The 137,263-nt window shown below is 53.7% G+C and overlaps 7 protein-coding genes and 1 pseudogene across 13 annotated transcripts in view; 3 read left to right on the top strand and 5 right to left on the bottom strand.

Moving 5' to 3' along the window:
* The window catches only part of ITGA3 (integrin subunit alpha 3), a 27,804-nt gene extending 26,699 nt beyond the window's left edge, over window positions 1–1,105 (top strand). For 2 of the 3 annotated variants that reach the window (XM_059908492.1, XM_059908491.1), the window contains 2 exons: window positions 118–259; window positions 1,016–1,105. In XM_059908492.1, coding sequence (XP_059764475.1) covers window positions 118–228 — 111 coding nt within the window. In that variant the 3' untranslated portion in view covers window positions 229–259; window positions 1,016–1,105. The remainder of the gene's footprint in view (window positions 1–117; window positions 260–1,015) is intronic. The other variant, XM_059908493.1, reaches the window with a different exon arrangement.
* Window positions 1,106–6,262: 5,157 nt separating this feature from the next.
* PDK2 (pyruvate dehydrogenase kinase 2) lies at window positions 6,263–22,420 on the top strand. 2 transcript variants are annotated; one of them, XM_059908499.1, is made up of 11 exons: window positions 6,263–6,477; window positions 8,328–8,469; window positions 15,591–15,662; window positions 16,010–16,194; window positions 16,672–16,761; window positions 16,965–17,042; window positions 19,432–19,508; window positions 19,600–19,698; window positions 19,871–19,978; window positions 20,646–20,759; window positions 21,332–22,420. In XM_059908499.1, exons 1-11 carry the CDS (start codon window positions 6,360–6,362, stop codon window positions 21,470–21,472), a joined length of 1,224 nt encoding a protein of 407 aa, XP_059764482.1. In that variant the 5' UTR covers window positions 6,263–6,359; the 3' UTR covers window positions 21,473–22,420. The 2 variants fall into 2 exon arrangements, with proteins under 2 accessions (XP_059764482.1, XP_059764481.1); XM_059908498.1 differs by lacking the exon at window positions 8,328–8,469 and having other exon boundaries at window positions 6,398–6,477.
* A 257-nt stretch (window positions 22,421–22,677) lies between these two features.
* On the bottom strand, window positions 22,678–37,900 carry SAMD14 (sterile alpha motif domain containing 14). 3 transcript variants are annotated; one of them, XM_059908495.1, is made up of 10 exons: window positions 37,341–37,900; window positions 33,818–33,872; window positions 28,760–28,926; window positions 28,039–28,327; window positions 27,232–27,319; window positions 27,068–27,142; window positions 26,802–26,961; window positions 25,472–25,591; window positions 25,229–25,384; window positions 22,678–24,373 (listed from the first exon to the last, which is right to left on the bottom strand). In XM_059908495.1, exons 2-10 carry the CDS (start codon window positions 33,858–33,860, stop codon window positions 24,218–24,220), a joined length of 1,254 nt encoding a protein of 417 aa, XP_059764478.1. In that variant the 5' UTR covers window positions 33,861–33,872; window positions 37,341–37,900; the 3' UTR covers window positions 22,678–24,217. The 3 variants fall into 3 exon arrangements, with proteins under 3 accessions (XP_059764478.1, XP_059764479.1, XP_059764480.1); XM_059908496.1 differs by lacking the exon at window positions 37,341–37,900 and adding an exon at window positions 34,608–34,673; XM_059908497.1 differs by lacking the exon at window positions 33,818–33,872.
* A 4,124-nt stretch (window positions 37,901–42,024) lies between these two features.
* Window positions 42,025–57,911, bottom strand: PPP1R9B (protein phosphatase 1 regulatory subunit 9B). Its single transcript, XM_059908494.1, has 10 exons — window positions 55,957–57,911; window positions 51,917–52,049; window positions 50,569–50,689; window positions 48,555–48,659; window positions 47,389–47,524; window positions 46,649–46,801; window positions 46,485–46,538; window positions 43,703–43,932; window positions 43,275–43,371; window positions 42,025–43,088 (listed from the first exon to the last, which is right to left on the bottom strand). The coding sequence occupies exons 1-10, from the start codon at window positions 57,328–57,330 to the stop codon at window positions 43,035–43,037; spliced, it is 2,457 nt and encodes an 818-aa protein (XP_059764477.1). The 5' UTR covers window positions 57,331–57,911; the 3' UTR covers window positions 42,025–43,034.
* Window positions 57,556–66,974, bottom strand: LOC132354534 (uncharacterized; annotated as a pseudogene).
* A 4,369-nt stretch (window positions 66,975–71,343) lies between these two features.
* On the top strand, window positions 71,344–80,925 carry SGCA (sarcoglycan alpha). Of its 2 annotated transcripts, none has more exons than XM_059907934.1 (10): window positions 71,344–71,425; window positions 72,282–72,404; window positions 72,508–72,662; window positions 72,839–72,911; window positions 73,255–73,453; window positions 73,880–74,042; window positions 74,953–75,161; window positions 75,365–75,391; window positions 80,275–80,467; window positions 80,775–80,925. In XM_059907934.1, exons 1-9 carry the CDS (start codon window positions 71,389–71,391, stop codon window positions 80,453–80,455), a joined length of 1,167 nt encoding a protein of 388 aa, XP_059763917.1. In that variant the 5' UTR covers window positions 71,344–71,388; the 3' UTR covers window positions 80,456–80,467; window positions 80,775–80,925. The 2 variants fall into 2 exon arrangements, with proteins under 2 accessions (XP_059763917.1, XP_059763918.1); XM_059907935.1 differs by having other exon boundaries at window positions 80,733–80,925.
* Window positions 76,108–76,692, bottom strand: LOC132355524 (spermatid-specific linker histone H1-like protein). Its single transcript, XM_059907936.1, has one exon. It carries the CDS (start codon window positions 76,663–76,665, stop codon window positions 76,108–76,110), a length of 558 nt encoding a protein of 185 aa, XP_059763919.1. The 5' UTR covers window positions 76,666–76,692.
* Window positions 80,926–89,679: 8,754 nt separating the features above from the next.
* COL1A1 (collagen type I alpha 1 chain) lies at window positions 89,680–105,973 on the bottom strand. Its single transcript, XM_059907578.1, has 51 exons — window positions 105,727–105,973; window positions 104,033–104,227; window positions 103,872–103,906; window positions 103,736–103,771; window positions 103,546–103,647; window positions 102,613–102,681; window positions 102,334–102,378; window positions 102,121–102,174; window positions 101,886–101,939; window positions 101,313–101,366; window positions 101,142–101,195; window positions 100,758–100,811; window positions 100,626–100,670; window positions 100,456–100,509; window positions 100,297–100,341; window positions 100,076–100,129; window positions 99,728–99,826; window positions 99,597–99,641; window positions 99,401–99,499; window positions 99,218–99,271; window positions 98,966–99,073; window positions 98,834–98,887; window positions 98,468–98,566; window positions 98,235–98,288; window positions 98,050–98,148; window positions 97,391–97,444; window positions 97,136–97,189; window positions 96,965–97,018; window positions 96,812–96,865; window positions 96,325–96,369; window positions 96,135–96,233; window positions 95,754–95,861; window positions 95,213–95,320; window positions 94,951–95,004; window positions 94,683–94,736; window positions 94,353–94,460; window positions 94,212–94,265; window positions 94,039–94,092; window positions 93,738–93,899; window positions 93,545–93,652; window positions 93,283–93,390; window positions 93,123–93,176; window positions 92,910–93,017; window positions 92,433–92,486; window positions 92,211–92,318; window positions 91,815–91,868; window positions 91,415–91,522; window positions 91,041–91,323; window positions 90,741–90,931; window positions 90,212–90,454; window positions 89,680–90,096 (listed from the first exon to the last, which is right to left on the bottom strand). Exons 1-51 carry the CDS (start codon window positions 105,827–105,829, stop codon window positions 89,950–89,952), a joined length of 4,392 nt encoding a protein of 1,463 aa, XP_059763561.1. The 5' UTR covers window positions 105,830–105,973; the 3' UTR covers window positions 89,680–89,949.
* Window positions 105,974–137,263: the final 31,290 nt, after the last annotated feature.

Genomic DNA, 137,263 nt, shown 5'->3' with positions numbered 1-137,263 from the left:
TGGGGCTGGGACCCAGGCATCCGGGCTCCCCAGCCCTAAGCCCCAGTTCATGAGTGCTGCTGGCAAGGACCCCCCAACCCCCCCTGATGGCCCCTCCCCACCTCCTCCCCTCCGCAGTGCGGCTTCTTCAAGCGAGCCCGCACTCGGGCCCTGTACGAAGCTAAGAGGCAGAAGGCGGAGATGAAGAGCCAGCCATCAGAGACAGAGAGGCTGACGGACGACTACTGAGCGGGGCAGCCCCCGCCCCTGGTCCGCCTGGGTAACGCGGCCTCCGGGCCCCTTCCCCCAAGCCCCCAGCTGGCTGGGGCCTCTGACTCTGTCCTATCTGCTCCTCTTCCTTTATGGGCCCTCTCTGCACTTCACTCTGTCCCCAGCACCACCACAAAGAACAGGCCACTCTGTCGGCCTCCTTCTCCGTACCCTGGGAGAGCTCGGGGTGTCTGCTCTCACCAGCCTCCCCACTGAGCCCCTCAAGGACTTGGGACCCCCAAGAGGGAACCATAAAACCCTCCCTGTGCCCCCTCTGCTTTCTGGGGATTGGAAAAGGGTCAAGGCCAAGGCTAGGCCCCATCTTTGTAGGCCACAAGACAAACTTCAGAGTGATTCCACACCCCCATCCCCACCTCTAGAGAAGGAGGGGACTAGTAGAGTCCTTCTTCTGGGAACCAGCCCTTTTCCTCTTGGGAGCCCCCTGGGGTGACAAACTGACCCCTCCCGACACTGTGGTCAGGGTAGATCAGCACCCCTCCTAGCCATTCCGTCAGCAGTCTCAGCGACTGCCCCTCTGTCTCCATCTGCCTCTCCCTCTCCTCTCTGCCTTCCTCAGCTCCTCCTTCCTCTGGGGCCTGGGATGGGGAACCTTGCCCTCCCTGTCTCAGCGCAGGGAGATGGCATTGTGTTTGGGTAGGGGTCCTGGCTTTGAGGACCTCCGGGTGGGGAAGGAAGGGGCTGGGCACATCTTCCCACTGGCGCAAAAGCTGGATGCTAAGGGCCTTTCTCTTCTCCCCTTCTCCAGTGTGACTTCTTTAAGCGGACCCGCTATTACCGGATCATGCCCAAGTACCACGGGGTGCGGATCCGGGAGGAGGAGCGCTACCCACCTCCAGGGAGCACCCCGCCCACCAAGAAGCACTGGGTGACCAGCTGGCAGACTCGGGACCGATACTACTGACATCCTCCCTGATCCCACCCCTGCTCCCCTAGTGTCCCCTTCTTCTATTTATCATAAGTTATGCCCTGACAGTCCACAGGGGCTACTGCCTTTGGCTGGCACCAGCAGGCTCGGGCACACACACCTCTTAAAGTGTATGCACGTGCCGTCCGGCCATGGCCTTCTCCCCGAAGGAGGGCTGGGGCCGTGGAACTTGCATTGCTGAGCACCACAGCCCTGTGCCCTGGACACATATGAGCACATATGGGTCCCACTGCTTGTGGAGTGTGCTTGTGCACCCCAGATGGTGCATGGACATGCGTGTCCCAGCCTCTGCCTGTGCCATAACCAAGCCAAAGGGCCTCCACCAGAGCCAGGAGGAAGAGGCCCCCAATGTGGTGACACCTTCTCTGTTCACACTGGACCCATCGTGAGCCATAGTCACTGGATTGACTCTGTCCTCAAGATGAAAACTACTGACAGGCCCCCGGTGCAGCTCCCAGTACCCATGCCAGAGAGTCGGAGCCTGCCTAAGGTTGTCCAAGGGGGTGTTCGCAGGACCTGGCATGCTCAGACCCAAGAGCGGAAGGAACTAGAAGGAAGGTCCCCAGGATGGCTTTCTTTCATGAATCGTTGCGAAACCTCTGTCCTCAGCCATGGCCATTCCATGCACTGGCAGGAAATTCAGCCCTAAGAAGCAAAGATGGACACAGTGCTAGACAGGCAGGACACACTGTGCTGGGACTGCCCTGGGAGCATGATGGAATCCTCAACAGAAGAGGGGACTGGTCCTGGGCCAAGGAGATGTTGGAAGGATACAGAGCAGATACCACTTTTCACCCACATTACCATCCTGGCCTGGAGGGACCCCCACAAGATCACAGAGGGAGCGACACTTGAATGTAGAACAGGGAGGGAGCCCCATGATGCCACATCAGCCAGACCCCACTCTGCCCCCACTGACCATGGGTTGGAGACCTAGAAGTGGAGCTCTTGGCTGCCCTTGGCTTTCAGAGCCAGGTTAGCTCTGCCTTCTCCCCTGTGGCCCATTCTAGAAGTTGAGGCTGGTTCCAGAAAACCTCTCCTGACCCCTGCCTATTGGCAGGCCCCCCCCCAACCCCTCCCCACTTCCATGGTACTGTAGCAGGGGAGCTCCCTCCCCCTCCTCGTGCCTTCTTTGTATATAGGCTTCTCACGGCAGCCAGTAAAGAGCTCCCAGTTCGTACACGCTGCATCTGCCTCCATCCACCCCCATGCCTCACCAACGCCATTTGGTCTGACGGATCATGCTACCTAGCTGACCCCCAGGTGGACAAAGCCAGGTGCAGGGCTCTTAGAGGTTGGGAGGGTGAAACTCTATGGTGGAGATACCTGCTCCTGTTCTCAGGGGTGTCCCAGTCTAAGGGATGGTCATGGTCACATAACTGAGATCCAGAACATGAGATGAGAGAAAAGACCTGAGTAGACTGGATGGAATCCAAATGGCTTCTTGGTGGACAGTGCGCCGGGCCTGGGGAAGAGGTGGTGGTGTGCAGGGTCTGGAAGAGGCAGGAAGCTACTCTGCTGTAGAAGCAGGTAGTCCCGGGTAGTGGTGGAGCGAGGCTGGGTGCATGGGTGGAGAGCCGAGAGCCCTCATCTGGTGGCTAAATTCAGACAAGAACCTGCTTTACTGCCTCAGTTTCCCCACAGCCAGCTCTAGGCACCATGATGAGTCAATCAGAAGGTGGACCAGTGACCCAAGCCCGGAAAAACTGAAAGGTCATAGTATCCATGTCCTAGCCTCTGGGCAGGAGTACCTGGAGCCCTAGTCTGCGGCAGTTCCTCCAGACGTGCTTCTGTCCTGAGTCCACAGCCACAGCACTGGGTCAAGCTCTCCGCTGCCTCCTCTGCGCTAAGGTTGTCCTAAATTGTGGCACAGGTCCTTCTGTTAATTGTCCCTAAGGCGGTGACCTTTGGCAAGAAAGAAGGCCGGAAATTACTACCCAGAGAAGCCTAGAGACTAATCTTCACTTCAGCTACTCAGAGCCCTCAGACCCAGCCGCTGTCTCGGTCTCCTCCTGACGTGTCTGCCTTCCTGTGCCAGCTGTCTGCCCTCCCCACTCTCTACCAGAGCCCACCCCCTCACTTTCTGTGCTGGGATTTGTCACTGATTGACAGTGAAATGTCCAATTCCTCCAGGAAAACCCCAGCCCCTACCCAGAGCTCTCAGAACCAGTAACCGGAGACCTCAGTTTGTTTTCCAGAATCTGGGTTATTCACTAGGCCAGGAATAATACACGTGTGGGCTGCCAAAGCCCAGCTCAGGTTGAGCAGAGTTCCGTGCAGCTCGGTCCAGTCCTTTGCAACCACTTCCTGCTGAAGAAAGAAGGGGGATCTCCACATCCCTCTGGCCAGCTTCACAGGCCCAGCCCCCCACCTCCTGTGAGCACCTGTTTGGATAAGAACACACCGTCTGTCTCACACACACAGTTGTGAGAATAAGCAGTCATTTTTCAGGACTGGTGCAGCTACCCTTTCATGAAAGAAACATACTGGCAGAGATACAGCAATGTCCACTTTATAGAAAAGGACCCTTTATAATGCCAAGCTTCTTGAGCTCCTTGGAGCTGCAGCACCTCCGAACAGTTTCAGAAGAGGGTCTTGGCTTTTATATCAGTAAAAGAACTCATAAGGGCATTCTCTTCTCTGGTCACAGGGCTGGATTGCATTTCCTGGGCCCTCCTGGTTGGATGAGGCCATGTGAGGCCATTCCGGCCAACGAGTTGTCTGCCAGAGGGAACGGAATCAATTCTGGGCTGAGACAGTTAATTGCTGGGTGAGACTCTCCCAGTTCTGCTTCTCCTAACTCTGCTGCTGTGGAAGCCTGTGTTGAGATAAAGCTTTGTCAGTCTGAGTCCTTGAGAGCCCCCCACCTACCCACGTTGTACATTTAGTGGGAAATTTGGGAATTTGGGGGGTTTTGTTACCTCCCATCACCTTACCTAGCTTGACACCACACCACACCACTCCCATTACTACCCTTCAGCAATCTCTGCAGGAGGAATTTAATCCAAGCTCAGAGCCCCATTATGGAAGTCCAGCTCTAAGGGGACAATCATGGGAAATCTCTTTCTGTCGCTTACATGTAGCCTCAGAGGTCATGGCCTTTTCCTTGCTACATTAATTTTGATAATAATAGTAATAGCTGTTATTTATTAATTATTTACTGTGTGCCAGGCACAGGGCTTGGCTTTTTACATATAGTATTTCATACACTCTTCTGGGCAACTTGAAGACTGAACTCACCAACATCGTCAATGACCTAATTGCTAGCCTGAGGGATGTTCAGTGGTCCTCCCTGATACCTCTGTGGCCTGTCTTCCCGGTGACCTCAACTTCTTTTTTCTCCTTCTTTTCCGTTCAATGTGCTGGGTGCTGTGCCTGGTGCTGGAGACAGAGTGCTGAATAAGACCAATACAGCCCTGCCCTCGTGGAGCTTAAAGTCTAGTTGGGGAGACAGATGAGTCAGCAGATGATTACCACTTGGTGTGATAAGAGCTAAAATAGTGCTAGATCAGGAGGCCTAAGGAACTTTTGGAGGGAGCCCATAACCCAGCCTGGGGGGTCAGGGGCCTGAAGAATGGGTAGGTGAAAGTGAGAAGAAAGCATGATCCATGGGTAAGAGACAGCATTTGCAACAGTGGGGAGATTGGAGGCTGGTTCAAGGCAGTAGATAAGTATGGCTGGGAGTTGAGCAGGGGAATGTGGAGAGATGAGGCTGGAGAGTTAAGCCAAATCAGATCATGTGAGAGCTAGAAAGGCTCCAGTAAGAAGTGGAGAGCCATCAAAAGGCTGTGAGCAAGAGAAGTAACACCTTCAGATTTGCAGTTGAAAATGATCCCTGAACCTCTTTCCTCATCTATAAAATGGGGATAATAGTAGCACAGTAGAGCTGTCTGGAGAATTAAATGAGATGATGCATGCAAACAGTGCCTGGCACATAGGTTATTATTCATTCAGCTAAGAGAGTCCCTTCCATTGTGAAGCCTTGCACATAGCTCTGCATTGGCTGTAATTGCATTCTGTTATAACTATTTAATTATTTACTTATGCAGCTCTCTCTCAAACTGAGAAATGAAATAATCAAGGGAAAAGACCATGTCCCAATCCTGTCTATGTTTCCCGTTCCCAGCGTATAAGCCTAGCACCTATTAGGCACATGGTGAGTGCCAGCCAAGGACTGAAGGGTGAAAAACACCTCAAAGGGGCAAGTGGGAGGGGTGGGGGGAACAGGACTTACCACGTTCGACCACAAGAGGGCGCACTATGTTCCCACGGGAGAGCCGGGCTGCTGGGCAAGGGTGTGCTCTCGGCCTCCAGCATAAATCACCTTCAAGGACCTTTCTCTAAGGAAGCCCAGTGCGGAAAAGTTTGCTTTCTCAGGTCAAATGAGTAGGGAGTAATAAAATAAAAGTGTTCTGAAAAGTTCATTGTTAGTTAGGGGGTTGGGTGTTTTTTAACTGGAAAAGCAAAATGCCGCCTTTTCCTGAGCTCTTGGATATTTGTGGAAGTGGGTGGGTTGCATTTCTTTATGAGGGATTAGCGTGGGCTTGCATCCCGAACCCGGAGTTAGCAAACATTCACAGTCTGAGTCACTCATCAGGACTGGAAACCCACCAGACCCCTGAGGGAGAGCAGGTGTGTGGAATTCGGGACAGGTGAATCAGACCCCTTTGGGAGGAAAGGAATGCGTTCAAAGCTACCCGGACGATCTCAGGGAAGGCAAGTGAAGGAGATTCAGGGAGGGAGCGGGGAAAGGAAGGAGTGTAAGAGGAAAGGGAATGACGGGCCTCTGGGGAGCAGAGGCAGGGGTTAACCCGGGCTAGGCCGGGAGGAGGAAAGCGCGTGGTGACGCCCGGGAGGCGGGCCCTCGGCGCGGCCTCTTGAAAACACCAGGCCTCTCAGGGTAAACAACGGGTTAAGGGGGCGGGCCCAGGGGCAGCCACGTGCCGGGGCGAGAGGCTACTGGCTCTCCGGGAGTTGTTTGTGAGCCGCCATTGGCAACGTCGGGGCGCCGCGACGAGCCGATTGGCCGGGATTCGGAGCCCCGCCAGGGCAGGGGTGGGGAGTAGGCGGCAGCTGCGACGCTGGGCCCGCCTGGGCCGAACGGAGCGCCAGCGCTGCCCGCGCGGGGACCGGAGCCCGAGCCGGAGGCGCGGCCGCTGCCGCCATGCGCTGGGTCCGCGCGCTGCTGAAGAATGCGTCCCTGGCAGGGGCGCCCAAGTACATCGAGCACTTCAGCAAGTTCTCCCCGTCCCCGCTCTCCATGAAGCAGTTTCTGGACTTCGGTACGAGTGGGCAGGAGGCGGCTGGCAGCGAGGGCCCGCGGGGGGTGGGGGTGGAGTGAAGGAGTCCTGGCCATGAAGGATTAACACGGAGGGTAAGGGAGGCCGAGTGACATGGAAGGTTTGCTTGCAGGGGTCCAGACAGGAAAGGGTTAACGGGGAGGAAGGGGCCGGCCGCCGGGCTTGAAAGGGTTAAGGGCACCGTGACTGAAGAGACTGAGCTGTTAGCGGGAAGGGGGGGCACTGAGAAGGAAGGGTCCAAGATGTCTTCCCGGGCTTTGTGAGGGGTCTTGGAGAGGAAGGGGCAGTGAGGCGGTGATGTTGGAGCAGGAGGGTGTAAGCAGGCACTAAAGGGTTACTGGGGGTTGTCCTGGCGACTCTAAAAGTGAAAGTCAGAGAGGAAATGAGGAGGATGCTGGTGGGAGTGACAAGGCAGCCCTGGGAGGTGTAGCCATCTGGAAGGAGACCTGCGCAGGGGTGGACGTGGAGGGGTCGGTTGGGGGAGGGGGCTCTTTCAGATGAGTCAACAGGAGAGAGGCCCTGGCCGGTACACCTCCGCCCTCTGAAGGAGCTGGCCCCCAGCTGTCCTAGAGGGCAAGGACACTTGCAGATCAAATCTGCTGTGGCCTGGCCATCTTACCCCAGCCGGGCAGGGGTCCGGGGCACCATGAGATGGAGTTAGGTAGCTTGTACCCATCCTTGGCTGCCCCCTGGGTTCCTGGGCCAGGGTCGCCTACCATCAGTGTTCTGGGGGTGGCAAGGCTGTGCCAACGTGGGGACTGAAAGAGGCATTGTGTGGACCCTGTCTGTTCACACGGAATTTCTATGGTGCCAGCTGGGGATTAGGAGGGGTTGCCCAGGTCTCTCAAGAGTCAAGGAGACAGAGCCTGGCTTAGGTTACAGCTTTGTCACTGATGGGACAGGGCGGGGAGGTGGCAGCCAGGACACAGAGCACCTGTTCCCCAAGACTTGTCCGCCTGCCCCCCTCCCTGTTTGAGCTCCCCCCATGTAGGAAAGCCTCCTGAGCCCACTCCCAGCCCCCAGCATCTGTCCAGTCCAGACTGGACCACAGTTGACAGAACTGTCACAGCAGGGAGGAGCCCACAGTAGAGTTTGGTCCCCCACTTGGAGTTCAGTGAGGGAAATAGACCTTCAGAAGGATGGTGACATGCACTGGATGACAGTTGAAAGCAGAACCTGGACTTAGAACCCAGGTCTCCTGACTCTAGACCATGGCCTCATTCAGTCCTCTACTCCCTCTTCATTTTCAAGCCAGACCAAGGATCAGAGTATTTGGGCCCCGGTTCTCAGGCCCTGTCTACCTCACAGGTGGGCGGGCATTAACGTAGGGGCAGCTCTACAATGGGCATAAAGACCAGCTGGGCCAGAGATGACGCCGGGACCCTGCAGCTGCGGTGGTCTGAGCATAGCTCCCCTCAGCCAGGGGGAGCTCATCCCAAGGTAGGGATGGATTTCCCAGGCCCTTCTGCCCACCTGGATCAACCCCCCCAAAGTGAGTGTCTACTAGGAAGGAAAGAAGGAGAAGAAGTGAGATAACTTGGGCTGGAGGCAGCTCCCAGTGGGCCCAGGGTGGCCCTTTTCCCTGTGGTTGAAGGCAAGCAGGGTTCAGCTGGGGGTGGGGAGAGGATGCAACCTCCCTAAGGGTTAGGCTGGGTGGTGTGGCGGTCAGTGCAGGGGTCAGGAAAGGCTCCTTGTCCCATGCCTCCATCTCTTCTCTTCTGAACCCTCAGGAAATGAAGGATTTAGTGACCTGACCCCGCCCCCCCCCCCAAGATGTCCTCTGGCTCCAGTGCTTTGTAACTCTGTGAGCTCACCCTTCCCTCTCCCACCAGGGTCCAGCAATGCCTGTGAGAAAACCTCATTCACCTTCCTCAGGCAGGAGTTGCCTGTGCGCCTGGCCAACATCATGAAAGAGATCAACCTGCTTCCCGACCGGGTGCTGAGCACACCCTCGGTGCAGCTGGTACAGAGCTGGTGAGACCCCTGAATAGGTCCCCGCACCTCCCACCCCATTGTCAGATGCCCCCTGCTCCCAGGAACCTTGAGGGAGGTGGGGAAAGAGGAGAGGCACAGGGACTCCGAGAGGTAGGGGAGTTCCTAGGGTCAAGTGGGAATCCTAGGCCAGAGCAGGGACTCAGATCAAGCTCATAGCCTCCATGTCTATAGGACAGCCCTCTACTCACCACCCTCCATTCTCTGGAAACACAGGATCCGCCTAGGAAATCATCATTTTCACAGCCAAAAACCCAAATCAGGCTAATGTCAGCATTTGCCACCAGCCCTGGTCCTGAAAATCTAGCACCTGTTGGATAGTATTTACCTGAAGCAACTTTGTGGGAAGCAGAAACAGGAAGAAGCTAATCTTCAAATTATATAATCCAAACAAGTCAGCGTGTTTTGGATGTTGGAAAACACTCGAATAGACACAAAGATGGCACAGTACCAACTCCAAAGAGCTTTGGACGGGCAAAGACCAAAAGTTTATTGCACAGAGCAGCAGTAGCAGAGAGAAATCCTCAGTAAAGTTTACTCAAAAATTCTGTCCAGGGATAAGTAACTGAATGACATTAGCCAGAGGCCAGTCACATGAAGAAGGAACAAGAATTTGCTCTGTAACTGGGTATGTAAATGCGTAATCATGGTTGATCGTCAGTGGCATGTGTGCAGAAATCTTTTGCCCTTGCTTCTGGCTGTGGCAGGTGTGGTATGGCTGTGGTTTCCTTTTGGATTCGCGACAACCACACCTACTTCGAGCCCAGTGCCGTGTTAGGTTAAAGAAACAGTAGCAGCAGCTGCCCTCAGGGAGCCTGTGATCTCACGGGGAGAGTAGAAGAGGGCAAACTAAGAGCTACATAGTGGCAGGAGCAGTAAGCTGCTGAAAAGTTAGTTTTATTTAAATTAAAAGCAAAGTATTATTTTAAAATAACATTGATTGGGTTTTTTCCCCTCGTTGCAGAAGTATGACATGTTCACTTTGACATTTGGAGAACACAGAAAAGTAGATAAAAGGGAATGCCAACCACTACCCTCCACCCCTTAACCAAACACTGTTAAGGTTTCGTAAGTGCCCTTTATTGATGCCCTTCCAGCTTTTTTCTATGCATGAATATGCATATGCATGACTTACCCTAATTAAATGAGGATAAGGTAAGGAAGGACCAGGCACACGATCTATGCACAGTGAATTTCAGTTGAATCAGAAAGTTGTGCGGAAGTTGAAATGGACGCAGAGAGGAGGTGACGTGTCACTGGGCCTTACAGGGTGCCTAACTGAACCCTGACCTAGAAGGGAGGGAAGGGCATTCCAGGCCAAAGGAACTGCTTGTGCAAAGGTGCAGAGGCCAGAGAGGGCCCGGCTAGGGCATCTGAGCGCTCACTTTGTGGATATAGTGCTGTTAGTGCAAGCGGTGAAGGTGGATGGGGGGACAGAGGGCAGAGCCTGATTTGCATGTAGCCCAACAAGGTCACCCCTCGCTGGGCCCTGTCCCTTAGAGGTCCAAGACCTCTGAGCCAACCGGCATTTCCTGCCATCAGGCAGTGTGGAGGGCATGGGGAGGGACAGAAGGTGCCATCTGTTCTGCCCAGCCCTCCTCCAGATCTTTCCAGCTGAGTGACCTGACCGCCTCTCCAGCTGGTCCCTGACTCCAGGACAAGGCTTCTCAGGCCCCTCCCTGGACACCGTGTTCCTAGAAGAGTCAGGGGATGTGGGGAGGGAGGGCAGGGAGCTGCTGAACTGCCCGTGATGCCCCCGAAGCCCACAGAGTCCCTTCCTGAAACTCAGTTACACGTGTGGGGGGCTTGGCCTGACGTTATTCTTCCCTCAAAGCTGGGAAGTAATGTCCGGCAACAGCAGGAGGGAGTGAAGTTAGACAAAAGGGAATACTTCCCAGTGGATGACTCGCTTAGAGGGGAGCAGGCCAAGGTATTGCTAGAGTGTGCTGACGCACTGAAGAGACCGCCTGCTGAGATTGTTTCGAGAATGGGCATCAGCTGCAGCAAGAGAGACTGTGGTCTGAGGGAAGGAAGGACTCTCTGAGGCGGCTGCCTGTGAGAGAGGGCAGAGCTCCCTATCCAGGGGAACCCCCTTGCCAGCTTGGATGATGGAGGCGCTGGAGGTGGGTAGAGTTTGCAGGAGAGGAGGGGGACGACCTATCAGAGAGCCTGGCAAGAGGCCCACTAGCCTCAGAGTCTGATGAGTGAGGAGCAAAACCTCCCCTTTGGAAATGGACAAGCCCTGTGCACCTGCTATCAGTAGGAGCAGAGGTAATAGTTAATCTGTGGCAACAGCTAATGGAGTTTCTATTCAGCTGGGGAAAGGTTCCAGGCAGGAATCACTGTGGGCAAGTGGAGAATTCCTGGCTCTAAACAAACCTGATGTATTATTTCAACCGGACAGACTTGGTGTTGTGGGAACTTGTTTTGGAAGTGACTGGAAGGTAGAGGAAAGCCCTGGGTGTGGCGCCGGCATGTCTGACTCTGAGGCTTGGCTTTGCTGCTTGCTAGACACTTAATGTTTGGCCAACCACACGGCCCCTCTGAGCCTCGGCTTCCTCATCTGTAAAATGGGGATCCGTTCTGTTTCTAAGGGTCAGGTGCCACTGCTGGATGTGAAAGTACACGGAACTCTCTAAGCGTGCGTGATGTCTGCGAGCTTCTGGCAACAGCACCTCCAGGACAAAGATGATGTGCTGTGGCAGAGGTTCTCTTCACAGTGTAGTAATAATAATGATGACGATGACAGAAGCAGACCTGCCTGGAGGGCCTGCTGGCCATCAGGAGCTGTTCTAAGCGTGTCCACGTATTAATTCATTTAACTTCACAACAACCTGATGAAGTAGGCCTTGTTATTATCCCCATTTTGTAGATGAGGAAACTGAGGTTCAGAGAGATTAAGAAACTTGTCTGAGCTCATTCAGGTAATAAGTGGTATTCCACTGGGATTCCAGCCCAGGCTGTGTGATCTGGAGGCTGCGTTCTTGAAGGGAAAGGAAAGAACCGCACTCTGGGACAGTGACCAGGAGTCAGAGATTTCTAAGCTCACAGAGCAAGTCAGTGGGAAAGTAGATTTTCTTTACAGAGATTGTTTGATGGCTAGTATTGTGGGGGCACAGAGCGGTAACCTTGCCTCCTCTCAGGAGAGAAAGACAGCCTGAGGAAGGGCGTGGAGTCGGTGGGGATGTACTTCGAGAAAATGGAGGGTTGAGTGATAGTTGCAGACTAGAATCAAATGACAGCGAGTCACTCCTGTCACCAGTAGAGCCTTTGCAGGGGTGTAAGGAAGAGGGTGGCAGGGGGTATCACCAGCACCTTCTTATGAACTTCCCTTGCATCAGCAAGGTATGTAGACCGCAAACCCAGTCCTTGTCCTTGAAAAGAATGACCACCTCACAGGTTCCGGGCACCCAGGGCCAAACCCTGCCATTGAATCCCTCAGCCACCACTTATGTAATCAGAGTGGAGACCGGCCACCAGCATCATCTCCTCTAATCCGCACCTGCTGCTACGAAGCCCACTTCACACGCGGGAACCTGAGTGGCACCACCAGCAATGGGACCCAGGTCGGCCTGGCTCAGGGCCGTGCCCACCACCCCTCCACAAGCAGCTTCCAGATAGATGGAGGACACGTCTGCCCCCTCTCCCCTCCTCACAGGGCCTTTGCCTTGTTCACACCCCTGGTCCCCAGTGGCTGTGGACACTAGTACGTGGTGCACACACACCCGCAGGCGCCCAGACTCACACTTGCTTACCACTCCTCTGCGCCCACGCAAGGCTGCACACGCCTCCTCCCCAGCTGCCGGGCACTCATTCCGACACCCACGCTCACACACACACACACACAGACACACACACACACACACACACACACACACACACACGCTGTCTCGCTCCCTCCTCTCCCTGTATTCCACTCCTCCCACCTCCTAAGTCCAGGGCTCTGGAATGGCTAGAAAGCCCCAGAAGGCAGGGTTTGGGGCTTCCACATTACCTCGGTGGAGGGGAGGGGAAGGAAGCTCCAGATCTCACCCAGGAAGTCCTGGGAGGCCTTGCTTACTGTTGAGGTCGGCAGGCCAGGCCTTCCCTAGGGCGTCACATTGGCCCCACTGCCTGCTCTGCCAGGCCCAGGGCAGGTTGCGCATCTGTCATTGCACCACTGGTCCAGACCGCCTGTGTCTAAGCCCAGCTCTTTCTCTGGCCCTCGGGGGTGGGCAGCCCAGGAGCCAGCATCACTCCCTCCCCAGCGTCTTTCCCTTTTTAGGACCAAGATCTGGCCCAAGGGTGAGGTCTAGTCTGCCAGGCCCTTGGGGGGCTTCAGGCCAGGGTCAAGGTTCCCCTGGGACAATCTTTGTCATCCTCTCCTCTTCCTTCCAAGAGCACACTCAGGACAACTCCCCTGAAGGAATGGCCCTGCGAGAGAGGCAGGTAGGGATTCTAAACCCTGCTTCACAGTCAGGAGACTGAGGCCTGAGGCTGCAGCTCTCCCCAGAGCCCTGCGGGCGGGAGCTGCTCATTGCCAGTCCAGCCTGGTGCCCTTTGTTCTGCTTCACTGGCCACGTGACAGCGCCCTCTATGGTTCATTAAGCAGCCACAGAGGGGCGGGGCCAGCAGCGAGAGCTCTCATCCTACCCTTGCCCCCGCTCCTGGCCAAGCTGGTCAGGGGCCCCTAGCTCTCTCTGCTTGCCTCCAGGGTCTTGGGAAGGGGTTCCAGGGCCCCCACCCCTCAGCTGGTCTCCTCCCTCTCCTCTCTCTGCCTGTCCCCACCATTGCATACTTGCAGGTCCTCCTCCCAAATCCCCCCTCCCTCTAAGAATCACATGAGCATGAAGCTTTCTCCTGGGTATGGTCAAGGAATGAGGGATTTGGAGTAACACAGGCCTGTGAGAGAGGATCCCAGCTCTGCATGTTAACTTCCTCATCTGTAAAATGGGTCTAGCGGTAGCACCCTCACCCCCCCGTCACAGGGTCATTGTGGAGGTTAAAGTAGGGGAACACAGAGCAGAGCCCTGGCACAAGGCCGGCGCCAGTAAATGCTGGGCCGCCTTCACCATCAGCATCACTGTTAGGACCGGTGTAGACAGTGAGCACTTGGCCATGTGGTGTAGACTTGGAATCAGACAGACCTGGGTTGGAATCCCAGTGCGAATGCTTACTGTGTGGCCTGGCGCATATTACCTGCCCTCTCTGAGCTGGTTTCCTTGTCTGAAAAAGGGGGGAAATGCCACATGCTCACGAAGGCTGCTGGGAGATGAGAGACCCTGTGTAGACTCTGAGCTCTAACGGTCACTGGGTAAGTGTCGTCTGTTCTTATTCTCCAGGGAGCCCGAGGTGAGGCTGAAGGAGGGCCGCTCTGACTGTCTGCCGGGGCTGCGGGGACAGTGAGGGGGCACTGAGGGGGAGCTGATCTCCTCTGCCCTCTTGGGTCCCCCTACCAGTGACTCTGCCACCTCTTGCCAGGCGTTGTGCTGGGCCCAGGGTGGGGAGGGCAGGCAGGAGCAGCGGGGCAAGGACGGCCCCAGTCCTGCCATCAGTGGCTGTCCAGAGCGTGACAGATTCAAACATGGCGTGATTCAGAGTCTTCGCCCAGTACAACCAGGAGGTGTGTGTCATGCGCCACCTGGGGACTCAGAGGGTGCACTCAGCCGTGGACAGTGTCTGAACCACTGTTCGAAACAAGAGCAAACATTTAGAGAGTGCTCACTGTTTGCTAGGCGCTCTGTTAATTATCACGTTTAATTCTCACCAAAAAGCCGTGATAGCAGTAGGTACAAAACCCTCCCTTTCCTGATGAGGAAACTCAGGCCCAGAGAGGTTCCATGACTTACCCAGAGCCACGCAGCTCCAAGTGGAAAAACCCAGCCTGGAACTCGGCAGAGCCAGCTTCACAGCTAGCTCTTTTACCCTCTTCTCTACTGGGTTAAGCAAGAGGGGGAAGAGTAGCGGTTAGTGGGTGAAGGGGGCAGGGCGTTCCAGGCAGAGGGAACCGCAGGCCCCACGGGCTGGGCATTTTGAGCAGCTAGCACTGTATAGTGGCAGGAGCGCTGGAGGCCGGTCTTCACTATGCTACCTCCCAGCTGTGGAACTGCTTCAGGCCTCAGTTGAGGAGACTGTGAAACGGGGCTAATTACTGCCGTTCTTACCTGTCAAGGTCAAAGCACTGTGTACCTGGGAATGCTTCTGACTGTGGTGGGGGCCTCTTCTGGAGAGACTGTTAGGCCCCGGGGGCCCTCCCCCCCCCCCCCCCAGAGCTCTCGGTGGCCCCTCCTTCCTGCCAGCTGGAAGTGTTTCTGCCGGAGAGAGGCTCAGCTCTCTGCCTTCCCCAGGACAATGGGCTGTTGCGGGCTGAGGTGTTAGCAGGGAAGCAGTGGCGTCCTGCCTCGCAGTAGGGGCGGGGGCACAGTGGCTCCAGGTTGGCACCATCTGGGCATCCCGGGTCCCTTCAGGCTCTCCGTGGGCTCCAGCCCTACCCAGTGTCAGAGCTGGGCATGCCCACCCCACCCCGAGTCCTTCCCACCCACCATTTAAAATCCAGTTCCCTAGGAGATTGCACAGCTCCTGGTGCCTGGAGTCGGGAGTATGAGGCTGTCGTCTTCCTCCCTGAACCCCTGCTCTGTGAGAGCTCTGGGCTGGCCACTCTGCCACCTGTGCCCGTGGGATGCAGCAACAACCCTGCGGGACAAACACTAAGATCTGCTTCCACGACGGGCCCTGGGGAGCTAAGTGCCTTGCCCCAGCCTGCTCTCACTGCTGGTCTCGGGCAAGGCCTCCTCCCCGGTCTGGGCCTCAGTCTCCTAATCCTGGAGACCTGTGGGTAGGGTGGTTACCAGCTCCCTTTGAGAACTGCTATTCTAGGATATCAAGCAAAGGCGCTCTAGGTACCAACAAATTAGAGACTTTCTTGCATAACTCGCGGCATCGTTGGGGAGACTCACGTACGGAGGGAGCAGAGTGAGAGCATTTTTGACGCAGCTTGTGAACCCACGCGGCCCAGCTCTGGGCGGTGCCCACTGGAGGCACAGGACGGAAGTAGGGTCAGCAGAGTCGGGTGTGCCGGGGCCCGGCCTGGGGCTGAGGCGTCCCCCGCCCCCTCCCGCACACAGGTATGTCCAGAGTCTCCTGGACATCATGGAGTTCCTGGACAAGGACCCTGAGGACCATCGGACCCTGAGCCAGTGAGTGAGGCCTTGGCTGGGGGCGGGAGGGCAGGTGTGGGCCACAGCCCCGGGGGCAGAAATGCCAGCAGGATGAAGGAAATGCCCCCGCCCTCAGGGGTCTCCAGTCTGAGGGGGCAGACAGCCCCCGATCCTTGGTGTGCCCTGAGTCTGACAGGGGGACCCAGGCCCTGCCCCTGTGGAGTTCCCAGGCTGTCAGGCAGGCAGTGGGAGATTTGGGGTGGGCTTCCAGAGGAGTGGGCTGGGGAGAGTCGAGTGGGTGAAGGCACCGTGGAGAGAAGCAGGGAGAGTCTGAGGGTGTCCCAGGGCTGGGGCGAGGTGAGGGCCAACATCTACCCCCATCGCAGGTTCAGCGACGCCCTGGTCACCATCCGGAACCGCCACAATGACGTGGTGCCCACCATGGCGCAGGGCGTGCTGGAGTACAAGGACGCCTACGGCGACGACCCCGTCTCCAACCAGAACATCCAGTACTTCCTGGACCGCTTCTACCTCAGCCGCATCTCCATCCGCATGCTCATCAACCAGCACAGTGAGCGGGCGCAGGGCCATTCACTGTTCAGATGTTTACAGAATGCAACACTGTGTCGCCTCTTTACGTGGTATTCATAAAAGTCTCGTTATGTTAGGACACAGGTTGTTGTCCAGTGTTTCTTACTCCAGGAGTATTAACTATGATTGTTGAGAAATCGTAGCCAGTCATTAATTACACAAGAAGGTAAAAGTTATTTTTAAATGTATAGCAAAAGAGAAGAATAAATATAATGTAGAATGTATGGGGATGAAACTTCTGAGAAGAATGCTTCAGGCCTACAAAGGTCCAAGACTGGCCTGAGCCAGGGTTGGAGGGGCCAGGGGTCAGGGGAGAGAGGGTAGGAGGGTGGGGAGGGGGTGCAGCGTTAGGGTCAGAAGTGTTAGAAGTAGGGGTGGAGCGCTGGAGAACGGGGGGGAAGAGGGAGCGCTGGGGTTGTGTGGCCCCGCTAACCGCGCCCTCCCTTCCCACCCGCAGCCCTGATCTTTGACGGCAGCACCAACCCAGCCCACCCCAAACACATCGGCAGCATCGACCCCAACTGCAGCGTCTCTGAGGTGGTGAAAGGTGAGCTGTCCCCACCATGCCTGGCCCACAGAGGAGCCCCAGTGACCCCCCAATCTTACCTGGCCAGACGGTGACCCATTCCCCAGTGGGTGAGGGCCACGTCCCCATGAGTTCAGTGTTGGTGAAGCCCATTGTTGGTGCCAAGAGGACTGCCTGCTGGGGGGAGGTCACCCCATTCCCTGATGACCCCTCTCTTCTCTCAGATGCCTACGACATGGCCAAGCTCCTGTGTGACAAGTATTACATGGCCTCACCTGACCTGGAGATCCAGGAGGTCAATGGTGAGGGAGTGAGGCTGTGTGTCTGCCTGTCTGTCTGTCTAAGGGCTGGGCACATGGGAGAGGAAAGTGAGGTGGGACTCAGGAAATGAACTGTTACCTGGATGAGGGAGAAGCAGAGCTATTATTGTATTATTATTATTATTAATTTATCTGGTAAATATTTATTAAGCAGTAAACACAACAGGCAAGGTCCCCGTTCCCACGGAGCTTACATTCTCCGTACTGGGGAGGTTGGGGAATGGGACCTTTAACCAATGAACAAATAACAAACAAGATAATTTCAGGTCATGATAAGTGACAGGAAGGAAACACAATGGGGTAACATGACAGAGATGGATAGGAGCAGTGTATTAGATGGGATATCAGTTTGGCTGTCTTCCCAAAATCCAAAAACTGGTTTAATTTGAGAGAGAGATTTCCCTCTCCCCAGCCCCTAGGGTAGAATGGTTAAAGCTGGCCACCCACCCTCATGTCTTAGCTCCAGCCTGGAGAAGGGGAAAGAGGATGTGGAAGGCAGGGCCCAAGAGCTGAACATAGCACTTTCCTAAGTCTCCCAGCTGCAAGGGAGGCTGGGAATTTAGTCTCTAGCTGGGTAGCCATGTGCTAGTCAAAACTTTGGGGGAGAGAGGCATCTATTACTAAAAGAAGAAAGGGAATAACGGATTCAAGAGGATGGCTACAAGGGTCCTACTTTGGATGGGGTAGTCGAGGACCAGAAGGACCAGTGTGGTGGGGTTAGGAGATTAAAGGGGTGATGGGTGGGAGAGAGGCTAGGCATGCAGGGCCAGTGGACCACAGACAGGAGCTGGGATTTTGAGAGCAGCAGAAAGCCACTGGAGGTTTGAAGCACGGTGATGACAGGATCTGAGTAATATTCTAAAGATATTTAGAAGGGACTTCCCTGGCGGCGCAATGGTTAAGACTCCGTGCTCCCAATGCAGGGGGCCCAGGTTCGATCCCTGGTCAGGGAACTAGATCCCACATGCATGCCGCAACTAAGAGTTCACATGCCACAACTAAGGAACCGGTGAGCCGCAACTAAGGAGCCCACCTGCCACAACTAAGACCCAGTGCAATCAAATAAATATTAAAGAAAAAAAAAAAAGATATTTAGAGGTTGGAGGAGGCAGGAGAGGACACAGGAAGACCAGTTAGGAGGTCATTGCGGATTCAGGCAAGGGGAAGGGAAGGCAGCAGAGAGGAAAAGAAGGGGGTGAACTGGATAAATACCTTGAAGGTGGAGGAGTGAGGAGGATCAGGGCCTCTACCCTCCCCTTCACCCACCTGATCCTCAGCCACCCTGGCCTGTGGGCCAGAAACCTGAGGTGTTCATGCCTCTGTGCCTGGAAGTCGCACTGCCCACCACATCCTAGTCTTTCCTTAAGACCCGGTTCAAGTCCACCTCCTCTGAAAAGCCTTCCCGGACCTCCCAGGAAGAGTTAGGCACCGCCTGCCCCAAGCGTACCTCTAAATTGCACTGTTTGAATTACTTGGCAGAAACCAAAGGGCAGAGACAGGCCGCTTTACTTCAGGATCCCTGGGGTCAAGCCCAGGGCCTAGCACACAGCTCTGGGTACAGCACCTAATGTGAAAGTCAGTTGTGCGTTTCTCTGTCTAGACTTGAATTTCTGAGAGGGTAGGATTGAATTTTATTCAACTTTATGTCTCCACTGCCCAGCACAGGGCCTGAGTTTCCTTCATTCATTGATCCACTGCACATTTATTGAGCTTCTGCTACATACAAAGCTCTGTGCCAGGCACCAGGAAGAGACACTCAGTCTCTAAAACCAAGAAAACTCTCCAGGATAGAGTGATTCTTGGGAAGTAGCATGCTCGTGTCAAAATAACCTGGGCAGCCCCCTCCCCTCTCCCCTGGGTGAAAAAGTTCTACAGGGGATTCTGGTATCAAGGTGAATGCTAGTAGGCTACATTTAGGATAGACAGATATTATTTGGGTGGATGAATGATGGATAGATGGGTAGATAAACAGTGGATGAATGGAAGGATGGATCTGTACTTTGAATGAATGGATAGATGGGAAAGATAGATGTTTGAACAGATGCATAGATTGAGGGACAATTCGATGGTTGGATGGACATTGAATGGGTAGATAGAGGAACGAATAGATATTGAATGGATATGATTGATGAATGGATGGATGGCTGGACGGACAGACAGATACTGTATAATGGATGGATATTATACGGAGAGATAGATGGATGAATGGACACTGAATGGATGGATAGATGGATGAACGAATGAGCAGATGGATGGACGATGGATGGACAATTGATGGTGGTTGAGTGCTGGGTGCTGGATGCTGGTGAATGAATGCTGAATGGTGACCTCTTGACAATTTCCTGATCTTTGGTTTGGACTTCCCTGGCAGCATCCAACTCCAAACAGCCAATTCACATGGTCTATGTCCCCTCCCACCTCTACCACATGCTTTTTGAACTCTTCAAGGTGAGGAGGCTGGGGGATGGTCCTTTGTTGGGGGGTGGGAGTGGTGAGGTCTAGGTTGCTCTCACTGTGTCTTACCCCTTTTCCACCACAGAATGCCATGCGAGCGACTGTGGAAAGCCATGAATCCAGCCTCACTCTCCCACCTCTCAAGGTCATGGTGGCCTTGGGCGAGGAAGATCTTTCCATCAAAGTAAGTGACCCTTGACTTTGGGGGCCAGAGAGCAGTGGTGTGGAGACTTCCCTCCTGCCGGGAGATGGGTTAAGGGAAGCCCCTGAGGGTGAGGAAGATCTGAGAAGATCAGGGGTGGGGTGTGGAGAAAACTGAGGTCTGGAGACACCTTGACATGTCCCATGTCCCCCAGATGAGTGACCAAGGTGGGGGTGTTCCCTTGAGGAAGATTGAGCGACTCTTCAGCTACATGTACTCCACGGCCCCCACGCCTCAGCTTGGCACCGGGGGAACCCCACTGGTGAGATGGCTTCACTCTGGTTCCCCGCACTGGCCTCCTGAAGCATGCCTGTTGGTCTTCTGGTCTCCTTATCAAATTGTCACTCTTGCCCATCTCTCGCTTCCCTACCTCCCATGGTCCCTCCGTCCTTGTGTGGCCGTGTGTGAGTCTGCGTCTGGGCCTCCCTGCTCCTCCTGTCTCTCCCCAGCCTGTACCTACCTACCTATCTGTGGGTGTCTGTCTGTCACTGTTCCTCAACTCTCCCTTCCCCTCTCTCTCTCCACAAGTAACTACCTCTCTCTTGGAGTTGTTCAGCTCACCAACACCTCCCTGTCCATCCCCAGCAGAGTAGGCGGAGCTGGGTGTGGGAAATTGAGACAAAGAGGTGCCCCGTGACCTGCCCAGACCCCTGGCTACCAGTCCCGAGCCCCCCTCCCTGCCCTGCTTACTGCTCCCCACCCGCCCCATGCTCCGCAGCCTTCCTCCCTCTGCCAGACCGATTTCCTTTATCCCACAGTCCCCATCTTGCCTCAGAGCTGTCCCTTTCTCATGTCCCCTCCCCACCCCAGTTCTGGGAGTCCCCCTGCACGACCCCAGCCTGGCCCTTCTCACTCAGCACATCAGTCCCTGCAGTTCCAGGAAGCCCAGGGCCAGTGTCTCATCACGCTCCCTTCTCACCCCCTTGCAGGCTGGCTTCGGGTATGGGCTCCCCATTTCCCGCCTCTATGCCAAGTACTTCCAGGGGGACCTGCAGCTCTTCTCCATGGAGGGCTTTGGGACTGACGCTGTCATCTATCTCAAGGTGAGGGCCCCTGCCTGCAGAGTCTGGCTGGGGGAGTTTGCTGATAGGTCGGGCCTGTTATTAGGTTTCTTTTCCATCCCTCCAGTCTTTTCCTGATTCCAGACTGAGAATCAGAGCAAAGCTATAGTTCCCAGCCACCAGGCACTTCTAAGTTGGCAGGCAATTTCAGGGAGTCTGTGGTTTGCATGAGTAAGACCTTGTTCTGGGAACCGTTGACTTGCTAGACTCAGAAGGAAAGGGGGGAACCACAGAGAACTCCTGATTCAGCTCAGGGGGAGACTGAGGCCCAGAGCTGGTGACCTTGTTCAGGGTCACAGAGCCTAGCCTCCTTCCTATCCCTCCCTGACCTTTAAGTGAGCAGCCTTATTGAATGGGCAGGAGCAAGCCACAGAAGGGACAGACCCTTTCATGGGTCTTTCTGGGTTAGTCATCTCAGCCAGTGTCTGGCACTTGGCTGGGCTAACACGTGGGCCACAATCAGTGGCCACCAGAGCGTACCGGGGCAGGGCTGGTCTGCCGAGGAGTGGGCAAGGCGCAGGGAAGCAGGAGAGGCTGACCCTGATGCCCTTCAGGCCCTGTCCACGGACTCGGTGGAACGCCTGCCCGTCTACAACAAGTCAGCCTGGCGCCACTACCAGACCATCCAGGAGGCCGGTGATTGGTGTGTGCCCAGCACGGAGCCTAAGAACACGTCCACGTACCGTGTCAGCTAGAGGCCACCCCACTCATCTGCACCCAAGAGGATGGACTGCTGTCTCTGGAGCTGGCCACCATGGTGACCCTCCCTGTCCCCACCCCAGGTTGCGGGAGGCTCTCCCTGATGACCAGCTTCTTGTCTCTGTGGAAATCACCGCGGTGACCGGTCTGTGATGGCCCCTAAGTGCCAATCTCTGTCCCTATGGAGACTCCTAGGTGATCTCCCTGGGTCCAGTCTCTGTGGGCAGTGCCTGAGGATTGGGGGATGTCTCCACCCTGATAGGGTGTCCCAGAGATACGTTTCCATGGCATTCTTCCTCTCTGAGCCCAGAGCTGCCACTTCTCTGCTGGGGGTCCTAGGTCCCCCTCACTGCCTTCCACAGCCCTGGCCTTCCAAGTGGACACCCCTGCTTGCCTTATTCCCTTGGCCCGTGCCGGTACCCTGGCCCTGGTCTGGTGTCAGTGTTAGGAAGGGGCCAGGTACCCGCCACATCTGGCGTAGTGGGAGGGGACCCTTGGTTGGGGACCTGGTCCTACAGTCTCTTCCTCCACTCTGAGTTTAAGGTCAAAGTTAAGAGGGAGGGGTTTCTCACCTGGGGCTCACCCCTAAAGCCGAGGAACCTGGGAGGACCCAGAGGTTGGCCATCCAACCAAGCTGCTTGAAGCCTGCAGGTGGCCCCAGCAATGTTTCTGCCACTTCCCGAGCCCTTCCCCTGCATGTCCTCACGTGCATACACCTGCCTGCCACACACGGTCCCCCACTGAGCTCCAGACTCCAATTCCCACTGTGCCCACGTGTGCTTGGGGTGGCTTTCTCCCTAGAATGTTCTGTGTACATAGCTAGTTTTATAGCCCTGAATGCCCCCACCCTTTCCCTTAGCACACAGGGGGTTAAAGTTGTGTGCTCCTCCCAGTGGCTGTGATGGTGACAGTGGCATCCACAGTAAAGAGGAGATCGAATGAGACTGCAGCCCTGCTGCTTTCCTGGGGGAGGGAGATCCTCACGTATAAACGCATACAGACTGCAGTCCCTGTGACCAACACATGACGCTCTCGGGACACCTGATCCCAGCTCAGGACATGGTTCAGTGCGTGCCGAGTATACCAGCGGCCACAGCTGTCCATTCAGAGCACTTGACAGTGCAACACCCAGGGACAGAACTGTGGCCTCCCACATTCGGGGCCCAGCCCAACCCCCAGCTGGGGCAGACAGAAAGGTCACTGGCACATCATAAGTGTTTATTGAAATAAACTGAGTACCGCCTCCCCCTTCACATGCAGGTGGGCACCCAGATAACTCCTGATGGCTTCAAGGACCTGGGAACTTTTCACCTTCCCCACTGGCCCCTCCTGTGGGCCCAGGTGGTACTGATGCCCCCATATCTCAGTCCCCTCTCTGAAGCCCCTCTCCCGGCACAGATAGCAGAGAGGAGGAAAGGACTGAGACCCAGGAATAGGGGTAGCCCTCAGGCCACAGCGCTTGGGCTGGAACGAGGGGAGTAGGCATGCATCGGGTCCTGTCCACCGCTCCAGGCGGATGGGAGGAGGTGGAGGGAGGTCTCTAATCGGAGGCCCCTGGCCTCATTGTTAACTCCGGCCAGTGCTCCAGAAGCTGGGCTAGCCTCTGGCCAGCACCGTACCTGCACACTCCCTCCCTACAAGGACAGATGGCTTGCTCTGGGCTGCTGGGATAGACTCCACGCCCACCCAGGGAGCTGGCCCCACCCCTCCCTGTGGCCCAGGAACTGGAGCCCGCACCGTCTGCCAGTTCTGGAACCCACTGAGGCCTCGCTAGGGACCAGGGCCAGATGGGGGATGGCTGATGAACCTTTCCAATTTAGCAGCTTCCGGGGGACCTCCCAGATTTTGCCTCTCTGCTTGGCTGGGATGAGGATTCACCAGTTCAGGACCATCTAGGCATTGGTAGGGGGTGTCTTCTGTGGCCACCAGCTCCCAAGTTTGCTCTGTCCTCAGGGAAGGCCCAGGTGGCCTCTGAGGGAGCAGCAGAAGTGGGCCCAGCTTGGAGAGTGGGTCAAAGACCAGGCTTTGAATGGGCCTCAGGAGGGGCAGACCTGCAAGGGCATTATCTCACCGCTGAGACCCACAGGACAGGGACAGGGAAGAGGAGGAGCTTTGCCTCCTCCCTTCCTTCTCCTAAAGTCCTTGCAAAGATGATGTGGGGTAATCATGCTGCTTTCTCTGCTCTCCTGTTGAGGAGTGCAGACTGGGAGCCTACCTTGCGTGCAACTTGCTGCAGGCCCACCAGCCTCCCTGCGGAGCAGAACAGAGCTCTCCTGACACACAGTCACCTGGGAGAGCTGGAAAGGAACTGCTTTATCTACCTGCTCCTGCAGAGATGCCCAGCCCACCTCTCTGAGCCCAGGGCTTCTGGAAGGTAAGCAGGCCTCCTAATTCACTGCTGGTCCCAGGACCACCATGGCCTGAGGGCAGAGGGTCAGAATGACTCAGGCACTTCTGGGCTCCCAGACTTGCTTCAGCCCTGGCTTCTCTGCCCGTAATCTGCCACTTCCCCCAGGAACTCTGTGCCAAACAAGTCCTTGAAATGGGATTTATTACTGGGTCCTCCCCCTGGGGTCTCCCTTTCTGAGGAATCTGGGTCCAGACAGAAGACAGGGTGAGAGGGCTGTTCCTCCTGAGAGCATGGGGCCAGGCCAGCCCAAGCCTGGTGCCCAGGCCCCACTTCCCCGGGCGGCCTGTGCCCTCAGAGCCCAGCAGCCGCCAGTGCCCGCCCGCCCGTCCCCCTAGCTCCTCTTGGCCTCCTGCTCCCTGCGCCGGAGCTTCTCACGCTGCCGCGCAGCTTTCTCCTGGGCCTTGCGCTCCTTCTCCGCGGCCGCTGCCAGCTCCTTCAACTTCCGCTTCACGAGCGCCCGGTCATGTGAGTGGCTGAGCCCCAGGCTCTGGGGGAGGAATCCAAGGGTGAGGGGGAGAGCCCCGGAGCCACCCGGGCCTGGCCAGCCCAAGCCCCGGGTTCTCTGTGCCCCAGGTGTACTCTCTCTGGAGCTCTGCCAGCCCTCAGCCTCCACCTCCCAGACCTGCTGATGGATCAGAACCCTCAGGGCAAGAATTTGGAATGGGAGTGATTGGGAGAGATGAGGGTAGAGGGTTCCAGGGCCTTTGCCCCCTCCCCACCCCAATCCTTGGCTCCCACTCCTCCACTCAGGATTTCAACCTTGGCATGACCCTGCCTGATCCCCTGAGGCCCAGAGACGGGGAGCAAAATGTCCAAGGTCACACAGCTAGTCAGTAGCTGAGTCCCCTCTCCATTCCAGAGACTTCCTGGGGGGCTCTTCGCACCACTGCTTCCCCAAGCAGCTCAGCAGAGGGTGCACGACAGGCCAGAAACCCCCAGTACAGAGATGAGAGAGACACCCCCTGCCGCCCCCCGCCCCGACTTCCCTCCCACAACCACCAGCCTCCAAGATTCTTAGTCTTGGAGACTAAGACTCCAAGAATCAGGTGAGATGACCAGGGGAGACTGATTAGAGTCAAGAGTCAGATGATAGGATAGTCTTCAAGGTCAGAGGTCAACCTGGAGATTGGGCTGGAGCTTGAAGGTCAAACTGAGGAATTGGGCTGGAGTCAGACTGGGAACCCATGCTAGAGAGCAACAATCAGGCCGAGGATCTTGCCTAGAGGTCAGAGGCCAGGGCAGTGGTCTTAAAGAGAGTGGAAAGGTCAGGACGAGGGGAATCCTAATTCTTGAAGGTTGCCTTAGGCTCTGGCTGGGTCGTGGCCCTTCTACTCTAACCCACCTTCAGTTTGCTTCCATCCAGCTGCAGTAGCTGCGGCCCATCCACCTGCCTCGCAGCAAACTCAGCGGCATACTGCTCCAGGTTGAGGCTGTGCAGCCACTGGCCCACCTGCTGACTGGTCCAGTGGTAGATGGTGGGGAGAGGTTCATCCAGAAACTGGGGCGGAGACCAAGGAGCGTGAGGGGGGAAGGCGTGGCCTGTGGCCCGCACACCTGGCTGTGTCAGATGTCAGGGCCTGCTTACCTCGTCCGAAGACTGGGACAGTGTGTGGTAGGGGTAGGAACACTTGGCCGCCTGCCGGGGACCACTTGGAATCTTGGGGCTGCTGCTGGGGGGTGTGGAGTCATCACTCAGAGTGGATTCCTAGACAGGAGGGGGGCATGCTGCTGAGGAGAGATCTCACCTCCAAGTGCAAGGCAGTCACCCCCGACCCATCACCCCCATCCAGATGAAGCTGAAGTCCAGGGCTGGGCACCAGGAGTTGCTCAGGGCCCTTGTACATGAACCAGGAGCTAGGCGGGCACACAGGGCGTGGTGACTCGTGCGAGGCATCGGATCTGAGGCCTCTGGGAGGACGTGGGGCTAGAACTGAGCCAGGCAGAGTAGTTAGCAGGAATGGAGGAGGTCAGACTGGTGTCGCTTTCTAGACAGCTGACTGGGGTTCCCTCGCGCTGGGTCAGATGTCTCTGCCTTGTGCCTCCCCAGCATGGCCTCTAGCACCCTGGCTTGTAAAAACCTGGTTAGATGTCTTTGTCCTCACTGGACTGTGAGCTCTGTGAGGGCCTGGGCTGTGTCTGTTCACCAGGGCCCAGCACAAGGGAAGGAAGAAAGGGAAGGACCCCTTCTCCCCTGAATTTCCAGTTTTCTGATCTCCTCTGACCCAGCTGCCCATAAGGAACAGAATCACAGAACAAGCACAGGGCTGGGGGTCATAGAGCCTGGCACCTAAATCCAACTGAGTCTGTAGGCAAATCCCTTCAGTCTGGGCCTGCATTTGCTCATCTGTACAATGGGGGTTAGTGTGTCTGCCTTCCCCACTTTCACTGAGCCTTTGTGAGAGTAAAGCAAAAACATGCACTCGGAGCTTTGTAGACTGCGGAGTCCTGGTGAATGTAAACATGCTCTTTCTTGCTTCTGCTACTCGGTCTCACTTCTCCCACAGGGTTGTGAACTTTCTGAGCACTAGCTAGGTTGGGGTCCTGTTCATCTCTGCTTCCCCTAAGCATCTCCACACCACACATGTAGCCCAACTCCTAAGACAGGACATGGGACCAGAACTGAGCCAGGCAGAAGAGTTAGCAGGGATAGAGGAGCTCTCAGGCTGGGTGTGTACTAGGGGATCATGGAGGCAGCAATGAACGGATCAATGAAGGAACCACTCAGCATATAAACAAGTGAATGAGTGAATGCCTGAACTCAGAAACTGGATGAATTAATGGATCACTGAATGGCTCCATGGACAGACAGATGGACTCCAGGGATGCCTGGATCCCAGCCCAAGCCAGGGTGAAGTATGTCTTCATGTCACCCGAGTCTGGGGGCCAGTATGGGGGCCAAAAGGCCACGCACTCACCTGAGAAGCTGACTTCTTAGGGCTGAAGCCCTCGTGTTTAGGGGAGCAGGCCGGGGAGATGGTGCTGCCAGAACACGCCGAGCCCTTGCCACTGTCTGTGAACCAGGAAAAGGGCAGGAACGGGGAGCCCCCTGACCTGCCGGACCCCTCCACCGACTCCCTGTGGAGAGAGTGCCCTGCATGGGTGTGGGCACCAAGGCAAGGGCTGGGGCCCACAGGGAGCTGGGGGCAAAAGCTGTGGCTGAGGGGCTGTGGGTACCTCTTACCTGCTGCCCATGGACAGGCGGTTGCTGCCCTTCTCCTTCCGGCTCTTGCTAGTGGATGCTCGGCGTAAGGTGACCCTGTGGCGAGGGCAAGGGGGAGTGGGACGGTGCTGCCCGCTATGCTACCCCATCCCCAAGCCTTTGTTCTCGGCCCCTCGTCCACTCACCCCAGGTCCAGGAACTTTCGGCGAGTCTTCTTATCCAGGCCAATGGTGGGGCTGGCGGGCTCAGGTGGGCTGGCATCCCGGCTGTCATCTTTTGCGGAAGAGAAGGAAGGAAGTAGCCTGTGTGGTGGCTTGTCTGCCTCTTGCAGCTGCCAGTGAGGTGGCAGGAATTCTCTCGACTTAGAATCAGGCAACCTGGCTCTGGTGCCCTTCACTAGCTGTGTGACCTAGGACAAGTCACTACCTTCTGAGCTTCCTGCATCTCAAATATGGGGATAATGACACTGCCTATTTCATGAGACCTAATAGGATGTTGATGAAAGCCTTATACAAACAATAAACCACTCTGAAAAAGTAGGGACCACTACTCTTTACTGTTAATTTTATCTTGTCCAACTTGTAGCCAACCTTCTCTCTTGGCTCACATGTCACTTCCTCAGAGAAGCCTTCCAGGATGCTCTCAACTATTCCCAGGATGCTTTCACGCTGATACATGCTCTCCCGCCCCGCGCACTGTTTCTCACATGGCACTTAATACAGCTTGTAACTATACGTTTAATCAATGGATGACTTGATTGCTTCTCCTCGAACCTATAAGCCCCGTGAGGACGAGAACTGCATCTGCTTGCTCTTTTTGTCTCAGTGCCCAGCAATGTCTGGCACATATTAAGGCGCTCGGGAAATGAGTGAAAGAACCGTGGTCTTTATTCCGCACCTTCCCCAGCCACCCTGCCCCTCGGATCCCGCCACGCACTTCGGCGCGCAAGGGACCGCTTGCCAGCAGGGGGCGCCGCGCCGCCCGCCGCTCACCTTCGCTGTGCGGCTCAGCGCGGGGATGGCGGCGCACGAAGCTGGGCGAGCTGTCGGACGAGGGCGCGGAGCGCGGCGGCGAGCAGGAGGCGGCGGCCAGGCCCTCGTGCGAGGTGGCGTTGTGCAGGGGCCGGTAGCGTGTGAGCGGCGAGGGCGGCGGCTCGTCCTCGTCCAGGCTGCGCCGCAACCCCGGGGGCTCCAGGCAGAAGGAGCTCCCGGCTGGGGACCCCGGGCCCGAGTGCAGAGGCGAGCGCAGCCGGTGCAGGGGGCTCCCGCAGCCATCGGTCACCTGGGGAAGGGGCAGCCGCTCACCGCCAACCCTCCTCCCCTCTTCCCGGAGGGGAGCCCGGGCTCCTAGGTCCTTACGGGGCCTGGAGGGAGGGTTTCCTCGTGCCTTGGGCCGAGAGGTGGCTGAGCAGCGAGAGGTGGGAAATGGGACTTACGGTCACATAGGCTGGGGCTGGATCCCACCTCCTACACTTACTAACTGTGTGACTTTGTTAGTGAACCTCTCAGAGCCTCAATTTCCTCGTCTGGAAGATGGGGATAATACCTTCCTTGAAAGGATGAGATGAGCCAGAATTGAACTGCAGCTAATATTTGTTAGCCTTATTATGTCAGAAGTCTAGGGGTGTGGTTTCCCTGGAAGAGTGGTTTGGAGGGATTATCCAGGGGCAAGAAGGGTGGGTGGGGTATGTGCGATTGGGTGGATTGCCCCAACCTTGCCTCCGGGCCCATCGGAGCCTTCACCATCCTCTGCAGAGCTGGCACTGTCCCGAAGCCTCGAGCGGGAGGGCCTGTGTCTCCGGCCCTTGGCCAGTAGTTGGGCTCGGGCCTTGTGTAAACTGCTGTCCAGTCTGACGGTCTCTGGCACAGCCAAGTCCAGGTCTGCAAACCGGGGAAGAGGGGCAGAGACCAGACACATGAGGACAGCAATCCCGGAGGCCCACCTCAAGTGGCCACCTGCACTCACACCCAGGCATTCAACAAATGTCTCCAAGCGCAGGGCACTGATAGTCCTATGAGATGGAGAGCTGGGTCTTTCACAGTCTCGCAGGGAGCTGGACATGTCAGCTCATACATACAGTGTGTGATGGAACCTCTCACAGGCACAGAGGACAGGGTGGCTCTGTTTGGATGGGTTGGAGGAGGAAACACCAAAGCTGGGTCTTAAGGTCTGGATGGGAGTTTACAAGAGAGGAGGTTGGCAAAACTGGTATATGCAATGCTGGGAGGAAGGGAAGCTGGGGGCGGGGCACCTCCAGGGCAATGGGGGGGCAGGTTTGTGGAGGGAAGGACTGGAGGATGAGGCCGGAGAGAGCATGGTTGTAATTGCTACCACTGAAGAAGTGCCAACTACACGCCAGAACGTACATACATCACCTTGTCTACTCAGAACAACCCGCAGGCTAGGGACAGCTGTTATGTACATTTCACAGATGAGCAAACTGAGGATCAGAGAGTTTAAGTCTCTTGACTGAGGCCAGCAGCTAGCAATGGTCTGGGATTTGAGCCTGGCTAGTCTAGCTCCAGAGGTTGGCCGTGCTGGGGACACTGGCTTGCTGTGCCATGCTCAAGGTCACACTCAGAGACAGCACTGCTGAGCATCTAGAGGGCTCACAGTTAACTGGAGCAGAGGGACCCCCATAAGCTAGTGGTGGTGGCAGAGAGGAAAGCCTACAGACCCCTGAAGCCTATCTCTCCCATCCTGGGGTCCGTGGCCCAGGGCTAGGTCCTGGATGAGGACATGGCGGAAGAGTAGGCAAACCCAACAGATTATGCATAGACCCTACTGCTCCAAGTTTCACTTTCCATTTGCTCCACCGGAGAATGCAGCCTTCACTCTGCAGTGACCCTGAGCTTCTCCAGGCAGAACAGGTTCTTCCCAGACCTCAGCAAGGGTTAAGACCTTTCTTCACCACTCCACCCCTCATGATCTCAGGGACCCCATCCCATCACTCAAGGCCCTGCCTTGCCTGCTCCTCTTTCTCTTGTCTGCAGACACCCCCTAAGCCACCCCAGTGGCTGAACTACTACCTATACCTATTTCCAACTCTGATCCCTCCCCTGAATTCCAAGTCTGGGCACCTCAGCACCTGCCAGGGAACTTACCATGTCAAAATCACCCAGGGACCTCAAACTCAACCCATCAAACGAACCCACCACCTTGCCTCAAACTGGTTCTCTGTCCCTGGCTCACTGAAAGGCCCCACTGTCCACCCAGTCACTCCTCTCAGACCCAGTTGGTAATTCATGTGTCCAGCTGCCTACTTGACACCTCCACTTGGATGTCCAATGGGCATCTTCAACGAATATGTCACAGTTGGACTCCTGACCTCCCCACCCCCTAAGCTGCCCGGTCTGCCCATCTCAGTGAATGGCATCTCCATCCTTCCAGCTGCTCAGGCCAAACCGCTGGAGTCACCTGTGACTCCTCCCTCTCCCTCTCACCCTGCAGACTGCGATCCATCCACAATTCCTGTTAGCTCTACTTTGGAAATAGATCTAGACATGCTGAAATATTTATGGTGAAATGACATGATGTTTTGGGTTAGGTTCAAAATAATCCAGGAGACTAGGAGTGGAGAGTGGAAGGGGATATAGATGAAACAAGACTGTCCAGGAGTTGATGATGGTTGAGGTTGAGTGATGAGTACGTAAGCGTATGATGGGGTACATTGTGCTAGTCTCTCTACTTTTGACTTCCCACAGTAAAATATTGTGTATATGTGTCTGTATATACACACACTTACATACATGCATACATGTGGGGGGAAGGAGGAGGGGAGAGGAAAGGAGAGGGAGAACACACAGCATTCCTGGTCTAGGTCACTACCACCTCTTGCCTCCATTATTACAGATCATCCCGGCTGGTCTTCCCTCCGCCTCCCTTTCCTATTTACAGTCTATTTTCAACCCAGCAGCCAGAGTGATCCTGATAAAACATGTCAGCCCGTGTCACTCCTCTCTCTGCCCAGAACCCTCCAGTGACTTCCATCGCTCACAGAGTAAGAAGCCGAGTTCTTACCACGGCCTCCAGACTCAGGCAGCTCAGTGACTCTCTCCCTCTTCTTCCCTCTGCTCCAGCCACCCTGGCCTCCTGGCTCTTCCTTACACCAGCTATCCTGCACCTCAGGGCCTTTGTACTTCCTCTTCCCTTTCCTGCAAGGCTCTTGCCACCGATTTCTGCACAGTTCTCTCTCTCACCTCCTTCAAGTCTCTGCTTAAATGCTTTCTCTCACTGAGAGACCACCCAATTTAGAATACCCCCCAGGGGCTTCCCTGGTGGCGCAGTGGTTAAGAATCTGCCTGCCAATGCAGGGGACACGGGTTCGAGCCCTGGTCTGGGAAGATCCCACATGCCGCGGAGCAACTAAGCCCGTGAGCCACAACTACTGAGCCTGCGCGTCTGGAGCCTGTGCTCCGCAACGGGAGAGGCCGCGACAGTGAGAGGCCCGCGCACTGCGATGAAGAGTGGCCCCTGCTCTCCGCAACTGGAGAAAGTCCTCGCACAGAAACGAAGACCCAACACAGCCATAAATAAATAAATAAATAAATAAATAAATAAATAAATAAATAAATAAATAAATAAATAAATTTATTAAAAAAAAAAAAAGAATACCCCCCAAACCCCCACTGCTAAATTTTTTCCTATATCATTTGTCATTCTCTGGCCTACCATATAGTTTACTAATTTAGTTTATTGTCTCTCTCCACCCATTAGAACGTCAGCTCCATGAAGGCAGACATTTCTCTATTTTGTTCATTGCACCAACACAGGCATAGAATGGTGTGTGTGTGACACGTGTGTGAGAGAGTGTATGTGTATATGAGTGTTCTAAGTGTTTTACAATTACTAGCTCATTTAAACCTCCCCACAACCCAAGGAGGAAGAGACTCCAAGAATCCCCAGGGCAGCCTTAATTTGCCTGAGGGTATAGGGCTGGTGAAGGGCAGGCCAGGGTTATAGGCCTTCCGGCTCCGGATCCAGAGGCTCAGGGTGTAACTACCAAGCCCTCTCTACTTCCTCTGAGGCAGAGATGGGAGTGACTTGTGAGTCCAACCCCTCACTTTACAGGCCCTTACTTTCCTTGGAGAGGAAGGTTTGGCCCAGGGTGCAGAGGGAGTTAAGGACAGTAGGCAGGGCTCCTGGAGGGAGCTGATGAACATCCTCGACCAGTCCAGCGCGCAGCTGGTGCCTAGCCGCCCTGGGCCATGGAGAAGGGCTCTCTGCACCTGAATCTGGGCCACATCAAAACCATGGTCATCTTACCGTGGAGGGTCTAGGGAGCAAAGGAACTCCTAAGGGGCTTGGGGCTTTTTGAGGCAAGGTGGGGCCAGCCTCTCCTCTGGTCCCTTACTCTACCAGGCCCTCATCACCTTGTCCATCCCTCCCATCATCTCGCTGTCCCTCTCCCTCTCTCCCTGGGAGTTAGCCCGGCCCCCCGGGCAGTGGGAAGTCATGAATATTTCATCACCTTTCTCTTCAGGAAGGCCGCCAGGCAGGCAGCTACCTCAGCAGGTAAGGTAGAAGGAAAACAGGAAGGGTTGGGGGAGTGGGGGAGTGGGGGGGTGGAGGGGTGGTGGAGAGGGGAGCGGAGGCCAAAAAGCCCAAGGAATGGGGAGCTCGCCTCTGCCAGGCCAGAGGTCAGGCTGGGCCTGTGTGGGGATGGAGAGACTCAGAGTCTGAGGCCCAGAGACAGTTCGAGGCTGGGGGCGTCCCCGAGGCAAAGCCTCCGTGCACAGGCCCCAGGGAGGCCAGTCTGGGAAGCAGTTCCCCAGGAGCCCGGAGGCAGCAGTTCTGGCGGGCGGCGTTGGCATTGCCAGGGCCTGTGGCAGCCACAGGGGAGAGACAGGTGAGCGGGGAGGGGGGAGGAGGAGAGGGCAAGGAAGGTAGAGATGAGAGGCAGGGGAGGAGAAACTGGAGGCCCTGTGGCATTCCACAGCTAGGAGCCCCTCCCAGCTGAGAGTCCTGAGGGCTGCATACTCGAGCTTTCTGCCTCCACCGCGCCCTCCACGTTCCTCCACCTTCTTTTGCTCACTGACTCCTCCACCGAACCCAGCTGGTAAACAGCCTTTCCACCCCAGTGCATACTGGGAACTCTGCCCTGTCAGTGGTCTTTCTCTAATCCACACAATAGAAAGACTGCAGCGGGTAAATGATGGGGTGTGGGGGGTGTCCATGCACCCTAGTGAGAACAGAGGGGGGTCGGTCTGGGGTTGCCCCTGGGGGTGTAGATGCTGAGTGTGTGTTAAGCATTTTTGATTTCCCTGCACATCCATGCAGATGAGGTCCCTTATTTATGCAGCTCGGAGGTAACCTGTGTCACCTGTGCTGGGGAATACTGGTGTACAGCACAGTGGCTGCCAGTAGGGAGTTAGGCAGTCTGGAGTTTTAGTCCCAGCTCTGCCACTAACCTGCAGTGTGATCTTTAAAGCAAGTCATTTCTGTGCTCCGTGTCCTACGCTTAGGACAAGTGGGCACACTCCTTAGCCTTGCTGTGAGGGTTAAATGATACAGTGCATGTGAAATGGGGCTGCTAGCCTAGCACCTGGCATGAGACAAGCAGTTAATAAATGGGGACCCTTATTATCATCGTTGTTGTTGTAATTGGATATCTACTCAGATAACGGTGACAAAAACTCAGCCTGTAAGGCCAAAATACACACACACACACACACACACACACACACACACACACACACACTGAAGTTCCCAGGACTCCTCTTCCCCAAAGCCCGATAGCCTTGGCTAGAGATACAGCCAAACAGAACTTACCAAAAACCTCATCCGCAGGTTCTCGGAGCTTTGAAGAAGCCATGACTTAAGAGAGCTGGGAGGACAAGAGGCGAAAGAGGAAAAAAAGACCATGGATAAGAGGTTCAGGTTGGTGCAGGCAAGGGAGCTGCCACTGGCTACCTGCTCCTAGCCTTCTGGCCCTCACCTCTCCTTACAACTCTTTCTCTGGCCCCTGAAAGAGAAATCATCTGAACCACAGCCCAGATTGTTGGGGCAGGCAGGAGGTAGAAGCAAGTCCAGGGTATAGACACAGGCTGTCCTGTAGCCCTGGTCCGAGCTGATTTGCTGAGTGCCTCCACACGGGTCACTGAACTTCTCCCCGTCACTGTCTTGGGCCCCTCCATCATTAGCATTCCCTAAAAGCTTTTAATCATCATAAGCTGTCCAATATCAAATCTGGGAGAAATCTTGGAGGCTATTAAATCCAATCCTCTCATTTTACAAATAAAGAAAGAGAAAGGAGAATGACTGATCTAAGATCACATAATAAGTTAATGGCAAGATCAGAATGAGAACCCATGTTCTTCCATCCGCCCACCTACTTACCTCCCTACTTATCCATGCATCTACTTGCCTATTCACCGTCCACTCATTCACCCATCCATCATCTGTCCAACCATCTATCTTTCCAGCCACCCATCCATCCACCATCCACCCCGTCCAACCATCCACCCATTTTTACATCCGTCAATTTATACCATCCACCCATCCATCTTCCCATCCATCACCCAGTCCTGCCTCCCCCCACTCTCATCACTGGTGCACTCACCACCTGTCTCCCTGAACATGAGCTGTTCAGGAAGCTGGCATCATCAACAGGGCCACTGTTCTTGACAAAGTCACAGTTCTCACAGTTCAAGACAGACTCACAGATGCAGAAGGGTATAAAGAGTACCCATAGCAGAACAGTGTAGAGCCAAATCTCTATGATGCATCAAATATGTTCTGGGAAGAAATATGGATGGATAGGGGTTTTGTTTTGTTTTGTTTGCGGGAAGTAAGAAAGGAAGGGCAGGTGGGAAAGCAGGATATATGTAGCTGAAACAATTTGGGCAGGCTTCCTAGCAGATGTAGGATTGCAGCATCCCTAAACCAAAGCCTGGGTGTTAGAGAAGCAGGGGAATACCAGATGAGGGGAGAAGGAGGAAGCTCAGGGTTAGGGGCATACTGCATGCCTGGGACATGATCTCCAATTACTTCTAACACTCAGGTCCCCATGGGGCAGAGCACTGCATTAGACCGCACATTTGACAGGTGTAGGAAAGCTAGGCTACATGCCTGCTTGGTCTTTTCCGATTCTCCTCTTCTGTTATTACATAGATATCATCTCACTGTGAACTGTCCAGGCTTGGGATTCTTAGTATCCCCACTTTACAGATGGGAAAACTGAGACGCAAGAGATAAGAGGCAGAACTCAACCTTGACCCCAGTCTCCTGCCCCTCAGCTCTATCCTGGGTGGTGATCTGCAGTTTTGGAACCTGCTCATGAGGAAAGAACACTGCTGGGAGAAGGGACAGGGGTAGAGGTAAGGGAGTTGATCCATACTCGCTAGGACCGGATAAGCTTCAAAACTACCTCCACCCCAGGCTCTGTGGATGCTTGGGGCTGCAAGCAGGAAATGAGGTGTGAGAAGGAGCCAGGATGTGGGCCCTCCAGGAACCCTCCTGTCATTCTTCAACCCTGGGTGCTAGTAACAGAGAAGTTCTAGAACCTCTCTTCCTGTCCTGAAGGGGTAGATGGGAAGAGAGGCTGCCCCTAAGAATGAACCAAATTCCCTCCTTCAATCACAAAGCTCATCTGACCAGGACCTAGCTGCCACCTCCTCCAGAAAGCTGTCCTAGATAGCCGTCACTCCTCTCATTTGTCTATATAATTGCTAAATCCACTCTTCCCCACCACTAGGAAATGAGTAATTTTTCATACTTCGTTGATTCCCTAACTGGGTCATATCTCCCCCACATCAGATGGGAGCTCCTGAGGAGAAGGGTCAGTATTCCCCATCAGAAGAGGGACTCTCTGAAGATAAGAACTGCCTCTCCCATCAGAATGGAGGCTCCCTGAGGTTGCTTCCTCTCTTAGACCACCTGAGAATGGAGAGCCCATGTGCTCTTTATTCAAGGTCCCAGTTTAGGGTGGAGGCCCTCTTGTGGATGCCATCCTCTTTCAGGTACCCTCTGGGGTGGGCTGGGGCTTCCAGCTCACATCAGTGCCGAATGAATTCTGATTCAGCACAAACTGCTTTCTTCAACAACTAACTCCCTGGGGTGTGTATGGGAGACCCTCCCTACGCTGTCCCTTGGGGAACTCTGGGAAGCATGACATCAGAATGTCACCAGGCCCTTCCCACCCCCCCTTCCAACACTGAACCTTGGAAAATTAGACATCCCCCCCATTTACACTCCTACAACATTATACTCCTACACACACATGCATGCACACACACACACACACACACATGCCACACTCATACATGCACATTCAAACCAGGTAACCGCTACAAGGTGGAAATGAACCTGTTCTCTGGACACAGTCTGGGCTCTGACTCTACCAGGCCACTCCTTCCTCCCAAAACTTCCCAATTCCCAGAGGAAGAACACCAATAACCTTTGACCCTTCCCTATGAGAAAGGGAGGTAGGTGAACTCTAAGTTTCCTGGGACCCAGGGGAAGGAGAAAGACAAAGAAAGGGTACACAAGCCCTGGAGAGGAAATGGGGAGCAGGACAGAGACAGGTTGGTGGAAAGTCAGTCTACAGAGCTGCAGAGAAGAGGAAGAAAGAGCAAGAAGGAGATGAGCCTGAGAGCAGCAGCAGCGGGGCCAGGGGAAGAAGCCGTAGAGACAGGGCTCCAGCAGCCCTGAGTGAGGCCCCGGGGAGGCGTGGAGAAGAGCGGAATCGACTGCCAGGAGAGAGGCGGCCCTCAGTGGGGAAGGAAAGAGGAAAGGGGCCCTGGAAGAGGAGAAGGAGCCCAAGAAAGAAGTGCAACTGGGGAGGGATGGTTGGGAGAGGAGGCTGGGGCAGGGGGAGGCAGTGTGGAGCTAGAGAAAGGGGTGACCCCCCTCCCATAAGGCCCAAGCTGGGGGCATCCAGCAAGCACCGCTGGAGATGGGGTGGGGGTGGAGGACAGGGCACCTTCTGAACTCTCAGGGCCCCTATCGCCCAATCAGAGCCAAGTGGCTAGTTCTGTCCGATCCATTAGTCCAACTCCGCACCAGGCAAGAAGGGGTTAAGCTCTCCCCCCTCCCCCAACACCAGTTTTTTTTAAAAAAATTAATCTCTCCGGACCTCGGGCAGAGGGAGAGGATTAGGGACACAAATCCTATCTCCACTCCATCTCCTAACAGCGCAGAACCCTAGCTCTGTGCGGGCCCCCCTAGGGACAGGGGAAGAAAGGTCCTTGTCTCTTCGCCCCATCCAACCCCACTCGGGTTCCCACCGCAAGCCGGAGACCCCCAGCTCCGCTTCCCCGTCCACCTTGGGGCTCTTGGGGTCCCAATACCTCACCTCCAGCATCTGTCATCTTCAGCGTCCGGCGCCTCAGAAACCCCTCAGGCCCATGGTGTTTGGGGCTGGGGCCAGGCAGGAGAGGGGCGGGGGACAGTCACCCCGGCCTCGGGGGGCTCCGGGCTGGCTCCATCCGCTCCATCCCGGGAGCAGGGGTAGGGGTCAGCGAGGGGGGTCTTGGAGCCGGAGGGAATGTGGGGGTGGGGGTGGGGGAGTTCGGAGAGAGAAGGAGAAGGTTTGCAGGAAGCAGGAGGCACGGCGGGAGGGGCTGGACCAGGAGACCTGACGGGAGGATGCTCCGTGCGTGTGTGTGCGTGTGTGTGCGTGTGTGTGCGAGTGTGTGTGTGTGTGTGTGTGAGAGAGAGAGAGGAGAGGAGAGGAGAGGGAGGGAGAGAGAGAGAGAGAGAGAAACCGTCTCCCCGCCCCGCCCGGCTGGACGCGGGGTCCCCCGCCTGGAAGGCAGATACTCTTAGCGTCGTGTCAGCGGGGATCCGCGGGGGTCCCCAGGGAAGGGGCGATGAGGGGGCGCGTGGCGGGGAGGCCGGGCGCCCGGGAGACAAAGAACGGGAGGGAGGGAGGGAGGGAGGGAGGGAGGGGCGGAGGCAGCGGGAGCACGGGGGAGGGAGGAGGCGGCCCCGGCCGGCGGAGCCGGGCGAGGGGATTCTAGTTACCGCTACTCCTCGGCCCGCGAGAGTCGGGGCCGGTGTGAGCGGCCGGAGATGCGGCCGCACCTTAGGACCTACGGGGCTTTTGCCTCCTCTGCAAGGCCTGTGAGGGCTCCTGATTCATCCATTCAACAGACGTCCACAGAGCAGTCGGATGCGCCGAGGCCCGAGGGGACCGTGGAGAACAGAGCCGACCTGGTCCGGGGCCGTCGTGGCTCGCAGCGTTGTCAGGGGGACGGACGGACGAGTGGGGAGGCCCTCACGAGAGCGGGTGCTGTGAACCTTGGTTCACAGAGGACACTTCAGCGCGGGGAGAGCACACCAGAGGGAGCCAGGCCTCGCCTGGGGGCGGGTGAGGATGGGGGCGGGGGCTGTGTGTGGAAGTGATCCAGGAGGATTCCTGGAGGAGGTGACCTGTTGGCTACTTCTGCAGGCCAGGCCAGGGTAGAAGTGCTAGTGGGACTTGTGGGGGTAGGGAGGAAAGGAGAGGAAGATGAAGGATGTGGAGGGTGGGGGGTGGGGGCTTGCACTTTATCCTACCAGCCATAGGGGGAAAAGTAACAGAGGAGTGAGGGGCTCTGATTTGCATTTTAGGAAGAACCCCTCGGCTCCTTTGGAGAAGGCTGCCTGAAGGCTGAGGCACCACTCATGAGGCTGTTGAGAGGTGATGGCAGTGGGCAAGAAGATCAAAGATCATGATGAGGAATATTAAGGATGTAGAATTGAAGAAATTGACAGGATTTGGGGACTGGCTGGCCACAGAGGGAGAAGGAGGGGTCTAGATGACTGCAGGTCTTGGCTTGAGGCCCTGTAGGTGGAGGGGGTGTGGGGGGATGAGGTCAGACTTGGACCTGGTGAGCTGGAGGTGGTGGCAGGCCAGCCAGGGGAGAGGATACAATGATCAACAGCTAGCTACGGTCCCGAGATGGTGCAGGGGGTGCCAGACACTGTGCTAGGCACTTTTCTCAGATGATTAATGTCACCCTCACGATAAACCCATGAGGTAGGTGTTTCTGTTACCCCCTTTGTTTGTTCAAGAGCAAGTGGTGAGGTTGGGCAAGGGGGTCCAGAGCTCAGGGGAGCGGTGTGCAGTCTGTAGGCATAGAGTTCCCTGATGGCCAAAGTCTCTGCAGTCCCAGGTCTCTGAGGGGCATGTTGAGCCCGGATGGTCTTGGGACCATGGGTAAGGACAGAATTAATAACCCTTAGGGGCTGAAGATCCAATGAGATTGTGGGAGTTTTGGCATCTCTGGGTGTCTTTAGAATCTGCTGGCAGCCATGGGTTGCTGGCTAGACTGTGGAGATCTGGGGAGGGAGTGGTGACTCTGGAGGTCTTATTGGGGCTGTGTCTGGGGAACACAGTTTGTGGGCATTTGGTGAAATCTGGGTGGTAGGCTGGAGTGGGGGATTGATTATATAGCCCCCGTAGGGAGTGGGGAGATGATAGGTATGTAATGTCAATGCTGGGGGCACATTCTATGGGAGGGTGTCTATAGACCATAGGACCCAGGACGACCCCCTAAATTTCTGGGAGCTGGGAAACTCCCCTCATCTGAGTTCCCTCCCTTGTGGCGAATGTTGGGGCTGTGGCAAACCCACGCAAGCTCCTAAGAACTGGCAGAGCTGGGGTAACGCCTCACACAGGCTTGCCCATGGCCACTTGACATAGCCCCAAACATGGACATAGCTCACAGGTGAGTCACCTCTCAGGCCTGAGGAACTCGCAAAGCTACACACGCCGTCCCCAGCCACACACCACACTCAGGCTTTGACTTGGGCTACTTTCCAAAGGGATTCCACCTTTTGGAACATATGGCGTGCAAGCCCCTCACCTAATACACAGGACAGACGGGGGCAGGACCCCACCCTGGATGCTCTGCTCTGGTCAGATCAACAGAAGCCCTCATCACAAACCCCATGTGTGCCTCGCCACCCAGGAAGGTCCAGCCACTTCACTCCTTGGGACTTTTATTTATTCATTTATTTTTTAATTTTTGTCCGCGTTGGGTCTTTGTTGCTGCATGCGGGCTTTCTCTAGTTGTGGCGAGTGGGGGCTACTCTTCGTTGCAGTGCACGGGTTTCTCATCACGGTGGTTTCTCTTGTTGTGGAGCACAGGCTCTAGGCTCACAGGCCTCAGTAGTTGTAACACGCGGGCTCAGCAGTTGTGGCTCATGGGCTCTAGGGCACAGGCTCAGTAGTTGTGGCTCATGGGCTTAGTTGTTTCGCCGCATGTGGGATCTTCCCGGACCAGGGCTCGAACCCGTGTCCCCTGCATTGGCAGTTGGATTCTCAACCACTGTGCCACCAGGGAAGTCCTCCTTGGGACTTCTTGGCCAGGTTGCCTGAGCAGGGCCCAAGTCACCTGTAACTCTGGAGATATGACCTGTGACCTTGTGGTTTGGTGGTTTCTGATCCTGGGATTCAGCCACCTGGATTTGTCTTCCCAGCAGTGTTCCAAGGAAGATCCACTTGTAAGAGAAAATGCCTAGAGAGGCATGGCCACCATCTCCAGGTTGCCAGGTGATTCTTAGGTGGGTGGCAGAACTGGACTGGTTATATATGGCCCTGAGGTGTAGAACTAGGATTTTTAGAATGAAGCTATGGGAAGCCAGAATTTGGCTTGACGTGAAGGAGACTTGTGTGACAGAGCCATCCAGAAGGGAGTGGCCACCACAGGAGCTGACTGCCACTGGGAGTTCTGGTGGAGGCCACTCATCTCGGGTTTGTCAGGGACCCACCAAGGTGACTTTGAAGGGCCCTAATGTTGGGACTTCCATTCTTGAGGGCAAAGGGGACTGTGAGAATCCTCTTGGTGGCCAGGCCACTGAACACAAGTGTCTTGTACTTTTTTCTCACACATAGCACACAGCTCCCAGAGCAAGGAGAGGCCCCACTGCCCCCTGCTCTCACCTCTGTCTGGGATTTCACTAAAGTTTGTCCCTGGAACCCTGGCATCTGGACTCCTAGACCCATAGGTATTAGAACTGGTGAGTTAGCAACCAGACCTGCTGGCACAGAGCAGAGGTCTAGGACTACTTGAGGCCTCTCTGGCTACTGCCAGAGAGATTCCCTAGAACCCTGGGGACAAAATTGCTCTGACATATCATCTCCCACCCCCAGCTGCACCTCCAGAAAACTAGGGGCTGGGTATCCCCATCAGGTTAGACTTCTCAGGGGAGGGACTCAGGGTTCACCTTACTATATCTAACCCATCCTTTGAATTCCATCAGAGACCTTGAAAAAGAGGAAAGCGATGAGCCTAAGGAAAGCTCTAGAAACCCCAGCCCTGCCCCGAAGGGATGGGGGGGGGGTGGTGGCAGACGGAGTTTGCGGGAACAAGGGTTCTCAGTACAAAGATCCTCAGGGTCAGAGGTAGCACTAGCGGGAGACCACTGGGCTCAGACAGGCATCTCTGCCCCCCACCCCCTCCTGCGAATCAAGAAACCAGGCAGCAAGGCTCTGGGGGCTGCTTTTATGGGGACGACCTGACAGAGGGCATGGTCCGTACAAAACCGGGAACAATACATACATATATATATTATATACAGAGACGCAGTCCTGTGGAAGGCGGGACAGAGGTGGCCCCGGCCGGAGAAACCAGAAGCACCCCCCGCAGCCCCGCCCACCCAGCCCCGCCCCCTCCATCTGCTGAGGCCGAGGAGGTGAAGTGCATGGGCCCAGGCACTAAGACAGCCAGCTCCTTCGGGGGTAGGCGCACGTCTGGGGGCAGGAAGTGGGTGCTGAGAAATACTGATCGATGGCATGGTCTATTTACAGGGGACGAGGAAAAGCCAAAATGGATGGAACAAGGGTTGTTTTTTAAAAAAAGAACAAAAACCCAGGCTGAGGCAGGGGCATGAGGAAGAGGCAAAATGAGAGATGTAATCTGAAAGGGGAGGGGACCTGAGGTGGGGGTCTCACCTCCCTTGGTCCAAGCCCCAATTTGGGGTTAAAGTGGGGAAACGGAGTCGATTTCACTTAGAAAGCAGGCTGCCAGCAGGGCAGCCCTGGTCTCCAAAAAGATGAAAAGTAGTAAAATTTTGCCCTCCAGTCAAAACATTGGAAAACTGTGGGTGTGGGTGGGGTGAGGCTGAATCTCTGCAGTGTTAGTACAAGGCTTCCAGGTGTGGCCCTGCATAGGGCAGGACAGGGCCTGGCTCTCCAGTGACAAATGTTCCCCTTGCCTAAAACCAGGCCCCCTAAGCTGACCTCCTCTCCTCCCTCTCACTCCCAGGGTTGGCCAGGAATCCTGGTCCCCAAAGAGGCCGCAGAACAGTTCCAGGAAGAGGTTATGGCTATTTGGCACCTGGGGGAGGGGAGGCACAAGGAGAAATTGAGGGCTGCTGCCCCGAGAAAAGGGGGAGCTGGACATCAGGTGTCTTGGACTCTCCCCTTTTCACGAAGGATACATGAGAAATCAGTGCAGGGCCAGGCCCAGCCTCCAGGCTCTGGATAGACTCTACCCCTCCTGGGAGGGCAGACAGGGATGGGAGGAGAGGTGTAGAGGCAACCCCTCCTAGCAGGAGGGTCAGAATGCAACAGAACAGCACGATGACAGGGGAGCAGGGAAGGGTCAAGAAGGTAGACTCTCGAGTCAAGAGGCCCAGGGGCCACCTAGGAGCCCCGTGAGCAGGGAGCAGCCTCCAGGTGGTGAGATGCTGGGAGAGCCCCCAGCCCCTTTCCAGTCCAGAGACAAAGGCTGGAGGTTGTAAAGTCTGGCAGTTTGGTCTGCAGGTCCTCGTGTCCATCCACCACCCAGGCCAGCCCATGGCATCCCATGGCCTCTGTGCCTCAGCCCCAAAGGCTAGAAGGAGGCCATCCTTCCAGCCACCTGTCTGCCCGGGCCACCTTAAGGGGGCCTGTAATATGGGCCCTCTGGTCCCTGAAGCTGGGGGAGGTGGGGTGGAGGGGTGGGGGAGTCGGGGCACCTGTCCCCAGGCTGGTAGGGAGCGGGGTGAAGTATTGAGGACAGGGGAGGGAGGACAATGGGAGGGGATTAATTATTGTCCGGTCAAGGAATGATTCCTGTTAAGTAGAATTGGAATTCCTCAGTGTTTGCAGGTTTCCTTCCAGTTCCGAGATCTGAAAAACAAAGGGGAGAGGGAGTCAGGCCTGGGCACTGGGCATGGGCCCCCCTGAAGGAGACATGACCCTGAGCTCCCAGCCAGCAGCATGACGCCTCTCTCTCCCTCCAGGATCCACAGGCTGGGCTCCAGAGGCGGGCTGACCTGCTGCTCCTGCCTGCCCCTAGGGCACCCCTGGGCCTACCTTGTCCAGGAGCTTGTCCATCTCTTCCTTCCTCGCCAGCTCTGACTCCTCTAGAACCCGGCGCTGTGCCGTCTCCTTTTTCAGGAACTCAATCTCCCTGGGTACCAGTGCGAGACAGACAGTGGGTAAGGGTGTCTGGTCTAGCTTCCATCCAGAGTCTCAGGGTCCTCAGCCCTGTCCTTGGCTCCACCTGGCAGCTTCTGCCTGCTCCTTGTTCTCAGGTCGGGAGGTCCCAGCTCTTCCCAAAGCCTCTGGGGCCTGGCTTGTTGGCTCTGGCGCCCAGTCATTACAAACCCAGGCATCCCCACCACAGGGCCCTGTAACTTCTGTGCTCCTTGCCTCCCTCCTTGGCTGGGGTGGGGAGGGAACGCCACCACAGGCCGCTCAGTCCTCCCTAGGCCCAGGACTCCCAGCCCCCAGCCACGTACTTCTGCTGGTAGTCCTTGATGAGGCGCTTGGCCTTGCTGTACTTGCGCTCCAGGGCCTGGTACTGGGCCTGCGTCTCCCGCAGGTGCTCGTCCACAGCCTGGCACAGGCTCTGGGCCTCGCCCCAGTAGCCCTCCAGTTTTTCCATGCGCTCCTTGTTCTCCTCCACACTCTGCTCCAGCTGGGCCTTCTCCAGCCGCCACCTCCCCTTCTCCTGCTCCAGGCTCTGCAGCTGAGAGGAAGGAGCAGCCCTGGGTTGGTGGGGGCCAGAGTCTTTGGATGATTCCTGCAGATATGGAGCCACTGCCCCCCAACTACTGACTCTCCTTGGCTGAGCCTGAGAACCGAAAGCTGGAGAGGGAGGAGGTGGGACCACAACCTCAGCCTTCCCAGCCAGCGGCCCTGACACGTGCCACACTCCTAGAAGGCCGGAGGCCCAAGATCGTCGCTGATTAGCTCGGTGACTTGGGGTAAGGCCACTTCTGTCTTAAGCCTTAGTCCTCCCGTCTGTAAAGCAGGAGTGATTCCTTCCTTGCCAAGCTCACAGAGGCTGCAGTGAGATGGTAGAGGTAAAGGAACAGGGCAGGTGAGGGTCACCATTGCACTCTATCCCCCCTCTGCAGCCCTGGCTTCTGTGGCTTCCTAAACAGTCCTGGCTCCTCTCCCAGCTCCCTGGCCACCCCAGTGCAGACCTCCCAGCGCCCACAGCCCAGTCCTGGGGACTCTGTTCTCTCTCTACTCACCTCCTTCACCACCTCTGTGTACTGAGCCCCGCATCTCCAGCCCAAATTCCCTCCCAGCTCCTCAGAGGCACCCTGCCCCCACCCACACAAACCTATTCCTCCTTTTCTGACTAGCCCACCTCCATCCAAAGGTGCCATCGTCTCACTGCCACCCCAGCGCTCAGCTTCAAGCCCCACTGCCTGCCCCTCCAACCTCGTTGGCTGCAAACACCCCTTGCCCTCTGTGTCCCAGCCACACGGGCCTTCCTGCACATTCTCAGACCTGCCACATTCCCTCTTGCTGCAGGGCCTTTGCCTTGCCGTTCCCTGTGCCTGGAATGCCCACACCTACCCTCCCACTGCCTCGTCATTTCCCACTAGCTCACCCTTAGGCCCTCTGCTTAGCGCATCACTTCCCAAGAAGTCTCCCGTGATTCCCCTCTGACAGCACGGCCCACACACAGCCCGGCGGCATCAGGCTCTGCCGGCTCTAGGAGCTCAGCGGCCCTGTCCTCTCCTCTAGAGCCCGTGTCAGCTTCTATGATACCAGTGTCGGTGCGCAGACTCTAAGCCGCACAAGGGCAAGGATCAAATCTGCTTTTGCCCATCACAGGTACTAGATGGTGCTGAGCACCTAGAAGGCACCCAGTAGTTCCTCCCCTTCATGCTCTGCATTTACCCAGGAACATGGCCTGTCACCTCACCCTAGAAAATGCAACTCAAATCCGCCCTTCCTATCCATTCCCTCTGCCTGTGCCCTGGGCAGCCCTGCCCATCCCTGCCAGGACATCACCCGGGCCTCTACGTGGTTCGCCGGCCTCCAAGTTCTGCTCACCCTCATGCCTCCCACTTTGTCGGCAGTGACCTTCCCCCTCATGGCCCCATATGGCCAAACAATCAAGGCTGGAGCCCTTAGCGGGGTGTCAGGACACTGCAAGCGTAGCCCACCCTGGCAGTCCAGCTGTCTCCCACTTCTCCCCCACAGGAACAGCTGCCACAGCCTGTGGGCCTCCTTCCAAAGCCAGCCTCCAAGCTCACGCTGGTCTCCCTGCCAGGAATGCCCTTCCTCTGCCTCAGTCATCTAAACCCTGCCCTCCCCCGGGGCTCAGCTTCACACTCTCCTCTCTCCAGGGGTGCTGGTCTAAGCCCACATATGGGAGGGAGTGCACATGTGTGTACCTGGGCGCGCCATGTGTGCACAGTCCCTATGTGCCCCTGCCTCTCCCTGCCACACTGGAAGCCCCAAGGGAATTGGGACTCCTAATGTCCAGGCCCAGCAGGGACCCAGTACAGACTGTGTATCAGAAGTCTGTGCATCTATGCCTGTGAGGGTGTTGGCACCCAGTGTGCTTGTGTGGGTGTCTGTACATAGCACATATGTGTGTTTGTAGATGTCACGTGTGTGCACCATCTGGTAGCATCAGCATCTCTGTGAGAATGCGCACGTCCTGTGACACTCTTCTTGTGTCTCACAGCGGACAAACACAGCAGACAGACACAGAGGTATTGCCACGTGAAGCATGGGTCCGTTGTCCCCGTGTTGTGTCTGAGCAGAGTGGGTGTCTCTAGGTGTCTGGGTGAGTGAGTCTGTGGGTACCATGTGCCTGGGTTCGGGGCTGGTGCACGGGTCTCTGGATGGTTTACATTTACCGCTGGGCTTGTATGTAGAGGACACATGTGGGACTGTGTGAACGTGAAGACATCCACGTTCAGCTGTTAGAGTGGTGACGGCTAATAGCGCAACTTTTTATTGAGCACCTATTATGTGTCAGACACTGTACTAAGGACTTTACACGTATTATTCTATTTTATCCTCACAGTGATCCGACGGTGTTGGCACTGTTATCAACCCATTTTATAGGTGAGGAGAATGAGACCCAGAGCAGCAAGTGAGTGGTGGAGAGATGGGTCCAGAGCTTGCGCTCTTAACGCTACCCTCCCTCACCTCAGAGCGGCTGGTTCTGCACGCACCTGTGGGTGGGGGGCAAGGGCCGGCGTGTGCAGTGTGAGGGTGGAGGGGTCGTTCCATCAGTGCCCCGCCCCCACTCCCTGCCGCTCTTACCTTTCTTTTCAGCTGCTGGATCTCTGCCTCAGTCACAGCATGCTTGATCTGGAGCTGTGGGGGCAGGGGCGCAGACACTCAGCTCGGGCTGGGGCAGGCAGTACTGCGGGGCTGGATACCAGCCTGCCCTTGCCTTCCACCAGCCCAGGGACCCCTCTGCCCACCTCCTTGAACTTGTGCACCAGCTTCTCAGGCTCCATGTCCACAGGGGACAAGGCATCCTCGTTCTCTGCCAGCTCGAACACCTCGATGGCCATCTCGCCTCCTGGAAACGTGGGGCTCAGCTCCTCATCCTCGTCAGTGGCGTATTCTCCTGTCTGCGAAGGGAGACAGGCGCTGTGCACCCTGCCCACCACAACCTCCCTCAGCCCTGAGGACTGGGGCCTAGGCCAGCAGCAGTCTGCCCATGTCAGATTGGGGGCCACCCAGGGGTGTGGTTCACGCCGCCCTCATCAGACTGGGGGCCACCCAGGGGCATGGTTTGTGTCTACCCCCAACAGCCTGGAGAGTCCCCAGAAGACAGGGGTAATTCCCCTGTAAGGCTGAGAGCCCTGAAGAAACAGCCTCTGCTTTCCCCCTCACACAGCAGGTCCCCTGAGGTCTGGAACTGTCTCCTTCCTCAGACTAGGTCCCCTCAGAGTGGGGGCTCTTAGAGGGAACTACGTTTTTCTTGTAGGACCAGGAAGGCTTTCTGAAGACAGAGGGTGTGACTCTTCCATCAGACTAGAGGTTCTTTAAGGGAAAGGTCTGCATCGCCTCCCTCAGATTGGGGGCTCCCCCAGGATAGGAGCGTTGCTCTGGGGTTCTTCACAAGGCCTGGAAAGTGGCAGAGGCAGAGGACGGCTATAATACTCCATCAAGCCACCAGGGGGCGATGACGCTGCCAGCCAGGCGGAGTCCCTACCTCCTCGTCATCCTCCCCGTACTGGGCGTATCTCTGCTCCATCATCTCCCGCTGCCATCGCTCCTGTTCCAGGGTCTGCTGAATTAGCTGGGCCACCTCACTCTGCTCACCCGGCCGCTCCCGGCCAATCATAAATCTGCAGAGGCACCAGCATCGTTCCCTTTGTCTCTGTCCTTGGCTGGAAAATGCCACCATCCTCCCCGCTGGTATTCCCCTCCACATCCAGGTCCTCCCAGGGAGGTGAAATGAGAGAACTGAGTCCAGAGACTGCAGAGTGTTAATAATGAATGGGGGAGCAGGGGGCCCTTATTGGGTTTCCTTCCCAGGAGAAGCAGAGGCCCACTAGCTCTTCTGGCCAGTTTGTGGGGAGGGGAGATGTCAGCCAAACTTCAGGCTAGGCTGCAGGGGACAGGAGTTCGGGAGGTGCCAGCGTAGGAGCTCTTCCCACATGGGAAAAAACGAGGCAGGGGATTGGCGAAGCTGACCCTGGGGCTGTAGACGGGTGTCTCGTGTGCACTCCCAGGCCCTGAGCTTCAGGAAGGGGCGGGATGATGGCAACTAGAGATTAGGATGGAGAGGAAATAGTGGAACTTCCAGGCACCAGCCCCTCCTCTCCGTGGCCACCCACATCCTGTTTCTCTACTACCCTTTCCTGGGGGCAGTGGCCCTCTTGGAGGGAGCAGGGGGTGGTCCTTGAATGTTACGCCAGAGAGGAACCTAGGGAGCTTCTAACCCAACACCTTTAATTGACAGACCCAGGGAGGAGAGTCTTCATAGGAATCACCAGGCTAGAGGGGAGGGAGGGATGAACTCCAATTTGGATGGCATTCTCCCTGCATGTCTTGGATCTTCAATGAATGAGTCAGGACAGGCAGGGAGAAAGGAGAATAAGCCCAAGAGGCCAGTTTGGAGGCATGGTGGACAACGGGCCTTGAAGCCTGAGTGCTGGTGGCTAGCAGCAGTCGGGGGCTAGAGAGGTGAAGGCAGACAGGGCACGGGATATGCACACAGCAGTCCCTTCTGGCAGGGAGGTGGTGAAAGCTTCTCTGTAAGTTGGGCCACCCAGAGTCTTAACTAGGCGTGGGCAGCTGGGCAAAGTGGCCAGATGAGGGCTGAGCCTCCTGTCTGCTCCCGCTGCCCACCGCCCCCACCCTCCCGGGCCTCACCGCACACGGCCCTTGGTGTTCCGGAGCACGGAGGCTGCAAAGCTCTGGGTCACTCCCACCAGACTTGTTCCATCCACTTCCACCAGGAGATCATTCACCTGGATCCTAAGGGAGGTGACACTGGTTAGGGGGGGGTCACGAGGCAAACTGTGGAGCTGGGGTAGACATGGTCCCCCTCCCATCAGTAACTCGAGGCTCAGTCCCCACAGTGACCTGGTACTCTGTCTACCTGCATAAGATGCATGAGGCCAGAGGACCAGGTATCAGCCAGGCCCATGGGCAGTGAGACCCAGGCAAGCACACCAGACACAGGAATCCAGGACCAGGAATGGTGGCAAGCACACTTGCCATGACAATCACAAGCTATTTCCCCTCCTCCACCACACGCGGCAGACCAGTGTGACATCCACAGAGCTCATCACAGCCATGCACACCAGCAAGGGCGTACAGCACACACGTAACACACAGCCCTCTTACACATCCATTTCCGTGCAGACCTGAGCCCGCAGATTTCCTCCAAATGCCTGAGACCTGTGTTCACACACAGTCCCACAGGGTCACCCCCTGCCCCCATACAGGTGCACAGCCCCCAACACGCTCCAGCTGTGGCGCTGGAAGCCCTTGTTCTCCACACAAGGAGAGAGATGGGGGTGGTCCAGACTGGCCGCCGAGGGGGATGAAAGCGTGGGAGGGACCCTCAGCCACCTCCTTCCTCCACTCCCTGAGACTGCCAGGCCTCCTCGCAGGGCTCCCACACAGAAATGGAGGAGACCGCCTACTGTAAACAGCTCACACCAACGCGCCCCATGTGCGGACACTCTCACATGCACACACACTCCCCACCCGGCCAACAAGAGACCATGGGAAAGGCTCTGGAAAGTTCAAATGAGGGGATAAGTGAAAGAGCAGAGATGGCCTTCCTTCCGTTTCTCTGACCCCCCCAACCCCAGCCCGCCATGCCACCTGGGCTGCAGCAGACAGAAGTTCCCTGAATGAGGCAACCCCACCTCCAGCATCATGACCCCAGTCCTCACAAGGACACCCACTCACTTCTGTCACGTGGAGGGGTCTGCGCTTAGAGGTACCACAAGGTACACCTGATATCAACCTTTAATTTACAATAACCCAGGGGTGCCCTACAGCTGTTCCCACTCCCCCTCTGCAATCCACACACAGTAGGGAGGCTCCAGAGGGGTCACTGGGCTGCCCATAACTCCAGGGGGTCTTCCTGAGCCCTCTGACCCACAGAACTCACACCCTCCAGCCTCAGAGGCCAAACACAGGCACACAGGCAAGAAGCAGCCTCCTCCCTGGCATGCCCCCACTGGCTCTTCCAGCCTCACCACACACCTGATCCCTTGTGGTCTCTAGCTCCAGCCATACCTGCCTGCTTTCAGTGCCCTGCCTGGAATGCCTTGCGTGCCCCACTCCCTCAGCCTAGCTAACTCTTGCTCATGCTTCGGGTCTCAACTCCAACATCACTTCCTCCAGGAAGACTTCCCTGATACCCAGAGAGGTCAAGCCCTCCTGTTTTAGGCTTTAGTGGCACCCTGTATTTTTCTGTTTCACCATTTTCTGTGTATCCACTATTCATCCATCTGCCTCACTACACTACATGCTTCCTGAGGGCAAGGCCTCATCACTGACTCCCCAGCGCCTGGCACTAGCCCTACAACAGCGTCAGAGACTCAGGTTTGCTAAACGAAAAAAAAGCTCACAGGTACTCTGCTAGGGCAGAGCCTCCACACCCGTGCTCTCCTCACCATGGCCCAACACACACTCAAAACCAGGACACACAACACCTACACATAGCCTCCTAGCATGCAAGTGCCATGAGGGCGAGCGCTCCGCCTGTCCTGTTCACTGTACCCCCAGGGCCTGGACCAGCACCTGGCACAGTAGTGCTCCACGAACGTCTGGGCCCCACACAGGTAGTGGCCTGCCCCCCCACCCCCGCCACCGCCCAGTGGCCCGCCCCATAGATGATGGCTGATCAGGGAAGGGGAGGCGGTACCTGCCGTCCCGATGGGCCGCACCGCCTTCAGTCACAGTCTTAACAAAGATGCCCAGCTTCTCCAGGCCCATGTCTGCCCCGGCCCCCATGCCAATGATGCTGATGCCCAGGCCCTCGGAATCTGTGAAGCAGAGGGTGATGAGAAGCAGGTAGGGGGGTGGGGTGAGGAGCTCCAGCCTGGGGCTTGCAGGGGACAGAGTGAGAGACTCCCCATCCCCTACCCTCACACTGAGGTATGGCCTCACCTCGAGAAGCAGTCTCCATGTGGGGATGTCCCACATCTGGGGAAGGGACATGGTTCTGTCCACCTCTTCTCTGCCAAGCCAACTAGGATGCTCTTGGGTCACTGCCTGCCCTCTGCCCCATCCAAAGAACAGACGGGCAGCAGGGTGTGTTGAGGGGTACTATCTGTATGCAGACGCAGGTGTGTGGTGGCCACAGGACCAGTGAGGGAGCCACGATGGGGATGATCTTCCCCCTCCCTAAGCAGTCTCATCCCTGCTCACAGCCTTTATAACTCAAGACCTCCTGCTTTTGTCTCCCTCTAGACCCACTCCTCTCTCCACAGCTGCCCCCCCCGTCTAACGGGCTTCTGACATCCAAACTCATGATCTTCCCACACAAACAGGCTTTTCCTGTCTGCCACTCCTTCATGGGGCCTGGGAGCCACCTGGATTCCTCCCGCCCCCTCGTAGCCTCTGTGGAAGCCAAGTAACCACCGAATCTTGCCAATCCCACCTTCCAAGAATCTCTCAAGTTCATCCACTTCCTGCATGGCCATCATCTTGTCCACACCACAGTGGCCCCTCTCCATCCACTTATAACCCTTCCCCCCACAGCACAGCCTGGTGTGGTCTCTCTAGAATACCTTTCCCAGGCCTTGCAAGACTTCCGGTCCATCTTAGAAAAAAGTGGTCTACAAGGTCTTGTTTGCACACCCTTCTTCCCCCACGCTCCGAATCCACCAGGTCTCTCCTCTCTCCCACACGTATAGCGGCCCCTCCCTTCTTTTCCCGGCCCCCTCACTGTACATTAAGGACGTAGTTAGATGTGACCATTCCACCCATGCCTGCCCCCCACCTCCACCGTCGCTCTCCCATCATGGCTTGGCCCACACAGCCCAGGACCCAGCCCACAGTGCTCCCGGGGGGCCTGATGACTTCAGGAGCACATAGTGCAGCATGACAGGGGTGGTGGTGGTAGGAGCTTGGGCTGGGCTGAGCCTGTGGGGCTGTGGGGCACTGACAGAGGCCCAGTTAGAGGCAGAAGCAGAACGTCTCTGTGGAAGCGCCTGAGGGTCCAGGGCGGAAGCTGGCACGAGGGAGGAGGCCCAGGAGGCCTGGCTCACCCTTCTCCAGCTCCACAGGGAACAGCTCCAACCTCTCCACCCGCTTCTCCAGCTCGTACTCAGCAGAGGCTGCCATGGGATCCACGTCCTCGTTGCGACGATCGTAGTCCTCGTTGGAGTAGGTGCTGAACACCTGGGGAGGAGGCCGCCTGTCAGAGGAGCCCCCAGGAGGGCAAGCGCTAAACCGGTGAGAGGAGGCCCAAAGGGCAGGCTGCGCCACCCACTGCGCTGCCCTCCTGCCACAGGCCTCTCCCACCCCCAGACATCTCCCCCGAGATGAGGCCTCCCCCAGCCCACAGTGACCCCAGCTCAGAGTGGGGGCCCTTCTAGTTCTGGAACTGTGGGGCAAGAGAGAAAGGGACCCAGCCTTGCCCCATCCACACCATTACTCCCCTGCAGCTCCGACCACATGAGCGTGGCCAACTGGAGTAGGAAAGGAAGGTCAATGCCAGAGAAACTGTCGCACTCAGGAACCCAGGTCCCCAGGTCAGAGAGAGATCGACAGACAGCCCCTGTCCCAGACAGACGTGAGGGTGGACACGGACACAGACGGCAGGAAAGAGGAACAGGTTGAGGAGAAGAGGAGAAGAGGAGAAAGAGTGAAGTAGATGCTGGAGGATGCCAGATTTGGGGGGCGGGGGGCGGGAGTGGAGACGCAGGGAGGGGGAAGGGAGGAGAGAGAGGGGTAGAAAGAGGCAGAGGGGCACCCAGGACCCAGCTGATCTGAACCTGAAGTGGAGGCCAGGGTGGAGGAGGGAGGCAGGAAGGACCTCCTCTACCCCCATGGAGAAAGGGCAGGCCAGAGGAGCCCCTATGGCCTTGCCTGCACAGCCAGGCCTCAGTCTCCCTCTAGAACCTCAGCTCTCTGAGGTACGCCCCTTATTCCCAGGGCACTAGGAGGCCTGGGCAGAGGTCCTGGGCCCAGTGCCCTGCAGAAAGCAAGGAGAGCAAGAAGGTGGCAGCCTCTGACACTGTCCACAGCGAACCCGGCCTTATTGTCCCCTGTACCCCTCTGCTGTCTCTCAGCAGAAAGGGAAATTCCCCAGCCTGACCCTCCTCCAAAGAACAGAGAAGGTAGGACAAGGGCTCTGCAGGAGTACCTAATTCTGGGCCCAGGCAGGGTGCCCCTGGTGGGAGGTTAATGAGCACCATTTGGGGTACCATGACGTGTTCTTGCTTCACTGCCTGCAGCGACAGGCTGGCACCACTTGGAGCCAAGCGGGGGCGACGAAGGGTGGCAGCAGCTCTATCAGATGGCTGGGCCTGAGGCCTGAGCAGCGGGAGTGGGGCACCGTCTCCCCCAAGGCCCCTGCCAGGGCCCCACTCCTCCAGGAGCAGGCTCCACGGGCACCCAGGCCGGCAGCGGCACTCTTGTGTCCCAGCCTTGGTTTGGTGTCACCCCCCCCCAAGCCCCACCACTCCCACAAGGGGGCTCCTAGCTGGAGGAGTCTATGTGGTCACTTAACTCACTGTCCTCAACTTCACAGCATCAGAGAAAGTTGAGCGCAAACCCTTAAAAGCTCCTTGTCGATTGTGCAGTAGTCGGACTGCCCCCCTGACATCTGGCCAGCAGCCCCAAGCTCCTGGGAGGGACGGGCTACCTCATCCACACATAGTGCAAGATGCCAGGTCCGCTGCCCAAGGTCATGGGGGTTAGCCTGTGACAGGGCGGGATGAGACTGGCGGGTGGGTCACTGAGACTTTGTCCCCTTTGCACATATGCCCCAGGCCCTGGGACAGGGGCTGGTGTGTGCCTAGACCCGGCAAACTGGCTTTGGCCCCCTTTTGTATCCGAGTCCCTTTGACCCTCACCCTCTACTCCAGCAGAGATGGTCCCTTCATCCCTCAGTCTATGTGGTGGCCTGGGTCAACAAAACCCGTCCCCCCCCCCCCCATTGCTTAAGCACACGCAATCTCACACACACACACACACACACACACACACAGAGTGACCTCCATAACACCCTCACAGCCTGTCCTGGGCTTTGCCCTCCCCTCTTTTCTCAGCCTATCAAATCCTGCCCCCTGCAGGAAACCCAGGCCTCAGGCTCAGAGGTCCAGACCACCACTCACCACTGCCCACCACCATGTGCCCAGCCTATCTCAGGGCCCTGGACCCAGTCCCCCCTCTCCAGGTGACAGTCTGGAATTGAGCTCTCTGTCCTCAGCAGAAGCCTCCATAAAGGCAACAACTGGGTCATCCAAGGGGCACAAGACCTGGACTCAGTATCAATGCAGGGGGCGCGGCAAAGAGAGGGAAAAACTGGGGGGGGAGGAGGAAATTCCCAGTAAGGTCAGAAGTCAGACACGCAAAGGCCGCACCACACACCACAGGCTCCCACACACAGGCGAGCAACGGTCACCAGGGAGTCAGAGAGCACTGTTCCAAATCATGTGCTATTTTTTACCCAAAAATCAGGGTAAGGTGTCAAATATAGACAGTCAGAGGCCCAGGACTGAAAGACCAAACTCCACCTGAGGGGATCAGACAGCTCAGGGAACTGCCGGTGGTGGTGGTGGGGGAGGTCCTGACCGCCTCAGTGGTCCCCACCTCTGTCCTCAGTGTCCCAAGAAACACCCCATAATCTTCACTTCTCTCCCTCCAGGATGCCAGCACCTTCAGAAGAGGAGAGGGGAGGGGAAAGGGCTTGTGAGGTCACAGCCTGGGGGAAGGGGCTGGCCCAGGCGGGGAGTAGCACTTTTCAGGCCCCCTGGGGGGGAGGTGGGAGAGGAACAGAGGTTAAGATGCTGGGGCAGGTGAGAGGAAACTTGGGCAGCTTCAGTGTCCAGGAGTAGTTATGGAAACTTCAATCAAACAGATGAGGGTTTGACTGGTGAGGGGTAAAGGCTGGACTTTCCTTGGCCTGGACACTCCCATGAAGCAGACTTGGAGTTGGGCACAGCTGAGCCTGGCGTGGTGAGAAAGAGCCTTTAGGCTGAATGTGCCAGCCGAGAATGGAGGGTAGTAAGAAAGGCTGTGGTAGTAGGAGGGCTGTGGTTCTTAATTCTCCCAGGGATCTCACCATCAATATTCTCCTGAGGATCTCAGGGCACTGGCACAACCCACAAACCAATCACCAATAGTGTGTGTGTGTGTGTGTGTGTGCGCAGCTGAGTCCCCAAAAAAGAGGCAGTTCCCATCCTTCTTTCAGGGCACCCAGAGAATGAGGCAAGAGCGCTTGGGTCCTGCCAAGGCCAAGAGCAAATGCAGGAGGCTGCTGCCAAGCACCAGGGGGTTTCCCAGCCTCACCCCCTCCCTTCTTCTCCATACCCTTCGGAAGGCCTAGCCTCCTCAAAAACCACAGAAAGTGCCTGCTCCCTGCGGAACCCTGTACCCCCACCTCGGGAGCTGGCCCAGCACAGACCCCAGGGAACAGGGCCCGAGTCACATGGCCCCAGCTCAGCTCAACCTCACAGACCGCTTCCCTCTTTCAGTTCTGTAAAGTTGGGGTGAGGGCCACAGACATTTTGGAGGAAGGGCTGCAGGCCACTGCACCTTCCTTTTGGGAGGTTCCCCGGCTCCTCCATCCCCCTATGCAGCTCTGGTGCAGGGGGAAAGCAGGGGTGTTCCTAAGCTCCCCAGGCCCCTCCAGCCCAGAGTGGAGTAAGGACCAAAGTGGGGAGGCTCTCCTGAGGACACAGATACACACGCACACACACATACACAGACACACCTTCCCACCACCCAAGCCCACGCTTCTGGCAGCCTCTGGAGGACGAAGGTCTGGGAAAGGAAGGGAAAGCAGGTGTGCCAGGACCCGCGCAGGGCAGGGCAGGTGCGCCCCAGGGCTGGGCGGGGCAACGGGCACAGGAACCTGAGGGCAGGTCAGAGCAGGCCACCCCGGCTCAGGCCTAAAAATCTTCCCCCTCTGACAAACAGCTGGAAGTCCCCCACGCCCCCCTTAGGGTGGTAACTTCTGGGAAGGGGGCTGGGTGACAGGGCTTGACTCAGCCTGCCAAACCCGGCTGGCTGGCGAGGCGGGGGCGACTGCGTGCACGTGGCAGGGGCGGCGCGGGGGCAGGGAGGGGGGTTCACTTACTTGGATGGGCGCCGTGCTGAAATGGATCTTCCGGCTCGGGGCCGGGTCCTCTTCTTCCGAAAGCCCCGGGATCTCCACGCACCCCGACTCGGGCTCGTAGGGGGGCTCGCCCTCCTCCTCGTCGTCTTCGTCGTCCTCCTCCAGGGCACTGCCCCCAGAGTCCTCCCCCAGCCCACTGTAGGCGCTCACGTCCACCAAGTCCGCCTCCGAGAAATCCTCCTTCTTGGACTCGTCCACCTCCTCGGGGGCCACGTCCGGGGCCCGGCCATTGCCCACCCCTCTCTCAGGCGCCGCCACGGTCGCCGCCTCCTCCTCGGGGGCCGCCTGGGCCTTCTGCTCCTCGGGTGCGGGGCTGGCGGTGGTTGCCAAGGCGCTGCCATTCTCCAGGGCCGCGTGGACCGTCACCTCTGCCTGGATCACCTCCGCGGGCGCCGCCTCGGCCTCCGACTCCCCGCTCTCCTCCACCTCCACCGGCTTAATCTTGCGCACCTCCCGAGGCTTGGGGGGCGGCCGGGCGGGGGCCACTCGGTGCTGCGGGGGCTGCTGCCCTCCGGAGCCGCGCTCCTTCTCGGCTGGGGCATCCCCCGACGGGGCGGGCAGCGGCGGGGGCGGCTGAAACACCCGGGACCGCTTGCTGACCAGCTTTGAGTTGACCTGGGGCGCCCCGCCGGCCGCGGCCCTGGGCAGCCCCGGCCCGCGGTGGAGGCCGGTCCTCGAGTCGGCCTTCTCAAAGACGGCGCTGAGCTGACTGACCGTCGGCGACACGGCGTCGGCGTCCAGCTTGTCCAGCGCCTCGGTGCTGCCGTTGAAGCGCACCACGACGTCCAGCTTCCGGTCCTGCAGGCCGGCGCGCTCCTGCCTCAGCAGCCGCCGCGCCGCGGCCTCCTTGTCGCCGCCCGCGGCCGCCGGGACGCTCCGTTCGAACAGCTTCCGCGTCTCCTGCAGCCGGGACGGCGGGTGCGGCGGCGGCGCGGGCTGCGCGGAGGGCGCGGGCTTGGAGTCAAAGCGGCTCACGCGCTCCGACACGCTGGTGCCCAGCTTCAGCAGGGCACTATGGTCCACGTTCTCGTTTAGGCTGCTGGCCCGCGGCAGCGACAGGCGCACGCCGCGCTCGGGCGCCCGCAAGGCCTCAGTGGGGCCCGCGCCGCCGCCCGCCTCGCCCGGCGCGCCCGCCGTCGTGCCCATCTGCAGGAACATACTTTTGATGCGGTGGACATTGGAGCCATATTTCTTGTGGTGGGCCGCCTTGGGTGCCTCGTCTGGCCCGGGCGCGTCGGGCGGCTTCAGAGCCTGGATGCCCGCCTCGTAGGCGCTGCGGTGCGGGGAAGCGCTCCGGAGGGGACCCCCGGGCCCCCGCGGCTCCGTCTTCATCATAGTGGGGGGAGCCGGGTTCTCATCCCCACGCTTCCCGCTCCCCCCTTCCAAAAGGCGGCTGGCCAAGTCGGGACCACCGCCCCCTCCCCCAGAGAAAAGGAACCCCGAAAGGCCTTTTTTAGCCTCCCCCCAAAACCAAGCTGCCCAAAACAGTTAACCTCGCTTTAAAAAAAAAAAAAAAGGAAAAAAAATCTCCGAGAGCCCTGTGTGGGTCGCCTCCCCCAATCAAGCTGCCAAAGACAGCCAGCCCCTGTACCAAAGACCGAGCGGCCTGGAACGGTCGCCCCCACCCAAATTAGAAAAGCGGCGGCCGGGGCCGGTGGGACTGTGAGCCCTGACCGCGAAGCAGCAGCGGAGGCGCCGGCTCACATCGTCCGAGGCGGTGTCAGCGGGGCTGGTAGCCTCGGCACCCCCAACCCCAGCCGGGGGCCTTGACTCTTGGGGGGCCCGGCACCAGGGCGCCCATGGCTGCTCGGCCGGCCCGGGCCGCTCCGCCGCTGCACTACCCTCCCTCCCTCCCTCCCCCCCGCGCCCCGAGCCTCGGTCTTTCTCTGGCTCTGCCCGAGCGGCGGCTGCCGGAGACCGAGCGGCTGCCCTTCTCGCAGCCGCCGCTGGGGACTGGCACCTCTGGGTCCTAAAGGGATCGGATTTCCGGGGCCGGAGCCTGTGAGCCCTCCCCTTCCCCTCCACGCGATTGGATTCCCCTCCCCTGCCCGTGCCTCGCCACAGCCTTCCACTGACCCCAGACGCTGGCTTGTCCACTTCAACCCTTCCATCCCAACCTCTGACTGTGGCTTTTCACAACCCACATAACCGCACTCCCACTAAATATTGGGGATTGGCAATCCAACCACTGTGGTCTCAGTGTGGCCCTCCTCTACCCGAGGTGTGGAGGGAGAATAGTGGGGAGGGGCAAAGGATCGTTTCCTTCAAGGTCCTTGGAGCTCCCTAGTATAGTTCACTTTGAAAATTTTAAAAATTCAGATTGCCCTGGAATCTGCATTTTAACAATTTCCCATAGGGAACATTTTGCACCCTTTAAGGCGTGAAACCTTGGCTCAGTGTTGCTGGCCTTATGGTGGAGGAGGAAGGGGAAGAGAGAAAGGAGAGGGTCCTCATCACCCAGGTGGCAGTCTGAAGCTGGCTTTTGCCCTCTGGAATTCTGAAGAGTGTGTCCTGTCACCTGCCTGCACTGCACCCAGGCTGGAAAAGAAGGGGTGGTATGCCTGTCTTCATGGCCTTACTAGAGCACTCCTGACTCTCAAACAGGAAGAAGGAGTTTTGGAGGAGGAATTCTGGAGACTTGGGGCCAAAGTTTCACCAGTGAGAGCTCTAGCTTGTATCTCTAATCTAAAGGATTCTGGCCACTGTGTGCTAGTGTGTGTAGGGAGGGAGGGGGAAGGGTGGCAGTGACCTATATGTTCCCTGTCCTGGCAGCTGTTCTGATGCTTTCCCCAACCCCCACATACACAACAAGGGGCCTGGGGTTGCCCTCTACCCTTCCCCAGATGCCAGGGCCTGGGAGTGAAGGTCCACCCCCTAGACCATGACAGATCCGGATGCACGGCTTCACTCCACAGATCTCAGAAAATGATGAACATTGTGGACCCTAGGACCCAGAGAACAACTCAGGCACAAAGCCTCCCCCCACTCCCAGCTGCTTCCTGCATCTCAGGCCTTCCTGCAGCCTCTGCCTCCTCCCCCGCCCTCTTCCCTTCCATCCTCTTCCTCTTCTCCCCAATCTCCCGCTACCCGCTGCTCTTGCCTAGAAGGGCTGTCGAAAGGAATCCTCTCACCTCTCCACTGTTGGGATGTGTGTGGGTTCTGTGGGATATAAACTGGTTAGCACGTGCAAAAGAGCGTGGGGGATGGGGTGTGGGAAGCCGCCTGGGAACCCTGAATATTGGGACAGGGAGGGGCCAGGAACCACAGGACTGGATCTTGAGGCTGGCAATCCTGAGGCTAACGGAGAGGGAAGATTTGGGTTCTGAGCAGGAGCTTTGGGACTTGGGTTTCCAAGCTCAAGTCTGGGACTTGAACCTCCCCACCCACAATGCCCCCCCCCACCCCCGCCCCCGCCCCCACTCAACCTCACTATGGAAGTTGGTTGAGACAGAAGTCTCACCTAGTTGGGGGTTTGGGCAGTGTCCTCAGAAGCTCTTGTGTGGATTGGGGGAGGGCACAGGCCCCTGGGTGTTCCGCCCAGAATCTCCCACACCCTTTGGTGAGTCATTCTAACTGGTCCCAGCCCAAGGGGTCTGTGCCCATGCTTCTGGCCAGGTGGGGAAGCCAGCTTCTAAAGGATGGGAGGAGGAGCTGGGAACCAAGTCAGGCCCAGTGGACGCTCCCCACCCCGACCCCCAACATCTCCAGCAGCAGCTTGGAGTGGACTAGAATTGGGATGCTTGCGTCCCCCTTGTCCTGAGACTTCCAAGAGTGAAACCCTTTTAAGTACTTTGAGATGCAGGACAGTTGGAGCCAGCCCAGCGCTCAGAGGACTGAGGCTAAGGAGTGGGATCATTATTTCCTGGGCGACACCCCCTGCCAGTATTCCCGAAGAAGCTTTTATGGAGCAATGAGTGCTTTAGCATCTCACTCCTTCCCTGGGGTCAGGCGCCAGGCCAGCTAGCCTGTGAGAGGAGTGGGGAATGGCTGTTATCTTCTCCACCCGGTCCCTGCCTGCCTGAGGCAGTAATCACACCTGCAGGGAGGGTGAGGAGGGCAAGGGTGAGGAGGGCGGTGACTTTGGGGAGGGTTACGCCCAAACTGAAAGGTTTGAACCTAATTTTCATTCCTCAGGCTGTGATCCTCAGATCCTTACTTATCTCCCAGTAACTGGGTAATTTAGCCATTCTTTCTCTCTCCTTTTTCCTATGTGGAGTTGCCTGATGGTCTTTGCATGGAAGTTCCTTCCTTACCTCTGACGTGGAATAGAGTGGTTCCCAAAGCTGGCCCAGGAGCCAGGCTGCCAGAGTTCAAATCCTGGCTCCACCACTTACTAGCTGTGTGACGCTGGACAAATCCCTTAGCCTCTCTGTGCTCTGAAAGGGTAAACTGAGGTGAAAGTGGATGGAACACAGAAAATAGGGTGTGTGCCTTTCCCAGTTCTTGCTAAAAAGCCTGGAGGCTTCTATAGGGAGAGGTAATCTTTATTCTCCAGATAAAGCCCCTCCCTGTTTTCCCACCTACCCTCAAATCTGATGGGGGCCCTCTGAGACTGTTCTTTGAGGCTTGATAGTTTTAAACACCAGGTGTTAAGTGCAAAGACAGGTGATGAAGGTGATGAAGGCAAGGAGAGACCTGATTTTCGATAAATCCCAAGCTCTTAGCACCCTGGGCTCACATCCAGGCTGGGTGCCAAGGCTGCCTTCTCTTCCCAGCCCTGGGGCCTTGAGACTCAGCCTCGGAAAGTGGTGTTTCTGTGGCTAAGGTCATCTGAGCAAAGACTGGCCTAGACCTCCCTCTTTGGTCGTTTTGTAGTGAACCAGTGGCCCCTGCCCCAATCACTCTCCTTCATCTGTCCTCCTCTGCCAGACACTTGGGCTAATCCAAGGATGCTGGAAAGGCTTGTCTATGTGTACGTGTTTTATATACAGGAGAGCTCAAATCCGGGATGTCAGTGTTGAAGGGCCTTTAGCGGCCCTTGGCTGACCCCTTCCCAGGGGGAATGAGGAAGGCTGAGACTTGAAGTGGGAAGTGACTTACCAGCTTTGGAGGAAAGAGACCAGGGTTCACAAGGTCTGAACTGAGCCCTAGCTCCACCCATTTGCTGAGTGACCTTGGGCTAGTCGTTTCCACTCCCTAAGCCCCAATTTCCTCAACTTGCTCAAATTTGAATGTCTGAGTGTGTCTCCTGAGCACAGGCGATCCTGGTTGTTCCCAATTCTGGAACAGAGCAGAACATGGGCTTTGCAGCCAGACCATCTTTTTTAGAATCTCCAACCTGCTGCTGCCCAGTTAAGGGACTTCGACAAATTTCTTCATGTGTAAAATGGATATAATAGACCAACCTCATAGTGTTGTGAGAATTAAATACATTTAGAACAGCTCCTGGCACAAAGTAGGAGTTTGGTGTGTTGGCTGTTATTGATTACATGTATATCTGAACATGTATACACGTGTACATGCATGGGGAGGTATGACTGAAAGTGGGCATCGGTATTTGCATCTCCACATGTGTCTTCATTGGACTATAGGGCCTCTCGTTTCCTTTTAAGGTCTATTATATGAAATTCTGAAATATAAGCACCCCCTGCCTGCAGCTCCTCCACAGCTTTTGGGATCATCCCTGGAGTGAAGGTGACCTTCCTTCTCTACCTCCCAAAGTGTTTTTCATTCTTGCCTCTTAGTGTCTCAAGTCCCCCAGTGCCCATGCAGAAAGAGTGCCCCTTGGGGTCCTCCCACAGCTGGGAGACTGGCTTGCCTGGGTCCCTCTGCTCTGCCCCTCTTTCTTTCATTCACCCTCCACGCTTCATTCTAGTATCATTTGGAAAGTTCAGATACCTCTTGGAGATTCAGGAGGGAGACCAAGAAGGAAGAGTCAGGGTGTGTGTGTGTGTGTGTGTGTGTGTGTGTGTGTGTGTGTTTGTGTGTGTTGGGGGCAGGGAAGGGTTAGGACAGAGGAAAGATTTCTCCAAATCATCAGTTGCTTTAAAAGAAAGCCTATATTTAGCTAGGCTTAGAGGGTCTGTAAATATGTATTTTGCAAAGCAGACAGCCATAGCCGTCGGAGCTCCAGAGATATGCAGGGAGGTCAAAGAAAAAAAAATAACTGGAAAGACTGAGCAATATTATTTTGTCATCAGCAGATTCAAAGAACTCTCTCCTGCCTGCTCCAACTGCTATTATTACACATTCCTGTGTTTTGATGTTAGTTTCTATTTTTCATCTGCTCTCTGGATCTGCAGTGGATGCCTGGGGAAGAGACTGGCTCTCAGAGTCACCTTCCCACCAGCCTTTGCCTCACCTGCCCAGGGTCAAAGGAGAGCGAATCCTGGCCCTGCCAGCTCCCCTCCCAACTGGTTCCACCGGGCTCGGCCAGGCTGCATTCGCCTGGCCTAGGTACTGTCTGCAAAGCCAGCTTTCAGGCTCCACACTCAATCCTTTGCACTTCAGGTGGCCTTGAGGGTGAGGGTTGGGTGACAAATCTTGCCACTTCAGGGCAGTTCTACTTTAGAGAACTCTTCTTTCTGAGAGAAAAAAAAAAGAAAAAGAATTTACACTTACTTTTTTACTTTTAGTTTGAAAAGTTTCTTTAAAAATAAGAAAAGTTCAGGGCTTCCCTGGTGGCGCAGTGGTTGAGAATCTGCCTGCCAATGCAGGGGACACGGGTTCGAGCCCTGGTCTGGGAAGATCCCACATGCCGCAGAGCAACTGGGCCCGTGAGCCACAGCTACTGAGCCTGCGCGTCTGGAGCCTGTGCTCTGCAACAAGAGAAGCTGCGATAGTGAGAGGCCCACGCACCACAGTGAAGAGTGGCCCCCGCTTGCCCCAACTAGAGAAAACCCTCGCACAGAAACGAAGACCCAACACAGCCATAAATAAATTAATTAATTAATTAAAAAAAAAAAAGAAAAGCGGTTAAGATTTATTCAGTGATTTCTGTGTGCCAGGCATTGAGCTATGTGCTTTAAAAAAATAAATAAATAAATAAGAAAAGTTCAGGGAATTCCATGGCAGTCCAGTGGTTAGGACTTGGTGTTATCACTGCCATGGGCTCAGGTTCGATGCCTGGTAGGGGCCAAAAAAAAAGAAAAGTTCAGAGAATCACGTGACAAACAGAATTTATAAATGCTATCAGAGACTTCCCTGGTGGTCCAGTGTTAAGACTCCACACTCCCAATGCAGGGGGCACAGGTTCAATCCCCTTTCTCTTTCTCCCCAGTCCTGTTGCCCACCCTACCCACTCTCACAAATTTGGAATGCATCCTTTATAGCCCATAATTTTTAAAATTAATTAACTAGTTAATTAATTAATATTTTGGCTGCGTTGGGTCTTCGTTGCTGCACGCGGGCTTTCTCTAGTTGTGGCGAGCAGGGGCTACCATTGCGGTGTGCGGGCTTCTCATTGCGATGGCTTCTCTTGTTTCAGAGCACCGGTTCTAGGCGCGTGGGCTTCAGTAGTTGTGGCACGCGGGCTTAGTTGCTCCGCGGCATGTGGGATCTTCCCGGACCAGGGCTCAAACCCGTGTCCCCTGCATTGGCAGGCGGATTCTTAACCACTGCGCCTCCAGGGAAGTCCCTAGCCCATAATTCTTAAATTACCATTTTTAATTGTCAGATATACATAACATAAAATTTACTATTTTAACCATTTTAAGTGTACAGTTCATTGGCATTAAGTACACTTGCATTGTTATGCAACCATCACCATTATCCATCTCCAGAACTTTTTCATCTTCCCAAACTGAAACTCTCTGCCCACTAAACAATAACTCCCCAGGCCCCACCCCCGAGCCCCTGGCAACCACCATTCTACTTCCGGTCTCTATGAATTTGACTACTCTAGGTACAGCATATAAATGGAATCATACTGTATTTGTCCTTTTGTGACTGGCTTATTTCAAATAGCATAATGTCCTCAAGATTCACCCACGTTGTAACATATGTCAGAATTTCCTTACCTTTTAAGTCTAGCCCATAATTTCATATTTTCCCTACACATTTAAGTATTCATAAAGCAGCATATGGTAATGCTTTCTGTATTATTAAAACGTATACAGCGACCACCATGCTGTGTGTATCATTTTGTGTCTTTTTTTCACTTGAGGTGTTTTCCACGATGCAGCCACATCAATACATGTGGCTTTGGTTCATTCATATTAACTTCTGTTTACTATTTCATCATATGAATAAGCCACAACTTATTTATCAGTTCCTCTACTGATGGGCCTTTGAGTCGTTTCTATGTTTTGCTGTTATAAGCAGGGCTGCGGTGAACACCCCTGTGCTTGTCTGAACCCATCTCTGGAGTGTACAGCTCGGAGCAGGAAGCCAGGGTTGCAGGCACACTGTCACCTAGACTAGTACTGCCAAGCTGCTCTCTAAGCCAGTTCATGCTTTTGCCATCAGCATTTGTACAAGATGTCCTATCTGACCACATCCTTGCCAACATCTGCTCTTGTTAGACTTTCTATTTTTGCCAATCTGATGGGTGTGAAGTGGTATCTCATTTGAATCTGCATTCCCTGCCTCTGAGGTAGAGCATCTTATCATGCTTATTGGCCATCTGGGTTTCCTCCAGGCAAATTGCTTACGTCCACATCCTTTGCTCTCCAGTGCAGCTGCTGATACAAGTTACAGAAAGCCCAACTAGAAGTGGTTTAAGCAAAAAAGGGAATTTTATTATCTCACATAACAAGGAGTCCGAGGTTTGGTTCATTTAGAGGCTCAATTATGACATCAAGGAAGAGGTTCTTTCCATCTTTCTATAAGACCCTCCTCATCATGTTGGTTTGCTTCCCAGACTGGGCCCCCCATGGTCTATGATGGCTGCCTCAGCTCCGGGTGTCTCATGCAGACAACAATGTCCAGAGGCAGGAGAAAGTGGATGCTTTCTTCTCAGTGTCTTTTTTTTTTAAATTAATTAATTAATTTATGTATTTATTTTTGGCTGTGTTGGGTCTTCGCTTCTGTGCGAGGGCTTTCTCTAGTTGGGACAAGCGGGGGCCACTCTTCATCGCGGTGCGCGGGCCTCTCACTATCACGGCCTCTCTTGTTGCGGAGCACAGGCTCTAGATGCGCAGGCTCAGTAGTTGTGGCTCACGGGCCCAGTTGCTCTGCGGCATGTGGGATCTTCCCAGACCAGGGCTCGAACCCGTGTCCCCTGCATTGGCAGGCAGATTCTCAACCACTGCGCCTCCAGGGAAGCCCTCAGTGTCCTTTTTCCTAGAGGCCCACAGGAGCTCTTCCTTCTGGTCTCAGTGGACAGAACTGCATACATGTCCACACCTAAACTAATCGTTGACCAGAGGAACTGTATTATCATGCTCTATTTAGACCAATCACTGTTCACCTGATGGGGATGGGGAAGGCCCAGCCTCGCCCAAAGCCTAGACCCCTGACTTTTGAATCAGGATTCTGTTAGCAAGGAATAAGGGAAAGACTGCCATTTGGGGTGGCACTCAAAAGTTCTGTGCTTGCTTTATTGATTTGTAGGAGGTCTTTATATATCCTGGATACTAACTTTTTATCTGCTTTATGTGCTGCCGATATTATCACCTAGGCTGTTGCTTGTCTTTTAACTTTGTTTATAATGTCATTTTCATAGAAGAAAGCTTTTGTTGTTGTTGTTAATGTAATGAAATCAATCTTTTGTGAGTTGTGTCTCTCATCTAAGAAATTTTTTCCTACCCTGAGATCTCCTACATTTTCTTCTAATTATTTTAAAGTTTTGTTTCTCACTTTTAGGTCTTTAATCCATCTGGAATTAATATTTATGGATGAAAAGTCAACTGTCACAACACTTTTTATTGAGTTGCCTATTCTCTCTCACTAAGTTGCAATGCCACTGCCATCATAAATCACATTCCCACATATGCTTGGATCTGTTTCTGGGCACTCTATTCTATTGATCTCTTTGTCTAGCCCAGCACCAATACCACATTGTTTTAATTACTATCGCTTTCAAATAAGTCTTTGTTTCAGAATTGTCTAGTCTCTTCTTGGTCCTCTGCTCTCCCATATGAATTTTAGAATCAGTTTGCCTAGCTCTTTGAAATATCCTGTTGGAATATTCAGCGGACTTGCCTTGAATCGACATATTTTTATGGAGAGAACTGTCTTAGTGACATTGAGGCTTCTCATCCCTAAACTTAATACATCTCTCCGTCTCTCAATTTATTCTTTTTTTAGCCTATAGTTTTTATGGTTTTATAGCCTATAGTTTTTCTTCACAAATATCTTCAAATATCTTTTCTAATTTTTTTCTGGGTTCTGTACAATTTTAATTTTATTGTGAATGATTTCTTTTTAAAAAGATATTACAGTTTCTAATAAATTATTGCTTGTGTATAGAAACACTGCTGAATTTTGTATTTTATTTGTATTTGGATGTTTATCTTTGTCCAGCAACCTTGCTGATCTCTCTTAATAGCTCTGACAACATGCCTATGGAATCTCTTGGGTTTTCTATATAAATAATCATACCATCTGCAAAAAAAAGTCTGAGTCTTTGTTTCTTTCTTTTTTTTCTTATTTTTGGTCCCAAGGTTTGGGGTGAAAATATTACAGCACAGCAGAGTCAACTGGCTCCATGGTGTTTTGAAATTCATCCCAACTGTGGGCTGAGTGACCTGCAGGTTGGACAGATTGCCAAAGTTCAAGAGCTTCAGCATTTCCTTAGTGTCAGGATCTACTTCAATGATCTCCTGATCCAGGGCTGAGACCTCAGGCACATAATTCTCTCTCCTCTCTCTCTCTTCCTGCAGCTTAATGGAGACACTTCTCACTGGGCCTCTCTGAAACTGCTTCATCAGATGTGTGACATAGCCTGCTTTCTCCTTGCGAAGCTTCTTGCTGGGAATAATGGCCATCTCCTTGCACACACCCTTGTTGGTGCAGAATTCGTTGCCCAGGAACTTGTATTATTTCTCACTGATGACCCGGGCCGCCTTCTTCACGGTTTTGGTGCAAACGTGGCCCATGTTGGCAGGTCCTTGGTAAAAGAGTGAGATTTTGTTTCTTTTATTTCCTAATCCTCTATCACTGAGTGGTAGCTTCTAAATCTGACCTCTCCCAGCTCTTGGGCTGTGCCAGTGGGCTGGCCCTGGGCAGCTATTGCCTTGCACTGTCAGTTATAAACAAAAGACCCCTTACTCTCTCCAGAGCTTTACAGTTTACAAAGCACTTTTGCTTCTGTTATCTCATGGATCCATTTCCCCCCACTTTACAGAAAGGTAAGGGCTGTAAGCTCCAAGTCCAGCAATCTAGCTGTGAGGAATACTGCGCTGTGAAGCCTCAGACAGTCCCTCCTCTCCTTCTGTGTTTCCCCTCTAAGCTAAAAAGTTTGGCCAGGGATGGTCTCTGGCATTCTCAGACTCATGATTGATAGCTTTGGGTGGCCAAGAGGCTCAAGGAACCCCTCTGAAGACTGAACTTCACCGATAAAAGGGGGGGAAGATTCTGGGTACACTTAGGTCCTCAGGCTGGTGCCCCAAAACATCGTGGGGGTGGGGAAAAATGGAAATGTCGTTTCAAGTCGGAGAAATGATATAAATGATGGGGAGAGTGGGAAACAGGGCATTGTGTCCAGTCCCCTGCCTCCACGCGGGTTCTCCTCCCTGTTTGGAATAACATCCTCCGGACCCGGAAGGGGAGGACGAGAAAGGGCTAGAGGCCGTGCGTGAGTCCCCTCTTCCGTCGCCCCCTCTAGCCGCCGAGCTCAGCAAGCACCTCTGACGCGTATCCGTAGCCTGGGGCGGGGCTCTCTGTTGCCATTCCAACGGGCCACCCGGCTCGGGCCCCATATTACGCAGGCGCAAGTCCGGGCTGGAACCGGCGAATGCGCCCTCTCGTGGCAGGCTGCCAGATCGCACCCTTTGTTATAGTGCTGGAGGCGGCGAAGAGGAGGCAGGAGAAAGATGTGGGTGGAGTCTGGGTGGCAGATGCGACAGTCAGATCACAATGACGAGAATCCCTTTCCTTTGTCCCTCATGCCAACATCTAACCCTCCGTTTTAGATGCAGATGAAGAAAATATGGCTCTCAGAGATCAAAAAACAGGTTCATAGGGACGGAAGTGGAATGAGAGTGTTGGGGAGATGATATATTATTAATCAGTCATTCATTTATTCAGCAAACATTCATTGAGATGGGGAGAGACAGGGACAAAGGACCAAAGGGATTAAACAGAGACATTGACGGGCCAAGATGGGTCAGAAAGCTGGGGAGACAGGTGCGGAAGGCAAAGCAGCAGGGACAGAGAATCAGCTAGCTGAGGTCAGGGCTGGAGTAGCAGGAGTAAAGCAGAGGCATGGGAACCTGGGCTGGGCTTTTGGAGACAAGGCTGAGAAAAACCCAGATGCAGAACTGACTCTCCAGTTCACCCAGATGGATGCTCCAGCTGGATAGGACAAAATCAGGAGCTCAAGATGGGCTCCTATGACCACCTATGAAGTGGTCCTGCCAAAGCAAGTGGAATATACACCTGATCAGGACTCTCGATCCAACTACAATTTACAAGAAAAAACAATGTCCAGGAAATACAATTTATAAGAAGTACAGAGGTCAGAGGAATATTTTAAAGAACACGGTAGAGATGCAATCAGCAAAATCCAGACTGGGAAATTACACGACAAATGACCTGGTTACCCTAAGGGCAGAGAGAGAGAGAGAGTTAGTTGGAGGGGGATTCCAAAGATTTAAAGAGATTTCAAAGAGACATCAATCAGTTGCAATGTGTGCATCTTATTTGGATCCTGATTCAAACAAGTACATTGTAAAAAAAAAAAAAAGACATTTATGAGAAATTGGAAATTTGAGCACTATAGATCTGATATTAAGGAATTATTATTAACCTTATGGTAAAATAATGTCATTGGGTATTTTAATTGTGATTATATTTTTAAAAAGTCATTATCTTTCAAAGATTCACGCTGAAATATTGACAGAGGAAGTTAAATGGGAGGGCTATAGATGAAATGAGATTGGCCATAAGTTGATCATTGTTGAAGCTGGCTGATTGATATATGAGGGCTCATTATATTATTCTATATACTATATATATTAGTTTTATTTTAAAATTTCCAGAATAGGTTTAAAGACCCTGTGACACTCCCCCCCCACCACCACCCTTAAGCCTCAAGGAACAGAAGGCACTCAGTGTTATAGCAGCAGATTGCAATCCAGACAGCTCTGAGGTGGGGAGGTCATCTGTGGGGCAGAGGAGACTTTCAAGGGACTTCCAGCTGGCTCCTGGCCCAGTCCCTGGTTCCCTTGATTTTGGGGAGAGAGAGAAGGATCAGTAAGAAAGGCTGGCCTCAGTGGGCCTGGTGGCACTGGGTTTGGGCAATGCCACCTTAAGACTGCTGAGGGTGTGATTGGGTGGCTCTAAAAATAGCAGGAGAGGCAGCAGGCAGGGAGGGAGGGAATCACATGGAGCCACTGAGGGGCTGAGGCCTGGGCAGCTAGCCAGGCTCTGGCACCTCTGCCTGCTTGCCCAGAGCCCTCTGACTTTCCTCTGCCTCCTTTCTTCCTCTTGCCCTCCATCTGTGAGAAGGCAGAGAGGTACCAAGGTAACTCTGGGACATACCCTGCCCTGTCTGAGAGCCTAAGTGGACACTCATTCTGGAATTTGCTGGCTATCCAAGGACAGGTGGGATGGTCATGTGGGGAGAGACAGGAAGGGACAAGGACTGAGTAACATGCCCACCGGTCACCCCAATCTGCAAGCCAACACCCTCCCCCTCAGGCTGACTCAGGGCACGTCCCAGATGTCCTTGCCTGGGACATTCGCCTATGGGGGTGAGGTGGCAACCCCCTATGTCTCAAGGCCAAGGAAGAATGCTCACACAGGTACTGAGGATTTTGGAACGCTGGCACCCACAGTCCCCTGCCTCCTTCTCAGGGCATCTGGGGAGAGTGCCCCTCTGCTTGTTCTGAATGGGAAGCCCAGGGAAAGAAGGGCACACCACTTCCATCACACCTGGACTGAGATCCTTTGGCAGATGCAGGAAGGAAGGGGAAGTGGTACCCCACCGGCAAGGACATTGGCGGCATCCTGGACTGAGTCAGGCACCGGGCTGAGGTCTTTACATGCACTCAGCTGTCTATAGTGTGGCCTCAGGAAAGTTATACACCCTTCATGCCTCAGTTTTCTCATCTGTAAAATGGGGACAAAGATAATACCTGCTTCATGGAACTGCCATGGGGGTGGGATGAGTTACTATATGTAAATCTATGTAAAACCTTCAGCATAGTAGCAGGCAGAGGGTAGCCGTCATCACCTGCTGGCATGAGAGCTCCACCTGAGTAGGGGCTGCTCATCTCTGCCCCCTCAGTGCCTGGTACATAGCAGGTGCTCTGTAAATATGTGCTGAATTCATGATTTTGTGGATTCCTCACAAGGACACCAAGAGGAGAGCACTGTTCTTGCCACTTTGTAGTTGTAGAAACAGAGCCTAGAGAGGGCAGATGACTTTTTCAAGGCCATGTTGTCCAGTGAATGGGTCAAGTTGGGATTCATGTCCAGGCCTGTAGGCCTCCTTTACTCCCTGTCTCTACCTGGTTGGTTCTGTCCAAGGCTCTCTCTTCCCGGACCTGGGGGGCATGCTGGGGGTGCCTAGTCTGAGGAGAGGGCTGGGTGAACGGGTGCCCTCATGTGCTGTTCATGAAGCTGTCACCTCGCTCCCGACACCTACTAGTTGCCAGGCCCTGTGCCAGGTCCAGGGATGCAAAGATCATAAGATCCCAGGCCACCCCGCAACCCTGTGTGGTTGGCTGTGCCACACAGGAGGGAGGACAGAAAGGCTTCAGAGAGGAGAGGATGCCTGTGCTGTGTCGTGAAAGGTGAGCAGAAGTTTGCTGGTAGGATGAGGGCACGAAGGGAGCTCCAGGCAGAGGGAAGAGCTCGTGCAAAGGGGTGTAGACTCAGGAGAGATTATCAGGTTGTGAGGCAGCAGAGGGAGGCAGGGCAGAAGCCTGGGGTAGTGTGTGTGTGGGGGGAGGGGGTAAGGAGGAAGAGAGGGGATTCTAGACAGGATGGCCAGGTACAGGCAGGGCCTGAAAGCCATCAGCCGCTGCGGAACTCAGGGCAATGGAAGCCATTAGGGTTTTAAGGGGGGCCTCAGGCAGTCAGGTTGGTGTTTAGAAAATATACTCTGACCCCAAGAAGGGGATGATTGGAGGGACCTCATCCTGTGAGGAGGGTGTCCACCCTAGATTTAGTGTGTGCTCTGGGTGGGGAAGGGGAAGGTCCCGCTGGCTGAAGCTGGGCCCAGCTGCTCTGGGACATCTTCCCGTCCCTCCCCCTCCCCCTCCCTCCTCCCTCCTCCCTCCTCCCTCCTCCCTCCTCCCTGCTCCTGTCTCTGTCACTCACAGGCAGGGCCAGGTTGGGACAGCCATGGCAGCAGTGCTAATCTGGATTTCTCTCCTTGTGGGTAAGTTGGGGTCTTCTTCAGGGAAGAGGCCCAGATTGAGGGGGTGAGAAGTTCCTCAGGGGAGGGGTTGGGGGTCGGGGTGAGGCAGGGGCCAGAGGGACTTTGGGGTATAAATTCCACAGCCGATGGGGCTCTAGGGAACCGGGGCTGGGAGCTGGGATATGGGGGGCTGGCTGGGAACTCTGAGGGGCGAGGTGTCCTACGCTAGGCTGGGCCTAATTGCACAGGCCCAGAGCGCCATGGGCCCTTTAATGGGCTGGCTTCTTTCTGGGTCCAGGCTAAATTTGGCCCTGGGAGAGTGTGAGGGTCACTGGGGCAGGTCCTCTCCCTGAGGCTCTGGGCTCAGGCTCCCCTTTGCTCAGCTCCTAGTGGCCTCTAGTGTGAACCCTATCCCCCCTGTATATTAGGGGAGGTGGGTGGGGGCCCCAGAATGGCCACCTGCATGCTCTAAGGGGTCCTTACCTCTCCCTCCCTCCTACCCCCTCCAGCCTACCACAGTCAGCTTGGGGTTCTTTTCCAAGTGCTTTTAACACACACACACACTCACACACCCCACACCCCTTTCAGCCAGACATCAGTCCCTGCCCATTGTGACCCTCAATGGAGGTCTAAAATGAGGAGTGAGGGGCTTCCATGAATCCAAACCAAACTAAGGTCTGGGTCTTGTCACTGATGAAAGTGTGTGGCACAGACAGGGCCCCACCCTCCCTTCCTGGGAGCCAGCAAATCCATCCGGCTCCTCTCACACATTTCTCCACTCCCTCAGGGCCACTAGGGGCTGGGTGGAAAAGGGGACCTTATTCCCTGGCCAGGACTGAGGCTAGGCCGTGTGTTTGGGGGTCATGGGTCCCCATAGGTCTCCTGGCAGGGCTGGGGGGCACCGAGGTCCAGCAGACCACCCTGCACCCGCTTGTGGGCCGCGTCTTTGTACACACCCTGGACCGCGAAAACTTCCTGCACCTTCCTGAGCTCGTCGTCGGTGAGAGGGGCCTGAGGGGCACTGGGGTGGGCTGGGGGCGCCTGGCCCAGGGCTGGTGAAGGCTCCTGTTGTGTCTCCAATCCCCTCTCCTCCCTTCCACCAGCTGTCCCAGCCACCGTCCCTATCACCTACCACGCCCACCTCCAGGGACACCCAGACCTGCCCAGGTGGCTCCGCTATGCCCAGCGCAGCCCCCACCAGCCTGGCTTTCTCTACGGCACCGCCACCCCAGCAGATCGCGGACGCCAGGTCATCGAGGTACCAGTAGGGGCCCCAGTGGGCTGTGTTGCATGCAACAGGGACCCGGTGTTCACTCATTTACATGACTCACATGCCTCTAATTTGGTGCGCTATCTCAGTCTTCTCCCGCCAGGCCCAGCCGCACCACGGTTCTCTCCTAACCCCACCTCTCAGCCCTCTACCCCATCCTCCAGGTCACAGCCTACAATCGGGACAGCTTTGACACCACCCGGCAGAGGCTGGTGCTGTTGATTGGAGACCCAGAAGGTACTGCCAGCCCCGCCCCACCCCTACCCCACCAATGCCAGTCTTGGGGGATCTCCCCTGGAAGGCGGGTATAGAAGTGAGTAGTGGGGAGCGGGGCCCCCTGGGAAGACTCTGGAGTTGTATTCTCGGCTGCTCTGCTGATAGACGGTGGAGCCTTGGGCGAGTAATTGAGGCTGTGGGTGTGGAGGAAGGGCGTTTGAGGCCTGTGATATAGGGGGTATTAGGGAGGAAGGAAGGGAGCTGAGGGGATACGGGGACCAGCTTGGATGGGGGGAAGCTTAGGAAGGATCCACGCAGGGCTGGGGGCTGGGTGCGGCCTAAGGTGCCCACCTGGCCCTCCCAGGCCCCCTGCTACCATACCAGGCTGAGTTCCTGGTGCGCAGCCATGATGTAGAGGAGGTGCTGCCCTCGACACCTGCCGGCCGTTTCCTCACAGCCTTGGGGGGGCTCTGGGAGCCAGGGGAACTCCAGCTGCTCAACATCACCTCTGCCTTGGACCGTGGGGGCCGAGTCCCCCTTCCTATCGAGGGCCGCAAGGAAGGGTAGGCATGCAGCCCAGGAGGGCTTCCTGGAGGAGGGGGCAGCTTGCCTTTTGTCTAGGTGGTGGGCATAGAACATGGGTCTCCCTAACTTCCAAGTGGGGCTTTACCACTTGCACGCTCACCATGCTCATCTTTACCTCCCAGCATCACATCACTGTCCACTTCTTTCTGGCCACCCCCTCATCTCCCTCTTGCCCTTCCTGGGCCCAAACCCTAGTTACCCAGAACTCTGCACTTTCTGGTGCCCATAAGGACATGATAGATCCATCCATCAAAGGACATTCCTGGGGGCCAAGGCCCCCAGAAGACTGGGGTGCTCTGTGTACTCTCACCATAACCCCAGATCTCAGGGTGGCCGTAACCCTCAAATCTCCAGTGCCCAGTGATACCCCCAATTTTCTGATAGTGGTTTCTATCTGGGCCCAGGGTATACATCAAGGTGGGCTCTGCCTCACCCTTCTCCACCTGCCTGAAGATGGTGGCATCCCCCGACAGCCAAGCTCGCTGTGCCCAGGGCCAGCCCCCACTGCTGTCCTGCTATGACACCTTGGCACCTCACTTCCGAGTTGACTGGTGCAATGTGTCATTGGTGAGGAGGGACCCTGGTTCTAGGGGTAGGGGCGGGGCATGGCCCCCATCATGGTCTCCTCCATCCCCATCCCATCCCATTTCCCTGTTTCTTCAATTATCTACGCGCGCGTGCGTGCACACACACATGTTCTACCTTCTCCCACAAGAGGGCAACAGAGCCCATAATCCAGACAAGGGATCACCAGCTCCTGGAGCCCCAGCTGTGCCCAACTGAACAGCTAGAACAATCACTCCCACAGGATGGTTTCAAACTCCTTTCTCCACCTAGGGCCTCTGTGTGACAGCTCTATTTTCCTCTAAGGTGTCACTTAGCAAATTGGCCTAAAATAAGGGACAGATAGCTCTCACCCCCATGTTATAAACCAAAGATGCTCACTACTGCTCTTTGGGATATTGAGCTGAGTGAGGTGTCTAGGGTCCCTAGAGATCTTATTCCCAGGGCTAGGAACCCTTCCTGTGACTTGACCGACAGCACAGGCAGGAACTGGTAATCAACATTCTTGAGCACTTGCCATGGGCAATGCACTATGCAATCAGCATGTTTTATCCTCACAACCACCCAGGAGACAGGTAACACTATTAGCACCCCGACTTTACAGATGGGAAAACCGAGGCACCTAGAGGTAAGTCATTGCAGCATAGCACTTGTCTGAAACAGGATTCAAACCCAGGCAGTCAGACTTGAGAGCTGTGCTCTAACCGTTGTATGGTCCTGCCTCTCCTAGAATTTCTTTCCTGGCACCTAGACCAGTGCTTGTCCTGCTCGGTCACATGAGCTGGGGGAGGCCAGGCAGGAGGAATCCCTGCAGCTGCATGGAGCAGGGTGGCCCCAGAACTCCTGCCCTGAGCCCTGAGGTTCTCTGTGTCTAGCCATCCACTCCTGGGTCAGCCTTGGGCTCTCTGAGCAGGTGGACAAGTCAGTGCCAGAGCCTGCAGACGAGGTACCCACTCCGGGTGATGGGATCCTGGAGCACGACCCGTTCTTCTGCCCACCCACCGAGGCCACAGCCCGAGAATTCCTGACTGACGCACTGGTCACCCTCCTGGTGCCCCTGCTGGTGGCCCTACTGCTCACCCTGCTGCTGGCCTATGTTATGTGCTGCCGGCGGGAGGGACGGTGAGTGTGGGGGCCGAGGGCAGGGAGGGCGCTGGGGCTGGTGCTCACATTGTGGGATTCCTTGTGGCACTTGTGCCGCGTGGGGACCCAGATCCCTCAGGGAGCAGAGTCCTCAGCCAGGAAAGGAGGAAGGGCCCCTTGCCTGGCCTGGCACCAGGAGGGGTTGTGGATAATAGCTAATCCCCTCCCTTGTTTTTCCACAGTTTGAAGAGAGACCTGGCCACCTCTGAGTGAGTAGGGGAAATCTGGGGGCTGGGTGGGACTAGACTATCAAGCTGGACCCTCCAACCTCCATGAGCAACAGACAAACCAAAATACTCTGGGATGATGGAGCCACCCTTGGCCTGTGAGCTCCAACCCTTGGCTGGCTGGGCGCTGGGCCCAACCTATCCTGGCTTGGCTTTCTCATTTTCTGGTCTCCATGGAGGAATCTAAAGTGGGACAGGAGAGGGAACCTAGCCAGGCTTCAGGGATCTGCTGCCACCCTGGGAGAAAGGGTTTGAGAAGCAACTTTAAAAAGCAACTTAAAAGGCTTCCAGTGCGTGCATGTGCACGCGCGCACACACACACACACACGCACACACGCAACCGCGATTCGCTGTGAGTCAGACACTTGGGTTCCAGGCTGCTTTCTGCCACACAATTACTGTGACTCTGTCTGGCCTCAGTTTCTTCACCTGCAAGATGATGCGGTTGGACCAGCTAATATCTGGATGCTTTCAATTCCTCCAGCCCTTCCCAAATCTGTCTCACTCTTATTTTGCCCAGGTTTTCCCCACCCATGGCCTTACCTTTCCTCTGTGCCCCCAGACCTCTTTCTCTCCCTCTCCCTTGAACCCCAGAGATTCCAGGAGGCAGGTGTGACATAAGTTAGGCGCCTTTTATTCCCACTGCACTGAGCCTGTGGCGGGCCTGGCACCCCTCCCTGCTTGCCTAGCCTGCCTAGTTAACTGCGGCAGCATTTGGCCGCCCTGCGAACCCCCTTGGCGAGCCTCTTGTGCCCCTGCTTGGAGCCCATGGGCAACCGGTGCTGCCCAGGCCGGCGCTGCCCAGGCCGGCGCTGCCCAGGCCGGCGCTGCCCAGACTGCCGCTGCTGCTGCTGTTGCCGTCTCTTTGCCTTGAGCTTGAACTTGGAGGCATGCTTCTTGCCCATTAAGATGGAGCCTGTGGCCCCGTTGCCTGTCACCTGCTTGAGCACGCCCTTGTCCACCAGCCCCTTGAGCGCTCGCTTGAAGCGCCAGGCGCTTCGGGTCATGTTGTAGCCACTGGTGGCAACGGCCTTCCTCAGGGTAGCCAGGGACACGCGGTTGCGCGCCCCCTTGTTCGCCATGACCCCCAGGATCACCTTGGATATGCTGGGCTTCCGGTGGGCTTTGGAGGAGGCATGGCACCCAGTCCCTCTTTTGCTCGGGAGTCCGGACGTGCTGGCCTGCTGGACTGCACCCAGGGCAGTGTATGAGGCCAAGGGCCCAGATGGGGGTGGCAGCGAAGTGTATTTCTGCATCTCTTGCTGGGGTGGGTGAAGGGAACTGGGTGCGAGCACCTCCAGGACGGTGGCTGGAAGCCTCCCCTGAGTTGCTCCTCGGTGGGGGAGGTGCGTCCCAGTTCCTGGTTCCCTCAGAGGTTTCCTTGTACGGCTCTGGCCGGAGCCTTGCCCTGGGTGGCCAGAAGGAGGGCTAAGGATGGTCACCCACGCTGGCCTCAGCAGAGTTGTGCCTCAGGTGCAGGGAGTGGTAAGGTTATCCCTGTGGTGACCTCAGGGGAACATTATGAGGCCACCAGAATCTTGTGAGGGTCACAGTGGCCCCATTGTTCCCCCCTGGGTGGGGCAGACGGGAGATGCCAGGTAGTGTGGGCATCTGACATGACAGGGAGCCTGGGAAGAAGGGCTGTGGCTGAGTGAGCCAAGCAGGTGGGCCCACGTGGTGTGCATGTTCTCGCCAGCTGATTTTAGGGTGCCTTAAATCCACCATTTTGACTCCACCATATAAATCCATTGGGTTAAGCAATACAAACATTTTTAGAATCAGAATTATACCAACATTTTTGAATTTTTATGGGGAATAAGTGTTCCAGAGTGAACATAAATGTAAGTCCTTGATCTATCTAAGTCGATTTAATTCCTTGATCAACTTTTTATACAAAGCAATGAAAAAGATTTGCTTTTTTTTTCTGCTTTCATTTTTTTTTTTTTTTTTTTTAAAGAGCAGGTGATATACAAGCTGGATTTTTATTTTTATTTTTATTTATTTAAACACTATTTTATTTATTTATGGCTGTGTTGGGTCTTCGTTTCTGTGCGAGGGCTTTCTCTAGTTGTGGCAAGCGGGGGCCACTCTTCATTGCAGTGCGCGGGCCTCTCACTATCGCAGCTTCTCTTGTTGCGGAGCACAGGCTCTAGACGCGCAGGCTCAGTAATTGTGGCTCACGGGCCTAGTTGCTCCATGGCATGTGGGATCCTCCCAGACCAGGGCTCGAACCCGTGTCCCCTGCATTGGCAGGCAGATTCTCAACCACTGCGCCACCAGGGAAGCCCCTCTGCTTTCATTTTTATTTGGTAGAATTTTCCCCCACTGGGATCAGTGATTTTCTATGCAAATTTTACAAGGAGGATTTTATTCCTCAATTTGGGGGCCTGTGCCAAATTTGATGAGTGTTGTCTCCTGCCACTGCGGGTATTCTCTTCTGGCCAGTTACTTCCACCAGGTCTGCCTTTCCTGGGTCAACTTTCTAGCTCTGCTGGTGTCAGGAAACTATGCTTCCTCCATCAATTTCGAGTCAATAACCAATTTTACCCTGTGTGTGTGCCATATTAGCCCTTGTTGGTTTGGATTTTGTGTTGATTTATTTCTACAAAATCCTATTTTTTTTTCTTCCTGCTTGTTCAGGTTCATTTTTCAAATTATCCAAAATTGTGATTCTGCTGCCTGTTTTTCACCTACGTCAGATTTTATTGGTCGGAACATCGTCTAGCCCAACCTCCAACCCAACGACCCTCTCCTGTGATCTGTGTGCCAGAATCGGGGCTCAAGGGGCTGTGTGTGCGCGTGTGTGCGTGTGTGTGTGTGTGTGTGTGTGTGTGTGTGTGTGTGTGTGAGAATGCCTGCCAGTTGGTTTTTCTGCCCAAGTGCTGATGTGGAAGGACCGCGGAGGAGGGCACCGCGGGTCTGACTTCTGCTCCTGCTCTGGAAAAATGTCCCCAGAACATTTTTCCACCTGTGTGTGTTACTAGAGTAATGAGACCCAGATGTGGGGCTGGGAGTGGGGAGGAGGCCCATCAACTAAGGCCTCCCCCACCCGAGGGATCATTACCTGCCCGGCTGCCTCCACTGCCACACGCTTCCTGCTCCCTTCCCCTCTCAGCCTCCCCTTGCCTGCGAATGGAAACTTGTGTTTTGGACAACTCTGCTTGCCAAATTCCAGACTCAATAGTTCATCTTGACCCTCTCCTAGCCTTAAGAGGGTGACTCCACCTCCTCCTACTGGCCAGAAAGTACTTGGTCCTACTCCCCTGGGGAGGAGGGTGGCACATTCAGTAGGAAGCTAGAAAATCTCTTCTGATCTCTCAGGCTCTAGCTGGAGTCTGTGTCCACTACTTGAGACACGGGCATGGGTGGGGATCATTTCCCCCTCCCGGATTTGATCAGTAATCCAGCAGTAAGTAGGATTGCTTCCACCCTGCCTGGGGCCCCCACCCCTTTAAGAAAACCAGTTCTTATTGTCTGTACTGAAAAGTCCCTGTTGTTTGTCTGACCCAGCAACCAGGTAGTCTGGGAAAAGGTCTCCAGGCTGAGCCCACAAATATGGGTGGGTTCATGTAAAAGGGCTCGGAAACATCCTTCCACTGGAGGCCAAGTTTATCAGTGGGCCTACTATAATAAAACAACACCAACGATAATAATAGCAATAGAAGTCTCCCCACAATAATAGTTATCTTTTGCTGCGTGCTGACCAGTAGACGTAAATGTTTTTTCTGCATCAACTCACTTAATTCATACAACAACTGCATTACAGTAGAGGAAATGGTGACACAGAGAGGTTAAGTAACTTACACAGGGTAACACAGCCAGTAAGCAGTGGAACTCACACTCAGACCCAAAACATGCTCTCATGCTTAACCACTATGCTACCCTACTTCTCAAAATGAACTAAAGTTGCTCCTGGACAGCAGAAAGCAAGCCCATGAGAATGTCAGATGAGAACGAGGCTCAGCCTTCTTAGGGGAAACTGGAGCTAGAGCTCAGGTAGGACTTACTAAAGGGTGTGGTAGTCAGTCCTTTGGGCGCTGCTGGGGCTTCCAGCCCGGTGAGGGTGGGGCCTCATTCCAGCCTCAAGGAGCCTTGGTCCGAAACACAGACAGGAAGCAAGACTCAGTGTCTGGAGCTAAGCAATGCTGGGGACAGCCTGGGGCAGGGTGGGAGGGGGTCAAGTTACAGAGGGAGTGGAGCCCAGGTCTGAGGGTCCAAAATATAGGCAGTCAAAGCCCAGCAGGAAAGAACTTGGGCAAAAGCCAGGAAAAGGTGGAGGAGGTAGGTTTGCCAGACTAAGATGGGGATGATGGGGAGGGGAGGGATGTTCAGTGCTGGGAGAGAGTATTAGAAGAGGGAAGTGATCGCTAGAGGGGACACAGGGGATCATCAGAATATAAAAACAATATAGAGCCCAGCAAACACTGGCTTCTGGTAATAAATACCACTGTAGGTATCTATTCATGTCTTAGTATCTCAGGAACTCTTACCACGTGCCAGGCACTTTTCTAAACACCCAGCCTGCATTTTCTCATTAATCTCCATAACAATCCTAGGAAGTAGGTTCTATTATTATCCCCATTTTACAGTTGAGGAAACTGAAGCACGGAGTGGTTAAGCAACTTGCAAAGGACACATAGCTTTGAATCCAGGATGTCTGCACCCAGACCCCATGCCTCAGTCACTGGACACTAAGCTGACACCATAGAACTTCCTGTTTGTCCTCCCCCACCCATCCCGTGTGTGTCTCCCCACACATTGTAGGTGGGGAAGACTGCAGGGTGGCTCAGAGATAGTGCCAGGCTGGACCCCAAAGTGGGTGCTGACTCCCAGAGCTGATGATTCTGCTGGTCCTGTGCCCCCAGCATCCAGATGGTTCACCATTGCACCATCCGCGGGAATACAGAGGAGCTGCGACAGATGGCAGCTAGCCGAGAGGTGCCCCGGCCACTCTCTACCCTGCCCATGTTCAATGTGCGCACAGGCGAGCGGCTGCCTCCGCAAGTGGACAGCGCCCGGGTGCCCCTCATCCTGGACCAGCACTGAGGGCCCACACAGGTGGGTCCGGCTGGGCAGTGCCAGCCTCTTTTCTGGGAGTAAGGTGGCCTCCATCTCAAGGCTGGGGCAGGTGAGGGGGGGCGGATGGGAAAGGGCACACAGACCTGTCTGCCCCTCTGAGGCAGCGGTGGGGGGTGCTCAGCAGTGCCAGGTGTGTGGCCCCCAGTGCCAAGCACTCAGAGTCAGAAGGTCAGGGTGGGGAAGGCAGGGGAACCGGGGCCTGGTCCTCGCAGACCCCCACTCTCTCTTCTCTTTGCTGCTCCAGTTCCAGCCCTGGCCTCATCCTCCCTTCTCTCCCCACTCACAGAGCAGCCACGGCCCATGGCCACATCCTTCCTTCTGACTCCAGCTCCCGTCCCAGTGGACCCCAGGCTTGGAATAAGCAGGGAGATGAGGATGGGATGGGATGAGGGTGTCTGGGATCAGGACCCCCGGAATAAAACCTGCTGTTCTGCTCATCTATTGTTGTGCTTTCCTCTCAGCAGCCTCCTTCCCAGCCCTCATTGCCTCTGTTTCCCTTTCTGCCTTGTGGGAGCCCTTAGAGGTAGCCAGGAGCTGCCAGCTTGCCCTCTGGACTCTTGGCATTTTGCCGTTTCTCAAATTCCCTGAAAGTAAGAGGGAAGGACCTGCATATGCAGCCCTGATATTAATCCTCACATGAACCTAATAGCGAGGGATAACTGGATCACTATCCCCATTTTATAGACAAGGACACTGAGTCCGAGAGAGAATGAGTGACTTACCCAAGGTCACAGAGCAGGCAAGTGGCAGAGCTTGGATTCAAACCTGGCATGTCCACCTCCACGCTGCCTTCTGGAGGGTTGAGGGGTTCTGGAAGCAGGAGATCCAGGCTCTCACCCATCCAGATCTCCTGGGGGGGAGGCCCCTTTGGGAGTCATAACCTGGATATGGAGAGGGGGTTGGGGTGCAGGAGCCTGAATCAGTGACCCGGATCAGTGACCCCTCCCGGTGCGCTCCTCAGGGACAGGGTCGAGGTCCGCAGGACAGTGCACAGCCCTTGTTGAGCTTGGTGTCACCAGCTGAGCTTGGTCCCCACGTGAGCCCTGGAGAGACTGGCTGACCAGGAAGCAGCCACAGCTTGTTCCTCTCAGGCAGCTGCAACCAAAGCAGGCCGGCTCCACCCCTGCCCCTACCATCCAGGGCACATCCAGTCTCACATCTCATGCTCCCTTGGGAGGACAGGCCAGAGACTAAGCCCCAGAGGGGACCCAGTTAAGGAGGGAGAGGGAGAAGCAGGGCCTTTTGGCCCAGGCCCCTGACCCTGGCGGCACCTCCAAGAGAACACAGACAAGCCCACCCTGAGGCCTCTCCACCCCTTTCTAAGCCCCTCACACTAGGCCTGGGCCCCACCCACTGTCCTGGAGCTGATGCTTAATCACCCCTCTTCCCCGTGTGTGTGTGTGTGTGTGTGTGTGTGTGTGTGGAGCGGGAAGGTAGGGGGGATGCACGGGAGTTTTCTCTCACCTGGAGGCAAGGGCCCAACCTGGGGGCTGAGGGGAGGCTGAAACAGCCAGAGCAGCCCCCAGTCTAATGGTGGTGCCCCCAGAGCCAAGGACCCCAGAGGAGGGCTGAGTTTCTGAACACTGCATCCCGCTCTTCAGAAATGTATAGGCAAGGGGGTCACGAGGACCCCAAGTTGCTCCTGGACCCCCCTCTCCTTTCTCTCACTTCCCAGAATCCCCACCTTCAAAAAATGTCCTGAATCCATCCACATCTCACGGCTTCCACAACGACCTTCCCAGGCCAGCTCCAGGATCTCACCCCGGACCCCCACAACAGCCTCCCTGTGGCCTCCCTGCCTCCTCCCCGCCCCTTCAGCCTCGCCTCCAACACCAGTTGGGCCCATCCTTTAACAAGAAAAATCAGGGAGTCTCGCCCCTCTGCTGTCAACTCTCCTCTGCCTTCCCGTGACACCGAGAGTAAATCCACACTCTTGGCCAGGCGTGGAGACCCCGTCCACCCCTCTGACCTCATCACCACCCCTCCCCCTGCTTGCGTGCTCCAGCCGCACTGCCTTCTAACACACCCCTGTTTCAGGGCCTCTGACTCAGCTCTTCCCTCTGCTGGGAACCCCCAGCCCCCATGTCCAAACAACTTCCCCTTAGTGCAGTCATTTTGGCCTCTGCCCAAATGACAGGTCTTTACAGAGGCCTTTCCCCTGCTCAGAGAGTGCCCTCTGCCCAGCCTCCTTGCTCTCCCGTAGGATGTGCCCTGTATGAGCGCCTTGTTGCGGTCTGCTTTGGCGCTAGAGTGTAAGCTCCAGGAGGGCAAGATTCTGTGTGCCCCCAGGGGTTGCAGTACCTGCACACAGTAGGCACTCAGGAAGGTTGCTCTGAAGGAATGTGAAGGGAAGCCATCAGGTCTGGGCCACTCCGAGCTCTTAAGGAGGTTGCTCCTCCTCTGTGGGCAAAGGGGGTGAGGTGAGCAAGGCCATTGCTAAAGCTTCTACCATTATCTTTTGGGTGCCTCCCCCTTCCCTGCTGGCCACCCCACACCCATTAGTTAGTTAGTTAATCGCAGAGGCATCTGTGGAGGCAGGAAGAGGCTCCGAGCTGGCACAGCGTATGTGCTCAATAAACGTTTGTTGGCTGAAGAACTCTTTAGGTAACAACCCCCAACCACATGGGCTTTCTGACTTCTCATGTGCAATTTCCTTTCCCCGGGGCCCCTCATCTGGCTGAAACCTGGAGCTGCACAGAATCTGCTCAGATTGGAAGCTCCACTCCGTCAGCCGGCTGTCTGGGGCGGCTCCCCTCTGATCCCTGCCCCCCACCCCGTGAGGAGGGGACCACCCTCTCCGCGTCTCATGCTCCCACTCTGGGCCTATGCGCTCTTCCTGTGCTGGCCAGGATGGGAGAGTCGGAGGACAGCGCCGCCACACTTCCCTTTGCTGCGCGACTTTGCCTTGGGATCTTGGCAGCGCCTCCCTCCCAGCTCAGCTACCAGGAGCACGCGGGAGCCTGGCTGCTGGCCGGGAGGAAGTGGCCCAGACAGGGGCTGGGGGCATGGTGTGACTGCGGAGGACAGAGAGCTGTGCCTGGGCACAGACACACGCTTGCCCAGCCACCCTGGCAGCACGTGGGGAGGGCGAGGGGGCAAGATTCCACCTGGCAGTCACACCCCAGCCCCTCACCGCCGAGGACAAATAGCTGTTGTGTCCCCCTCCACCCTGAGACTTGATCCCCTCCAGTGCCGCACCCACAATGCCCACAGGACCCAGTGTCTTCACCTGCATCCCAAACACAGCCCTCGCACATGGCCTGACTCTAGATGGTTCCTCACCACCTCTCAAATTGGTGAGAAGGCCCTCTGCCAGACGTGGGGACACAGGGACCCCCTACAGCTGGCCTCAGCCCCCACCTGCACACTTCTCCCTTATTCTTGAGATACATGCACGCACACACTTAGACCCTGTGTTATAGAGAGCTCCCTTGGTGTATCTTCTGGGATTTGGAGCCAGAGAGAGCAGGGTTCCAATCACAGCTCTGACACTTTACTCATAGACATTAATTATAACTGTCTTGAGGCTTCTGTGAGAATTTGGGAGAACTAGGCGAGTGCCTGGCATCTGGCAGCTCCCAAGAACGGAGACTTTATGACATACAAACACTCACATGGTCACCCCAAAACCAGAGGTCTGTGAGATCTCCCTGTCCCCTAAGATCCGGATTAAATGGACTCAATTTCCATTTACGAAGAGTTCAAGCCTCCCTGTGAATTAGGGTGGAGCTTGAAATTCGCCTGCTCATTGGCTCTGACCTGCTGTACAATCCTGCTCTGTCTGGTAAGGCAGCTGCTGGCCACCTGTGGCCACTGAGCATTTGAAATGTGGCTTCCAAACTGAGATGTGCTGCAAATGTACTGATGAAATGATAATATTGGGGGTTATATTGGGTTAAATAAAATATCTTATTAAAATTAATATCCCCTGTTTCTTTTTATATTTTTAATATGGCTGCTAGAAAATGAAAAATCACATGTGTGCCTCACTTTGTATTTTTATCGGGCAGTGCTTTTTTTTTAAATTTTTAAATTAAATTAAATTTATTTTTTTATACAGCAGGTTCTTATTAGTTAATATTTTATACATATTAGTGTATATATGTCAATCCCAATCTCCCAATTCATCCCACCACCGCACTGCTATTTTCATGGTCCTTCCTATATCTCTACTTCAGATCGACCCAAACCCAGAACTCAGGCGCTTTCCAGAACACCTCCACTCACCAGGCCTCTGCATGTGTCAGAGTTTTCAGAAGCCTTGAGGAGCGGGAGGGGTTTGCCTCACAGCAGTGAAGTCACCTAGCACTTGAATATGTGGCCTCCGTGTTCTAAAACGTGCTCTGGTCCCCACCCTACCCTGTTTTCCTTTTCCTCCACTGTCCTATGCAGAGAAAACCCCACTCTCTCCAGCACCCATGTGCACCAAACTCACCTCCCTCCGGGCCTTGCCATGCACATCTTCTGCAAAGCACTGGACCTCTGTGTGTGTAAGGGCCTGGTTACCCTCCGAGACAAGAGCCATCCTTCTTCCAGGGTCTTGCTTCCTGATCCGTGGACATCCCTCAGCCCTATTTGGTACCCTCCGGAGCACACACCTGGGAGGAGACACGGAGACACAGCTGCTCGCCCGCACTAGAGCCCTGCGGCCCTGGACTTGAGGATGGTGCCCCACCCCTCCAGCCTCTCCTCATTTCCCCCACACTCCTCTCTGCTCTACTGTCCCCCTTTCATCCTCGTCACACAGACTCTCCTGTGCCCTCTGTCATGCCTACGTACACACGTCTCAAACGCCCAGCCCGTCCCTCAGGTCGCCATCTGCGTGTGGAAGCTGTCCGCACGTACACAGACCCCCCCCACCGTCCCCCCCCCCCCCCACAGGTACAGGGCCCCTTTGGACACCGACGCAGTTTGCTCCTAGGTGGGTGGGCGCATTCTCATCCGCTCAGGGGAGGCCGGGGGAACCCACCTCGCTCTCCCTCCTCCGGTGGGTCTTGGCTTTGAGAGCCCCACATTCAGCCCCACCGGGCCTTGTGTGCCCCTGGCCTGAGTCGCCCACGCTCAGCAGGGAAGCCCCTCTCAACCTCAGCCAGCTCTGTCTAGGAATATCTTGGAGGCACCTGGGTAGCTGACAGTTAAGGAGCTGGAAAAAAAAGAGGGAAAATCCGCCACGTTTCTGTTATAGAGAATCCTGCCAGGAGATGGGGTCGAGCCCAAAATGGACCCACGATTCCGAGAAAGAGAGCAAAAAGGTAAAAAATCCAAATGAAGCCTCCTCTCTTTCTAGAATTTTCGGTCTGGATTTGACTGAAAAATCAGCTGCAGGAGCATGACCCATTCCCTCACAGAGAAGCAAAGGTGAGCCACGGAGCAGCAGGGTGGGAAGTCCACGCTGTGCCCCCGTGCAGGCAGCGGGTCTGGGGCAGCGGGTCTGGGCAGCTGTATTTAGGGCAGCTGTGATGTCAGCGGGGAGGAGGGCTCGAGTTGGCAATGTGATACAATGGCCCCTTTGTCCCCCTCCCCTCCTGTCCTGCACACACACTGGAACCACATTCTGGCCCCAAACCACATGACACAGGCGGGGCTGCACAGCGGGGCTCTGCCGCCACCAGCGCCCTGACACTCGGCGTCACCTGGTGTGCCCTCATACGTGCGTGTGCACACATTGCACGAGCACACACGTACCCACGTGTAGAGTTGTGCATATGTAGTGAGAGGCATAGTGCCTCCTTTACCGTGCTGCCCAATACGGTAGCCATGAGCCACAGGTAGCTTTTAAAATTAATTACAATAAAATTTAAGATGGAGTCCTTCGGGGGCACTGTCCACATGTCAAGTGCTCCACAGCCACGGTGGCTAGTGGCTACCGTACTGGACAGCAGTGAGAGGACGAGTTTATCATTGCAGCAAGCCCAAGCCTAGAGCCTTCCACCGCTGGCTGCTTGCACGCAGGGCCTGGTCTGTACGTGCTCTTCCTCTCACACTTGCTCACTCCTGTTCACAGCGATGTCACACTCCACACGCTCACCTAGAAAGGCCACCTCTTGACCTCATGGTCTCTCTCTTTAGTCTCCCGGGCATCTACACCTAGACTTACACCCAGCCCTGCGTCTCAGCCCCTGGCTTCCGGCCTCAGCCAGCTCCTCTTGGTTTGGAAAGAATAACAGGGTGAAAACATGACAGCATGACAGTGGCAACAATGTCTGGTCTTAAGGCTGAGATGAATTCCATAGACATGGAGAGCTTTGGAAACTCAAGTCAAACTCAGCCTGGGTTGGGCAGGAGAATGAGGGGACAATGAGACATTTGAAACATAAGAAAGGCCTGGAAGTTGAGAAGCGTGGTGCACCTGCCGGTGCGACAGGTGTGGGCAGGGGAGGAGAGAATGAGAATGAACAGGTGGGTAGTGGCCAGGTAAAGCCTTGGATGCCAGGCTTGGCTTGCTTCTGGATCCCCTGTGGGGGCAGATAGGGATGGGACCAAGACAGCCAAGGGCCTCAGGGAGCAGGAGGTCCAGGTGGATGGGAGTTGCCTAGGCTGGTGTCAGGCAGGCATCAGCAATCATTCAATGGATTGATCAAAGGATCACTAGGTAACTTGGGGTAATTTGCATATTGAATAAACTTTTGTTTACAAGCCACAATTTCTTGCCCTCTTTAGGCTAATTCCAGTACTACACTCTCCTGAATGTGGTAGAAGTGCTAATGATGAATTATTAAAGGCCATAATTAACAGTCATGACTACTGAATGACAGCCAAGGTATTAGTATTGCAGGCAATGGCCTCTGAGGACTGGTCCATCTCTCTGTGGACCTGAGGGGGGGATGAGGGCCTTTCCTGCCCAAAGGTTTAGTTCCTGAGACCTTGGGAGGGGGGCAGGAACTGGACAGCTGTCAACTTCTCCCCATCTCTAGGTCTCTGGGCGCCTGGTTTGCTCCGGAGTTCTGACTCCCTGGATCCTCTATGTGCCCACGGATGGCACACTGCTGTCCCTCTTCCCTGACATTGGGGAGCTGACCAGTCACCTGCCTTGTGGGGGCCTCAGGCTCTCAGGTAGGCAGGGAGGGGCAGGCAGAAGGTGAGGGAAAAAGGAAGGGAGGGAGAGAAAGGAGGAAGAGGAAGCAACAATTTTTAAAAATGAGAAGGAATGGGCAGGAAGCAGGGGCTGGGCAAAAGGATCTCCCCAGGCCACCTCACACCCAGGGGTCATGTTTTGGGGACTTAGAAGGCCGAGAGAGATGGTCAGGAAGGCCTGTCACCTTCCTGGTAGCAGCTGGTAAGTACCTGGACTGCCAAGCTCTCCAAGCTCTCCAAGGCCCTGGGGAGGCTTTCCTGAGGGCTGGTGGTTCCCTCCTTCCCTCCCGGGGGAGACCAGAAGGAGCAGGAGGCAATGCTTTCTCCAGGTCTCCTCTGGCCCTCAGGGCAGGCTCAGCGACCCTGTCTCATGTTGTACTGCTGATTGCTGCCTTGGAGGAGCTCAGAGGGGGCTGGGATGGAGAAGAGGCCAGATGACCCTAGGCATTTGCCCAGGGGGGCTCCCAGGGACTCCTCCCCGCCCCACCTCCCTCCCCCAACCACCGGCCTCCCAGTGCCCTGACCACAGCCCCCCAACCCTGCAGGGTGCCCCCAGCAGTAGGGGGGAGCAGCGAGAGTTGATGGCATTGATGGGCATGGGCATATGGGCATGAGGTTTGGGCAGGGCAGGATCTGCAGGGAAGGGGTGTGTGTGTGTGTGTGTGTGTGTGTGTGTGTGTGTGTGTGTGTGTGTTGATGCACAGGTGGGTTGCCTGTCTGGCACTGTAAGGGACAAGAGGGTATGAGAGACATGCAAGGAAGATGACAGGAGAGAGTTAAGAGAAAGGGTAAAGGCATAAGAAAGGCAAGAGGGAGGGGGAGGGGCCATCAAAGGTGCTAGAGGAGGAGGGGCAGGGAAGGGGCAGACTCTGAAGGAGAGCCCACCCAGCACCCAAAGCTCCCTCCCCAGGACTCCCCTCCACCAACTCCAAGGAAGGAAATTAGGAGGCCACTGCAGATAGGTTTGGGTCATTTCCACATGCTTTATTCCAGCAATCAAAATAATTAAAAACATCTCAAATTATTATACACATACAAAATAGGTACAGAGTCTCTTGTTTCCTCCCACCCCTAGGGGGAAAAACTGCTTTGTGCTTTGGGAAATTGTGCTCCGAAACCCAGTGAGAGAGAACGCAGAACAGACTAAGAGAGAGGCCGTGAGGATGGGATGTAGCTGAGGAGAGGGTTTCAGAGGAGGGAGAGGTCGGGAGAGAGAGGAGAGAGGCCTGAGGTGGTGAGAGGCGCCGAGGGGGATGAAGAGAGGGTGGAGAGCAAGTGACCCTGTCTGGAGCCGGCACTCTCTCCCCCACATTAAATAGCACCTTTAGAAAATTCACGAGTCCCCATCCACAAGAGAGAAAAAAAAAAAAAACAAAGAATAAAAAAAGACTTTGAACAAAAAGGAACATTTGCTGGCCTAAGGTGGGGGGGGTGCGTTTCCACTTCCATAGCACCAGTGATTCCCTCCCCACCCCACCCCATCACAGAGATGTAGCACCTTTGATATAAAATGGGGAGCCCCTTCCACCCTGCCCCCATCCCGCCCCCCATGCAGTTGCCCCGGTGACACACAAAGACCAAAGACGAGAACGAGGTAGTCTTTCAGCAACACAATTACACAAGGAACAGAGCAGTCTCTCCCACCCAGCCGGGTAGCACGGGGGATTGGCATGTTTCTCAAATCCGACGTTTCTGCTCTGTCTTGGCCCCTCCTGACTTTTCTCCAAACCCGGTGGTGAAGGGCCAGTGGTGCCCCTGGCATACTCCCCTCAAAAACAAAGAGGGGTATGTTGCCGGGGCAACAGGGATGCCAGATGGTAAGGCTTCTTTGGCAGTCTGAAAACTCCGGGTCCCCCCAGGGCTTGGGGGTGCTGGGTGAAGGGAGTAGGCTGGGAGTGTGGGGGCCACTTGGGTGTTTCAACATTGCCTTTGGTTGCTGGGCAGACAATGTACTGTTTCCTGTGTCTTTTGGGGAGACTTAGATTCGGGGAGCAGTGGAGGGGAGGCCCCAAGAAGGCATGGAGAAAGGAGCAGAAAGGGCAGCGTTGGGGTGTCATAAGCCCAACGGGCAGAAAAGGACTTACCCCCACGTGGGTCTTCAAGCAAGTGGACCAAGCTTCCTTTTTTAAAAAGTTATTTATTTATTCTTTTTTTTTTTTTGGTAAGGTTGAATGCAGTTTTGGTTTTTGGTCATATTCAGTTGGTCAAAGATAAAAACTAAGTTTGAGAGATGAATGCAAAGGAAAAAAAATATTTTCCAAAGTCCATGTGAAATTGTCTCCCATTTTTTTGCCTTTTTGGGGGGTTCAGTTTGGGTTCTTTGTCTGTTTCCAGAGTCAGGGGCGAGTGGGTTGGGTGGGAGGGAGCCAGGTTGGGGTGGAGGGAGTTTACAGGAAGCAGACAGGGCCAACGTCGATGCCGAATTCCTGGTCTGGGGCGCCAACGTCCAAGGGGGCCACATCGATGATGGGCAAGCGGGAGGTCTTGGTGGTTTTGTATTCGATCACTGTCTTGCCCCAGGCTCCGGTGTGACTCTGGGGTGAAAGGGAGACAATGGGAGAGGGGTGTCACCAAGTGGCAGTGAGGGGGTGGGGGGACTGGGCCTGCCCGGAAAGCCAAAGCCCAGAGCGGGGGCCCTGCTGGACTCACCGTGCAGCCGTCGTAGGTGACGCTGTAGGTGAAGCGGCTGTTGCCCTCGGCCCGGATCTCAATCTCGTTGGAGCCCTGGAGGAGCAGGGCCTTCTTGAGGTTGCCAGTCTGCTGGTCCATGTAGGCCACGCTGTTCTTGCAGTGGTAGGTGATGTTCTGGGAGGCCTCGGTGGACATCAGGCGCAGGAAAGTCAGCTGGATGGCCACATCAGCAGGATCGGAGCCCTGGCCGCCGTACTCGAACTGTGGGAGCGGAAGAGCGAGGGGTGAGTGGCTGCGTTGGAGCCTCCAGTCCTGCCCTCTCTCCCTGGAGTCCCCTGAGAGCATCCTAGTGAACCTTACGTCCAGAGGTGGCACCCCTTGCCCCCAGGTACCCTGTGTTTGACCCCGTATCAAGCACCCAGGTCTCCTGCCTCCCAGCTGATCACACTTAGCAGAAGTCTGGTCCACCCAGGACCTACCCTCAAGCCCTTCTGAGCCCTGGGCCAGCCCATCTCCTAAGAGTGGCTACAGGATCGAGCTCACGTACCTGGAATCCGCCGGTCATGCTCTCGCCGTACCAGACGTGCCTCTTGTCCTTGGGGTTCTTGCTGATGTACCAGTTCTTCTGGGCCACGCTGGGCTGAGTGGGATACACGCAGGTCTCACCTGTCTCCATGTTGCAGAAGACCTTAATGGCATCCAGGTTGCAGCCTTGGTTGGGGTCGATCCAGTATTCTCCTGCAGTGGGGCAGGGTGAGATGGCCTCAGGGGAGGTACGGGATGTGGGCCCCTCAGGGCTCAGCCCCGTCGCGGCAGGAGGAGGAGGCACAGCTGGGCCAGCGCTTACCGCTCTTCCAGTCGGAGTGGCACATCTTGAGGTCACGGCAGGTGCGGGCAGGGTTCTTGCGGCTGCCTTCAGGGCTCCGGATGTTCTCGATCTGCTGGCTCAGGCTCTTGAGAGTGGTGTCCACCTCGAGGTCACGGTCACGGACCACATTGGCGTCATCGGCCCGGTAGTAGCGGCCACCATCCTGAGCCTTCTCTTGAGGTGGCTGGGGCATGAAGCTGAAGTCGTAACCACCGCTGGGAGGACCAGGGGGACCAGGGGGTCCAGGAGGGCCGGGGGGACCCTGCGCAGAGAGGGAGGAGAGGGGGGATTACCGGGGTTCAGTGCTTTCAGGGCTGGAGGGCCAGGGGCAGGCAAGGTGGGGGACCACATACAGCAGGACCAGCATCACCAGTGCGACCACGAGGACCAGGGGGACCGATGGGGCCTGGGAGACCGTTGAGTCCATCTTTGCCAGGAGTACCAGCAGAGCCAGGGGGACCCTGCAGGGAGGAAGTTGGTTGGAGAAAGCCTGCCAGAAAGCACGGGCCCACCCCAGCTCTGGCAGAGAAGCCCACAGCCCACTCTGCCTGGCTCTGGCTCCTCTGCCTCATTATGGCTCACTCCCACAGCTGGGCCAGGAAACTTTGTGGGAGGAAGCAGTGGGGAGGGGGAGGCGAGGGCTGCGTAAGGCTGTCCAGAACCCCTCTTCCCTTCTTTCATCCCCTGCTCCAGACCCTTCTCCAGAGAGGCGAGGGACCCGGGAAGAGCAGATAAATAGAAGACACAACTCACTCGGGGACCAGCAGGACCAGAAGCTCCGGAGGGACCTTGCTCACCAGGAGAGCCCTGAAGGAGAGATGTGAAGACAGTTTAGGCCGAGTGTAGGTCAAATGTGGCCAGCAACCGCCCCCTTACCAGCCACCTTGTTATTCTGGAAGTCTAGCCCCAGGGTGTCCATAGGCTGAGACCCCTCCCACGATCCCTCTTTGTGCACCCCTCACTCTCTCAGAGGCTACTTGGAAATACCCATTAGTCTTCAGACCCCAGTCCCCACTAGGGAGGAGAAGCATGGTCCAGAGAGGGAAACCGAGGCAAAGTGTCCTCCCCCATCACACAGCAGGACTTGGGGAGATGATAAAAGAAGACAAGATGGCAGCTGGGGGCTGGGGAGGGGCTGGGCATACTCACGGGAGGGCCAGGGGGACCCTGGAGACCAGAGAAGCCACGGTGACCCTTAATGCCTCTGTCGCCCTGTTCGCCTGTCTCACCCTTGTCACCACGGGGGCCTTGGGGTCCCTAGAAGAGAGATGGGGACAGGTCGTCAGGTGGAAGTTCTGTTAGCACTGAGGGGGTGCAGTCCACATCTGGACAAGGGTTCTGAGGACACAAGGGCCAGAGCAGGGCACTTACAGTGGGGCCGCGGGCACCAACGGGGCCAATGGGACCAGCAGGACCAGCGGGACCCTGGGGAGAGCAAAGAGAGCATTAGATCCTGGTCAGGGAGAGCCCAGCTGAGGGCTGGCACAGCCTGAGCTGCAGGTGACACCTCCCCTTGGCCAAATCCCTCTCTCCTCTCATCTTTTTCTACCATATCCATTCTCTCCTGACCCCAGGTGAATCTTCATGTAAATTCAGGCCTCATGTAAGCTGGGGCGAGCACCTGGGAACAAACCCCATTCCTCAAGGGAAACAGGACTGTCTGGAGGAGGGGTCTCGAGGCTGAGCTGTGGCTCAGTGTTTTCAGGGAGGCCAAGGGCCCAGACATCTTGCAAGGCCTCCTCTTCTCCCCTGCTTAGGTGAAGTCAGGTGTCCATCTGCAGACCCCTCGGCAGGCCTGGAGAGTCCCTGGCCTGAGCAGAAACGGTAAGCCAGGGCCCAGCTACTTACAGTCTCACCACGATCGCCGCTCTTGCCAGCAGGGCCGACGGGGCCGGGGGCACCAGGAGCACCAGGAGCACCAGGGGGTCCAGCAGGGCCGGTCTCACCACGGTCTCCCTGAGGGGGGAGAGGAGGGGAGGAGGGGAATCCGGGTCAGCCCCAGCTGAAAGGGCCAGGTGGAGCGGCGGGTGGGGCTGGGGCCCCAGGGTGCAGCCATCTTACCTTGGGGCCCGGAGAACCATCTCGTCCAGGGGATCCTTCAGCACCAGGGGCCCCCTGCGGAGAGCGGGGGAAGGTGAGCGTCAGCCAAGGGGAGGGAGGCTCAGGCCAAGGCCAAAATGGCCACACTGAGGGCACTGGCATGGGGCCGGCAACCGCTTACCTCACGTCCAGACTCGCCAGGGGGTCCAGCCAATCCAGGGGGGCCCATGGGACCAGGGGGGCCACGTTCACCACTTACTCCAGAAGGACCTTGTTTTCCGGGTTCACCCTGAGGGAGAAGAAAGAGTCAGGCCAGAGATGGGGTGGGAGAGGGCCTTAGGACCCGCCACCTCTGTCCTCGCTGACCCCAACACCCCCATCCTGCGCCCTCCAAGTCTTGCAACTGTTCTTCTCAGGATCCCTCAAGGTGAGGGGGCACTCACAGAGGGACCGGGAAGACCAGGGAAGCCTCTTTCTCCTCGCTGACCGGGCAGGCCGACCACGCCACGCTGTCCAGCAATACCCTGAGGTCCGGGAGAGCCGGGAGCGCCCTGTGGGGGACAGGGGGTGGTGAGGTGACTTCCAGTGGCCAGGGACGCTGCCCCCACTCTGGACCCCTCTGGAGCGTGCACTTACAGCAGGTCCATCAGCACCAGGGGCTCCTTTCTCACCAGCGGGGCCAGGGGGACCGGGAGGACCGACTTCACCAGCACGCCCAGCGGGGCCAGTCTCACCACGGGCGCCTTTGCTGCCTTCTTTGCCAGCAGGGCCAGAAGGTCCAGGGGGTCCAGCATTTCCCTGGATGGGGAGAATTGGGGCTGTCAGAATCCATCGGATTCTGGAGCATTACGGTGGCCGTAGTCGGGCCCACCACACTCCTGACAGCCTGTGCCCCGTACCCTCCCAGACTGGTGGAGTCTCCACCACAGACACTTACAGAGGGCCCAGGGGGACCGACTCGGCCAGCAGCACCAGGGAAACCAGTAGCACCCTGGAGAAGAGGACAAAGAAGCAATCAGAGGGAGAACAGCCCCTCACCTGGCCCAGCTGCCCCATCTCCAAACACAGGCTGGGGAGAGCCTCGGCAGAGAATCAGAGGGAGGTACTCACAGGGGGACCAGCACTGCCACGAGCACCTTTGGGTCCAGGAGCACCAACGTTACCCTGCAGGAGAGCACAGAGGCGTCAAGGCTGGGCCAGTCCTGGATCCAGCCTGCAGGCAGCTCGGGGCCTAGATGGCGAGATACTCACAATGGGGCCAGGAGGTCCAGTGGGTCCAGCAGCGCCGGGGAGACCAGCATCGCCTTTAGCACCAGCATCACCAGGTTCGCCTTTAGCACCAGGTTGGCCATCAGCACCCTGGGGGAGGAGGGAGTGTGGTGAGTGGAGGAGAGGGCTGTGCCAGCCTAGGAAGTCAGCTGAGGAAGGACAGGAACTCCAGGCAGGAAGATGCTTGAACAGGAGACAATCCCCCCTCCACCCTCCTTCTCTGAATCAGGCCAATGCCTCTGTCCTCATCCAGTCACTCAAGGCCCCGGGACCTAGTTGGAGATGGAAGATGAAAGGGATCTTGATACTCACAGGGGGGCCAGCGAAGCCAGCAGGGCCGGGGGGACCAGGCTCACCACGGTCTCCCTAGAAGAAAAGGAGGCAAATGGAGAGATGCCCTGATCTGGGGGAAGGTGGGATGGGATGGACTGCAGGGTGGGGAAGGAGGGCCTGAGGAGCACTCCACAGGGACCAGAGCAGGTGGGAGCCAAGGTGGAGGAGGGACAGAAAGAGGGCCAGGGGCAGTATGAAGGGAGAGAAGGGTGGAGTATGGAGCCTTAACCGGGTCTTCTGTACTTACGGGGGCACCACGAGCTCCAGTGGGACCAGCAGGGCCGCTAGGACCAGTTTCACCCTGAGAGGGAGGGACAAGAGGCTCAGGGTCAGGGACCCATGCTGAATACTCCTGGCAGGTAACCCAGGAGAGTCCTCCTCCCTCCTGGCCCCCCCACCTTTGGATCACCAGCTTGGAATGGCAGGAGCTGCCTCCCCTGCAGAGCTGTGCCCAGGCTTGCTGGGGAAGCTGTGTGTTAGGGAAGAAGGTGGGGAGGCAGCCATCTCACCTTGTCACCAGGGGCACCAGCGGGGCCAGGAGGACCAATGGGACCAGTCAGACCACGGACGCCATCTTTGCCAGGAGCACCATCAGCACCTTTGGGACCAACATCGCCCTAAAGACATAGGAAAGCCTGAGACTTCCAGTGTGGGGCAAGGAGGTGACCTATAGCATCCTGCTTGTGTCTGGGACCCCTCCCCAGTTTGCGTCTGCCCTGCCCCCATGTGTGCCAAGGACTCAAGATCTTTCAGGGGAAAGGTGTCTGTGTGGGGATTCCGGGGAACTTAGATTAAGAAGCTCCTGCTTTGTGTAGAGGGATACCTCGTCCGGGAGGCACGCCGCCCCCTCTTGTTGCCATGGTAACACATGGGAAGGGTAGGGCCTGGACTATAGGTAAGGATTCATCAGCCAAGAGGCCAGAGGAGAAGAAGGGAGGATTAAGGAGAAGAGGGAAAGACCCCAGGGAGTAGAAAGAGAGATGCTGAGGGATCTGAAGCAGAGAGAGATGGGAACCGCACAGGGTTCGAGGGAGGGGGAGTTCAACTTACTCTGTCACCCTTAGGGCCTGGGAGACCTGCTGCACCTCGTTCACCAGGCATTCCTTGAAGGCCAGGGGCGCCCTGGTTACCAGGAGCTCCAGGGGCACCAGCATCACCCTGTATGACAACCAAGAAGACTGGAGTGAGGCTTGGGGTCTCAGAAGTGGGTCACAGCTTTGAGCCCCCTCTTAATTTCTCCCAGGCTTGGTTCTGAGGCCAAAGACAAGTACTAGCTAAGAGGAAAGGCTCACAGCCCAGAACTTCAGGCTGCACATGGACCCCACCACAGTCTTGTCCCCCCATCCCTCCCCAACATCCAGCTGGCTTTGGTCACAGCCAGGCATCCCCCATCACAGGAAGGGTGAGACCTGGTCCCTGTGCTGCCCTTACCTTAGCACCATCATTGCCAGGGGCACCGTTGGACCCACGGGGACCTGCAGGACCGGAGGGTCCTTGCACACCACGCTCGCCGGGGAAACCTCTCTCGCCCTGGAAGGGAAGGACAGGGCCCATGAGGTGGCTCCAGAGACAGGGCCAAGCACGGGGCATGTTGGTGGAAGCAGCAAGAGGCTCTACTTACTCTTGCTCCAGAGGGGCCGGGGGCACCAACGTCTCCAGGAGCACCCTGAGCGGGAGGGAGGGACAGACAGTGAGCAGAACCCACCTGGGTCCTCCCAACTAGAAAACATTCTTGTCCACCTGGGGGCTTGCCCTTGGGGTCTGTGATTGGAGACCAATCCCTTCTCAGCACTGAACCGGGATTATCCCTCAACTCCTCGTGAATGTGTCACCCTCCCCAGACTTGGGGTTGAGGGAAAGCCAGAGTATTCCAGCAGCTCTAAAAAGAAGTCATCCAGACCAGCAGCCATGCAGCTCCTTCCAGATCCTATCATGCAGAGTTGCAGCTCTTTGCTCCCCTCTGTGTAGCACCCTTCATGATGGGAAGTCTTTCCTCGAGTCTAACCTTGATCCCTCTAGTTGATGGTTGTCTGATTAGCTAGGGGGGCTGGACTCTCCCTCTGTATTCCCTGCACTCCCCGTCTCTTCAGCTGGCTGCTACCTCTTACCTGTTCACCGGGTTTGCCTGCTTCACCAGGAGGACCAGCAGGGCCAGGGAGACCCTGTAGGTGGGAAATGGGGGAGGGAAGCGAGGGATTAGAATCTGGAAGAGGTGTTCCTCATGCCCCTCTCCCAACACGCTGACAGCCGTGAGGCCTCACCTGGAATCCGGGGGAGCCAGCAGGGCCTTGTTCACCTCTCTCACCAGCAGGGCCCTGCACGGAGGAAATGCCGCGGTCATGGGAAAGCTCAGGAGAAGGGGGACGGGGGCTATCTCCCCTTTCCTGCCCCACAGCACCCCCACCCCAGGCCTCCCCATCAGGGACACTCACAGCAGGTCCGGGAGGTCCCTGAGCTCCAGTTTCTCCGTCTTTGCCAGCAGCACCCTATGGGGAGAGAGTGAAAAAGGGGTCAGGGTGGTGAGGTGGGCGGGCAGCTGAGGAAGAGAGCACAGGTAGGGGGCCTGGCGGCTGGGGGTCCTGACACCCTGGGGATGGGCTGGAGCCTCCTGCATCCCTCCTGCAGGATGTAGGGGTGTGACATGGGCGGAGGCAGGGAGGGGACAGGGACCAAAAGGAGATACTTACAGCAGCGCCGGGGGGTCCAGGAACGCCTCGTTCTCCAGCCTTGCCGGGCTCTCCCTGTGGGGAGAGAGAGTTAGGGTTGAGGGAGCTGAAGTGGGAAACCGGGGCCTCCTGGGTCCCTCCCGTTTACTTCGAGTGGAATTTTTAAGGAGCTTTTTAATCTATCCGCTCTGGCCCCTGAGGAAGGCCTTTGCTGGCTTTGACTGCTCCATCTCTTGGCCTCTCCCTGAGCCCTCTCCTCCCAGACGACCCGCCCCTTAGGCTCCTCTCTCCACCCTCTTCCCTTTCTTCTCCCCGTTGTATGCCTTTGGTGACCTGAGCTGCAAAGGGCTTTCATCTCTTCTGATATCTCCTTTTGAACCTCAAAGAACCCACCAAGATTTGGGGCTGACTATCATGTAAAAGGCCCATCCTATCCCCGTGTGTGTGTGCTTGGGGGCCAACGATACTTATTTCCAGGGATAGAGCAATGGTAGTAAAGCCAGGAGAGGTCTCTCATTTTATGGAATAGGGAGACTGAGGCCCAGAGAGGGGCAACGAGTGGCTTGAGGCCACATAGCAAGTCAGTGGCAGAGCTGGCCCCAGAGCGAGGACTCTTCCCCCCACCCCCACCCTCGCCCCAAGTGTGTCTGTCCCTGTGATACGCCTCACTGAATACTCACAGCAGCACCTTTAGGCCCAGGGAAACCCATCACACCGGCCTGACCACGGCTACCAGGAGGGCCTGGGGGTCCGGGGCGGCCATCTTGACCAGCAGGACCCTGAGGATGGAAGGTACAAAAGTGGAGGTGAGGACAGAGGGTGAGCGGTCAGGAGACTGATGTAGGCCTGGGGGAGTGATACTTACAGGGGGGCCAGTTTTGCCATCAGGACCAGGGCTGCCAGGGCTTCCAGTCAGACCCTAGGGGGAGGCAGAGAGGTGTGAGTGGGGTGGGGGATAAGGGTGGTGGAAGACCGGGAGAAGGAGAGTGGAGGCTGGGGTGGAGGACATTCTAGAAGGTGGATCTGTGGTCCTGCTCCAGAACCCACATAGGATGGGCAGGGTCATGGGCCAAGCTGGGCAGAGGGCTGGGGTCTCACCTTGGCACCAGGCAGACCAGCTTCACCGGGGCGACCAGCTTCACCAGGAGAACCTTTGGGGCCAGCAGGGCCAGGAGCACCACGCTCACCAGCGGGACCCTGGTTGGGGGAGTCACAACAACAGTTAGGGTCTCTTTATCACGGGCGGGCCTCTTCTTCCTCCTGGGCTGTGGGTGGTGCTTTGAGAGGCATTGGTGGTGGTAGGAAGGTCAAGGTGAGGCTACGTGTGAAGAGAGAGGTCTGCAGCCGCAGTAGGGGCACTAATGACCGGGCGGTGGGAGTGGGAGGGGGTTGACGACATCTGGGAGAGGAAGGTGACGTCCAGGGAGCAGCAGGGTCAGCATCCCACCCGGGAAGAGAGATTACCTTGGGACCAGAAACACCATCTGCGCCAGGGAAGCCGCGGCTACCAGGTCCACCCTGTGGGAGGAGAGGAGGTCAGCGAGCTCACACACGTGGGCACCAGGCCGGCACCGGGGCCGAGAAGGGGGCACTTACACGCTCGCCAGGGGGTCCAGGCAGGCCAGCAGGTCCGGGTTCACCTCGGGTTCCTCGCTTTCCTTCTTCCCCAGCAGGGCCAGGGGGGCCTTGAATACCAGTGGGGCCCTGGAGAGGGCAGAGAGGAGGGGGCAGCCTGTGGTGAGGGGCTGTCCTGGCACCAGCTCCAGAGCAGGCTTGAGGCTGGCTGTCCAGCACCAGGGGCTCCCATTCCTCCTTGGACCTCCCCCAAGGGGCTGCTGGGGGACTTACGGGCTCTCCCTTGGCGCCAGTGTCTCCTTTGTTGCCAGGGGCACCAGGTTCACCCTGAGTGGGAGGAGAAGAAGATGAGTGGAGAGTGGGGATGCTCAGCTGGCCTGGATCTTCATGCTTCCCAGACAAGGGCCACATGAGCCAGCTCATGGGGTGGGGCAGAAGAGAGAGAGTAGTACTTACGCTGTTACCCTTGGGACCAGGGGGGCCACTGGGACCCTGGGGTCCAGAGGGGCCTCGGGCACCCGGGAAGCCAGGAGCACCAGCAATACCAGGAGCGCCCTGCGGGAGGCAGAACAAGTTGAGCCCGGGAGTGGCGGGCACAGGGTGGGTGGAAGGTGGGTACCAGGGGCGGCTCTGAAACCTGCAGGATACTTACATTGGCACCTTTAGCACCAGGCTGTCCATCAGTACCAGGGTTTCCCTGTGACACAGAGAGAGATGAGTGAGTGACAGGCAAGGACTCTGAGTTAGGGAGACGCACGGGGGTACTGAGGAGGTGACACTTACAGCAGGGCCAGTAGCACCAGCAGGGCCAGGGGGGCCGGGCTCACCACGCACACCTTGGGGACCTTCAGAGCCTCGGGATCCTTGGGGACCAGCTTCACCCTGGATTGGAGGAAAGAACATGTCAGGAGCCACCCTGGGAGTCCAGCCTCATGTCTGGATGGCAGGGGGTGAAGGGCCATGACAGGAGACCAAGAGTCAGGACTCCAAGATCAGAGAAGGGGACCCCAGGACAAAGGTGTTGGGGACTGGGCTTCTCTCTTGATTCTGGGTCCCTCTGGTTTGGGGAGCAGGGAGATGCCCACCCCTTGGCCTGTGGGATCTCTGCTCATTGGAGGGTGGGGGTCTCACCTTAGCACCAACAGCACCAGGGAAACCAGGAGGACCAGCGGGGCCAGTGGGACCCTGTGAATGAAAGGGAGATGTTAGTGAGAAGGAAGATGGCAGCTGCAAGTCACACCCTGGGACGGAAGAGGTCCTGGGGTTCAGTCCTGCCCCTGGTATCAGACCCAAGAGCTGACACTGAGACCCCTCCGCAATCCCAGGCACTGAGGTCTAAGGGCTGTACTCACAGGGGGTCCAGCAGCACCAGTAGCACCATCGTTTCCACGAGCACCCTGCAGCAGAGAGGGGAAAGCCCCGGTTACATTCACTGAGCACTGGTCAGTCCCTTAACTCCTGGGGAACCCCTTCCAGAACCTGGAGTCCCCCAAGGGGCCAGGAGTACTTACAGCAGGGCCAGAGGCTCCAGGGCGACCTCTCTCACCAGGCAGACCACGGGGGCCCTGACAACAAAACCAAGAGAAGCCAAGTGACACAGGAGACACACGCCTCTCCCCAAGCCCCCATCTTGCCCCTACATCCTGTTCCCTCTCTTCCTTCTACAACTGGACACACTCACCATCTGACCAGGAGCTCCATTTTCACCAGGGCTACCAGGCTCACCCTACAGAGCAGAGAACAGAGTTAGAAATTCATTCATGGTGGGACTGCAGGGGAGGTGGAGGACCATGACAGTCACACAGCCTCTTACCTTGGGACCAGCAGGACCAGCATCTCCCTTGGCACCATCCAAACCACTGAAACCCTGAGATAGGAAGAGGGCCAAAGTGAGACCTTGTGGAGACTGTGGACAACCTTGACAGCCACCCAGACCTGAGGAGGAGCCTCAGGAGGTCAGCACAGCTGTCTCCCTGAGTCTGAGCTAGACTAAACCCCAACTGGCCCAAGATCTCACTCCATCCCTTTACTGGGATTTCTTTCCCAATGGAGGGAAGTTCTCTTTGATGTCTACTCTCTATCCCTTGGAGCTTATTATAGCTGCCACCCACCATGATGCACATCAGGATCCTTTGGGGAAAGGGCTGGAATGCGATGCTGGGACTTTGGGAACTTAGATGACACAAAGGGGACTCACTCTGTGTCCCTTCATTCCAGGGAGGCCAGCTGTTCCGGGCAATCCCCGAGCACCCTGGAGAGAAAAGAAAAGGGCAAAGGCAGGGCTGTTAGAAGACACCACTGTGGACACAGCTCCCAAATGAAGCCCAAATGCAGCAAAGCCTGGAGGCAACCACACCATCCTGCTCACCTGAGGTCCAGGAGGCCCGCGCTCACCAGGACGACCAGGCTTTCCAGCTTCACCCTGAGAGAAAGAGAAAAGGCCATCGTGCCCGTGCCCCCTGAGTTGGAAAAGTATGGAAGGCCTGGGTCTTCCTGGGGTTGTTGAGGGTCAGGCTTAGGGCCCCAGAATCTTATCTCAGTTTAAATCTACCATGCAACCCTTGCTTGAATTTTGCGTCCCTCCAAAGGAATTTCTGTTTATTTCTGTCACCAGCATCTTAATCTCACCACGTGGAGTGAGAATCTGAGGTGCCCAGAGTGGTTAAGCCTAGGGAAGCCATTCACATCAGGGGATGGGGTTGGGGACTGCTTTAAGGTGACTGGGGTGAGGGGAGGGACAGCCACCTCTGTTAGGAAGATGCGGAAACATCCCAGGAGGCTCCTTGTTCAAGGGCAGTCCCATGCATCAAGGAGAACATGCCCTCCTTTCTCTGGGTATCGCCCCCAAAGGTGGTGGGGACACTGGGGTAGAGATTACAGGGACCTAACACATGGAGAGGTGGTGGGGGTCAGATGGTATCTCTTTACCAGGGCTACTTACATCATCTCCGTTCTTGCCAGGGGGGCCAGGGGGACCACGGGGACCCATGGGACCCTAGAGGAGACAGGAAGAGAGGATGTTAGAATGTCCAGGATAAGGAAAAAAGAAGGGGAAGGCTAGGATTGGAAGAAGGAGGTAAGAAAGACCCCAGATGGTGGTCCTTCAATAGGAGAATCCATGTATTTGTAGAGGGAGTGTGTATTTGCATAGAGAGTACAAGTTGGGGAGCACTTACTGAGGCTCCAGGCTCGCCAGGCTCACCAGGGGGGCCTTGGAAACCTTGGGGACCCTGGCAGACAGGGAGAGAGGGGTGGGGTTAGAAGAGCAGGTCCCTGCCAACCTGTCCCCCATCTCACCAAGAGATCTCTGAGCACCTTCCCTGCCCTCAGGCCAATCCTCTTTCCAAAAGCCTGGAGCCCAAAGCAGTGTAGACATCCTGGATACTCACAGGTGCGCCAGGGGGGCCAGGGAGACCACGAGGACCAGAAGGACCCTACAGAAGAAAAAGAAAGGGAGGCCATAATGAAGCCTCTGTAGGAAAGGTTATCTCCCATGGTTCCCGTTCAGACCACCCAGTTGCCTTGCATCATCTCTGGATTCTGAGGTCCCAAAGATCTTCTTGACCTCCTAAGTTATCTATGCCACCCCATATCCCTTCCCTGGCCTATCTTCTCTGGATCCCCATCTGCTCTTCTTCTGTCCTCTACATCCCTCGCTGGTGACTCACCATGGGGCCAGGCACAGAAATTCCTGTTGATTTCTCATCATAGCCGTAAGACATCTGGGGAGCAAAGTTCTAGAAGAGAGAGTGCGTGAGAAAGCAGGGTCAGGGCAGTGAGTTGAAAGGCAGAAGATATCACCAGTAATGGGACAAACTGATATCATGTGCCTCCTGATGTGACGCACTATGCAGGACAACAACATGACCTGTGGCACAGCCCTGCCCAAAACATATCACTGGAATGTAATCATGGAGACACATCCAACAAACCCAATTTAAGGGACAGTCTACAGAACAACAGGCCTCTTCAAAAAATTTCAGTGTCGTAAAAGACAAAGAAAGTCTGAGGAATGTTGCAGGTGAAAGGAAACTAAAGAGACATGACAATTAAATGCAATTCATGATCCTGGCTTGGATCCTGGAACAGGAAAAAAAAAAAAAAAAAGGCTATAAAGGACATTATTGGGAACATTAGTGAAGTTTGAATATGGACTGCATATTAGATAATAAATAGTACCGTATCAATGTTAAATTTCCAAAATGTAGTCATTGTGCAATGCTCATGTTAAGAGAATGTTCTGGCTCTCAGAAAATACATGCTAAAGTATTTAGGAGCAAAGGGACATAATACCAGCAACTTACTCTCAAATGGTTCAGAAAAAAAAAAAACAAAACCCCAGATAATTATATCTATACATAGAAACTGATAAAGCAAATGTGACAAATCGTGAAGGGTATGTGAAAATTCTTTGCATTATTTTTGCAACTTTTCTCTCTTTTTTTCCCTGTAAGTTTGAAGTTATTTCATACTATGAAGTATGCCATCTGCCAAAACAAACAAACAAAAAAACCCCAACGAACTAAAAACCCCGCGGTGGGGGTGGGTGGGAGTGAGGTGGCACATAAGGCCTTCCACGAATGCCTCGACTCTCCACTTACTCCTCCGAGGCCAGGGGGTCCGGGAGGTCCTGGGGGTCCGGGGGGTCCGGGAAGTCCAGGTTGTCCAGGAATGCCATCTCGGCCAGGGGGGCCAGCGGGTCCCTGCAGCGGGAGAGGGCGGGCCGGGTGAGCGCAGGCCAGGAGCCACGCCCACCTCCAGCCACAACCGCCGGGAGAGGGCACCGCTTACCCTTGGGCCTCGGGGGCCAGTGTCTCCTTTGGGTCCCTATGGGGTTGGGGCAGAAGGAACAAGAGAAGCCGGGTTAGAGAAGGAGAACCGTGAAGAGTCCTGGGCGGGGTGGCGAAAGTCGAGGGCAGAGGATTACCTCGACTCCAGTGGTTTCTTGGTCCGTGGGTGACGCTAGGGGGCGAAGAGACGCGGCTTAGAGGCAAGGTTTGCTCCAGGTGCTCCCGGCAACAGCCGCCTCCCCTGCGCGGCGCAAGGGAGAGCCCCCGCCCCCGCCCCGGCCCAGGCCCCGAGCTATACCCTCGCCTTCGGGGCAGACGGGGCAGCACTCGCCCGCGGGGACTTTGGCGTTGGGACAGTTCTTGATTTCGTCGCAGATCACGTCATCGCACAACACGTTGCCGTTGTCGCAGACACAGATCTGGCAGGGCACGGGTTTCCACACGTCTCGGTCATGGTACCTGAGGCCGTTCTGTACGCAGGTGACTGGTGGGACTGGGGCAAGAGGGGGAGATGGGGGCTGTCAGAGGCGCGCAAGTCCTCCACCTCGGGGCTCCAGGTACCCCAACCCCACCGTCCCTTCCCCTCGGTCTTAGAGGCACATTTAGATTTTCCTTTTCCCGCCTCTCCTTTTTTTGCCTTTTTGTTTTTCCTTTCCCCAGATCCTTAAACGCTCATCTGCTCCTCATCAGCGCCAGTGACAGGGCCGAGGCGCCTGGCCAGGGCGGCTATAACTCTTTCCAGTTCTCAGGAATTTAAACAAAGCTTTAGGCCGAGATTGCTTCCAACTCCAACCTCAGACCATTTGCGCTGAAGCCAAGTGAAATAAAAAGCCACTGGGTGGGAGAGTGGGGGGTGAAGGAGTGGGAAGAGAGGCTCCCCAACCAGAGGGCAGGCTTGTGGGGCGTGGTTTGGGTGGAGACAGGAGGAGGGGACGGAAGGAGAGACAAGAGGTCTAGCCCGGATCCCGCCCCATTCCCGGGGCAGGTGGGATGGCGTGGGCGGGGCTAGGAGGATGGGGGAGGGGCTGATTGGCGTGGGATCCCGCCCAGAGACTTGAAACGTACCGTAAAAGTACGATATGCCCTAACCTCCAGCGCCCAGACATCTCAAAAGGCCTCTCTCAGTGACAACCCCTGTTTCCCAAAGCCAGCCAGTGCCTCTGGGTCACTCCTTAGCCAAAGAACCAGAAAGTCCGCAAATAGTAAATTAAGTTAGTTAACCACGCCCACCGCGGATCGTCTACCCAGACGGCCACTAGGTGGCGGGCGACACTAAGCAATTTCCCCCGACTGGCTACTTCTTCTAGAGACGGGGCTACCCTATCTCCAACTTTATTTTCCAGGTCTAGAGGTGGGGTCCACACCGGGCAACAATCCCGGTCTTCCCGCTCCGGCTCCTGCGCGGGGAAGCGCTGGATAAGGAGGCGCACTGCCCAGTGTAGATCAGCAGAGGGCGCAAGGACTCTGCCTGGCCAAGTCCGCGCCGAAGAATCTCGTCCTTCAACCCGCCCACGCTCCGCGCCCCCTCCCCCGCTCCGCCCAGCACCTCCGCGGCCCCAGGAACATTGTCTAGCCTGCAGAGAGGGTAAACAATCTTTCCTTATGAATCATCTCATAGCCTTTCTGATCACTCATAGCTTGGGCTCCAAATTCCCAGCTCGGCGCCCCCATCCCATCTTCGACGTACTTTCCCCCAACCCGGCGTCCAGACCCCATTTTCCCCGCAGTACTTCACAGTGCGCGCTCAGCACTCCTGTGCCAACTCGAGCCGTGCAGCATCCTGCCCTCTCACTCCTGGGGGGCATTCATCTACACCCCGACCCAGAGCGCGGTCCCTTCTATCCCAGGGCGCCGAGGACGAGCCCTCACCATCTTCCTTCCATTCCTGAGCCTCCGGGGCATCCCGAGTCTCAGTTTAAGTCGCGGACCCCTGGGACCAAACGCAGGGCAAGATACCAAGCAGCCCTAGACTCCCAAAAGTTTGGGACTTACTGTCTTCTTCTTGGCCTTCTTCTTGGCCCTCCTCTTGGCCGTGCGTCAGGAGGGCGGTGGCCGCTAAGAGGAGCAGGAGCCGGAGGTCCACAAAGCTGAACATGTCTAGACCCTAGACATGTAGACTCTTTGCGGCTGGGGTGGGGGTTAGCGTCCGCTCATGCGTGGCCTCACACTCTGCGTGCCTCCTGCTCCGACCCCGAGGAGAAACTCCCGTCTGCTCCGACCACCGGCCCGGGTCCCTTTTATACCATCCTGATGGAGAGCGGGGAGGAACCCTGCCCCTGGGAGAGGGGGAGCCGGCTGCCCGTCCCCCAGCCAATCAGAGTTGCCTGGCCCGGCCCCCAATTTGGGAGTGAGAACGGAGAGGGGGAGGAGGAGGGAAGGGAAGGGAAGGGAGTCCACCGCACATCTCCCCCCTTCGCAGCTCTGCCTCCCCAGCCCCCCAGCCCAGCCGGGGCCAGAGATGATGCCGCTGGGATGCGGCTAGGTCCTCAATATAGTGTGCGCTAAAGAGTGGGTAGGGGCGCCTCTTCGGCTTTCTTCCTGGGACCTCCGACCTGGGGGGCGGAACTGGAATTGGGGAGGTGGTTAGGGAACCTTTCAAAGATGGAAGGATTGGGGGTGATTGGGAGAGAGTCCTGCTGGCCATGCCTCATTCACGCTCCTGACATCATTGGCGAGAGCTGGGGGATGGGTATGAAGAGGCCAGCTGGGGACCCCTCTAAAGCAGGAGAACCTAAAAAAAAGATGTGCCTGTTTAGGGGTGTCTTCTGGTGTGGCTGGGGTATGGAACTTAAGAATATTTGGGGAACAAGTTAGAGACTCATTTGTAGATATTAAGGATCAGATACTTGGGGATGGGTGCTAGCAAGAGGGTTTTTATTTGAGGATGTCAATTCTTCTGCCATGCCTGAGGCTCCAAGATGAACTAAAATGCTCTCCCCAAACCTCAGCATGATCGAGAGAGATGGGGTGGGGAGGCTGAGGCACTGGCTGAGAAATTTGACTATGCGGTCTCTCCAGAAGGAAGCTTTGGTGTTGAGTGATGGGGGCAGCAGGGTGGTGGTGGGAAATTGCTAAAACTCTTCCACCCCGGGGGGAGTAAGTTTGCATGGGGAGGGCTGTGGTCACTGGCGACTTAGAAAAGGGTCTTGTGTTAGGGTCTGTCATGGCCAGTGGCCAGGCCCTGGTTAGAGACCCTTCTACCCGGCACAGCCAAACTGGAGAGAACTGTGCTGGAGAGCACTTGACCAGAGAGAGGGTTCTCCTTCTGGGGGCTGCATAAAGCTCTGTCTCTGTCTGTACCTGGACTCAGGGTTGGGGACATATGGGAGAATTTGGGTGTCTGGGGGAGACTTGCCTTGGGAGTATGAGATGCGATTGCAGGTGAGTGACCTTATTTTAGAGGATGTTTCCCACTGCCTCACCTCTTTCCTGAAAACCCAGGACATTGCTCTTTGTCCCTGGAACCAGGAGAGAATCATCTATACCCTGAAAGGCAGTGGGGACCCCAAGAACAACAGGATATATTTGGAGGAGATGCCTCCAGAAGCCAGTGTCCTCCCTTCTCTATGTCCCAGCCTCCTAACAGTGCTCGACCCCAACCCCAATCTATCCAGGCCCCTGATCCTGCCAAAATCTGTGGACCCAAGAGAAGGCAATGAGGATCACTTTGCAGAGCCCCATCAACTCCAATCCCTCCTGCGCAGCTCCCCACCCCCATCACTCCAGAGCTGCAAACGTGGAAGTGGGGAGTCCCGCCTCCCCCAAACCATCCAAGATTCCATTGCCTCCCCCCGCCCCTCTCCACGCCCTCCCCCAGCTGCTTTTGTGCAACGAAGGCAAAGGAAAAAAAAGACCAAGAGGACAGAAGGGGAGGGAGCCACGTCGGCTGGCCGGCTGGCCGTGGGCAGCCAGGATGAGCCGTGCGGGTGGGGCAGCAGAGGGAGACTGCAGGGGCTATAATTAAAGGGAAAATATAGAGTTTCCAGAGAGGCAGGGCTGGAGACGGCAATGGAGGGACAGGCCTTCATCAATTATCCCCACCATGTGGCAGCAACTTGTGGCCCAGTATCTGCCCCCATCTGGTGCCAGCTACTGCAGGGCAGGACTGGGGGCTGAGGTGCTGAGATGGCAGTTCCTGCCCCCTCCAGTGTGGGTCAGGGACAAGGAGCACCCCCTCCCTAACAGGGGACACGAGTCCTGCCCCTCAGAGTGGTCACCCCTTTGGAATGGTTGTCTGGGGTGGAGAGTCACAGGCTGGAGGTGAGGGTTGCTGTGACCTGCCCACCTCCCTGCTTGCTGCGTTTTTGCAGCCAGAAGTACTCCCACCTGCAGCCCCCTCCCCACATGCTCCCTGTTCAGGCCGTGCTCACTTGACCACCTTAAAGGAGATTAAGACTCAGAGACGTGTACTGGGAGTTGCTACATCACGGGCCTGTGGTTCTGAAGAATGTTTAGGGACCCCTAGGATTGGGGGGTGGGCTTTGTGCGTATGGTGTGCGACAGCCGTCACCCCAATGTCCGATTTCAGACCTCCATCCCAGGGGTGGCGGGCAGAAGGTTTCCAAGCATCCTTTACACGTGGCATAGAGCTGAGGCCCAGGGCCTCCTCTGCCACTTTTCGACTTGAAACGCTTGGCGGGCGCCCAGCCCCAAGATGTGTCTTTAATTTCTGCAGCATGACAGTGAGAGGAAGAATGTGCTTGGGGTCTCCTCCCAGCCTGGCTGGGCCTCCTTGGCCAGAACTGAGGGCTTGAGACTTGTGGGGGGGAGGAAGGAGAGCAGGAGCTGAGGCCGGAGGGGGAGGAGACGCCACCTCATCTTTAGGAAACTCTGAAGCTCTGGCTTCTTGTGGAATGTAAGACTTTGTCTGGCATTTGGAGTGGGGGGAGCAAAAGCCAAAATCTCCTCCCCCCCACCCCCAAGAAATGGTAAAGTCATCAGCACTTAGGGAAAAAAAATTCCTCAAGAAGAAAAACAGAAGGAAGAAAGTGCTGAGCTCTGAGTTCGCTCCTTCTCCAAATTTCCCCAAGTGCCCTCCCTCAATGCGCCTGTGCTCCCCAGCTCCCCCTCCCCCCGGAGCCCCTCGAGTCCCGGTCTGGACTGCATGGTGTGGCGTAAAAGAGAAGAGGCAGCCCAGGTGTTGGTGTACCTGGTGAGCAGTTTGGTCAGCCCTTTCCAGCTCTCTGGTCCCCTGCTGAGGTTCCGTTGCCCTCCTTCCCTGATCTGACCCTCCAGAATGCTCTTCTGCCCCAGACTGGTGATGGAGAGAGGGTCCCTGGGAGAGGGGTTGAGGACAGAGAAGGGGAGGGGGTGTAAGAGTGAGGCTGCAGTAAAGAACTTGGTCTCCATGTGTCCCCATCATGGAGCCCACACGGTTCGTATTGAGGATCCCTGCAGGCAGAGCTGGGGACAGACCCCAGGAGTGGGGGGTTCTCTCTTCTTCCTTTTCCTCAGCATTGCACTTTCTGGGTCTTTTGGTCCTTAGATTCCAGGCACAGCTTTCTATGCCTCAGCCTCAACCCAAGTCCTTTGGCCTGAGATTTCCCTTCATCTCTTCATCCTTTCCAGGTTTAGAGGGGAGATGATGAATTAAGTTTGTCCGTGTTGAGTGTTAGGTGCCTGTGAGACACCCAGTCAGACACATGGAGGGAACCCTTAGGTATCTGAGTCTGGAGTCCAGAGGAGAGACAAATGTGGGACCCCTGCCTCCATAGGGTGATGGTGTGGATGGAGTTATCTCCCGAGAAAGTATGGAGGGAGGAGATATGAAGGGCTAGGACTGAGCCTTGAGGACCCTCAGGGTTTAAGGGTTGGGAAGGGAAGGAGGAGCCTGCACAGGAGATAGGACAAGAGTGGGAGAAGCAGGAGGGCAAGGAGGAGAGGATTGAGGGTGTCATGTATGCAGGGGGAAGATTGTTCTAGCAGGAGGGAGAGTTATATGTTGCAGAGAGACTTAGTATGATAGGGAGTAAAATGGTCACTGGATTAAGCAACATGGCAGTGATTGGTGCCCTAAGTGTGAGCTGTGTTGGTGGAGTGATGGACAAGGAACCCGGACTGGAGCCGGGTGAGGAGTGAGTGGGAGGCCAGGAAATGGGGTCAGAGTGCAGACAACTCAGAGGAGGAGTTTAGCTCTGAGGGGAGGAGAGCTTGTAAGATGCCTCATCCTCCCTCCCTCCTTCCTTCTCTTTTTCTTTCTTTTCTTACATTCCCCCACCCCACTCTTGTCTGTCTTTTTGTCCCTGGCCTCCCTCCTCTTTCTTTCTCATGGGACTCTGCTTCTTTCTCTGTCCTTCCTTCTCTGGAGTTCTTTTTCAGGGTGACTTTTTCGATCTTCCTCTTCTCAAATATCCACATCCAGTCCCTGCCTTCACTTCATTTTCTTCTAGAGCGAACCCTCAGTCCATGCTCTTAAAGAGAAAGCTTTATTTCGAGTCCTGCAGATCCCGTCACATTCTCCAGGGCCCCCCAGGCCAAGAGGGGGAAATTGGGGCAGAGGAACCAGGGAAGGAGCTGGGACAAGCTGGGAGAGAAGGGATGGGGCGTGGTCCTTAGGTGACATTAGGGCTCCCCAGGCCCACTCCAGCCCCACCAGGTTGCAACCAGGTCCCAACTGAGAATAATGTGCTGGATGGGGATGTTGTCAGCCTTGGGGGCCACAGTCCTAGTGTCCACTCTTGTGATCACAAGTGAGGGGTCAAAGCCCATCTTTCCTGCTGAAGTGTGAGCTCCCCAGGCAGGGACCTGTCAAGGTCATCATCAGATCACTGGACCCATTTGCAGTGTCTGAAGGCAGAGTCAATTCTTGTTAAAGGCTGAGTGAGTGAATCAACTGAATTGTTATTTTCCCCTTTCTGGCTTGGTTCACTTCTGCCCTTGTTTTATCCCATCCCCTGCTTCTTTTCTTTTTTCTATTCCTTTATCTCCCCCCACCTTTTAACTTTTTTCCTCTTCACATATTTTTCTTCTTTTTCTTAGTTCTTTTCTTTCTCTCCTCTGCCTCTGTCCCATTGGCCCACCCCTCCACCACACACTCCTTCTCCCTCCCTCTTTTTTCTCTCATATTCTCTTCTGGCATCTCTGGTGCTCCATCCATTCCTGGGGGGTGGCGGCTGTCTCCTGCGGGCATGCACTCCACCAGAGGAGAGAGCTTCAGCAGTCTAGGAGGGGGGGGATCAAGGGGAGTAAGGCTTGCATCACCACCGGCTGTCTGGTTGAAGTGTTCAGGGACTAGATGCAAAGGTTTCTTTGACGCTTGGATTTGAAAAAAAAAAAAAAAAAAAGAATGAAGGGGCAGCCTGTGTGAGCCGGAGGCACCTGTCCAAATCCTGATCTTCTTCCTTCACCTCCACTCCCATCTTCCCACAAGTAATCCTCAGCCACAGATATCAGGTGTCTTTCCTCGTCTACATCAGCCACCAGTTCTTCCTCTGGGCAAACCTGGGATTCTGGAGTTTCCTGGATGGGAAGGTGAGAAGGGGTGGATCCCACTCTGCTCAATTGCACCACCTCTGGGCAGAGCACCCCTTTGGACAGAGTCTGGCTTGGACACAGGAAGGATCCAGAATCATTCATTTAGCATCCTTATATGCCAGGCACTTTGCTAGGCACTGAGTGCCCAGTGCTTATGTCTAGTAGAGACAGACATGAATGAAGTCATGTAAATAAACATGTAATTGCAACTGTAAAGGTTAGGAAGGAAAGGAACACAGAGCTCTGAGTGGCAGGCATCCCAGGCAGGAGGGAGCATGGCAAGTTCTAGATGCTAATAAAATCCAGAGAAAGACAGTGTGGCTGGAGCACAGGAAGCAAAGGCCAGGCAGGCCAAAGAAGCCACATCAGGAGTTTTAGTCTTTGTCCTTACAGCTTTGGGCCCCAGTAGAGGGTCTGAAGCAGGGAGGGTCACAATCAGGTCTGCATTTGTCAAAGGTCACCATGGTCACTCAGGGGAGCAGGCACTGAAAGATGGCTGTGGTGGAAAGTGTCTACAGCAGGTGCCCAGGTGAGAGCTGATGAGAGTCTGGACCAGGTGGAAGAGGATAAAGATAGAGAAGGGGACGGATTCAAGAGGGGTTTGGGAGGCAGAATTTATAGGCATTGGGATTAGATTGGATGAGGGAGTGTGGTGGTGAAGAGCAGGGATGACTCCTGTTCTTCTGACCAGAGAGACTGAATGGTATGGTACCCTGGAAGAGAGGAGGCTGGACGGGGACCCTGTTTAGGGAAGAAGATCCTGAGATTGGTGCCTATTGCAGACACTCTAGTCAATTCTATTCAGTGAATGGTTACTGCAGACCTCCTGGGGCCAGCCTTGCACTGGGGAGAGCTCTGGGACAACAGCTTCTGCCCTCAGAGAGTTCAGAGTCAGCAAGGGGAATAAAATAAACCCCAAAATGCCTCTCACCCGAGGCAGCACTGGCTGTGTGATCTTGAGTAAGTTACCTCATTTCTCTAAACCTCATTTCCCAATCTGTGAAATAGGGTAGTAATAAGACCTCCTTATCCAGCAAGGTAAATGGAAGCCTCCAGAGAGCTGCAAGGGATGATGAGGATGCCAATGGGAGACAAGGGAGGTTTCCTGGAGGAGTGTGTGCTTTTGAGCTGGGCCTGGGAGGGTTTGAAATGCAAGGTTGGAATGGGAGGGAAGGCATCGCCAAACCTAGGAAGGCTGACACACACACATACAGAGAGAGAGAGAACGCACCTTGGGCAGAGGAAATGTGGAAGAGAAGGCTATAAAAGATAGGCTGGGGCCAACTTCTAGAGGCTTGGAATTCAAGGAGAGAAATTCATAATCAATTTGGGGGCCATAGAGAGCCTGTTACTGCTTTTGAGTAAGGTATGGTAGTGAGCCTTTTGCCAAGGACTTGTCCAGAGAACCGACACCTTGACAGCAGAAGAACTCAAGTTAGAAGGCTGGGGCCCGTGGGAGGAGGAGGAGGTGCAAGGTAAGTGAGCGAGCTTTGTGGATCTCGGGTCAACAAGAAAATATGGCTTGGGCACAGGCAAAGAGGTAGACCAGATGACCCCTCCAAAGTTGGTGTTCAACTTCCACTAGATCCAGAACCTTATAGTTTCAAGGTGGGAATATCATAGAACAATAGATGTTCAGTTAGAAGGAAACTTTGAGCTCATTCTGCCCTGTCCTCCCTTCTTTGCACAGAGGAGAAAACCAAGGCCCAGAGAAGGGAAGTGACCTACTTAAAGTCACACAGCTGAGATTCAGGGATTAGAGGCAAGATCTCTGCTATACTTCAAGAAGGCGGTGGGGTGGGGGGGGAGCGTGGGGGGCAGGAGCTGGAGGGGCCAGGGAAGCAGCTGGGATTGGGGGGTAGGTTAACATGATACAGGGATATGATACGGGGATCCCACCCAGACCTGGGGTTGGGGGGCAGGGCAAGAGAGTTGCTCCCCAACCCTACACTGAGCCATGTGGCTAGAGGGGGAAGGGAGCATGGTGGGCAGGGTGGAACTGCCACATGGAAGATGCTTGATGTGAACCATCTGGCCTGGGCGGAGTGTGGGCTGCAGAGAGGGGAGGAGCAGGAGATGGGAAAGAGGCCATGGTGGGCGGGTGGACGGCGGGTTGGGTCTGGGAGTGGCCTGGCCCAGAGGCCCCTACCTTCCAGACTGCTGCAGCCCAGATGCCTTCACAGCCACGGCCTGGCCTATCCAACCCGCTGACCTCATTCCCAGCTCCTCTCCCTTGCAGGCCCCCCTCTGCCTGCCACGTAGACTGAAGTCTTTAGCTGCATCTTCTGCTGGCGAGAGGAAGAGCAGAAGGACACAGGCCCCTTGAGCCCAGAACTCTGCCAGGTCAGGCAGACCTGGGGGAGCAGTTGTATTCCCTGTGCCCCCAGACCACTCTGGGCCTCAGTTTCCCCTCCCAAACCAGAGGCCCGTAAATGGAGGGGAACATGACGGTGAAGCAAGTTGGAGTGGGCAAGAAGCAAGGGAGGTCACTGAAGCCAGCCCCCTGCTTCCTCAGGACTGGAGGTATAATTCTCAGACCCAGGAAGGGATTGGGCAGGACATGTTCCTCTTCTCAAACGGTTCTCAAGAAAGGGAGTTTCCTGAAGGCCAGGTGGGGGCGTCTTCTGTTCTATGGAGGCTCCATCGCTCCTGCTTGTAGAGAGTGGGATTTATGGCCAGGATGGCAGTGGAGAGGCACATTGTCTCCCCTCCCTCAGGCACCTCTCAGTGACCTTTCCTTCAATCCTGGCTCCAGGCTGCAGCCTCTCCTGGGCTCTGCCTCTTGACCTTCCGCCTTCCCCTCGCCTCCCCGCCCCCCAGGTCCTGGGTCCTCTCCAGCTGCCCCAGCTGAACAGGGGGCTGTCCCGCTGCGGCTGCCTCTCCTCAAGGCGTTCCGGGCCTGTGAGTCATCGGGAGTGTCTGCTCTGGCTGTAGCGTCCTCGCCGGCGTGGACCCTCTTTCCCGTCCTCCCCCAAACGAAGGGCAGGGGGAGCCCCTCCCAGGCAGGGGGCTCTGGAGGAGGGGGAGGGAGGCCCCGTGCAAGACAGCAGTGAGGCCCTGCTCCGCCAGTGCTGGGAGGAGAGGCTTAAAGGACTCCCCCAGACTCCACCTCGCACATCACAGATCGAATTTCTTGTCCTTTCTCCCATCTCCCAGGTGGGGAAACAGGAGGGGCAGGTAGGGGAAGGCCAGGACTTTGGTGGGCTTAGGCGGCTCCTCTCCTCCATTTTAGGGCTCAGCTTTGCCAAGCTGGGAAGCCCCCCAAGCTCTTTCTGGAGGGCCCTCCCCACATTGGAGGCTGGGTCTGGCAAGAGAGCTAGAGCGAGGCTGCTGCCACTGCCGAGGGCCCCAAGGACGACACGGCCCCGCTGAGCTGGGGAGTCCGCGTCTGCAGGAAAGGAGGGGGCCGGTGCCTGGACCCTTCCCACAGGGCGCCCGCACCCTGCAAAGCTGCCTCCGGCCCCCTCCTCCTCTCCTTCCTCTCCTGGGCAGCCCTGTCCTGCCTCCTTCTCCAGCCTGAAGAAACAGCTGGGGGTGGAGAGGAGCTGGAGGGAAAGGGCTGGAGTTAGAAAAGTTTCCAATCCTCTCCTTTCCAAATGTGTCTGCTGCCCCCCACCTTCCCCCATCTCCCTCTCAGCCCTGGATTCGTTGTCTAGAGACCAGGGTCTAGGACCTGACTTGCCTAGTGACTTTGGGCCTTTTTTCACTTCCCACTGCTGAGCCTCAGTTTCCTCATCTGTAAAATAGGAGTGTGGTCTGAAAAAGTCCCTGCTGGTGAGCTTGGTCTACGATTCTCTTCCCAGTCAGACACTCAGGCACGCACACATGCACTCACCTGTACCCACCAACTCACGTGGGTCTCTCTCACACACACTCATTCACACACTCAGATATACTCCCCTTTGCACGTGCACATGGCCTCCTGCTTACTTTGGGCGCAGCAGTCCCCTACATCTCTGACAGCCGCTTCCTTCCCTCACTCCCATCACACCGCCCCTGCCTTCCTGCCCCTTTGCAGTCTCTCCTCCTGATGTCACTGGCAGGGCAAGGGCAGGAAGGAACAGTGAGATACGAGATTTGAACCTCAGAATGTCAGACCTCTGACCCTGCCAAAGACCACTCCCACCACCCCCTCAGGTCCCTTGGCTGTTCTGAGGTTCCGTGGGAGGGGGGATGAGAAGGGAGAGGAGAGAGAGGCTCCTTCTTCTCCCGCCCTGCGCCGCCCCCCGCCCCCCGGAGCTGAGCTTCGTAAACATTCACTTTCCAAAATGTCTGTCCCTCCTGGGGCCTCCCTGGAAGCGTGATTATTTTCGCAGCTTGCACTGGCCATGTTGCCCCAGGTTGCACCCTTCTAGGAACTCCTGCCTGAGGGAGACTGGTCAGAGCTTGGAAAGGACTGTTCCAGGGGATGAGTTATCTGTTGGCCGGGAAAGGCGCGGGAATTGTGCAGCAGAGCAAAACCCTCAGGCCCAGCTCGACGTGGGAATAACAGCAAACGTCTGTACCAGGCTATGCCATAAGCACACATTTGAACTAATGTTCTCCTCACAAAACCCTCTGAGGTGGGTGCTATTATTGTCTCCAATTTCAGGAGAGGAGAGGGAGGCACAGAGAGGCTAAGTCAGTTGCCTGAAGTCACAAAGCTAGGACGTGGCTGAGCTGGGATTCAGACTCAGGCAGCCTGGTTCCAGAGCTCACAGGCTTAACCACTATTCTCAACAGGTCCACGAGACCCAGGATGGATGCCAGGGGGCACTCCCCACAGTGTGAAGAAGCGGCTATTTGCACAAACACATATACTTCATCTGTGTGCATGTAGGCTAAAAATCACAGCATCACATGGCTGGAAACGCACCACAGGCACCAGCTGGAAAGTACTCTAGCGGTGCCATCTCCCTCCCTCCGCCGAGGAACTACTGTGAGCTGACAGCACCACACACGTCATCCCATCTAATCCTCACGACAGCTCTGGGAGGTCAGTCTTAATACCTTCTATTAAGATGGAGGACCTGAGACCCAGAAGGGTCAAGGCATTGCCCCAAACCCCCTTCCTAAAGCTCAGAGGGACCCACGTGCTCCAACAGCCTGATCGGTCTTCTTTTTGTCACCTCCCGTGTCCCTTACTTGCAAATCAACACAGCCACTAGACCACGTACAACACCGGGAAGAATTACAGTCCTCAATCGTGTCTCAAGTGGCACTTTGCTCCTCCTCACTGACAACCCCCCAAGGAAGGTTTTATACCCATCCTGTAGGTGAGGGGAAGCCCCTTGCTGGGGACCCCCAGCGAGGAAGTGGGGAAGCTGTGACTCTGGCCACAGAGTTAGCCCTCTTCGCATCGCACTACACTACCCGCCTCCCACACTGTCACCCAGCCCAGAAGCAACCCCCCAAACACACCACATCCCCACCGAGCACACACACATGCATGTAACAGACACAGAAAAATGCTACTCATGATGCACCCCCATGATACAGGCTAAGAGTTACTTGGCATTTTCTGTATGCCAGATAGTAGCTCACTGAATGGCTCCAACAATCCTATGATGTAGGTTCTGTTAACATCCTTATCCTCATTTACAGATGAGGAAACTGAGGCTCAGAGAGGTCAAGTAACTTGCTCAGGGTCACACAGGTAGGCAGTTGCAGAAGAGATTTGAATCCAGGCTCTCAGCACTATGCTATAGCCCATCCTCTATACTGACTGGGTACTACCCATTCAGTCAGTCAGCAGCCACTACTGAGAGGCCTGTTGGGACCAGCACTGTGCCAGGCCCTAGGCACAGAGGTGAACAAAGTCCAGGTCCCCCCTGCCTCACCCACCTGCTCCTGCCTGTACCACATGGTAGATGGGGGCTATGTCCACTCTCGCTCTCCTTCCTTCCCAGACAGCGTCCTCCCCAGTGACCTAGGACATGTGAATCTTGGTTCTGGTTTGCATCTGACACCTAGTGAGGTGGTGCCAAAGCCTGGATGGGAGCTCAGAGGCAGGAAGATGGAAATGGAGTAGGCCAGCGGGGCGCCGGGGCGCCGGGGTGGGGCAGGGCCGAGGGTAGGGACGTCTCTGCTTCTGCCTTCATTTTGGTCTTCTGCTTCTATCTATTCGGTATCTCTCTCTAGCTCAGATCTTCTCCTGGCATCTCTGGCTGATTCTCTCCATATCTGTCTCTCTGTGTGTATCTTTCCGTCTCCTGTCTTTCCCTGTCCCTTCACTGCTTGTCAGCTGCTATCAGCCGCTGTGGAGACAATGGATCAGGGACTTGGGCACCCATCATCAGAGTGGACATCCACGTCTGAGCCGGGCCCACTTCCACGGGACCCATCAGCTCTGTCCCAGGACCCTTCCTAGTGGTCTTCTCTCTGCAAAGGACCACAGTCCTCTTTTCCTCAAGCCTTCCAGGCTCTTCCTGTCCATTGTCCGAAGACCAGTCTTGATATCACCAGTCTGCATGTCTGAGATGTGACCTGCCTCCCTCTTCGCACTGGGGGAGAAAGCAGTATCCCTCCCATTAAAGGTAAGAGTACGTCTCCTTGTTCAGACTTAGGGCTCCCCGAGGACAGAGACTGTGTCTCTCCCACAAGATTGGGGTTCCTTGAGGATATAACCTGTGTTTTCCCCATCAGTGGTCCATAGGTGTTGGAGGTTTCCAAGGAAGAAAGGATGGAATTATTTTACTCATAAATTTGAATTGCAAAATTAAGATTTTCACTGCAATCCCATTATGGTCTTAGTAACTGTCACATTCTTCAACATTGTACACGATACAAGGTTTGAATTTGGTTGATCAATCTTGGCAGTTTGTCTCAGGCAATATGTTTTTAATACTCTTTATGGGTTTTTGGTTATGAATTTGTGATGTGTAGTGTCCTCAACTCAAGTAAGTTAGCTGTTCAAAAGTGGCTTATTAAAGCTGAAGAAAAGTGATGAAAATAGTAACCCAAATACTACAACTGAGAACAGTGTTACAAAAGTAAATAGTGAAGATTCTGGTTCCAAAAAAAATGTAAATCTCTAAGAACTCAGACATGTATGATGATTTCACACAAGCAACTGAGAAAGAAAAGTGTAAATAGTATGATGTTGAATACCGACACTGGACTTCATCAGACTGGCTATCCGTCCCATCGTAATCCCCAGTGTGTTGTGTGTTATGAAACTTTGTCAAATAGTGGCATAAAGCCATCAAGGCTTTCACATCATTTTCAAACAAAGCACAGTGACCTTTCTGGTAAACCATTAGAGCCTTCTTTTTTTTTTTTTTTTTTTCCGGAGCAGAAGTAAAATAAGCTTTCCAGGACAAAACTGATGGATTTTTTTTTTTCCCCACTAAAGGCAGGAAGAAAAACAAAACTACGTAGGCAGCATTTAAAATTGCATTCCTCTTAGTAAAACACAGATACAAGTAACACTATCTGAGAAGCTTGTAAAACAGCTGTGTTATTAATGACACACATTTTTCTCAGAGCGCATGCGGAACCAGCTTTTGGCAAATTTCCTTCATCAAATGACAGTGTTGGGCATCACGTAGTATCAATGGCATGCGTTATGAGAAAATAGTTTGGTTTTCATAAATCCTTCTATCTTATACTCTTCATTAAAATTGTAACTTTTTGCTCTTCTAAGTTTAGGTTTGGACTATCACAGGTAGTGAACATATTGGCATCTGAACAAGCTGCTTGAGATCTTAGAACTGGTCTCAAGTGGCATAGCCAATGACTTGAAGAAATAGTTTTATCTCATCTCTCTTTTCAAAAGAGAGGTAACCCATGTGTGTGAAGTTGGTTAAAATCAATGATGTGCAGAGTCCAAACACTCTTAGCATATGTGTGGTTCATATATCAGAGAAAAGCATTTGATAACTTTTAGCTTTATCACTTAAAGCCCGTGCTTCAGGAAAAAAAGATTCCTTGCTTAAGTGATCATTTTGTGAAGCATGATATGCATTGAAAGGATTGTTTGGCAATCACCGCTGAGGGAGCATCAGGAAAGGCTCTCCTCCAAGGATGAAAGAAGTTGTTCTTGAAAGCCAATTCCTATCTGTTTCCTGAACTTTCACCAGCATTTTGGCAATGCCAGCTATTGCCCCCCAATATCCCTTTCCCCTTCTCTCTCACAGTAATTGTATTCCCAATTCTTAGCTGGATACATGACCCCTCAGAATAAAAACTACATTTCCCATCCTTCCTTTCAGCTAGATGTGGTCATGCAACAATGTCTGGCCAAAGGGATGTGAGCTGAAGTATGACTTTCAGGTCCTTATAGGGACATGCTTTTCCACCCACTTTCCTCCAGCTACTGCCTGGAACCTCATGTCTTGGTGAGCCAGCTTGGAGCATGCAGATGAGGGCAAGTCTTAAGGGTGGCAGAACAGCAAGACAGAAAGAGCCTGGGTTTCTGGACAAGCTAATACAGAAGAACCACCTTCCTAGCACTGGACTACTTGTCTCTGGACTTTTAGATGGAAAAGAAATAAATTGCTGTCTTGTTTAAATTACTATTATTCTGGATCTCTGTCCTACCCAATATAGAGTTGAGGGAAATACTAAAAATTCTGACTATGATCCAATCTCGTTCACTGAGAATACTTCTCAGCATCCTATGCAAAGACAAGGACGGCAAGTTCAAGACCCCACTTTTCCACCCTAAGATAGTCTAGCTGTGGAAGGAAAAGGTTCCCACAAGGAGTTTTGAAAAGAATGATGAGATAAAGCCATTTTTCATGGCATTGATAATGCCACTCAAGACCACTTCTAAGATCTTATATGTCCTGCTCAGATGGCAGTATGTTCAACATCTGTATTGCCCAGAAATCACCAAATTATTACATTTACTGATGAGTATCAAGTTAACAGAATGTCTTAAAACCAAACTGCATTGTGACTGCTCCATTATGAGAGTCTGATTCTTTCTTAACACTTGGTGATTTTTGTTTCTGAGCAGGAGAAAGGAATCAGTGACATATTATTAAGATTATTTAAAAACTACATCCAAATATTACATCAGAATTTAAAGAATTCTTTCCAGAGTCAAATTCAACCAAAGAGAGGATTATGGCTCCGTTTGTCAACCTCTCTCTTTCTCAAGGTGATATAGTCTTGTCTTCTAACTTCTGGAAACTTTGTACCTGTTGACCTAGTGTCCAAGAGAGTGGAAAACAGTCTTCAGGGAGAAACAGCTCTGTGATTTATGGATTCTTGTTTGGTTTGAATCCACAACCATCTGACAGCCAACAAACATTTGCTGCCATTTCTAATGACCTATAATTGTGGTTTAGGATTTTCTAATTTAGTACAAATAAAGAGTAAGAAAAGAAACTGACAGGATGTGAGAACTCATGGCTCCTTATTGTCACACAGAGCATAGATACACTGGTGGAAATTTTCAGACAGCATCCTCTCTCACTGATAGGAAACATTTATCCTTCATATTACTTTTTTTAAAAAATAAATTTATTTATTTATTTAATTTTGGCTGCGTTGGGTCTTCGCTGCTGCGCACGGGCTTTTCTCTAGTTGCGGTGAGCAGGGGGTACTCTTCGTTGCGGTGCGCGGGCTTCTCATTGGGGTGGCTTCTCTTTGTTGTGGAGCACGTGCTCTAGGCGCGCGGGCTTCAGTAGTTGTGCCGCAGGGGCTCTAGAGCGCAGGCCCAGTAGTTGTGGCTCACGGGCTTAGTTGCTTCGCGGCACGTGGGATCTTCGCGGCTCGAACCTGTGTCCCTTGCATTGGCAGGCGGATTCTTAACCACTGAGCCACCAGGGAAGTCCTATCCTTCATGTTACTTTTACGAAGTTACATTTCGTATTATTTTAGAAGTACAATGTTCTTTTAAAATTTGCTTAAACTTGGAGGTTGGTGTGTGAGCGCAAGATGCATTAAGGGATTGCTGATACTAAGAGTGTGAGAAACATTTTTCCCTATGGCCTAACATGGCTGCATTCCACAGCAGATAAAGAAATCCCTAAAGGGAATCCATGGTGGGGGCAGGGGCTAAGATCTGGCAGCCCTGCCTGTCCAGCGGAAGCCCATGTGCCAGCTGGACTGACCCCCCAGCGCAGCCTCTCCCAGTGGGTCACAGCTCCTGCTCACACACTGTCCCATCTGCTCTACCCCAAGTCCGGTGTGGGAGTTATTAGTGTTCCCATAATAGGGACAGGACCTAGAAGCCCAGGGAACTTCTCTCCAAAGCCACCCAGCTTGTGAGGGAGGGTCTAGGACCAGAACCCAAGATTTCTTATGCCCCTCCGAAAGGCTCTTTCCTCCACAATTAAATGTTTGCAAAACAGCCTAAACTACAGAATAATAACGGCTACAGTCTACTTGGGACTTTCTGAATACCAGGCCCCTGCACTCACATTGCCTCAGTCTTCACAACGGCCCTGTGAAATATACCATATGAGCTATATCATTAGCTCCACTTTACAGATGAGAAAACTGAGATTCAGAGAGGTTAAGTAACTTGCCTTCCGTTCCATCGCTAGGGAGTGGCAACATCTGCCTCAAACTAAAATCCGACAGCCAGGGGGCTTTTAACCCCCATCACAAACGGCCATCGCACTGGGCTCGGAGTTCGCCCCCCTCCAAAATCTCTCCATCCACGGCTCGGATTCCAGCCGCCTGCTCTTCGCCTGCCTCGCCACGTCTGCGGAGCCCTGCAGCAGCCTCCTACTCCTCTCCCTGCCCACGTCCACCGCTTCCCCAAAAGGCCAGAGTGGCCTTCCGAACTCGTGCAGGCTCCTTCCACCCCGCTCTGCCCCAGGCACAGTGTGCCACCCTCGCCTGGGCAGGACCCGAGCCCCGAGCCGCCTTCCTGGGCCCCGGGCCGAGTGCATCGGGCTCCGCGCGAGTCCAGCCCCGCCAGCCCCCGGCCAACTCTTCCAGGGTGTGACTCTCCCACGTAGACTTCTCCCGCGTAGACGACTCCCGTCGCTCAGGCACGCACACCTCCGCCACGTGCGCCCCCTCCCCGGCCGGTCACTATCCTCAGTCACATACCCGGACTCGTTTTTCTCGGAGTTTAAAATCCCGGGCTTTTCCCTGCCTGACCCCCTTTCTCTGGCGTACAGTTCTGAAACTGGGCGCCCGCCGCCCTCCAGGCCGGCCCTCCGGCAAGCTGCCCTCACCCACCCCGGGGGGCAGGAGCCCTTTAACTCTGATGCCCTTACAGCGCTTCAGAGGCGCTGACGTGCTTGGAGGCCTTGGTGCCGGCCACTCCTTCTCTGCCTGGAGCATCTTCCCCTCCGCCTACTGTCTCACTCCTACTCTCCCTTATGTGCCTCGGACTCCTCATCCTGCCCAGACTCACCTTGGGTACCTGCCCCCATCAGGGTTCTCCCACAGGACCCACACTTCCCCTACCAGAGCCCAAGCCCAGCCTGGCTGGTTGCTCTCCCCCATCCCACCCTGCAACGGAGCCCTGGCCTGTCATCTTCATTCTGGCTCCCAGCACAGGGTCTGGCCCAGAGTGGGTGCTCAGTGAATATGCTAGAAGTAAGTGGAGCTCTTGAGAGTTTGGGCTCTGGGCTCCAACTTCCAGTTCAAATCCTAACCCCTCCTTTTCCCAGCTGTGTGACTCCGGCCAACTTACTTTCCTTCTATGTGCTTCAGTTTCCTCAGTTCTAAAATGGGGCTAATAATAGATCTTTTTCGTGGTTTTTGTGAGAACTTAAAGCAATACCGGCATAAGTAAGTAATTATTAGGTACCATATAGTTACTATTAACGGTATTTGTGTTGTTAGTTTACTGTTTCCTATGTATGTCTCTTCCACTAAACAGCAGACTCCTTGGGTGTGGGAGGAGTCCTCACTTCCTGACTCGCCAGAGCCCTGCCCAAAGCATGACGTCAGGCTGTCCCTTGGATCCTCCCTGGGAATTGAATATTTTCTGTGAAGCTCCCCTACCCTACCCCAACTAACATCTTGACCCCTGACAGTGCGCTCATCCTACTCCCCTCTCCTGAGGGCTCATGTGCCCCTGAAAGCCTGGCCCCCTCCTCATTCACTCAAGGGCAGTCCCAAAATCCAAAGGGAGAGATTCTGTCTTCCACCACACCTCCCATCCCTCAGCCCCTTCTCAGAAATTTCAGAACTCAGAGAGCTCTGAACTTGGAGAGAGGAACCCTGTTCCCTAGTCTTGGCTCTGCTGCTGAACAGCTGTGTGACTTTGGGCAGGTTGCTTTACCTTTCTGAGCCTTACTTTCCACACCTGTGAAATGGGATTAATACCAGTCCTGCTACCCTCATAGAGTTGTCCTGGTGCTCAACTGCACACACTGGAGAGAGGGTGCTTTGTAAACAGAGGCAGAGTGAAGCAATGCAAGTCACAGTTACCATGGCGTTGGAAGTGGGGATCAGGACCAGGCCAGTAGGCGCCTCTGGTTAGGGCTGTGCCAAGGGTGTGACCACTGGGCTCTGAGTTGGGAGCAAGCTGTTACAAGGTGGGGTTGGCTGGGGACAAGTCTAGTGACTACTGCTTGGTCATTTTGTCCCTGCCACCTGCTCTCACCACTTTTTCAAAAGCACCTTCAAGTACCCCTGAGGGCCCCAAGATTCCTAGTGAATCCTGACACCCAGAGGCGCCGCCATGTCTGTCAGCCACAACTCTCCTCCCCCTCCCCCTCCCCACAGACTCCAGTCCAGCTGAATTAGGAATTTCCTAACATTAGTCATCAATCTTTCAGTTGCAAGTGCCAACAGCCTAACTCAAAGCGGCTTATGCAGAAAGTTAAATACATTTGGGTTATTTAACCAAAAAGTCAAAGTACAGCTGGATCTGTGGGCTAAAATGATGTCAGAAGGACTCAGTTTCTCTGTCTCTCACTTTTGCTTTTCTTTGAAATGGCTTTTTTCCCCCCTGGACAGTCTGGCTCCATGTGGTGGTCTCAGGAAGTTCCAGGTTTATTTTCTAAAAGCTAAGCAACCCCAGGAGAAAAACAGAACCTCTTGCACAATAGTTTTAGAAAAAAATTATCCCAGTGTCAACCTATATTAAGCTAACTTGAGCCCTTCCCTAAACCAATGACTGTGGCCAAAACGGTGAAATGTGCTGGTTGACCTGGGCATATGCCCACACCAGCGACACATAAACCAAGAGCTGGGGAGGGGCAGTTCCCCAAAGTAAAATCTGAATGCTGTTTCTGGAGGAAGGAGGAATGAATGCTAGGGAAGGCAGAAACAATGGATGTCCAAAACATTCCACCCCTTGGCTGGTAGCATGTAGACACGCACATACTTTTTCCACACGCATAATATTTATAAGCTTTTTGTCACCATTTTTTCTTCTTACTTGCAAATCATTTCAAATTTACAGAAAATTTCCAAGAATAGTGCCAACAACTTTTTTTCCTGAAGCATTTGAGGGTAAATTGCTGACATGATTTCCCACTATTCATGAATACTTCAGTATAAATCCTGCAAACAATGACATTCTACTAAATAACCACAATGCAACCATAAAAATTATAGATGTATTACTATAATTTATTCATGTTTCACCATTTGTCCTAATAAAATTCATTGTAGCAAAAAGACCCAATTTAGTGTCATGCATTGCATTTAGTTGCCATGCCTCTTTCATTTCTTTCAGTGTGGAAAGAGACCATATTAAAAGTAGTCTTTCCTTGACGATCATGACTTTGTAAATTTTGAAGATTATAGGCCAGTGATTTCGTAGAGTATCCCTCAGTTTGGGTTTGTCTGATGTTTCCTCATGATTAGATTCAAGTTATGCATTTTGGGCAGAAATATCACGGAAGTGATGCTATGATCTCACTGCATCTTATCAGGTAATGCATGATTTCAATTTGTCCCATTACTGATGATGTTAATTTTGATCTTTTGATTAAGATAGTGTCTACCACATTTATGTACTTAAAGTTACTTCTTTTTCGCATCGTAATTAACGTTTTTTGATGGGAGGTACTTTGTAAAGTACTGTATAAAGTCCCATTCCTCATCCAACTTGGACCCATTAATTTTAGCATCCATTGATATTGCTTGGTTGAAATATTTTGTATTATGATAGTTGCCAAATGTTGATGATCTAATTCCATCATTCCTTTTGTCATTCTACTCAATGGAAAAACTTTATCTTTCTTTCTTTATTTATAATCAGTATTAAGATTATTATTTATTTTGATGCTCAAATCGTCCATATTCTGCCAGTGGGAGCCTCTTCAAACTGACATCTATCTTTTTTATTTGTCTCTGATGTGGGCTGAATCACGTCCCCTCCAAATTCATATTGAAGTCCTAACCCCTAATATGACTGCATTTGGAGATAGGGCCCTTAAAGAGGTAATTAAGGTTAAATGAGGTCATGAAGTAGGGACCACAATCCAGTAGGACTGGAGTTCTTAAGAGGAGGAAGAGGCACCAGGGTGGACAGAGGAAAGACCTTGTGAGGACACAGGCAGAAGGCGGCCATGTGCAAGCCAAGTAAAGAGGCCTCAGGAGAAACCAAACCTGCCAACACCTTGATCTTGGACTTCTAGCTTCCAGAGCCATGAGAAAATTAATTTCTGCTGTTTAAGCTGCCCAGTCTGTGTTACGTTGTTGTGGAAGCCCTAGCAAACTAATATAGTCCCTATCATTCTTTGAGCAATTCCTTACTTTCTGGCATAAGATGTTCCAGGCTCATTTTGTATTTTACCTGCCCCAGCTGTGGAGCAAGTCATTTCTCCAGAGAGTTCTAATTCCTTTTAGTGAAAAGTGGTACTTAGAAACCAAAATGTGGGTGCTACTATTTACAATTGCCAGGACATGGAAGCAACCTGAATGTCCATCGACAGATGAATGGATAAAGAATATGTAGCACACATATACAATGGAGTATTACTCAGCCATGAAAAGGAACGAAATTGAGTTATTTGTAGTGAGGTGGTTGGACCTAGAGTCTGTCATACAGAGTGAAGTAAGTCAGAAAGAGAAAAACAAATATCGTATGCTAACGCACATATATGGAATCTAAAAAAACGGTACTGATGAACCCAGTGGCAGGGCAGGAATAAAGATGCAGACGTAGAGAACGGACTTGAGGACACAGAGGGGGAAGGGGAAGCTGGGACAAAGTGAGAGAGTAGCACTGACATATATACACTGCCAAATGTAAAATGGATGGCTAGTGGGAAGCAGCTGCATAGCACAGGGAGATCAGCTCGATGTTTTGTGATGACCTAGAGGAGTGGGATAGGGAGGATGGGAGGGAGGCTCAAGAGGGAGGGGATATGGGGATATATGTATACTTATAACTGATTCACTGTGTTGTACAGCAGAAAATAGCACAACATTGTAAAGCAATTATACTCTAATAAAGATAAAACATAAACAAACCAAAATGTGGGAGCTAGGTGCTCATTGCTATTGCAATGTCAGTGCTCCCAAGACTTCTTAAGGGACAGAACTAGGGAATGCATACACCTACACATATTCACGTCTACATTTATTTTTTATTTACCTGTATATGTTGAAAATTATGGGTTCATACAGATACCTCCAATTTCAACCCAACATGATAGGATTCATTCTAGTTTTCTCCCTTTCCCTGCTTGTAATGTCCTTCTCCAACAGCAAGAAACCTGACTTCCATTATCCTTAATACATTTATTTATTTGTTCAATTCTCCTGTTTACAACCAACCTCCATCTCTGCTACCACTTCCTCCTTGTGTAGATCCTGTTCACTCTCTGCTCGGGCTCTGTGATCCCATTACAGGCCACCCCTCTGTATGGACGCCTTCCCATGCCACTCAGCCTGACTCCTCACACTGGGCCACCCTTTCTCTTCTCAGGCTGACGCCCCACACCTGGCCACCCTATATACGTGGAACCCTTCTTAACCACACTGTGGTTCTGACTTCCCATGCCAGGTCATCTCCATGCAGGGACGCTCTCCTCAACCAGGCTCTAATAAACTGCATGGGGCCATTCCACTGCATGGACGCCCTCACCCCCATTAGTCTGACTGACCATCCCAGCTGCCCCATCTCCCGGGGGGGGAATGCCCTCATCACCCAACTCTGGCTCTGATTCCTTGCTCTGGACCACTGTGGCTCCCACCATCACCACCATGGGCACCTACCTTGCTCTGGCCTACCTAATGGCTTTAGGGCTGAATTGTTCAGGTATGGAAGGAAAGGAAAAGACAGGAAAGGAAAAGAAGGAAAGGAAAGGGAAAGGAAGGAAAGAGGGAAGGGGAAAGAGAGAGGAAGAGGAATTTTTAAAATTGAGGTATAGCATACTTACTATATAAGGTGCACAAATCCTAAGTGCACACCTCAGTGAACTTTTACAAAGCAAAACATTACCAGTACCTTAGAAGTTTCTCTCATATCCCATCCAATTATTGTCCTCCCCAAGATAAACCAACTTCTGTCACTATAGAATAACTTTGCTTATTTTTTAACTTTATGTAAATGGATACATATAGTATACTCTTTTGTTTGTGACTGGCTTCATTTACCCAACGTTATGTTTGTGAGATCCATCCCTGTTGTTGCCAGTAGAAATAGTTTGTTCTTTGGCATTGCTGTATAGTATTCCAGTGAACGAATTTACCACCATTTAGCTACCCATTCTATTACTGACAGTCATTTGGATTCTTTCTAGTTTCTAGTAATGTGGCTACTAGCAAACTGGCAATGCCCTTTTGGTGCATATATATGTGCACTTCTGTTGGCTATGTACTCAAGAGTGGAACAGCTGTATTACAGGGAATGCATATGTTTAGCTTTAGTAGCTGTTGCCAGTTTTTTTCTAAAGTGACTGTACAAATTTACACTCCTCCCAGCAGTATGAGAGTTCCTGTGGCCACATCATTGTCAACACTTAGTATTGTCAGTCTTTTTAATTTTAGACATCTGGTAAATGTGTAGTGGTATCTCATTGTGGTATTTTTTATTTTATTTTATTTATTACTTTTGGCTGCGTTGGGTCTTTGTTGCTGCGCACGGGCTTTCTCTAGTTGCGGTGAGCCGGGGCTACTCTTCATTGTGGTGCACGGGCATCTCATCTTGGTGGCTTCTCTTGTTGTGGAGCACGGGCTCTAGAGTGCATGGGCTTCAGTAGTTGCAGTGTGTGGGCTCTAGGGTGCACAGGCTTCAGTAGTCGTGGCACGAGGGCTTGGTAGTTGTGGCTCATGGGCTCTAGAGCGTGGGCTCAGTAGTTGTGGTGCACGGGCTTAGTTGCTCTGCGGCATGTGGAATCTTCCTGGACCAGGGATCAAACCCGTGTCCCCTGCATTGGCAGGCAGATTTTTAACCACCAGGGAAGTCCCTCATTGTGGTATTAATTTAAATTTCTCTAACTATGTTGAATATCTTTTCATGCATTTATTAAATATTTGGATATTTTCTTTTATGAAAAGCATGTGAAGTCTTTATCCATTTTAAAAAATTGGATTGTCTGTCCCTTTTTCTTATTTTGTAGGATAATTTGAATATAGTCTGGATATAAGACCTCTGTCAGGTACATATATTGAAGATATCTTTCACTCCATGGCTTGCCTTTTCACTCAGTGGTGTCTCTTACTAAATAGAAGTCTTTAATTTTACTCAAATACAATTATTAATATTTTCCTTATGGCTAGTTGTGTGAGTGTGTTGTTTAAGAATTCTTTGCCTAATTTCAAGGTCGTGAACTTATTTTCTTTCGTTACTCTCCACTGTTTTCTTCTGGAAGCTTTCTTTTTCTTTTGCTGTTTACATTTAGTTTTTTAGATGAAGTTTTAAGTTTTAACAAAGATGTTTATGTACATGGTTTAAGGTGCAAAGAATTTACAGGGCACGTAAAGAAAAGCAGCAGTCCTGTACCTCTTCATACTTAATTTCCTGCTCCCCAGAGCCAGTGATTTTCAACTCAGTCGGCTGATATTTTTGAGAGAGATTCTCCATATCTCTAAATAACAAGCTTTGTTGCCAATTCTTGATTTTTCAGTTTTGGGCATTCTCTTTTGACTTCCCTGTGTGGAAGATAAGGATTTAATTCTTTTCAACTCCTCACATCTACCACTTTCAGTCACACTTCCAGTCCCACTAATTTCCCAGTAAGTTTACATGTTAATTTTGGCTCAGTGTTTACCCTATTATGATTATCTAATTGTTATTTGTGTCTGAGCTGTGTAATGTACTATGGTCTCTTCTTCTTTTCGTTCTCCTGGAGTTAATCTTGTTTTGTTGTTGCTGAGGTTCATTTAATTTTCTATGTAATGACCACTGTTTCAACCCCAGTTGTCCAAATTCCCTGTCGAGACATTCAGGCACATCAGGTCTTCTGTCAGTTTCCTCTTCGTGAAGCAATCTCTTCTGCAGACTTTTAATCCACCCTAAACCTGACTAATTGCTCTCTAGCCCCAGTGAACAGCTCTCATGCTGGAATCTCCTTTCACCATCCTCCTTAGGTTCCCTTTGTCTCTTTCCTGCATCTGATTTCTTCATTTCCTAAAGCCCATGTCTTCCTTCTTGTTTTATTCTCTTGTTTCTTGGAGCATATCCTCCAATAAGTTCTTGAGAAGGTGTGCAAAAGAGATATAATTTCTGAAACTTTGAACATTGAAAATATCTTTAATTTACCCTCGTACCTGATTGATAATTTTGCTGGGTATAGAATTCTAGGTGACAAATGATTTTCCTTTAGTATTTTGAAGGCATATTTCTATTGTCCTTTATATTTGGATTAATGATCCATCTAGGACTAATTTTTCTGTATAGTGTGAGGTAGGAGTCAAAGTTCATTTTTGTTCCCACAGGGATATTAAATTTATCTGATACCACTTATTGAAAAGATCATTCTTTCCACTCATCATACCACTGGACCATATAGGTGTGGGTCTGTTTCTAGAGTCTTCATTGTGTTCCATTGGTCCATTTGTCTACAAGTTTGCAAATACTAACTGTTTTAATTATTGTAACTTTGTAATAAGTCTAATTAATAGGTAGTTTAGGGACTTCCCTGGTGGTGCAGTGGTTAAGAATCCGCCTGCCAATGCAGGTGACACGGGTTCTGAGCCCTGGTCTGGGAAGATCCCACAAGCTGCGGAGCAACTTAGCCCGTGCGCCACAACTACTGAGCCTGGACTCTAGAGCCCGTGAGCCACAACTACTGAGCCCGTGTGCTGCAACTACTGAAGCCCGTGTGCCTAGAGCCCGTGCTCTGTGACAAGAGAAGCCACCGCAATGACAAGCCCGGGCACTGCAACTAAAGAAAGCTTGTGTGCGGCAACGAAGACCCAACGCAGCCAAAAATAAATAAATTTATTTTTTTAAAAAAGTAGTTTAAGTCCTCGTACTTTGTACTTCTTTAAGATTATCTTTGTTATTCTTGGCCTTCTGCATTTTCATATAAATTTTAGAGTCAGCTTGTTAATTTCCACCAAAACCAAAAAATTCAGGAATTTTTTTTTTTTTTTTTTTGCCACCACCAAAAAGGATTTTTATTGAAGAGGTTTTTTTTTTTTTTTTTTTTTTTTTTACAAGAGATAAATAGACTGACACCAAGCATTGTACATGGATGACCACAACAAAAGCAACAATGATTGCAATTACCAAACATGAAACACACTCATACTATGTCATAATATTGACATTCAGTCCAGTAATCCTCCACTGTAACAGCTCCTTTACTTTGCAGTGAAAATTGATTTGTATATTCTTTGCCTCTGAGTCCTTGTGGGATTTTTTTTTTTTTTTTTTTTAATTCAGACAGAAAGTCACAAAAATTTAAAAAAAATAGTAGAGTTAAAGATTTAATTCACATACCATACAAATCACCCATTTAAATAAGTGTATAATTCAATGGACTTCAGTATATTCACAGAGTTGTGTAACCATCACCACAATCAAATTTAGAACATTTTCATCACCCTCCAAGTAAAATCCCATGCCCATTAGCAGTCACTCCTCTCCCCAACCCCCACTCCCAACCCCAGGAAATCATTAATTCTATTTTCTGTCTTTATAGACTTGCCTATTCTGATACTTCACATAATGGGTGGTCTTTTGTGACTTGCTTCTTTCATTTAGTATAATGTTTGCAAAGTTCATCCATGTTGTAGCATGTATCAGTACTTCATTCTGTTTTATGGATGAATGATATTTCTTTATATAGATGAACCCATTTTATTTATCCATTTATGAGTTGATGGTTATCAGGTTATTTCAATATTTGGGCTATCATGAATAATGCCACTGTGAACATTCATGTGCAAGTTTTTGTGTGGACATGGTTTCATTTCCCTTGGGTATATACCTAATATTAGAATTGCTGGGTCACATGGTAACATTATATTTATCCTTTGGAGGAACTGCCAAACTATTTTCCAAAGAGATTGCACCATTTTACATTCCCACCAGCAGTGTATGAGGTTTTATTGATGTCGAATTGAATCTATAGATCAGTTGCAGAAAAAACCAATCACTTTACAATATTGTTACAACTGATCTATCAATACAGTGTATTTCTATTTTCCTGTCTTCTTTTCCTCTCAGTAGTGCTCTGTAGTTTTATGTGTAGAGTCATGACTATACTTTGTCAGATTTATTTCTATTTTTTTATTTTTAAAAAATGTATTGTTGATGAATTTTTTCATTTTTAATTGCTTACTGTCAGCTTATAGAAATACAATTGATTTTTGTATATTGACCTTGTTTCCAGTAACCTTGCTAAATTTATTTATTCTTATAGCATATCTGTAGATTATTTTCAGTTTCCAACGTACATAATCATGCTATCGGTGAATAGCCACAGGTTTGGTTTTTTTTAATAAATTTATTTATTTATTTAGTTTAATTTTTGGCTGCATTGGGTCTTTGTTACTGGGCACAGGCTTTCTCCAGTTGCAGCGAGTGGGGGCTACTCTTCGTTTTGGTGCGTGGGCTTCTCATTACAGTGGCTTCTCTTGTTGCAGAGCACAGGCTATAGGCACGTGGGCTCAGTAGCTGTGGCTTGCGGGCTCTAGAATGCAGGCTCAGTAGTTGTGGCACACGGGCTTAGTTGCTCCACGGCATGTGGGATCTTCCCGGACCAGGGCTCAAACCCGTGTCCCCTGCATTGGCAGGCGGATTCTTAACCACTTCACCACCAGGGAAGTCCCCTAGCCACAGGGTTTGTTTGTTTTGTTTTCCCTTATTCAGCCTTACATCTTTTATTTTTTCTTGCCTTATTGTACTGGCTAGGACTTCCCATACAATATTAAATAGAAGTGGTGATGGTAGATATCCTCAATTTGTTCCAATTTCAAGGAGATATTTTCCAGTACTTGACCATTACGTGTGAAATTTGCTGTAGAGTTTTCTGTTTGATGTTATTAGATTAAGAAAATTCCCCTTTATTCCTAGTTTGGTAAAAAATTTTATCATGAATAAATGTTGAATTTTTATCAAATGCTTTTTTCACATTTATTGAAATATGACTTTACTCTTTTATACTTTTAATGTGATGAATTACATAATTTCAAATGTGAAGCCAACCTTGCATTCCTGGAATAAATTCAAATTTGCCGTAATGTATTATTACTATTTGATTGCTATTATATTGTTTAGCATTTTTATATTTTTTTATAGAAATTGTTCTGTAACTATGCTTTCTTGTCATGTCCTAGTTTGGTCTTAATATCAAGTTTATGCTGCCCTCATCCAAAAAGTTAGGAAGTGTTTTTAGTTTTTTTTTTTTCACTTATTCTCTGGAAGAGTTTATGTAAAACTTGGATTATATCTTTCTTTAATGTTTTAGCAAATGCAAAATATCTTGTATCCACCATTAAAGTATCCTACAGAATAATTCAACTGCCAAAAAAAAATGTCATGTTCCACTTCCCTTTTTCCCCTTGGGAACCACTGATCTTTTTGCTGATTCAATAGTTTTGCCTTTTCCAGGATGTTATATAGTTGGAATCAGTATGTAGCTTTTTCAGACTGATGTTTTTCACTTAATAATATGTAGTTAAGGTCCCTGCATGTTCTTTCATGGCTTGATAGCTCATTTCTTTTTAGCAGTGAATAACAGATAAACTGGGGTACATTATTCAGATGTACCACAGTTTTTCTATTTACCTACTGAAGGACACCTTGGTTCCTTCCAAGTTTGGGCAATTATGAGTAAAGGTGCTATAAATATTCATGTTCAAGCTTTTGTGTAGACGTAAGTTTTCAATCATTTGGGTAAAGACCAAGGAGCACAATTGCTGGACCATATGGTAAGACTATGTTTAGATTTGGAAGAAACCACCAAATTGTCTTTTATATTAGCTATACCATTTTCCATTCCTACTAACAATGAATGTTCTTGTTTTCCACATCCTCATTGGTGTTGTCAGTGTTTTGGATTTTGGCCATTCTAATAGGTGTGTAGTGGTAGCTCATCATTGTTCTAATTTGCAATTCCTTAATGACATATGATGTTGAGCATCTTTTCATATGCTTCTTTCCCATCTGTATATCTTCTTTGGTGAGATGTCTGTTCAGATCTTTGGTCCATCTTAAAGTTAGATTGTTCATTTTCTTATTGTTGAGTTTTAAGCTTTATATGTTTTGAGTAACAGTCCTTTATCAAATATGTCTTTTGTAAATATTTTCTCCCAGTCTGTGGCTTGCCTTCTCACTCTTTTGACAGTATCTTTTGCAGAGCAGAAAATTTTAATTTTATTGAAGTCCAGATTATCAAGTCTTTCTTTCATGGATCATGCCTTTGGTATATCTAAAAAGTCATCACCATACCCAAGGTAAGTTGTTATGTTATCTTCTAGGAGTTTTAGAGTTTTGCACCTTATATTTAAGTCTATGATTAACTTTTAGTTAATTTTTGTGAAAGGTGTTAGGTCTGTGTGTAGAAACACTATTTCATGGGGATGTCCAATTGTTCCAGCACCATTTGCTGAAAAGATTATCTTTGCTCCATTATGTTGCCTTTATTCTTTTGTTAAAGATCAGTTGACCACATATATGTGAATCTACTTCTGGGCTCTCTAGTCTGTTTTGTTGATCTATTTGTCTATGCTTTCACTGATATGACACTGTCTTCATTACTATAGCTTTATAGTCAGTCTTCAAGTTGGGTAGTGTTAATCCTCTATGTTCTTCTCCTTCAATATTGTGTTGCCATTTCTGTATCTTCTGCTTTTCCATCTAAACTTTACAATTAGTTCGTTGATGTCCCCCAGATAACTTGCTGAGATTTTGATTGGAATTGCTTTGAATCTATAGGTCAAGTTGGGAAGAACTGATCTCATCAATATTGAGTCTTTCTATCCGTGAACGTGGAATAGCACTCCATTTATTTAGTTCTTCTTTGATTTCTTTCATCAGAGTTTTGTCTTTTTCCTCATATATATTTTGTACATATTTTGTTAGACTTATGCATAAGTATTTAGTTTTTATGGGAGCTAATATAAATGATACTGTGTTTTTAAAATTTCAAATTCCACTTGTTCATTGCTGGTATATAGGAAAGCAATTAACTTTTGTTTAGTAATATTGTATCCTGCAACCTTGCTATAATCCCTTATTAGTTTCAGGAGGTTTTTTTGGTTGATTCTTTCAGATTTCCTACATGGACAATCATGTCATCTGTGAACAAAATTTCATTTCTTTCTTCCCAATCAGTATATATTTTACTTCTTTTACTTGTCTTATTGCATTGGCTCGGATTTCCAATGCCAAGCTGAAAAAGAGTGGTGAGAGGGGACATCCTTGCCTTGTTCCTGATCTTACCAGGAAAGCTTCAAGTTTCTTACCATTAAGTATGATGTTAGCTGTAGGTTTTTTGTTGATGTGCTTTTTCAAGAGGAGGAAGTTCCCCTCTATTCCTAATTTGCTGAGAATATTTATCATGGATTGGTGTTGTATTTCGTCAAATGCTTTTTCCAAATATATTGATATGATCATGTGATTTTTGTTCTTTAGCCTTTTGATGTGATGGATTACATTAATTTGATTTCAAATATTGAACCAGCTTTGCATACCTGGAATAAATCCCACTTGGTCATGGTGTATAATTCTTTTTATACATTGTTAGATTAGATTTGCTAATATTTCGCTGAGGATTTTTGCATCTATGTTTATGAGAGATATTGATCTGTAGTTTTCTTGTAATTTTTTTTCTGGTTTTGCTATTAGGGTAATGTTGGTCTCATAGAATGAGATAGAAAGTATTCCTGCTTCTATCTTTGAGAAGAGATTATAAAAAATGGATATAATTTCTGCCTTAAATTCTTGGTAGTATTCACCAGTGAACCCATCTGGCCCTGGTGCTTTCTGTTTGGGAAGGTTATTAATTATTGACTCAATTTCTTTAATAGATATAGGCTTAGTCAAATAGTCTATTTTTCCCTGTGTGAATTTTGGCAGATTGTGTCTTTCAAGGAATTGGTCCACTTCGTCAAAGTTATCAAATTTGTTGGCATAGCGTTGTCCATCATATTTCTTTATTATCATTTTAATGTACATGGAATCTGTAGTGATGTCCTCTTTCATTTCTGATATTAGTAATCTGTGTATCTCTCTTTTTGCTTAGTTAACCTGGCTAGAAGCCGATTGATTTTATTGATCTTTTCAAAGAACCAGCCTTTTGGTTTTGTTGAATTTCTCTATTGACTTCTATTTTTGATTTTATTGACTTCTGCTTTAATTTTTATTATTTCTTTTCATCTGTTTACTTTGAAATTAATTTGCTCTTCTTTTTCTAGTTTCTTAAGGCCAAACTTAGTTACTGATTTTAGATCTTTCTTCTTTTCTAATATATGTAATTCAATGTATAAATTTACCTCTAAGCACTGCTTTCTCCTCATCCTACAAATTTTGATAAGTTGTGTTTTCATTGTCACTTAGTTTAAAATATTTTTAAATTTCTTGTGATTTCTTCTTTGACCCATGTGTTATTTAGAAGTGTGTTGTTTAGTTTGGGATTTTCCAGCTATCTTTCTGTTACGGATTTCTAATTTAATTCCATTGTGATCTAAAGAGCACACATGATATTAGTTCTTTTCTTTGAAATTTGTTAAGATGTGTCTTATCACCCAAAATGAGGTCTGTATTGATGTATGTTCGATGTGACCTTGAGAAGAATGTGCATTCTGCTGCTATAAGGTGAAGTAGTCAATAGATATCACTTATATCCAGTTGATTGATGGTGCTGTTGCGCTCAACGATGTCCTTACTGAGTTTCTTCCTGCCGGATCTGTCCATTTCTGATAGAGGGATGTTGAAGTCTCCAACTATAATAGTAGTTCATCTATTTCTTCTTACAGTTCTATCAGTCTTCGTCACAGGAATTTTGATGCTCTGTTGTTAGGTGCATACACATTAAGAATTGTTATGTCTTCTTGGAGAATTGACTGTGTTATCATTATGTAATGCCCCTCTTTATCCCTGATAACTTTCATTGTTCTGAAGTTTGCTTTCTGAAAATAATATAACTACTCCTACTTTCTTTTGATTAGCATTAACATGATATATCTTTCTCCATCTATTTACTTTTAATCTCTATGTGTCTTTATATTTAAAGTGGGTTTCTGGTAGACAACATATAGTTGGATCTTGCTTTTTGATCCACTCTGATAATCTCTGTCTTTTAATAGGTGTATTTAGATTATTGATGTTTAAAATGATTATTGATACAGTTGGATTAATATCTACCATACTTTCTGTTTTATATTCACTGCCCTTGTTCTTTGTTCCTATTTTTGTCTTCCACAATTTTTCTGCCTTTTGTACTTTTTTTATTTTTATTTTTTAATTTTTTAAAATGTATTTATTTATTTATTATTTTATTTTTGGCTGCACTGGGTCTTGGTTGCTGCATGTGGGCTTTCTCTAGTTGCGGCGAGCGGGGGCTACTCTTCGTTGTGATGCGTGGGTTTCTCATTGCAGTGGTTTCTCTTGTTGCAGAGCACGGGCTTCAGTAGTTGAAGCACATGGGCTCAGTAGTTGTGACTCACGGGCTCTAGAGCACAGGCTCACTAGTTGTGGAGCATGGGCTTAGTTGTTCCACAGCATGTGGGATCTTCCCAGGTGAGGGATTGAACCTGTGTCCCCTGCATTGGCAGGTGGATTCTTAACCACTGCGCCACCAGG

Source organism: Balaenoptera ricei, chromosome 20 (assembly GCF_028023285.1).
Source record: "Balaenoptera ricei isolate mBalRic1 chromosome 20, mBalRic1.hap2, whole genome shotgun sequence".
Classification (NCBI taxonomy): Eukaryota; Metazoa; Chordata; class Mammalia; order Artiodactyla; family Balaenopteridae; genus Balaenoptera; species Balaenoptera ricei.
The sequence above is the reverse complement of the archived record's forward strand: the minus strand, read 5'-3'. Positions and strand labels throughout refer to the sequence as shown.

What these genes read in the sequence shown, in the direction of transcription:
- LOC132355524 (XM_059907936.1), bottom strand. Translation starts at nt 76,665, where the DNA reads ATGCAGAAATACACTTCGCTGCCACCCCCATCTGGGCCCTTGGCCTCA.
- PDK2 (XM_059908499.1), top strand. Translation starts at nt 6,360, where the DNA reads ATGCGCTGGGTCCGCGCGCTGCTGAAGAATGCGTCCCTGGCAGGGGCG. An exon ending in GACCATCGGACCCTGAGCCA is followed by an intron (nt 15,663 to 16,009) that starts GTGAGTGAGGCC and finishes CCCCCATCGCAG; the next exon opens with GTTCAGCGACGCCCTGGTCA. An exon ending in ACGCTGTCATCTATCTCAAG is followed by an intron (nt 20,760 to 21,331) that starts GTGAGGGCCCCT and finishes GATGCCCTTCAG; the next exon opens with GCCCTGTCCACGGACTCGGT.
- PPP1R9B (XM_059908494.1), bottom strand. Translation starts at nt 57,330, where the DNA reads ATGATGAAGACGGAGCCGCGGGGGCCCGGGGGTCCCCTCCGGAGCGCT. An exon ending in ATCAAGGACTACCAGCAGAA is followed by an intron (nt 43,372 to 43,702) that starts GTACGTGGCTGG and finishes ACTGGTACCCAG; the next exon opens with GGAGATTGAGTTCCTGAAAA. An exon ending in TGGACAAGCTCCTGGACAAG is followed by an intron (nt 43,089 to 43,274) that starts GTAGGCCCAGGG and finishes TTTGTTTTTCAG; the next exon opens with ATCTCGGAACTGGAAGGAAA.
- SAMD14 (XM_059908495.1), bottom strand. Translation starts at nt 33,860, where the DNA reads ATGGCTTCTTCAAAGCTCCGAGAACCTGCGGATGAGGTTTTTG. An exon ending in CGAAAGTTCCTGGACCTGGG is followed by an intron (nt 27,143 to 27,231) that starts GTGAGTGGACGA and finishes CCCTCGCCACAG; the next exon opens with GGTCACCTTACGCCGAGCAT. An exon ending in TGGATGGAAGCAAACTGAAG is followed by an intron (nt 24,374 to 25,228) that starts GTGGGTTAGAGT and finishes TTCCTCCCCCAG; the next exon opens with AGCCTGGGGCTCAGCCACTC.
- SGCA (XM_059907934.1), top strand. Translation starts at nt 71,389, where the DNA reads ATGGCAGCAGTGCTAATCTGGATTTCTCTCCTTGTGG. An exon ending in ATCGAGGGCCGCAAGGAAGG is followed by an intron (nt 73,454 to 73,879) that starts GTAGGCATGCAG and finishes ATCTGGGCCCAG; the next exon opens with GGTATACATCAAGGTGGGCT. An exon ending in AGAGACCTGGCCACCTCTGA is followed by an intron (nt 75,392 to 80,274) that starts GTGAGTAGGGGA and finishes CTGTGCCCCCAG; the next exon opens with CATCCAGATGGTTCACCATT.
- COL1A1 (XM_059907578.1), bottom strand. Translation starts at nt 105,829, where the DNA reads ATGTTCAGCTTTGTGGACCTCCGGCTCCTGCTCCTCTTAGCGGCCACC. An exon ending in CTGGAATGAAGGGACACAGA is followed by an intron (nt 100,812 to 101,141) that starts GTGAGTCCCCTT and finishes TTCCTATCTCAG; the next exon opens with GGTTTCAGTGGTTTGGATGG. An exon ending in TTGGTGCCCGCGGCCCCACT is followed by an intron (nt 92,319 to 92,432) that starts GTAAGTGCCCTG and finishes TCTCTCTTCTAG; the next exon opens with GGACCCCAAGGCCCCCGTGG.